Source organism: Myodes glareolus, chromosome 5, assembly GCF_982192425.1.
Source record: "Myodes glareolus chromosome 5, mMyoGla1.1, whole genome shotgun sequence".
Lineage (NCBI taxonomy): Eukaryota > Metazoa > Chordata > Mammalia > Rodentia > Cricetidae > Myodes > Myodes glareolus.
In genome coordinates this window covers 57,718,876-57,863,054 of record NC_142030.1, presented here as the reverse complement: position 1 = coordinate 57,863,054, position 144,179 = coordinate 57,718,876, and the positions used below count along the sequence as shown (strand labels likewise).

Below are 144,179 nucleotides of genomic sequence, written 5' to 3'. Positions count from 1 at the left end.
TCCTGAGGGCCACATGCCCCAAGTAGTGACAGCAGCAGTGACAGTAGCAGCAAAGGTAGCTGACAGGAGCAGACAGCCCCCTCCCAACTTCCCGTTTCTCCGGTCCCTCCTCCCAGCTCCTGAGATGATTAACTAGCAGGTGTAATAAACTTAAAGGCACAGATAAGCTGACTAGTCTAAGAATTATACCTACTATACTTTGTTTCATTTTAATTTTTGAGTACTTTGACAGCTGTAGCTCATCAGCTTGCCTTCATGAGCTGGCAAACCATGGAGATAAGAATCAGGTGCTGGATATCTATGGGAAAAAAATAGGTTTGGAGTTATCCAATGGGAGCAGGTTCACTGAGAAAAGAAATACATGACTTTTATTTAGCCACTTAAAATGGAAGAAAAATTATACAATCTAGTTCCTCTATACATGTTAGGTTAGTGGCAGATATCTTAAGGTCTATCATTGACTTCATTGTTTCCCCCGTAATGAAGCTGAATAGATGTTTTGGGGAAGACAGATTTATATTTATATATTTTTTCAATATATGGGACAACCAAGAGACGTTTATTACCAAGTAGTTTCCTTTAATATTAGCCCCAGACTGAAGGTGCAGAGAAGAATAGAAGGCAGATGGAGCCGTGTCTATGTATTAGAATTCACTCTTCCAATAAAATAACCGACTCTAACTGAGATTCAGAAACTGTCATCCATCACCCTCTGTGAGCAAGGGCAGTGAATAAACAGTGAAAATGGGACACAGCACTGAAGTTAACTCGGAATATACATATATATATGTGTGTGTGTGTATGTATGTATATAATAGAATATAGACAATATATACAATGAAATGTATAATGTAATATATAATATATATAATGTAATAGAATATATACAATAGTATACAAATGGAACAGGTTTATATATATATATACATATATATTTTAGTTCTGTGTTCTATTCTGTGTGTGTGTCTGTGCATTACAATAAAATCATTATTCATTATGGTTTGTATGTAAAATGTCTACAGAATCTCCTGAAGTTGTTTCCCAGATAGTGGTGCTGTTTTGGGAGTTTATGGGGTGTTTGGAGGAAGTGAATCTCTGGGGGTAGGCATGAGGTGGGAATGTAGTGAGGGTAGGGATGTTGGGGAGGCATACCCTCCTCCTGGTCCTCTCTCTGTTTCCTGACCTTTTCAGATGTGATCCAGCAGCCTCGGGCTGCTGCTTCTTCGGTTTTGGTTTTTGATTATTGGTTTTAGATTTATTTACTTTTCTTAGTGCTTGTGAATGTTTTGACCACATGCACGCATGTGCGTCGTGTGCATTCCTGTTGGATCACCATGTAGGTTCTGGGAGTCACACCTGAGTCTTCTGCAAGAGCGATGAGTACTCCTAACCTCTAAGCCCTCTTTCCTGCTCCCAGCTTCACGCTGGGCGAGAGCTCTTCTAGACACCAAGCCTTCCCATGAAGAGTGAATGCAGATAAACCCTCTATCCCTTGAGTTGCTTCTCATGAAATCCCTCACGGTAAGGATGAGGCCAACGAGTCTTAGAGCAAGTTTCTCAGCATTAGTGGTGAAGTGGTTACCTTGGTCTAGAAGAATGCAGTGTGTTATGGTGTCCTGATACATCAGGTATCCTCTAAACTCTAGGAGGGGTGCTGGGATGAGGAAGGTAAACCACATCCAGACAACTCAGCAAGGACAGTCTCCTGCCTCCTCTGCAGACAACAAGGTCTGATGTCATCAACTCGCTGGCTTGTGAGGAGCTTGCCCTCTCCTTCAGTGGTGCTGCCACATCAAAGCCGAGGTTGGCCTCTGTTCCCAGCACACTGAGCATCCAGGAGGAGCAGGAACTAGACTGTGTGTATGGAAGGGGCTCCACTATTAGTTAGGTGGATGGGTAGCACCCAAGCCTGGCTCAATATTCATCACAGATTCATTTGTACTAACAAAAGGAAAGAGCCTACCCAGTATGTGTGTGTGTGGGGGGAGGGGCGCGGTTTACACACATACTTAGTTTGTCAGCATGGTTATTAGAACTTAGTTTTTTCATCATAGTGTGGTGTAAAGTGGACATCCATGAGGAGGCAGAGGAATAGAGGGGCTACAGATGAACATGCCAGACTGAATGGAGAAAAGTCCACGAGGCCTCAACACTGCACAAAGAACTAGGCAACTGAAGAACTCTGGGAACAGGAGAGTGGTCTTCCCCAGGGAAGAGCACACCAATTGATTGTCCAGTGTCAAGCAGTCAGCTCTGAAAACATACGTACATATAATATTATACAAATGGAACAGGTTATATTTACATGTACATATATGCATGTGATAACGGCTAGTGAAGAAAGGAGAATGGGAAAGGGCTGTATGATAGGGCTAGGAGGGAGGAAATGGAATAGAAAAATGTAATCAAATTATAATCTCAAAAAGAAAAAGGAGGGTTATGAAATACTCTTACCAGGGGAAAAATCAGACAGATTGTAACACTATTACAACCCACCACATTCCTGAAGCTTTCTTCTACCCCTCCCCCATCATCATCTTTTTCAACATTACCGGCCTTCTACAATGTACAATTTGCTGCATAATTATAGTTTTTATACTATTTGATGTATATATTTCTCTTTCCAGTACACTGAAAATATGATGCTTTATATTTCCCTTAAAATTCTAGCGCAGTGCTAAAAGTTTAATAAATGACTAATAGCATCACTAGCCACAGCTTCCGTCTGCAGCTCTGTGATGCTACAGATGTGGATAGGACACGTTTGCCCATTATTATTTTATTGACACGAGAAGCTGCCTTTTTTCTTTCTTTCTTTTTTTTTTTTTTTTTTGAGAATGTTTTCTAGCCCAGACTGTCCTTGAACCCCATGGTCTTCCTAATCCGTGCCTCTGATTGCTGAGATTATGCACGAACATCACCATGCCCCCGACTGAGTGAGTCAGTAAGTTCAGAGAACAGTTAGAAGATGAAAGAAGGCCCCTTGATACAGTCCGCACATATCTGTGACATGCATACAGACACCCCTCCTTCACAAAGTGCATACAAATCCTGGGGTGCTTTTGATTATCAGAGAAAAGACTTAGCTATGATCTCAGTTTCGGGAAATCGCATGGTGGGAAGGCTACCACAAACATATATCATCTGATTCTGTCATAATAGCGGGGTGGAAAGTTAGCTTAGATTTAGTCACCCGGTGTCAAGATGCTGTATTCAGACTTTGCGTTTATCAAAACATCCCAGTCAGTGGTGACCAACAGGTGCTTGGCAAATGAGACCACCGGGAGATGATTCCATTGTTTTTCCACCACTGGGTACCGTGTCCTCTTCTTTTCTTTTGGAAAGTGCATTCATGAAAGACTAGTTTTTTGATATAGTTATTAGAACTCAGCTTTCTAGTATGCCAGCTTGTGAAACAGCCTGTGGTTAGATGCCAATGTTGGGTTTACTTCTGGTGAAGACGGTCAGGGTTGGGAGCCCCTGAGCTGCTCTGGTGTCCTATGACCACAGCAGGTACTGTGCATGCTCCCAGAGGAGTCGGTGAGGCCTCTGAGACCATCAGAGAGGATGCTGGCGTTCTCACAACAGTCTGACTCGCTCACTGACCTTCAGTAGAGACAGAGGAAAGATAAGTGTGTTTCCTTTCTCATGCTCCTCTCTCTAGTTTCATGACTGACACCCACATTCACAGCCGTGTGTATAAACATGTTTTATGAGCTGGGATCAGATGTGAGAAAGGACATGCAATACTTGCCTTTCTGAGTCTGGGTTACATTACTTCCTATAGTAATTCTTAGATCTGTCCATTTTCTGAGAATTTCATAGTTTTATTTTCTTCATGGATGAATAAAAACCCATGTGCCATGTTTGCATTATCCATTTATCTATAAACTATGATTTCTGAGGTTTGATCTGGCCACCCCCTCCTCACCTATCCAGGCCATATGGAACAGGGTAGTTTAGCAACAAAAAGACTTGGAATTGGATCCGGGCCCCTCACTCTTTACTAGATGCAGGACTTCAGGCAAATTACAGTATCCTGTCTGCAATATGGGTTAATACCACTTTAACTGCCAAGGGCTGGCTGGTGGTTTAAGTGAAATGCTGCTTGTAACTCTGCTTCCATATCTGTGAGGACATCACTTTGCGATGACAGGCAGCTGATAGTCCCCTTACTTCTTACACCAATCACTTTCCTGGACAGGCCAATCTTTTTGCTGTTCTCAGATTATGGTTTCCTCATTCACACCCTTGGATAGTGAAGGACTAGGAACACATCAGGGAGACCAAATGCCCTTTTTTCAGTCTTCATCTGCGAGTCCACAGGACATCAGATTATGTCATGGACTTTAAGTGAGTACCCCAGTGAATCTAGCCCAACACTAGGCATGTGGAGATTCAGAATATTTAAGGATGAAGTAGAACTAACTCTGATAATGTGTGTGCATGTACATACACGTGTGCATGTACATGTACATGCACGCACACACATTGTTTCAATTAGCTATAACTATCAACTTGAAAGCCTAGAGTTGTCTGAGAGAAAAGCCTTGATTGAGGAATTGTCTAGATCAGATTAGCCCTGTCTCTGTGTGTGGGGGATTGTCTAATGTTTAGTTTTTATGTGTATGAATGCTTTACCTGCATGTATGCTTATATACCACATGCGTGTCTGATGTTCACAAGATGTCTGAGGCCGTAAAAAGGAGTTGGATCTCCTGGGACTGGAATTACAGACAGATGTGGGCTGCCAGGTGCGTTCTGAGGATGAGCCCAGGAACTCTGAAAGAAAAGTCAGTGCTCTTAATTGCTGACCGTCTGCCCCGAGATGGTCACTCCAGACCCCACCTTGGTTATTAATTCATGCAGGAGGTCCTAGCTCACTATGGGCAGCAGCATCCCTAGGCAAGTGGTCCTGGAAGCTAGGTAACCATGAGCCTGTGAATGAATGAACCAGAGAGAAGACAGAAAGCAATATTCCTTCATGGTTCCTACCTGAGTTTCTGCTCTGACGTCCCCAAATGATGCATTGAGAATTAGAAGTCTAAGCCTTTCCCTCCGCAAGCTGCTTTTGGTTAGAGTGTTTTATCAGAGCAACAGAGAGGGCACTGGAGTATACACACAACAAATAAATAGACAAGTAATAAAAGCACAATGCATGCCAAGCATACCTTGACAAGGCAGATTTTTTTCTTTCTTTTGTATATATTTCTTTTATGGTTTTTGAGACAAGGTCTCGCTCTATAGCTCAGGGAGCATGGAATTCACTGTGCAGCCTAGGCTGGCCTTGACCTCCTAATGGTTCTGACTCAGCATCCTAAGGGCTGGGAGGGATTACAGATACAATTGTCATCACCATGCCTGGCTTGTACAATGTTTTCTATAAAGCATTTGATTGTTTTTAGCCATTAGAATACACTCAGTGGGCTTTCATTATGCTTTTTGAGATGGTTCAATTTGTCCCCTTTTCAGCCAGAATCTCGTATGTCTGAGAATAGACACTCAGAGGCAGCAGACACCACTACTGGCCAGAACTAATGATGCTTGCCAACTCAGAGCTGCCAAGGGTGATTCTAAAATAGACTAAATGCTGTGCACCCTTGTGTCGCTGCTTCTGGTGTCCTTCCTCCTCTCACCAGGTCTCAGCCATATTTCCTCAAAATGGTGACGTGTGTTGAGATAATTATTCAGGATCCTAAAATCAGGAAGATTTGAACACCTCCTGAATATTCCAATGTCTGTTTACTGTGACAGTGAATTTCGCAGTTACCGCCCCATAAGCAGCATCTGTCTGCCCAGCTATGACGACCAAGTGAACCATTCTTAGCTCACTCTCAGAGGAAAGAGGAACAGATGTGCAGATCTAACTCCCTGGCCAGCCTAACATCCCTAAACGACAACAAAATGGGTCGACATGTCATGCTATACAGAGCATGTTAGAAATCTCTGAGCTCGAAAAGCTGCAGGGCAGTAATATATTAGTAACACATCCGTTTTCTCTTAATCTTTGCAACATGTCTCTCCCATTCTGTTTTTCTTCAAAGTTTTATAACTCTCGGAAAATTTAAGCCCGGCACTTGCTGATGTAAATTGAACGGCTTTTATTGCTTTCTGTCACTAGGTTTCAAAACTTGATCTAATGTTAAAAATAAAGCATTGCCATTCAAGTAAAATCAATACCACTTGCATTTATGTAACTGTTTCAAAATAAAATTTCCTTCAAATGTCAGGTCTTGGCATAACAGATATATGGATAGATAGAAATGGACCAATATCTCTCTTATGTGTATATACATATCTATATAAAACATAAAATGCTTTGATTATATTTTATGTGGTTTATTTTTATTATTTTAACACACACACACACTGTGGTTTGAATGTATTCTCTTTTCAAAAATTCAGTTGTTGCATAGGTGATAATGTTCAGAATTGAGACTTTATTTTTTTTAAATTTATTTATTTTATACACATTGGTGTTTTTTTTGCCTTCATATATATCTGTGTGAGGGTGTTGGGTCCTGTGGAACTGGAGTCACAGACAGTTGTGAGCTGCCATGTGGGTGCTGGGAATTGAACCCTGATCCTCTGGAAGAGCAGTCAGTGCTCTTAACCCCTGAGCCATCTCTCCAGCCCCTCAGAATTGAGACTTTAAAGAGTCTATTGAAGCCATACAGTCATTTTTCTAGTTAGTGGGGCTAAAGCCCATGGCAAAGACACTTCATTTAATATTTGTCTGGTTGGTCCTTCTGCCTACCACCATACGAAGGCACAATGTCAAGACACCATCTTGGACGGGGGAGTGGCTATCTCCAGACAACTGTATCTGTCCGCATCTTACCTGGAACTTCTCAGCCTTCAGAACCGTGAGAAATAAAACTCTGCTGTTTATGAATGTTTCAGCCCGTGGCACTTCTGTTAGAGGAGCCGGGGCTAAGACAATACATGTATGATAGTCTTTAGTCATTGCATTCCATAGCCAGTGAGCTGAATGTGTCACTGGCCCTTCCCCACAGGGCACAAAACTCATCATTGGAGATGTCATCATCTGTGGTCTTAGTTTTGCTCATAATGCAGAGGGATACATAGAAGACTGTTTAGGGCTTTGTGGTCAGACAGCTCTGTTCATAATGCTGACTCTGCCTCTTACTAAAAGCCTTGTTTTTCCTGTCAGGAATGAAATGAACTTAGCAGTCCCTATCTATTGCACTGTTGTGCGGACTAAATGAAATATTCATGCAAAATGTTCGGTGCAGGACCTGTCACCTCTGGTAGTAATTATTAGTAGCATTACATCACCGTATCTTTGTCTTTGCTTTCAGATAATGTGTCTTACAATTTGGTGATGCATTTTCTATTCCTCTTTTCCATAATTATTGTGCCCTTTCTTGCCTTTTGTCCATTAGGCAGTTTTCCGATATTCCATTTTCTCTTCTCTGTCATATTTTGGTCAAATAGGTCTACATTATTATTTTAGTAATTGCAGTTGGGATCACAACTTACATTCTTAAATTTTATAGTTTGTCATTTATGTCTGTTTGTTGTGTCGTGTGTGTATGTATGTTCTAATGTATATGTGTACACATGTAAGTGTATGCATGTAGAGGTCCAAACTTAATGTTGGATGTCTTTCCACATTGCTTTCTATTTTGTTTATTGAGGCAAGGTTTCTCGATGCACCTGGAGATCGCCAATTCTGTCTATTATGGGTAGCTAGCTTGTCTCAGGCACTCTACCTTCCAAGTGCTGGGGTGGTTGACTACTCTGCCTGCCTGGCTTTTACGTAGGTCCTGAGGATCCAATTGCTGGTGCATGTGCACGAACAGCATCATTTTATCCAGTGGGCCATCTTCCCAGCCCCATTCCACCTTAAATTAGACATTTGTCACTTTCTAAACAAAGTGATGATCCTATAGTAGTTTAATCTGTTTCTTTCCCTTCCACATTTTGTGTTACTTTTTCCTTGTCTCACTTCTGTCCTTTTTATTAATGACACAAGAAATAGTTACTCTAACTACTTTCCACGGTATATTAGTTACTTTTTTGAGGATGTAACAAAATACCATGACCAAAAGCAACTTATTAAAGAAAGCGTTTGTTTTGGTTTACAGTTGCAGAGGATAAGAGGAGGGATGACACCAAGTGGCCAGCGTGGTGACAGAGGAAGGGAGCTGAGGGATCGCATTGTCAGTCACAGATGCGGAGCACAGAGGGAACTGGAGGTAGGGCAAGGCTGTACTCTCTCAAAAGCCGCTATCAGTAACATGGCAACACACTTTCTTCTGTGAGGCTCTGTCTCAAGATTCCATATCCTCCGCAGACAGTGCCTCCTCCTGGGGACCAAGTGTTTACTACACCTGCTCGTGGGGGACGGGTCTCTTTCAAACCCTCACAAGCTGCAATCAGAATAGCATAACCAAACTAATGAAATGCAGAGCAAATACTAGGATCCAGCTGATCTTCCATCAGGCCCGACATCAAGGGGTTTTGCAAAAATGTAAATCAATGCTAATCTTTTCATTAAAGTTTCTTTGTTCTGAACAGGAAAGTGTTTTTCTAAAGTATGTTATTTATGCCCACATACATTGCACTATTATTTTTAAATAAGCAAGTACTAGAAAATCTTTAAAATGTCCACTTAATTTCCAATTATAGTGGATATCAATGGGCATAAGTCACATAAAGAATGTTCTTTTATGGTCTTTGATAGTTTCAGAAGCATGAATGAGTTGGAGAGATGTCGTTTACTAGATGGCTAAAAGTTCAAATTGGTTTTTATGTCATTTAGAAAACTTATATAGGTACATACATGTGTATATATATAATGTACATTTCCTTTGTGCAGTAAATTGCTCTATAATTAGTTTTGTAAGAAATATTACTCATTAGGGATAGCGTCTTAAGAATATGTTTAAATATTGATAGCGAATCACTACAAAACAAAACACATCAAAGCTAGGAAGGAAATAAAGTAATCTTCTACATTTAAGACAAAAGGGAAAATAGACACACAACATCCATTACCAAATTCCCAAAGGCAGAAATTCGGATTTAGATGACTGCAAGGCAGGAAATACTAAGATGAGATGTATGTGCTTTATATAAAGTGAGCCTCTGTGCTCATTGAATGAAATCCGGGTCATTAACAACAGCTGTTTTACTGATTGTGATTGCTGCAATGGCAGAAACAGAGGCAGAAACTAGAAATTTCTCATCGTAAATATTCATGCTGTAATGTGCTACCTGCAGTTCAAATGTGCCAACTGCTCACATCTGAACTGTAAAACTGGATTCCAGTTAGAGAATGCTCATGGGAGTAGCACCTGAAATTGGAGCTCGCTGGGCCCTCTAATGTCCCAGGAGTCCAGCTGCTGTTGTCACCATCCTTATGAGTCATTGGTTAATAATAACTGGGTGATGGGGAAGGTGTTGATCTTCCTTTATTGCAATGCCATAAAGCACAGCCCATTTATGATGCGAACTGCAAGTTCCACATTTACTGCACTTACCGCATTATCTACTTTTAGATTTTTAACGCGATTTTATTTTTATTTTTATGACATGTTTGTGTGGGTATGGCTTGTGAATGCAGGTCCTGTGTGGAAACCAGAAGAGGGCACTAGACACCCTGGAGCTGGAGTTAGAGACGACTGTGAGTCAGCTGATGTGGGTGCTGGGAACTGAGCTTAGTTCTCTGCAGAGCAGCGTGCTCTCTTAGCTGCGGAACGGCCTCTCTACTAACCCACACATATAGATTTTAAAAATCATATGTGTGCGTGTGTGTGTGCATGTGTGTGTGTGTGTGTGTGTGTGTGTGTGTTTGTGTGTGTGAGACAGTGTGAGTGTAGCAGTCAGAGGAGAACTTTCAGGTTTCAGTTCTCTCCTTCTACCATGTAGGTCCTGGGATGAGACTCAGACTCTTTCTTGGCAGTGGGTACTTTTACTACTGAATCATCTTGTCTGCCCTATTTTTATATTTTAGAATGAACCCAAACCGATTTGGGGGTGACTTTGTGAATGCACTTCATCTAAAATTCCCAAAACCTTTTGGAAACATGTCTACACAAAGCTTGTTTTACACCAGGGACATCATGCAATTAATCTTGACTAGGAGAGAAATGTACTCCGTTGTATTCTATTGATAAAGAATTGATAGGAATCAGAAACAAAGAGCTGAGGAAATGAACCGCGTCCATTGGATGGTGGCATGTGTGAAAACCTTCTAAATGGGCATTGGAAAGTAACCATTCACAGAGGGCAGTGTGGCTGAGGTAAGAAAATGCAGCCAATTTTAAGAAATCTTCCTCTCCCTTGCAATGTACAAATCATCTGTCACAAACTAAGTAGGAAGGATATTATATACCACTTGAAATAAATTATATCCAGTGTGTGATATATTACCCTTCCATTTTTATAGCTAAAGATACCGAGACATAGTGTATTTGCACGGCTTATTCGAGGGAGCTGCTCTGATGGGGTCGAGTGGGGTTGGTTTTGGAAACTTACAAAATTCCAGAGCTCCTCCCTGGGAACGTCTTTATTGATATATTACTCACACAACTCTAGATAGCGAGCTTCTGAAGAATCAACTACACGTCAGGGTAGATGCCCAGAAGGAGGATGAATATGTAGTCCTCAGCTGATGGGACAAGAAGTCGTTAGAAGGGGTTCATGTACTCAGTGTAGCAGCCTTTCTGTAATGAGTAATGAACCCCGCAGAGAAGATGGCAATTTTTTCCCGCGGGTATTTTCTCTTTTATTACTATTTTTTTAATTTAAATATATTTTGATCATATTCATTCCCCTACCCCAACAAATAGTCCAGGAACCTATTGGAAAACTAAATAATACTGGCCTAAAAAATATTAATAAAATGACTTCTAATGCTATTTCAATATACGCATAGATCAGTGTCTTGTTCAGCCACCATCAGAGAAGCTTCCTCCTGCAGCAGATGGGAACAGATACAGAGACCCACAGCCAAAAAATATGCAGAGAGTGAGAGACCTTGAACACTCAGCCCTAAATGAGATGTCCTCAGAGCTCAGGGAACCCCAGAGAAAAGGGGGTGGGAAATGGTGTAAGAACTTGAGGGGCTGGAGGACAACAAGAAAACAAGGAGAGGACTGCTTTTAAATAAGACTGTAGACGACGCTCTGGCTTTATAAATAGACATTTATTCAAATAATGGTTAGATGTGTAGTTTTGCCGTATTTTCTCATTTGTTACCAGAAGTATAATTAGTTTTATCTGAAAGAATTGAGATTTTTATTGAAAACGACATCTGTGTTTTTGGATGGTTAATAACAAGCCCTTTGAATTATTTGCTAGTTTTTGGGCATGCTCTAGGACCGGGTTGTGTGCCCTTTGTTGTCTCTCAGCATCCCTTGAACACCTTAATTGCACTGAATGAACTTTCACTAAATAAGCATCCAGGTACTGAACCAGGTGCTGGAAACACAAAGAAGATGGTGATTCTTTCTCTCCCGTTTGTAATGACATGGCTATTTGGCTGTCTTATAGTTTCCCAAGGGAGGAGACAAATATGTCCAGGAGAAAGGGTTTATTTTATCTCAATTCTGTCAAAGCAAAGAAGTCAAGGTGGAAGGGACGTAAGACAGCTAGCTCAATCACAGGCATGGTTAAGAGCGGAATGAACGCCTGCATAATTCTGAGTGAGCTCACTTTCTCCACTCTTACACAGTTTAGGTAATAGTGCCACCGACTTTAACAAAGATAATCAAGACAATCTCCTACAGACATGCCAACAGGCCAGCCCGAGCTAGGCAATTCTACATTGAGACTTCCTTACCAGGTGATCTTTTACATTCTGTCCAGTTGACAGTTAAAAAGAACATCACAGGAGACTAGGTCTTAAGAGCAAACTGTCTTGCTTGAGAGAAGCTCTGACATTGTAGGATAATCTGACTGCTGCCAGGTTCCCATGTCGTCAAGACACTCAGACCACGCTGGGAAAAACCGAAGGCTGCACAGAGAGACAAAACAAAGGACAGCCCTGTTCTTCCAGCTCTGCCCACCATTTGGTTGTAATCTAATGAGAAACTTTAGCCAGAGCCTTCTATTGGAATAAGGAGAGGTAATACAATTATTTTCAGGTGCTAAACCCTGGGTTGATTTATTATATAACAACAGTTAACTCAAATAAGCACTACTCATTTTTCAAACCTTGAACTATTTGTTTTTGTTTTTATCCACTGGACTAAAAATCATCTAGGAGAATAATTTTTGTTTCCGTGTCTTTTCCTTCCCTTTTTATTTATTTACTTTTATTGTACCTGAAGAGAGGGTGCCACACGGAGGGGAGAACTGTTGGATGCCCCACATAATTTGTCCTGATTGCCTCTGCCATCGACATGTAAGAGTGACTCGTTGGCTTCGGTCCCCGTCTTGAGGCTGACATGATGAGTCTGTTACGGTGAGAACGTGATGTAAGGTCGGAAGATGCGGGTTTAATCCCTGTGCAGGTGTGAGTCATTGTGGCTCCTGAGGCCAAACTACTCAATACGTTAGTTTTATTGCTTCTGAGATGATAAACAGATAGCAGAGCTTGTCGGCATGTGAGGTCTATGATACAGGACAGTCCTGGCACGTATATAACTACCTCATGCATAGAAAACCTTGGAGCAGACTCTTTGGCAGAGAGGGAAAACCCACAAAATCACATTAAATCCAATTAAAAGGTTAGTTCCTTTAGGCACACTAGTCCAGCTAGGACTCGCCTGGGCTCTTGGTTTCACGGTGAGAGCACACGGTATTGTTACTGTGTACATAACAAGGGACCCATAGTTCTGAGTGGCCAGCTTGGAGAAGAAACCTCAGCACCCTTTTATGGAAATAGAAAGACTGTCTCTATGACTTCACAGTGTCTAGTGGGGTGAGGCCTGTTCCACAGCAGGGGAATGCAAAGAAGAGGACTTGGAGGTAGGAGGAGGACTCTTGGAGAGTGTCATTTCTTTCTCGCACGACGTGAGCAGCCTCTGTCTATAACCCTGCTGCCGTGACGTGCTCACCATGGGACCAGGGTTAGTGGAGCTGAGGACCATGGGCTGAAACACCCGAAACCATGAGTGTCTTTCTGCTTCAGTTACTTACTTTAGGTCTTCTGTCAGAGGGACACAGTTTGACTAATACCTCTGCCTCTTTCAAAAGTGCTCTTTTCCTGGGGGCAGTGCTAGCCTCTCTGAGCACACGGAACGCTGTAGGTCAGCAGGTGCACAAGTAGAAATGTGGCCATTGTACATCTGTCAGTTTGACCTAAGGAAGCTCCCATCAATCAGTTTTCTTTTCACTCCAGGTTTTGCTTAAACATTGTAGTTTTCAGCTCTTTCTTGTGGTTGGCTAAAGTTGTATTTTCTTGTGTTTTCTATTTACCATGCCCTTTTGTGGTTGTATTTTCCTACCTTAGGACAGTTAATCTTTTAAAAAATTTAAACAAATAGAATAAAGTTTTTTTTAATTCTTTGAGAATTTCACACGTGAATACGATATATTTTTTATCATACCCCCTCTGTCTTCTCTCAGACCACTCAACATCCTGCTTTCAACTTCATACCATCTTTAAAACCAGTAAACTGTTGATTCTGATTAGAGTTATCCACCTGGACACTGCCGTACGGTCATCCATGGAGCGTGGGTAACCTAGAAGAGTCCACGCCCCTAAAGAAAACTGACTCTCCCGGAAGTGTGATGGTTAAATTTAATTGTCAGGTAGACTTTGAACCACCTAGAAACCATACCTATGAGCATTTTCTTGAGAGTAGGCATGTATGTGTTTTTAAGAATATTTATTTATTTTTAGAGTATTGGTGTTTGGCCAGAATGTGTGTCTGTGTACCATGTGTACACAGGGCCAGGGAGGCCAGAAGCCATCGTTGAATCCTTTATAACTGGATTTACAGATGGTGTTTAGCCAGCATGGTTGTTGGGAACCAAGCCTGGGTCCTTTAGAATAGCGATACATGCTCTTAGCCTCTGAACCTTCTCTCCAGACCATCAAGAATGTTTAACAGGTTTAACTGAGAAAATCCACCTTGATTTTGTGTGGGGTTATCTGTGGTTTGGGGGTCCCAGGATGAATAAAAATGGGAAAGGAGAAAAAGGCAGCAGAGAAGGGGCATTCTCCTTTCTTTGCTTCGGGATTTATGCTGAGGTGAGCAAGCTCTCATCACCACAGGTTCACGTTGTTAGCCTCTGCCATGCATTTTCTGTCATAGTGGACTGTACCCCTAAATCATCAGACAAGACAAACCCTTCATCTCTAATGTTGCTTTATGATAAGCATTTTGTTAAAATAATTGGAAAAACAATTAATTTTGTTTTTAATTGATTTTGGGGGCAGGGGTAGGGCTATTGCTATGGCAAACTGACCATAGAGTTATTAGATCTTTAGATCCAAGAATAGGAACTGTCATCTTGGCTTGGCCTATCATCAGTATATCAAGTGCCTGATAAGATCTACTTGCATTTCAGATATATATGTTTTATACCTAAGATTAAACAAGAACAAACAACTAATTTCTACCCTAATAAATTTCTAATGATAATATTAAAAAATAATATTAAATTTTGCCTTTTATAAGAAGTACCGTTGTACTAAGAACTTATATGTTTAATTTTTTGTGGGAGTGTATGTGCATACATGTGTGTGTTTATATGCACATGTGTATACTGATGTGAATGCACATGTATTTATGTGGAGGCAAGAGAATTTCTTTGGGTGTCATTTTTTAGGCACTATCCATCTTTTAAAAATAATATTTTTTTTGAGACAGAGTGGTGCAGGAGAATTATCTGTATTGTCAATCATGTATTTTAATAAAACGCTGATTGGCCAGGCAGGAGGTATGGGTGGGTCAACCAGACAGGAAGTGGAGGCAGGGCAGTGAGAATAGGAGAAGGCTAGGGAGGAGGAAACTTCCTCAGCCACTCCTGCACAGACCACCGAAGAGGCAGCATGTAACTTGTCCAGCTGAGAAAGGTACAGAGCCATGTGGCTAATGTAGATAAGGATAATGGGGTAACATAAGTTATAAGAGTTAACAAGAAGCCTGACCTAATGGGCCAATCAGTTTTATAATCTATGGAGTCCTGTGTGTGATTTTTCCTTGGGAATTGCCGGCTGTGGGGTGCCCGGCAGGACAGAAACCCCAACAAGCTGGCCCCTCATGTTACAACAGAGCCTCAGAATGTAGCCCAGGCTGGCCTGGAATGTGCTCTGTAGACCAGGCTGGCCTAGAACTCACAGAGATCTACTTGCCTCTGCTTCTTGGTTGGGATTAAAAACACACACACCAGACCTGTAATATCCATCTTCTATTTTTGAATCTGGGTCTTTCACTGGCAAGCAGTCTAGAGTGAAAAGCTATCCCTCAGGATCTCCCAGCATGCATTTTCCCAGCATAGTGATCACAAACATGTACTCTATTCCAGGCCAGCCTGGACTACACTGTGAAGTCCTGTCTCAAAAACCATTTTCGAAAGATAGATAGTGTCCAAGAAATGATACCCAAAGTAGTCCTCTGGACTCCATGTACACACATGTACATTCACATCAATAGTCCGTGTGCACGTTAGCCTCAGGCTCTTAACCAACTGAGCCTCCCCCAGCCCGACACTGAGAACTGATTACATCATGACTCTCTTGCACTGACTTCTGAGGCAGGAGACAGCTTAGATGAGGGGACTGACGACTTGGGGGACATTAAATAAGGTATCACAATAAACATGGAGGCAGAGGGCCATGAGCATGAGTGGGGCTTTTTTTTTTTCACATTCTCGCTGTGTGTCCTTAGGTCAACCAATGAATCAGTCTGAGCCATGGCTTATCACTCTGGGGAACACGGATGACATTTAGTGTACAGAGGCCCTCATGGGCTTGTCATTTTCCCTTGACCCAAAGTTACAGGATTCTGTGGGTGATTGACACAGTAGGATGTAGACTTTGTGTTTCCTTCTGTTATCCTGCAGTGACTAAACTGCCTTCCAAGGCGACAGGTAAGCCTTCCTCCTACTACATTATAATGCTTTATCTCCTTTAAGTTCAAGGTGTGTTTGCAATATATTTATTCCCAGTAATAAGACAGGTTTTGTTCTGTTTTCCTCCTGGAAACACTGAAAAAGTGAGACACTTACCTGGTACAGGAGAATTGTCTGTATTCTGTCATTCATGTATTTTAATAAAACGCTGATTGGCCAGGTAGGAAGTAGAGGCGGGTCAACCAGACAGGAAGTAGAGGTGGGGCAATGAGAACAGGAATATTCTGGGAAGCAGGAAGCTCCCTCCACCGTTCCTGCCCAGACCACTGAAGAAGCAACATGTAAGCTGACAGCTGAAAAAGTTACCAAGCCATATAGCTAACATAGATAATGATAATGGATTAATATAAGTTACAAGGACTAATAAGAAGCCTGACCTAATGGGCCAATCAGTTTATAATCTTATGGAGTCCTGTGTGTGATTTTCGTGGGGACTTGCTGGTTGTGGGGTACTGGGTGGGACAGAAACCCCAACAAGCCAACCCCCATGCTACACTTACCCTCTGCTCTACCAGCCTGGCTTTCCCCTAGCATGTGTGGATAACAGCTCCTGAAACAGGGTCCTCTGAAGTAGAAAAAAAACGTTGGAGCAGCAGCCTGAGGAGCTCAGGGTCTGTGCATGGATAAAGCCCTTTGATGTGTCCCTCCCATCCCTGGACCCCGTGTCTGTTCTCTGTCTGGTCAGATTGTCCTATACCCACAGGAAATAGCCTATAGCCTGTGGCATGGATGAGGACATTATTTCTATGGAATCTCGATACTGCTTTTTTTTTTTTTTCAGGCTAAAGCTCACTAGTACTGCCAGTGTTGGAAGACGACAGACAACTTTCCCAATTTTAATCTTTTAAAGTAGTGTGGGAAGAAGGATACTCATTTCCATAATCCTTATTAAAATTGTCCTGGGCTTCAAATGACCAGTAGTGTCTTGGGATATAAGAATAATTAATGATATCAAGCAGAGGACACCAACACAGAAAAATTTTAATTGGTACATGGAAGGGCGCTTGAATATATATTACTGAACTAAAAGCCCAGGGGGGCTACTCACCCAAAAGAGAGGAGGTTCTGAAGACATGGTTTTGTGACTTGGATTTCAGGGATATAACTACTTTTACAAGGTCTGGTTCCTTGATGGTGAGAACAGAAATATGGAGGATATAAAAAAAATGAAAACAAATTATGGTCAAGACAGTTCTGATTTTATAGCTTGAAAATGGATATATTATTCTATATTTATTTATTCATTCAAAAACTGTTATACGTATGATGCATATAATTGAAATTGGCTCATTTTTAGAGCTGTTTGAGGTTCACAGCAGGCACAGAGATTTCCACATATTTCTTGCCTCTACACACGGTTAACCTCCCTGATTATGAAAAGCTCCCACTAGACATATTGGATTTATGTATAAAACTGATGGTCCGCTATTCAACTCTGGAAGTTAAAACCATAGTATCAATGTACTGTGGCTCTTGCCATACGTAGGGTAGTGTAGTGCCACGGGTGCTGTGTGAATGTTGCATGTGACCCACTTTCAAAGGAGCAGTGGTTCCTGATATTTCACTTGTGATATGTAAAACAAAAATATCCCGAGGTGTCAGCATTTCCTGGCCCACTCATCCTCAACATGTAATTTACAAGAATAATAATAGACTTCTTGCCTCCTCATATGTAGAATAAAGCCTTGGGTTTCAGATATATATTAAGTATGTTCTCAACCTGGAATAGTCTTATTACTTTATTTGTTTATTTTGTTTGAAACATTCTGAAGGCTAATTCTTTAAAGTATTTGACGTATTTCCAATGTAAGTTTTGGTCAATGGTTGTCTTCTAACAATTCTGGTCATTTCTGTTTCCCCTGGATTATAACAATTAGTTAAGATTTCATGTATACTTGCTAGTAGAATTAGTGCATAATAGTAGCTGTATAACTTTACGATCTATTCTGTCTCTTTTCTAATATGATTTTCCCTAAACTGTGTATGTATAAAGATATCTTATTCTTAAAGCTTTCACTATCCTGTCGACTAATCACCGTGGAAAGATTGAGAGACTGTGGAATGCTCAGCCTTCAATGGGGCATCTGTCTCACACCACCCCTTCCGCCAAAGGACCAGAGATAATAGCAGGGCAGGTGGGTGGAAAGATTTTAAGGATCAGAGGTCGGGGTGGGGGTGTTTCTGGACATGATGGGGCTGCTGCACACATGAACTCATAATAATAGGGACTCTATGCCCAAGACCTGTACAAGATTAAACCAGCCAAAAATCCTCACTGTGGGTAATTTGAAGGCCCACCTACCTCTAGCTGAAAAACCTATGGGCAACCGGTTGCAGCTGGTGAGGGAGGGTTTCAACTTGCTTCAGGGACTCCGCTTCTGATAAGTTGCCCATGCTCTTGAGGATGGCATCTTGCACATCCTGGCAGCACTGAATGGACTCAGTGGGCTAAAAAGAGGACATGAAGTCGGGAGGGAAAGTGGTAGGAGGTAGTGAGAAGATTTGACCCAAACATTCTATGCCTATGTGAAATTCTCAAATAATAAATAAAAAGGAAAAACATTCAATACCTTGCTTACTGCTTAAGATTGTGCATTTAAATTCTCTTCGTGTAGGGATATTTGTGTCTGGAGCTTAGAAGCGGTACTTGGATGTGTTTCTTTCTCTCACTCCACCCTGCCTCCATCACTGAGCTATAGCTCTGCTCATACCACGGGTGTAATGGTGCTGACTAGTCTTTCAGGCTGTCTTTCTGTTCGGCAGGCATCCACACCCTTAGAGCAGGCAGGGGTTGCTCCGGGCTCTGTTGGGAGGCGGCTGAGAGAAGATTATGCAATGCCCTGCTGTAGAAAGAAGATTTCTTGAGGTTTTGCTCTGTTTAGGTAACCAGATGAGACCAGTTTAGGATGTTATCTTGCCAGATGATCTCAACAGGACGCCCTTCAGGAATATCTTCAAGAGAAAACGTGCCTTCGGTTCTTAAAAAGCCACAACTCCTATTTGTTTTCAAGTTAGTCATTCCAGGAGCCAATTGAGACCTTATCAAGTGCTTTTTTTTATTAAAATATGGTAAGTATAGATATTTCTCAGACCTTCTTACTCAGTATGTGGATCACTTTAGCTAAATCCCAAAATAGGCTTCCTTACACTGAGATTCTTAACAAACACTCCCGCATTTAATGTAGCTTCTTTGAAGTATGTGTCTTTTTGCTTTATATTTTGACAAAGCTATTTGAGTGACTTTTATTACCGTTTGGTTGAGAAGAAGCCAAGAGCTTTGGTCTCACCTATGGTTTGTTTTCTAATGTCCTAGAAACTTCAGGGCAGATAATACACGATTATACGCAGTCTTCATATCGTCATTACTATCACTGGTGAATCTGAAAAGATTTTGCCAGTGCTCTTTGTCTTCAGAAAAAAAGCCATAAATCCTTAAGACATTTAAAATCTGTGCCAATTGGGAGCCTGCTGTCTCAAGATAAGCTGCATCTCAGCTTCCAATAGGTATCGTGTGAAGGAGAACTGTTTTCATGGAAGGATTTTTTCTGTTGACTTCATGCACTTTTGTGATAGTGCTTGATTATATTTTAGTTATTCAGTTACATACATCTTTCCACTGTTAGTCATTTGATGAGACACAGCCCTGCTTAACTTTGATTTAGAGGGGGTCATGCAAAACTGAAATCGTATTGACATTTCAGTTGAAGCTATATTGAGGTTCTAATTTCAATGTCTGAATCCTGATGACTGTTTAGGTTTTGATTTTGGTTTATCAGCCCAGTGTAGATGTGTGTGGTCACGGGTCAGAGGATTCCGGTCCCCGGAAGGCAGCCTTCCGTGCCTTTGAAGACTTGTGCTTCTGAAACAGAGCCGCCTGCCTTGAAAGAGTTTGAGAACATTGCAAGCCATCTGTGGTGGCTGTCGTGTGACACAATGACTAGCTATCAGATGAAGCAGAGCCACACAACGCTTGTGTAACAATGTAGCTCATGCATTTGATCATGACTTTGGTTTCATTCTACACATGTTGCTAATCAAAATTTACACTTGGCAGGAAGCCAGTGTGTTACAGTCACAGTTGAAGAGGAACCTGGATCCGAAGCAGGTTCCAACTTCAAAATGAACTTTTGTGAGTTTGCTACTTTTCTATGGGGGTTGGTTGCTGAGAGGGGGAGTGGTCATAAGCCCCCATCACTAGCCTAACCCAGAGGCTATCTCCAGTCCATTACCACTTACGAAGGAAAAATTGGTTTTCTCCATCGGAGTCTCCCTGTGTACACCAACCACATGCAGTGCACGGCGCACACTCGTAGAAGATGGTCAACAAAAACCAAATTCTGAAATGATTTGTCTGGGCATTTTGTAACCTTATAGGTCGTTTGCTTATATATTACAGTTCTGGGTTTCTTCTTCCTCCCTCCCTCTCTCCCCTCCCTCCCTCCCTCCTTCCCCTCCTTCCCTCCTTCTCTCCCTCCCACCCTCCTCCCTCCTTCCCTTCCTTTCTTTCTTTTGTTTTTTCAAGACAGGGTTTCTCTGTATAACAGTCCTAACTATTCTGGAACTAGCTCTTGTAGACCAGACTGGCCTCAAACCCACAGAGATCCTCCTACCTCTGCCTCCCGAGTGCTGGGATTAAAGGTGTGCGCCACCATTGCCCGGCAATAGTTCTGTGTATCTTATGGGAATGAGAATGCGTGTGTCTGCGTCTTTTTGTGTTTCTTGTGCTTTTTTTTTGACTCTTTTTTTCCTGTTTGTTTTGCCCTCTTCTGTTTTGTTTGTTTCATTTGATCTTCTTTTTGTTATTATTTGGGATGCTGAAAAGACCATTAATAACTCAGGACCCTGAGACCAAGTTCTCAGCACAAAGGAGATTTAGGGTCAAAGGGCAGGGAATAAGAGACAAACACAGGAGATAGAGGAAAGGGAGGCAGGAAAGGGAGCAAGGGAGAGGGGGCAGAGGCATTTTTCCTGGGGGTGGGCAAAGGACTGCCTCTGGATAGAGAGGAGACAGATGTGGTCCATAGGTAAATGGTGGTTTATAAAGGTAAGAGGGAAAAACTATGTTGGGATGAGGTGTTTAATTTTAACTGGACAACCATCTGAGATCTGGTGCCCTCTTGAGGGAGAGACTTTATTAGTTGCCCTCTCAGCTGAGATCACGAAACTGAATATGAACAAATTAAACAGAACCAACATATATGGGCTACCTGTGCAAGTTTCAGCATAAAAATGCTAATTAGATGAGCCAAGGGGTCTTTTGGTTGCTGAACTTCAATACTTTGATAGCTTGATCTTGGTAGCCAGCCTCAGGAGGAGGAAGTGGCCAGATAAGGGACTAGACCTTGGTGGCTAGCTTTAGGAATGTAATCTAATGTTTTGTTCTATTTATTATTAATTTATTTATTAGCAAGGCGGAAGGAATTGGAGAGCTGTGCCCGGACTGGCTAGAGTCCCTTCACATGCCTGTTTGATTTCTAACAGAGAGAAAGAAGGGTGTGGATTTGGGTGGGTGTGGAAGTGGGGATGATTTGGGAGGAGATGGGGGAGAGAAAACTGTAATCAGAATATATTATAAGAAAAAACCTATTTTCGATAGTAATAATGACAATAATAGATGAGCTGGAGAGATGCCTCAACAGATAAGAGCACTGACTGTTTGCCCCAAGGACTCAGGTTCAATTCCTAGTACGCATACGGAGGCTCATAAACATCTCTAACTCCAATTCCAGGGGTTTCAGTGCCCTCTTCTGACCTCCATGGTCACTGCACAAATGTGGTACACAGACATGCAAGTAGGCAAAACACTAACAAATAAGTAAAACAAATCTTAAGGAAAAAATTTAAAGTTAAAACACTATGTGTTATGATTTAAACAAAACGCTGCAGATCCCCGAGGGGTAGCAGTGGGCAGCAGGGCATGAGACCACGCGGCAGGTCCTGAGTGGTGGCAAGCAGTGGGCAGCGGGGCCAGACCACAGCAGACCATGAAGGCAGTCAGTCCCAGGCAGGGAGCCGCATGGTGAGTGAGAGACTGAGATGGATAGGCACTCCATGATATGCTGCAGGTCTCTGAAGGCAGCTGGTCCAGAGCAGGGAGCTACGCTGTAGGTGAGAGACAAAAACATGGATAGGCACACCATGCAGAGTGAGGTTGGTTATTTAGTGGGTTATGGAGCAGAAATGGGGGAAGGGGAGAAGGGAGAAGAGCAGAAAGAGAGGCAACAGAGAGAGAAACAGAGAAGGGGTGAAGGGTAGAAGTGGGAAGAAGGGACAGAAGCTGCTTCTTTGGGAGAGAGACAGAAAAGAAGAGAGCTCAGGCTGGAAGCAGAAGGAAGAACTGCCTGCCTGGGTGGTGGACAGGGAGAGGGGGAGAAGAGGAGAGTGGGAGGAGAGGAGAGTGGGAGAGGGGGAGTGGGTGGGGCTTGTCTCTTAAAGGGACCCATCTCTTTTTTTTATACTAAAAAGACAGAAGGTTAGGCACAACAGGTTAAAGGAATTGGGATGGTGGATTCTCAAGACTGCTTCCTGCTTATTTGTGGGTATGATCTTAGGGGGTGAACCTGAGAAAACTGGGCGCTGGTCACATCCTGGTGTAGTTGGTCTCTTTGCTCCTGTCCAGTGTTTTTGGTATGAAAATGTCTGGTGTCTCTTAAACCTGTTTAGGGTATTGGCAGAACAGAGGACAAAGTTAAATTAAGGAGAAAAAAAATTTTAAGACCAGGGAATTGAGGTCCAGGGAATGTGTGCCCTGGACTCACAGAAGTTCTAAGCCAAGGCCCCTCCCCCACCCTCATGTTTACACACAGCTGGTTTTTCCCTCCCACCACAGTTCTGCCCACAACTTCCTCAATGTGTTCCTCTGTGTGCATTGTAATTCCCCATCCAAGCGTATCTGTGTCTGTGAATCCCAGTTCAAGTGAGGACCAGGTTCTGAATCCACTCGGAACCCCAGGGTGGCCACCCCTGTCCAGCATAGGAGTTGAGGTCTTTTGGGTTTAAAGATATAAAAATGCATATCTTTCTTTCCCTGGTCCAAGTTTTGACTATAAGACCTCTCCTAAACGGACCCCATCTAGAGCACCAGTGGCAAGCTAGGAAGTACAGGGCCATCCTTCTCCAGCTTCTGCTGACTGCTTGGGAGGAGTTCTAGGTTCTCTTGTACTCTGGGCTGACTTCACCCTAGATAGCCAGTAAGGAGAACCTGGTACACTAGAGTTTGCCTGAATGTCCCAAGTGTTAGGACCACAGGCACGTGCCACCATGACTGGTCACATCCTGCCTCAAACTTTACTTTTCCAATGTGTCAGTGTGGGTCGAAGTGCCTTGGGGCTTTCTTTTTCCCTTTTGTTTGAAGCCATGCTGGGGGTTATTCTTCTCTTCCCTTAATGTTTTGCTCAGTGCTTCGCTAGTGCCTGTAGTTTCTCTGCTAAAGGCGACCTGGTTTCTATTTACTGTTGACTCTTTGTCTCCGGACTGTATGTGTCTCAGGTATAGTGATGCCTTGCTTCAGACTCATGGAGGTATAGGAAAGTAATGCTGCCTCTAATCCACTATCTAGTACCTTGTTCTCATGCATATTTTAACATCTCTGTTTTTTCCACCTCCGCGCTTCTTCTATTTTGTCCATTTTCTGGGTAACAACTGTATCACAATATGGTATGTCCCTGTTTGAACCCCTTCAAAAAGTTTCCATCACTCATAGTGTACCTATGTGATCCTTCTGTCTGTTTTGTTTGTTTTTACCTCACGGGTCTACAAAGTCCGCTCCTTATTTTAAGTTCTCCCTCCAATGTCACCACGCAGGGAAGCCTTTTCTATGAGATGGCTCTGCTATTTTGAATCATATATGCTTTATCCCTTAGTCCAACCACTTTGGTGATGGTATCCCAAGGACTCATCTAGCCTCAGGTTGACAGTGTCTGCCTTCAATCCATCCACCGAGTCTCACTTTATTCCCAGGTTCTTCTTAGGACTCTCAGCTTTAGATGCACACCCACATTCTTTGGAGTACATAGGAGTTGACACCCCCATGGATGACTCTCATCTAGTAACAGATGGGAACCAATAGCTAATCTAGTTTCTTACGCTTGGTGAAGGTAATTGCAATTATACAAAACAGGTGACTGGAAGCCCTGGTACCCTGGCAGCAATAATGTACACTTACATTGGCATCTTCTACTGCCTTTTGTCACTTCTGTTGCCTTACTTTCATTCTTCCTATTTATAAACTAATTAACTAAGAGTGTATGAATATGTGTGTGTGTGTGTATGTGTGTGTGTGCATGTGTGTGTGCATGCATATATGTGCATATGGGTGCATGTTGGGGGCAGAGGTTGATGTTGCGCATCTTCCTATGCCATTTTTTTTTTGAGACAGGCTCTCTCACTGAACCCAGAGCTCACTGCTAGGTGAATGGCTGGATGTGCTGGTCAGAGAGCTCCAGGGATCTGTATGCCCACTGTTAGGTTTGCAGTCGTGTACCACAGCCCTCAGCTCATATGTGTGTGGGAGATCCAAGTTCAAGTCCATGCACGGTAGGCATGTTACCAAATGAGCCATCTCTCCAGCCCTCCTGCTCCTCCCTAATTAACCACTTACATACAAACCCTTGTTTTAGCCTCTGCTTTTGAGTGGATTTAAAGTAAGGTATCTTCCATAACCACCTCATGTAAAATTATATTTATTTATGTTTGCCCTTACCTTGGTTTATTTTTAATCTAAAGTTAATGCACATTGCTGCTTGGTAATATTTTTATTTCACACTTCAGTGGTGCTTCTCCTGTGAATAGCCCTTCATTTTGTCTGGCAAAGGCAATTTCTGAATTAACTCTAATTTAGTTACTGATGTATGACAACACAATGCACTTGCACAGACAGTGACATCTGTTGGTTTGTTTGACAGTGTAGACTGCAGATCCAGTTAGTGGAGACTTTGAATAAAAAATTACTTCATGTTCAGAGTCCCTGACTGAACCCTTCCCCTTAGATCAACTGTAGTTGTGTATTCTTCCACGACTGGCTATTCATAAAAGCTAGACCTATCACTGGAGTGCTTAATTTGAGTGTGAAGTATTTTGCTATGTGAGCAAAGGCTCAGATTTAAAAAAAATGGTTGGAGAGAATGGCTCAGAGGGTAAAATTTCCATCACACAAGTCTGGGATCCTGGGTTCAGAAGCTCAGCAACCACACTGGAAAAAAAAAGCCAGCTGTGGTTCTTCTGTACATTTATAATTTTAGTTGAAGGTAAAGACAGATCCCTGGAGTTCTCTGCCCAGCTAACTGGTGGGTCATTGATAGGTTCAGTGAGGGATTCTGTATCAAGAGATAAGAAAGAGTGATTGAGGAAAACATCTGACTTTGACCTATAACCTCTACACTCAACATGCACATGTATCTACCCTCACATGTATGTGAACTACACACACACACACACACACACACACACACACACACATACACGAGGTAACAGTTGTCAGAAGTATGTTGAATAAGATCCATCCACCACATTTACTGCTTTCCCTCTGGATGTGATGGTCAGAGAGTTCCTCTGAGTACATGATTGGCTCTCAGCAACTCTTCTATAAGGCTGTAGTAGGAGGTTGCTTGTTTGTTTCCTGGCCACCCAGACTCCCAAAATAATCACACAGAATCTCTGTATGAATTTGATTCAGTGCTTGTAGTAGGAGGCCGCTTGTTTGTTCCTGGCTGCTCATCCCCGAAATAACCACACAGGAACTGTATTAATTTAATCATTGCTTGGCCTATTCGCTCTAGCTTCTTATTGGCTAGCTCTTACATCTTAATTTAACCCACTTTTATTAATCTATGTATTGCCACGTGGCTGTGGCTTACCTGCTAAAGTTTCAGCGTCTGTTTCTGGTAGAGCTTCATGGCTTCTTTCTGACTCTGCCTCCTTTCTCCCAGCATTCAGCTTAGTTTTCCCCGCCTACCTCTGTTCTACCCTGCTATAGGTCCAAAGCAGTTTCTATATTTATTAGTGGTAATCACAGCATACAGAGGGGAATCCCACATGAAGTACTCTAAACTGCTGTCTGTATAAAAGATCACATTGTCCCTTTACTCATTTTCCAAGTTCCTTTGTTCATGGCATACATATATCTAAATTGAAATAGTGCTAAGCCAATGCCATGTTCTCTGTTGTGAGTATGTTCCCAGCGGTTTCAGGGTATTCCAGCCAGGAAAGAAGTCACTACCATGGAAATACTGGTCAGGGATGCAGCAGAAAACATCAGAGGAAAAAGCTGCAAATATAGGAGAAGACTTGGCATATTCTCTGAACGAGTATATAGACCAAAAGTTTTCTGCATTCCCTCTATAGTATAGTCTATATGAGTTTGTAAAACTATCTTACAGAGTCTATAAGAACATAGAGTTCACAGTATTTTTTCAGAGAGGAAATTCAAGCCTTTCTATGTACCTTGAAGGATCTCTTTAATTTTCAGCAACTTTATTAACTTCTCCTTGTTTACGGTGGGTCTTCCAACAGATGTGTATAGAATACCCCTCCCAGTTCCAGGCTGTCACAGTTGTTTGGTCCTCCTTTCTAATAAAACTTCCTAGCGTTACTTTTGCTTTCAACATTCAGGACACAATTACTGGACAAAAGAATGACACCAACTGCAAGGTACTTGCATTCAGATGACACCATGCATGATGTCCCTAACAAAATAGTACACAGAGAGGGTAACACATTTAATAGCACTGTCATTGGACTTTCCTGCATGGTTTGGATAAACAAGCAAGCAAGTAACATGAGTTTTACCTTTTCTTCGGGACTGATTCTGCCAATCAAGATGTTTTCTAGTTCTGTTCATGCTGCTTCGCCAAAGACCATGACCTCATTTGTATTTCTGACATCCTCGGGAGTCTGGGAGGCAACCGAGAATTATAATCATCATGTCCCTCAACATTTAAAGGCACAGGACCAAGAGGCTCCACTTGCGCTGCATTTATTTACTCATTATAAGTGTTCTGTAGGGTAAAGGATGCTATGATTATCTCATCACAGGAGAGAACTGTAGAAGATGGTTTTGGCTGTCATCCTGATTGGGGTGGTGGCGGCGGCTAGAGAATTCGTAAAGCATGCATACTTTGGGGTATCTGTGAGAATGCTTCCAGGGTACAGTGACTGTTGGGTAGTGAACTGAGATTGGGGACAGTTGCCCGGAGTCACAGTTGGGTAGGCTGGGAATCTTGATTGAATAGGAAAGAAGAATGAAGGCATTTCATGTAGCAGAATGTGCCCATAGACGTCAGATTCCAGGTTCTTCAGTCTTTTCCCTGGTGACTCTCCAGAGTAGTCTCGGGCCTTCGACCTCAACCCAGGGCCTCTTTAATGTTCTGAGGCTTTGATTGGGCATCGGTGGATTTCTTGCTTATCCAGCTTGCTGATGGCTTTCGTGGGACTATTCAGCCTCAACTACAAGAGCCTCTCTAATAGACTCCTTTCATATCATGCACATTCTGCTGCTACTCGTGTTCCTTTGGCGAACTCTGCCTTATCCAAGATCACAGAGCCTGGGTCAGGTGAGTCAACTTGTCCAGGGTTACTTAACAGTATGGGGTAAGACTAGGGTTTGAACTGTGGTCATTCTGTTATTGGAGCCTAAGGACTTTAGCAATCTATTTCTGGGTTTCTCCCACGGTGTATTATAGCACAATGTCTGCTCTACGAGCTACACGCTACATATGATTTGCGGGTCGGGCAAGGGGCTGGAGATTGACACACACACACATACACACACAGACAGGTAACGCCAAGAATGCCTCAAGAATGCCCCCTTTATTGTGTTCCAGTGCAGCTTATAAAGGGTCTCCTTGACTAATGGTCACGCCCTAACTCTTAGCTGCAAGCCCACCAGAAATCACTCCCCTGACATCAGGAACGATGTAAGATCCTGAGGGTCTCGTGCTCAGAGCAGCTGCAAGCATAGAAAAACAAGTTGTTTACCCTGGCAGGCGGGGGAGGGGGGCCACAGGAAATTCAGGGTCTGGAGGTCCATAGTCCCCAACAGTTTTTAGTTTTAGATACGAGTGTAAAGAAAGAGTTAAGGATGGTGTCATTAAAACTTTATTCAATGAAGCATAGAACAGAGTAGCCAAAAACATTTCAAGATATGCCACATACTGCATTTACTTTTGCTATAACATTTAAATATTAAAACATTAATTTTTGGATGAATAAAGACATTAAAATGAATAATATGAATTTAGTTTAAATAAATTATATTACGAGGGATGAGAAATTAATAACTTGCCCAAGGCCACTTAGCATTTGATGCTGAAATCGAATTCCAACTCTTACTCAGAGCTTACTCATTCTCCTTTTGGATGCTTTGGTCCAGAGGCCTGGACACTCCAGCAGTCCTGACCTTATATCTTTGAGACTGCACTTTCCTTTGTCTTTACTGAGTCAACAGTGGTCCTTGAAACTGGTCCTGGGGTGTGTGAAGGTGTGACGTCAACTGGAATGGGGGTGGTAAAGGGTCCACATAACTCTACAGCATGGGAAAACAGAAAGAAATGTTGGTATTGAGGCTTTTCATTGAGGCTCAGCTCATTAGGGAACTAGATACAGAGGTGTAAGCCCCTCAAGCCACGTGAGTGGCCAGGTCCCTCCTCCATGACCTTTAACTGCCAGGTTCCACCCATAGAATGCTCTAACTGCCATCACTACCCGTCACAATAAAAAGCCCAGTCGATGGACATGAAATCCCACCAGTCTCCATCCTGAAAAGTTCCATCCCCTTCCCAAGAAACTCTGTTTAAACCCTGTATCCTGTTCAGAGGCAGCCCTCCCCTCCCGTTTTTTCTCTACCAAGAATTCTCTTGTTTGTTGTGTGTTGCGACTGTGATAGTCCTTGACTCCCAGCTACCAGGATGTCTTTCCATTCGATCTGTAATGTTTACAGGAGGTAGAAGCAATGTATCAAGGCAACTTGAAGTACAGGAGGATAGTCAGAAACTGCAGGCAGAGTACATTAAGTCTGAAGAAGGAACAGTACAAACATCTCAGTGCACCTGAAATAATAGAAACAGAGTGGAAGTGAGTTTGCCCAGTGCTTTGAAGGGTTTTCCTCTAGGTTTCATATGAAACTTTTACACCAGAGAGTATCACATCAGGGGCGTGTGGGAAATAAAGCTAATATCTAGTGACCAGCCAGTTCTTGAGTGCGAATGATTTCCCACATGCGATTTTAACACCAACTCCTGGACTTAAAGTCTTAAAGCACGACTCCCATTTTACACATGAAGAGTTGAACATAAATGAGAACAGAAATCGGCTTGTCTAAATTTATGGAGCCTGCAAAACTCTGAGCCTTCTGATTCCAAAGCAAAAGCTTTTAGACACTGACCTGTGCTCCTCTTGTTCAATGAGCATGGCAGGTGACCTGGATTGTTAGCACACACTGCAGACTGATGTGGCAGAGACATACACCAAGCTCTGTAATAAGTCATGAGTCTCTTAAGACCTTAAGAGGTAGACAGTGACAAACTCAGGTTGACTCTGCCTAAGACATATGTTCATTGACATGTGAGAAAAGCTGCCAGTTGAAGATCTGAAACCTGTGGCCGTCCACACTGCCTCACACTGATATGTACCATAGCATACTGTGACATAGTATGCATTTTCTCCCCACAGCAGAGTTACAGCAATGCCATACGCAAATAGCCTGAAACTTAAGAGTATAGATTTTGATAAGGAATTCTTTTTAAAACCACGAGACTTGCTAATTTTATCAAAGGAAAAAATAAATCCTGGATGGGCCAGCTGTTGTAATTTTGGAGTTTTAGAATATTGCCTATGTTTTCTGAACAGAATGGATAAAAGGTATTTAACCTTATGTGAATTTCTGGAATAATATGTAGATGTATTATTTCTGATAAATATTAATTAACTAGCATATACTTGATAAACTTACATTAATATAATACATAGGAATGTGCACTTAATATGGAAATGGTCGTAGGCATAAGTTAGTTTCTGAATTTACTTTCAGGAGGTTAACCACACCAAGGCCACCATAATTGCATTTTGTTATTCTGAAGAAATTTCAGGTCTATTTCATAAGTCATAATTTATTGAATTTCCTACCTGTGGTGATTGGTTAGAGTAGTCATTTGAAAACCAACTGGATGTTTATGTAAATGGAAATTAATGGCACTGAATGAAAAGGGGCAGGAACTTATACTGGAAAAATGGAATAAAAAGCAAAAGAGAATTCAGCTAGATCCAGAACATATAAACAAAAGGACTCAGGGAACAGCAAGGAAGGAGCTAGCCAGGACCCCAGCCTTCCTTATGGCAATGCAAACACACTGTAGTCAGACTGATGATTATCTTAAATATCACCATAGAACCTTCATCCAACAATAGATGGAAACAGAGGCAATGACCCATATCGGAGCACTGGACTGAGCTCCCAAGATTCAGTTGAGGAGTGGAAGGAGTGAGAGAATGAGAAAGGAATTCAAGACCATGAAGGATTCATCCATGCGACAGTTTGCTAATGGTAGCTCACCAACTCCAACTGGACAGGGAGTGAATGAGCATGGGAACAAACGAGTCTCTCTGAATGGGGTTGACAGTTGGGGCAGACTGAGGGGCCAATGATAGTGACACTGGGATTTGTCTCTATTGCATGTACTGACATCTTGGGATCCTATTCTCTTTGGATGTGTACCTTGCTCAACCTAGATATAGTAGTGAGAGCCTTGGACTTTCCACAGGGTGGGGTACATTGCCCTCTCTTAGGATTGGAGGGGCATGATGGGGTTGGAGGATCTGTGAAGGGAGTGGGAAGAGAAGAGGGAGTGGGAATTTGGATTGGTATTTTTTAAGTAATAAAAAATAAAATAAAAGGAAAAAAAAGAAACCAGAGAAAGGGATCCCGTTTACAACACACACACACACACACATACACACACACACTGCTGGAATAAACTTACATATTCCTTAGGAAAACCTCCAAACAAAGAGAAAAACAAGAGTTTTATGGATGACTGGCCTTAGTATTTGAAGTATTTAGGAAGAATGAATTAATCTCACTTTTTCTCAGTTACAAGTCCCTGGGGGAGTGGAGTATTCCACACTAATAGACAGTATTACTAGACAGAGCGTCACACTGTCTGATAAACTTGACCTTCTACACCCGAGAAGGGGACACTGTGGAGTTCTAGAGAAGTGAGTCTGGTTGCCTGCCTTACGATTGACTGGCTCTCCATGTATCAGTCAACAGTTTCCGTGTCTCCTCTATGTTGAGAGACAGAGGTCAGGTGAAGCAGCAGAATCTCACGTGGTGATTCCGGAACTCCTCATCTAGGACCCTCTACGCTACACAGCCATCTTCAGCCTCCCTCGTTCGGTACTGCAGTAGGTGTCCAGATTTCATATCCGTCACCTCTCATTGTGTAGCTGTTCTTTCATTCTTCCATCTCCTAAATGAGTCCTTTTCTTGTTTTGTTTGAGTTTGGACCACAGTTACAGGAGTCATTGTATCTCTCCTGAATCCAGAGACAAACTGGGATGGAGACACAGGAAATAAGTTCACGGAAATGAAAACATGACTTTTATTCCTGGTTATTCTGAGGTAAGAAGGTAGCTTCCATGTATAGTGAGTTTGGCTTCCTCAAAGTGCCCTTGAGTTGATCTTAGGGTGTTCCTCAAGGGAATTTAGGTTTGAAATTTATCCACAATGGCTCTTTCATACCCGTGAGATCTCATAGACAGAAAGTGAAAGACCTCAGATAGACGATGAGACTTTAGCCTGATGAAAGAATAGTGGGTTCCTTGGACTTCACAGTCACTGAAGAGACAGTGTAGGTGACTTTGGGGTTAGTGTGGGCCTCCACACAGATGAAGAGGCCACTGAGAAAGTCTGTCTGTTTTACATATATGCAATTAACTCTGAAATAGTTTTATGCTTTGTGCTGCTAATTTTGTTAGTGAATTTTATGTTATAAGAAAAATAAAAGTCTTGTTCAGTTTCAAACCATTGGTCGTTTGGATGTCTATGTCAACGCTATGAATGGGGAAAAAGCAGTGAGTCTTTTTGTCATGTAACACTGGAATCTTAACCGAAAAGAATGAATACATACACCATATCTTTTATTTTTAAGGAAATATGTTTTTGGTTTTGAGATTGGAGGGGATTAGCTAGATAAATGATCCTGTTGGTTGTTGCTAGGGAAAAAAATGGGGAAATTTTTCTGTTCTGAATCACATATAAACAAATTTGTTTTTCGAGACAGGATTTCTCTGCATAACCCTGGCTGTCCTGGAACTGTCTCTTGTAGACCAGGCTGGCCTCGAACTCATAGAGATCTGCCTGCCTCTGTCTCCCGGGTACTGGGATTAAATAAACAAAACTTTTGATTAAAGTCTCTTAACTTTTCATTTCTGTAAACTGCAGTTTTCACAATGAATGACGTCACGTTTGGGGTATATAGAACAGTTTAAATACTCAACAGGAAGGCCAGAGGGGAATGAGGACATAGAAACTGCCCCAAAATTGATTTTCACATTAAACTCTTCTGGCTTTGCTTAAGTGTGCGTAGCTCCAAGGCTTCAGGCAAATGTTTATCTGTGTAAAATGGACTTACCATAGTTTACTAAAAACTGTCCTGATCCACAAAGTGAGTCTTCTTGGGGCCCAGATCTTTGGTATAAGATGATGTGTTCATTCTGTTTCTCAATTCTTCAGTAGGGCTGGAGCCCCACTCTGTTATATATTGAGACAGGGAGACCAACATTTAAAACAGCAACCACAGGGCTCCAAGTGTCTCTGTTCCAGAGATTATGAGACTATACTCCTATGTTCATTAAAATTTATGGTGGTTAAAAAGATATATTGAAGGGGTGTTTTAGTATTGGCCCACTATCCTAAAAACATTGATCATAATTAAGTTCACTGTAAGATGAGAAATCAGGTCACAATGAATGTGAGCGGCTACACATGTCTTCAAGACATTCTTGCTAGGCAGAATGGCTCATGAACCCATCACTTATTTGTCTAGATTTCCTTTTTATGGTTTGACTAATAAAAACAAATGCTGAATTTGTGGCCTACCTGTGGCACACACATAAATCATCACATGGGCATGCCTTTTGTCTTAAAATGGTTTTAATTTTGAAATTCTCAAATTTACAAAAAAGCTGAAGGAATAATACAGTGAACATTTTAATAACCTAGAATCACCAGAATCACCATATATTTTAATTTTTACTTCCCTTTCACACCCCACAAAGACTTTTTAAAAATTAATCAACCATAATAGCTGACTTGTTCAGCACATGGCGTCTTCTGCATATGAGAATCGTTATAATCTTAGCACTCATCACCATGATCATTAATCCAGCACGATCACACAAAACAGCGCCATGAAGATCTGCCCAGTTGTCCTAAAACCGTTCACCCATATTTAAACCTTGCAGGTGGTCTATGCCTCCTTAGTCTCCACTGTTATAGTCACTGATATCTTTATTGGATGACATTAGTTTTCTCCTGGATACTCAGTGAGATGCCCTGAGACTGCTTTGCTCTCTTTGTCTCTCTGATTATCTTTCCTGATCACATTCACATCTGTAAGACCACGCGGTGTTGACCTTTTATTGGATGATGGTGAGATGGAAAGTGACAGACTGACTTTTCAGCATTGTTCGATCAGGCAAAGTGACTTCTGTCAGATTTTCTGCTGAAAAGACACATTTCATCATGGACGGAGGTACATTGAGTCCATGTAATATACTTCTGAGTGTTACACCTGGCCTAGCCTTTCCTGAACCATTGCTTATTTATTGCTATTCTCCATACCGTTGTGTTTTGGGCAAACATATAAGCATATCCTTTCACCTCTGAAATAAAGCAGAAATAAGCTATGATATATATATAATAAAGAAAATAGGTTACTTTCAAACCTCTTACCTATAAAGCGCTTGGGAGATTCATAACAGAGTAACGTTGTTTTTATTTAAATCTTCATGTGTTCCCTAGTTAGTCTAATGAACATTTTTCCCATATTCTAACTTGGCCTGAGACATGCATGTCAAATAACAATGATTGGTTCTCTCAAGTGCTTACCTCTCTCTCTGTCAGTATGAGCTTAGGAATATATCACTTGCAAGATAACTAGCATGGGAACAAAGAGAAAAAGGACAATACAAATGCATCTGACCCAAAATAGACTAGAGGGCGATGCCTCAGATTGTCTGAGAACCCGGGTTCTTAGGGGTTTGAGGATCCGGTCTCTCTGAGTGAGGATGGCTGCTCGAGCCCCAGCCCATTTCCCTGGCCCCTGTAGACGGTATTGGTATGGGGTGCAGGGTCCCCAGAAAATCTCCTTGGCCAGCTTTGTATCCCAGATGAAGAGAGAGAGCAGGTTGGGTTTGACCCCTAACTCTGAAGCAATTTCGTCCATGTAGTCGATGTACTGCACTCGATGTATGCCTCTGGGGCTCTCCACAAACCTGGAACGAGAAGAAAACACTCAAATGCCTGTGGTAGATTTCCGGTGAGTTTTCCCTTGCTTGGTAGCATGTTAATTCTCTTCTGTTCACAAATCATCTTCATTCTGTACATATACACAATTCACTATAGGTTTTAAGGACAAGTCATATATTACTGACATCTTTAAGCTTCCCAAAGGGCCCAGTAGAGTGACATAAGTATAGAAATTGTTTAATGAATGATTAGATTAATTTTTGAAGAGAAATGGGTCCTTCTTCCAGCAGAGTCCAGTTCCGTTATAGAAAAGTCATAGGCAAGAACCCCGAGCTGGGGAGAACGCTGCGATAAACTCTACTGTCCGTTTAACGCTTCCTAGCCACACAAAGTGTCTTGATACATATTAATTTCTGGACACAAATTATCCCCTGGAGTACTCTTAGGCAATGGCAACTTGTTCCACAGTCTTGGAAATTTAGAAGCCCTTGGCTAAATTTTTCTTGAGTAAAAGAGAAACAAAGCCAATATTATAGACAATTTATAGACTATAAAAACTTTTCAAAATATTTAGAAGACACTAATGAGTATTTTAAAATACCGTAAAATGTGAACAAGGCATCTAACTAAAGGAAAAAGTAGTTGGGAACACAAAACAAGGCATAGGAGAGCAGCAATAACCCATTAATTAAGGCAAAATTAAATTCACGAAATCAGAGAAAGGAGAATTGATATCTAATAAAGATAGTTTCTTGAAAAAGAAAATCAAAATAAATAAGTACATTTCTTAAAGTTATGAAGTTGTGATAAGAATATTTTATCATGTCTCCTGGTTTTCCTTGGGGTGCTCTTGAGGGATGTGCCCAGAGAAGTCGATAAAAAATCAAAATAATGGTGCATCTAGCTACCAGCTACTGCATTAAAGTGTTTGCTTTTCCCCTAGATTCTGAATTTAGCTATTTATTAAATATTCTGTTTTACCATAGTTCTTACTTGGAGTCAGTGACTGCTTCTTTTTTTTTTGTTGTTTGTTTTAATCTGTTTGTTTGGACACTGATATAGACTAGGATGTTCCGGGGTGGTTCAGTTTCTGTGGGGCATTTTTACACATGCGCCCTTTGTGTTGCTGAGCAAAAGCCATTAGATCAGATCATAGGCAGAAAGCACGTGGAGAGAAAGCCAAGTAATTCCCTCCAGACAGATTTCATTGACTTTAACAACAGCAACGGAAGCCCCCCAACCCCCCAACCAGGCTCCTTACTCATTCTGCATTTTCTGCTTCCTTCTGTTGATGGCTGCCACCATGTCACTCTGTGAGGGTAACTTTTTCAGTCCTGAGGAAACAAGACAGGCTTTGAAAGACTGTCAGGAGGGCTGGGTAAGAGAAGCAAACAAAAAGAATGGCTTGGAAATAGAACGGGTAGAGCCGTAGAATCTCCATGAAATGCACAGTGCAAGCCATGGGTAGAAAACTTCTCAGAAGGCCATTCTCTTACAATCAGTTTTAGGCTGTCAGCAAGGGGAGTCAGTTTTCTCTCAAGAAAAATATTTTTTGGGTTGTTATTTTTTAGTTTAAATCTATGCTTAAAACTCATGACTATTAAATACTCATATTAATATGACTTTTTGATAAATACATAATATTTGCATATATTTATGAAATATGGTATGAGGCTTTGATTCACGTATATATGGGGTAATAATGAGCTTGGAATAATTAACTTATCCATTACCTTAAGCCTTTTCACTCCTTTAAAAAGTTTTTAGTTAACTTACACAGTAGCAGGTTTCCTTATGACAGAACAGCAGAGAGAAAGTAAGGGTGGGCTCATGGTGCCATAGTGATCGTGGGGCAGACATAAACCGACAGCAAGCAAGTGAAAGCCAGAAGAGGAGACTGAAAGGCGGCTCAACAGTTAAGAACACTTGCTTCTCTCCCAGAAGATCCAGGTTCGGCTCCCAGCATCTACGTTAGGCCACTTGTGGCCGTATATAATTCCAATTTCAGGGATTCTAAGACATTCCTCTGGGTTTTGTGAGCACACGCATGCACCTGGCACATATCCACACACTCAGGTACACAGACATATATATAATAAAAAAACCCAAAACATTAAAATAAAAAAGCCACAAAACAGTTTGCCACTATGAATAAGATATATCGCTCACAGGATAGACAACTAAGGTGTTTCTTAGAGTAAAGGGACACTCCCATGAAGGATTGTAACCCCCAAGCTCCTCTTTTCCAATAGAATAGGGTTATTAGCCACTCTAACAACAGAATCCCAAGTCAGCTGAGGGATTTCAGTGTTAAAGGTCAACCAGAACTAGAATCATGGAACCAGGCAAGTGCTGTACCACTGAGCTATACCTCTGACCTTGGCAGAGCAGGGAGGAGGTAGAGGAGAAAACTACGTGCCCTCACCACCTGAGTGCATGGTCAGGGGCACAGCTGCTCCTGGGAGGACCATCGTACCTGTGAACACACGCACAACCCATCGACTTTGGAGCTCTGACGTGGGAATGGTGGCTCCCACAGGCTGGAGGATGCCAATGAAAGCTAGAGTTGGCTTCTCTAACTGAGGAGGGAAGACGAATTTAAACATTGTGTGTTCACTGTCCAGGATTTCAGAGTTGTCGTCCAAGAAAGGGAAAGAGAAGGTGTAGCCTGTGGCAAAGACAACAACATCCACGGGCTCCTCGGTACCATCCTCAAAGATGGCGGATGTCGAGGTGAACTCTTTGACGTTTGTCTTGATCACCACTTTCCCGGTAATGATGCGATTTGGCAGGTCATCACTGAAGATAGACTGATGGCTGAGAAATCTGCATGATCAGAAGCATAATAGTGCAGTGTGAGAGCGAATATTTCCATAAGGAAGCTGAGGTTGTAAGCAATGAGAAAACCACAGCACTATTTCAATCATTTTAATATTATTTACCACCCTCCCTGGACAACTAATAGTGTTTATTGGTGAAGAACCTGATTGTGGAGACAGAATGGACTTTATACTTATTCCACTATTCCTTGTGTGACTTTCTGGGCAGGTCATAAAAACACTTTATCATCAGTTTCCAAATTTGTCAGATGGTCATAATGACATAACCAAATCAGACCTCATTAATCATGATAACACTATATTTAGAGAATGGGATTTTTACAAGAAGTAAAGTTCTTCAATGTTGACTTTGGGCATTTGTGATTGGGATCATGTAAAAGTTGACATAAATTGGTTATCAGTCTCCTTCAAGGGTCTGCAAGGTACACCTGAAAGACTTTAATACTAAATCATCACTGGGAAGTACTTGTGCTTAGTGACACACTAATATTTGGTAATTGCAAGGTTTGAGTTACAAATTCCTTACAGAAAGCCCTATTCTCAAATTGCTTCATAGTTGATACATCTGTCTTATTTCTATCTTCTTTTACCAGGATTACACACCCAATACCATAAAACAAGGCAGGTTTTTACTTTATAGTTCAGACTGAATAAGACTAGAGATGGAACTTGACTGCTTCGCCAATGTGTACCCCACGGGCATTCTTTCCTCCCTCAGTAGAATGCCTAGTTGTCAGCAAATGACTTCAGTATTCCCAATTAAAGTCAATTCCATTGAGACTTAGAATGTCACCCTTTAGTTATTATTCCACACACCTACCTTATACAACCACTGACTGGCATGGTGATTTTCTTAAAAAATAATTTGTTTTAAATTGTGTGTGTTTATGTGTTGGTGGTTTGGGGGGTAGGGGGTGCAGTGTCCTTGGAGGCATTAAGAGGGCATCATATCCCCAGGACCTGGAGCTACAAGCAGTTGTCAGCCTCTAGATATGGGTGCTTGGAACTGAATTCTGGTCTTCTGCAAGAGCAGCAAGGGCTACTAACTGCTGGACCATCTCTTTAGCCCTGCTATAGTAGCTTAAAAATATTTGCTTGTCTTCAATGCTGTCTGGATCTTACCTGTGTTTAGCCTGCAGTCCATAATTGGCATGATTAAATCTTGCATTTAGTTTATTCTCTGTCCATCTGTTTACCAAGAACGTGGGATAGAACCTTCCAATGATTCTATTATAACGAGTGAAGAGGGTGGTGTCTAAAGGATTCCCGTTATCCCAAACACGGTTCCATATCCACGCCCCTCGTCTTGTGCTGAGGAAAACCTGCATAGAGGAGTGATCGCCTAGTAAACCTTTTGTTTCTAATCATATTATCTATATTGATAGCTTTGCCTTTTAATTACCAAGGAGGTAGGATTAGCTGCTCACAGCACCTCACCCGCCTGCCTGCTCCTCTCCTCTTACGCTGTGAACAGGCCCACTAACTCAGCCCCTTTTCAGTTCACTTACAGCTTGTCGCGGGTCTTTCTTCCCCTACCTGTGCCCAATGTCTGAAACGTGTTAGGTCCCAGAGTGTGAAGACTTTATTCCCAATAACTGATTACCCTGGGAGTTAAAAGTTCACCCACATGCTCCCTGACAGCTGTGTCATTCCGTAATCCACAGTGATGGAGAGAAAGCAGAATACAAAGAACATAGTAACCACAACAGTGAATGGGAAAATTAGCACTGAGGATGCTCTCATATTTGCAGATGGACAATTGCATGTAAATAGTAAAAGGCCACAAACCCCAGAATTATGAGGATGAGATCTGCTCCCTACTTTGAGTCATTTAACTGAAGAAGGCTGCAGCTTTTTAACGAAGACACAACCGCTCTCTTGCAAGGTCATAATCACAGAGATTTATGATTCATGTCTCATATTATATACACAAAGCTTGGTGTGAGTCAGTAGACCACAGAATGAGTGATTATGGACTATGTGGGCAGAAAGCATCGCTGTTTGAAAACTCACGTGTTCCTGGTGGCTATCTTGAATGAATCTCAAAGACTAATTTTAAATGACAGGAAGCGACCTTCCACACTCTTCAGAAGTCAGCAGCATTTGCAGTCGAGAGGGCTGCTTGCTCCTTCTTCCTCTTTACACTCTTGTTAGTAATATCTCATGGGCCTGCTGCTCGAAGCTTGGCTATTCGTTCATGAATCAGCAGAGTACTTTATTCATGTCCATGCATACAGTCTCTGTAAAATCGTGTCCACTAGGAACACTTGAGATTTTCTGTAGATTTAATTTCAGTTTTTAAATGTTTATCTCCCTAGTGTAGCTACATGTAGATAATGCTGGTAACTGACCCTAGTTTGGTATCTTTCACAGCTCATTTATTCTGTAGAAAAATATCATTATTTAGGTACTGCTTTTATTAGTTCCTTCATATATATCCAGAAGAAAATAATGCATGATTGCCTTTCTCAGCTTTCAGCCCAAATGGGAAGCCCACCACTAAAGCCAGAGAGAAAGCCTAGATTCACGTTTCTCTGCAGGAAGCAGGGTAAGACACCAAACCTGTTCAGCAACACGACTGATCTCGCCTGCCACATCTGCTCCAGAGTTCCCAATGCCAATCACGACCACTCTCTTCCCCATGAAACTGTCTGGGTTCTTGTACTCCCAGCTGTGAATATAGCTGCCTTGGAACTGGGTGATTCCTATGAAGGAAGAGCCAAATCCCCCGAGTCACAGGCAGAAGTGGCAAGTGCACGTGGGGGCAAATTTCATTCCTATTATGTAACCACCTTCTCTGTTCTTGGCCATTTATTACCAATATTACAACATATGGTTATCCAAGGAAAGAAATGTTCATTAACAGCAATTCTGTGACCAAGTTCAGAATCAAAGCACAGGGATGCTTCTCTTAGAATGTCCGATTTTAAATTTGCCCAATACGATCCTCCCATAGTAAGAGGAGGCCATTGACTTTTCATTTCTCTCTGTCTCTGTATGTGCAACTCGTTGTCACTCTCTGTGACTCTGACTATGCATTTCACAAATAAGTCAGACCCTTCCAATATGCAACAAAATTGTTGTTCCAAAGAAACTAAATGCAAACCACATAGTCAACTTTGTAACAGTCACTTAAAATAGGTAGAAATGATAATTTCTATTATTATTTTTAAGTTTTATTTTGTGTGTGTGTGTGTATGTGCACATGTGAATATATGCGCATGAGTTCAGCTGCCTGGGGAGTTCAGAAAATTGTGTTGGATTCCAAGGAGCTGGAGTTAGATATAGTTATGAGTCACCTGATATGGGTTCTGGGAACCAAATTTGAGTTCTCTATATTTATGGTATAAAAATATGATCAGGTATCTTCTCCACACACAGGCAGTCAGACAGACAGACAGACAGACAGACAGACAGACTGACACGCATCACTTTCTATCTCCCTCGGTGGTTTTCCACAGACCCTCCATACTCCTCTTGGCCAGCCACCTCAAGCGTGTGTGTGTCATTCTCTGAGTTCACAGTCTCCCACCCACTGCTTCTCATATGGTCTTTTTTCCAGAGAGCCCTGTCTCCAGGCTTTGCTTGTGGGAGGAACTCTAGTTCCCAGTTTCATTGTTGTTTCTATTGCCGGATCTTTCCTGACTTTTAAGAAAGTGCCTTCCTCAATAACCATTCTGCATAAAAAAAAAACAAAACCAAAAACCCAACCAACCAACCAAACAAACAAACAAACAAAAAACAAAACCAAAACCCCCCAAAACAAAACCAAACCCCATTCACCAATGTTTGTGACCATGTAGGCAATGCAATGCTTGCAATATCCTTGTACCTCATCCGGTTAGATACCTGCAAAATCCTGTAAGGGCAGATGCTTCTCAGTGTAGTGACCACTGCAGACCATGACCCCATCAAAGATGTAAGCTTTCTGCTTTCCATCAGCTTCCACCACAACGTCCCACTGGCCAGAGGCTGGGAAATCAGGGCGCTTCCTCACTGTGCACACCTTTGTCTAGGAAACGAGAAGCAAACGGAAGAGCTAATCCTCCAACACTGCTTCATATCTTCTGCTTCTTTTTTCTAACCTAGACATTTTGTGTTTTGATAAATAAAACCGTCATGGCTTCTTCTCAGAGCTCCTGGTTATTTAGGATTTTAATACAAAATCAATAAAAGTATTCTTTCTCAAGAACTGGGAAATGTTGAGAAAATATTACACCGACTCCCCATCCCCTAATCCATCTCACATTTTACTTTTTGTAAAATTAATTGGAAACGAGACTTTAGGGGCAATCCTTGTAGCAAGGCTTCTATGTAAGGAAAAGTTAGTACTGAGATATATCTTCACTCATCATGTGAGTGGCAGAGACGAGGATGGGAAATGCAGATGAAACTGTGCCCCAGCTGGCTCTGGCAGTGCAGACTCTGCCTCCACCATTGAGCATGTGGTGGGCGGGTTTCATGTCTTACCTGGAACTGGATGTGTTTCATGAGCCCGAAGTGCTTAGCGTACATCCTGAGATACTCCATCATCTTGGAGTTGTGCATGTAGTTGGGGTAATGGTCGGGGATGGGGTAGTCACTGAAGGCTGTCATCTCCTTGGAAGTATTGCAGGTCAAAGATTTGTATATCCCAGGCTTTCCACTTTCTGGTATCTCCTAAAGGAAACATACCAACCCTTGGCTTTCAGAAATTGAGGAAACAATACACACTGAGTTTAGGGAGGATGACAGTTGTGATGTTGGGCTTATATGTTATTGAAAATTCTTGTCATTGTTGGGTTTTGTAATACTGCTCAATTGTATGACGGCATTAGACTCTTTTAGAAGGAACCCCTTAGAATTTTTATGATGTCAGATCCAAACTGATACCAGTAATTCAATCATTCTAAAAATAAGATAATTAATTCTTGAAACACAAGAAATAAAATGAAAACTATAGAAGGGACTTGTGGTGAGAAACTTACAAAGGATGAGATAAGTTTGATTGACCTAGGAAGAACCTTGGAGATTAATAAAACACATCTCTAGTTTCACACGTGAAGGCATATCCAGAGAAGTTTACCCAGGGGGAAGGCCTACCATGGATGTGAGTGTACCTATTTAATAGGCCAGTGGCCTGATTGGAAGAAAGGGGGAAAGAGCAGAACGCCCTTCCATGCAAGCATTCCTTTTGCTTTCTGGCTGCCTTTATGTGAGCTGCTCAGCTCAGTCATGGCATTCCTGCCCTGATGGACCACAGCACGGGAAATCATGAGCCAAAGTGGATCTGAGCTCTTAAGTCGCTTTCCTCGGGTATGTTGTTGCGCGATCTAGAAAGCCACGGGAAATGGAGAAAGATTCTTCATGTACTTGAGAAGTTTCAAGTTTATCTGAATAGAGGAAAATGCTACTTTGTAAAGAATAGTTACATTGTTTAAAATTTCTGTGGCCTAATTTGTGTTGGGAAGTATCTCTCTCTCTCTTGCACAAGTATCATTATACTTTATGAGACTATAACATTACCTCGTATCTCCATAGTCCTCCAATATCTTCGCTCTTTTCAAAGCACGTAGGCTCAAGTCCCTCCTCCAAGCAGCTCTTAATGGCGCCCAGTCCGCTGACTCCGGCACCAATGACCGCGATCTGTTTTACTTTCATGGTCTCTGGATGAGGAAGAGTTCTTTCAGTTTTGACTGAGGGGCAAAATCACCTTATCGACAGGTCAGTTCTCCCATTAGTTTTAGCAACATTACCATTTGTTTTGATAGAGGTTTTATTTTTTGTTCTACCATGGCTTCTATTGTCTTGATTTGAAACACACACACACACACACACACACACACACACACACACACACACACAACACAAATACTCCTCTAACACCAGTTTGTTTGGTCATTTTATTCTCTGGATTTCTTCAGTGTCTGTTGTTATGCCCCATTTCTGAAGTTTGTGAATTTGGATGTTCTCTCTCTGCCTTTTAGTTATTTTGGATAAGGTTTGTCTGTCTTGTTGATTTTCTCAAAGAACCAACTCTTTGCTTCACTGATTCTTTGTATTGTTCTCTTTGTTTCAATTTTATTGATTTCAGCCCCGAGTTTGATTATTTCCTTCTGTCTGCCCTTCCTGGGTGAGTTTGCTTCTTTTTGTTCTAGATCTTTCAGGTGTGCTGTTAAGTCACTGGTATGAGAATTCTCTAATTTCCTTATGTAGGCACTCAGTGCTATGAACTTTCTGTATCACGACTAATAAAAACCCAGAGACAGATATTGGGGTTCAATCTGAAGACAAGAAAAGCAAAGCAGCCAGCCACTGGCTCTTACGTCTACCTCAGTCCAAAAATGGTGATTCTTTCTCCAGGAATTCTTAGAATGAGACTGAGCCTGAGAACTGTCTCCTCCCGCTTTATATTCCTCTCTAGTGCTGGGATTAAAGGTGTGCATCACTACCTCCTGGTTTCTATGACAAACTACGTAGCAACTGGGATTAAAGGTGTGTGTCACCACTGCCTGGTCTGTAAGACTGACCAGGGTGGCTGTTTTACTCTCTGATGTTCAGGCAAGCTTTATTTATTAAAATACAAATGAGATATCACTACAGTTTTCTCTTAGCATAACTTTCATAATGTCCCATAAGTTTGGATATGTTGTGCATTAATTTTTATTGAATTCTAGAAAATTTTTAATTCCTTTCTTGTTTCTTCCTTGACTCAGGGGTAATTCAGTAGAGAGTTGTTCATTTTCCATAAATTTGTAGGCATTTTGCTGTTATTGAAAAGGTCATCTTATTCTTATAAAATTTTTATAATTTAAACAAAATAGAACTGCATGTAATTACAGATCACTGAAAAATACCTTCAATAATAGAAATACCTAAGTTTTTTTTATATTGCATTAAATTTTGTCCTAAAAGATTTTATGCTGGGAAGTGGTGGCACATGCCTTTAATCCCAGCACTCAGGAAGCAGAGACTGGAGGATCTCTGTGAGTCTGAGGATAGCCTGGTCTACAGACCAGAACAGTTAGGGCTTTTATGCAGAGAAACCCTGTCTTGAAAAATAAAACAAAACAAAATTATGTATATAATGGGAATGACTACGTTATGACTTGCTTACTCAGGGCTGGCAGAAGGGTTCATGGGGACACTATAGTTTGTCTCAAGTCAACAGGAATATATATAATATATCTATATTATATATATATATAATCTCACACATATACACATATTATAAATATATATATATAATCTCACATATATACACACATATATGTACATACTGACGGAATATTTTGGAGAGTGGTCTTAGTTTTGATGATACGGAGAGTAATGGTAGAAAAAACATATTTATTTCTTATTTAGTCAGATGTCAGATCTCTGGGCTGGCAAGATGTCTCCAATGGTAAAGGAACTTTCCAGACAAGCCCAGTGACCTGGATTCTGTCCCGGGAACCCATGTAAAAGTGGAACAAGAAAACTGGCTCCATAAAGTTGTCCTCTGGCCCCCACATGGTGCTTGACACATGCCTAATAATAACAGGTTAAAACAATGGAACCAGCCCCCATGTGTCTGTCTCGCTTTCAGAGCCCTCCAGGAGCCAGGCTCCACCCGTCATGCTCCTCTCACTTTACCTCTTCCTCTTGCATGCTCTCATTGCCTGCACAGAAGATGGTGACCTCCCTAGTCGGAATTTCTTTGCTCCTTCCTCCTTTCGTCAGAATGTCTTCTCTTTCCCAGTGTATCCAAGTATACCATCAAGACTTAGTTTTGAGAGAAATATTGTCACTGGCCACCTTTTATCCCCTCTTTGACACTCTTTAGCTAGCTAACTGTAAAAGTGATGATATATTATATACACATGAAGCAGTCTTTGTTTGTATTTGCCCCCATTACCCTCAGTTATTTCCCCGATCTCATCTGGATCCCCCTCATCTTTCCTAACCGTTGCCCCCACGCCATCTTTATCTCCTAGATTCCACATGTGAGAGAAGGCATGAAATGCTTGACCGAGTGTGGCTTCTTAGCTTAAGACAATAGTCTCAATTTCCTTCCAGTTTTGGACAAATGACCTGATTGTGCTCTTCTTTGATACTGAATAAAGCTGTCTAGGACCCTTATCTACCCATCCATCTATTGACCAGCAGAGGGCTGACTTCATAACTTGGCTACTGTGATGAATCTGGCCGTTCTAAGTGTCTTTGTGCCTCTCTCATTCACCCTCCCTTGTCACATTTAGAATCTCATTTTCTTTGACACTGTGTTTTGTTGGACACATCACATTCTCCTGCAATTAGAGGGGGAGGCATGATGAGGACATCACATTCTCTGCATCACAGTGCCAAGGGACAGCGTGGAACTCAGTGGCAGAAATGTGCTCAGTTCTTTTAGGACTAAGTCTTTCTTATCTATCTTGGTTCGATGGGAGTGGGGCTCCAGATTTACTCCCACCTGGGATAAATATGAGGGGCTTTGCTTCTTGTTTATTTTGCCCACTACACCGTGGTCGTGATTCGTGTGGAAGGGGCAATGGCTCCTCTAGAGGAGCAGATTCTGGTACCTAGGACAGGCAGTATAGCAAGCCTGGGACTCTGCCCTCTCTCTGAAGTTCTTTCTTCGGTCCTGGAAATGTGCAACGTGAACTGTGGTCACCCATACCTGCAACATGATGTGGTCTCTGAGAAATCCATTCTCCCAGGCAGCTTCCTGTCTAGACTCGAGGAAGAAGTAGGGATTCTATTCAGGTTGCTGGGTAAGCTGCATTCTCCAACACAGTTTGAACGGGAAGCCCTGCACTTTGGGCAACAATCCTACACTGTTTTAATGCCTGGCTTCCTACAAATTTTTCTCTACACTTGTAAGAATTGGTGAGACATATATTCATGTTTTAAGTTCATCCATGTTCAAAACAATTGCATGCTATCCATTTTTTCATTTCTCAAAATACAGATTCTATGATTATGTCAAAGCAGTGCTTATAATTCATTTAATATCATAATAAATAAATTCATACTATTTAAATTTTTATATCCATTTACCATCTAGAATGTTCATAGACAGCTTTTATAGTTATGAACTGTTACATGAACTCAAGAATTTTGTCTATTTCCTTTTCTATTTTATAATTAACTTTAACATGTTAATTTTGAAAAAATTATGAGATAGATAACTAAAAAAAGAAGGAATTACAAGTCCTATCAAGAAGTTATCCAGTATACTACACATGGGTTTAGACTGCTATCTTACGAATATGCTCTTAGGTGTATCTATGCATTGATACCCCAAAACTTCAATATGCTACATGCCACCTAATTTTCAGTGAAGAATATTGTAAATATATTTTTATTTATGTGGAGGATTTCAGAAAATATTTGGTAAATGAATTGGTGAATTTTAATAGGTATAGGATTTTAAATCGTGTAATATTCTGCTGCAGTTTAGAATCTTCTTGTTTGCCACTGCTGCAAAGAAACAAAGGCTATCTTACTTTTCAAAGGTTCTTTTCTGGTTGCAAAAGTTTGTTACTTTATCTTCTTCCTATGAAACTAGAGCTACTTAATATCCAGGTTATGAGTCATAATTGCCTCTGCTGGATAGCGCCTGGAAGGTAGTACTTTCTCAGTACACAGGAGTTGGCATTTTAATGAGTACTTGGAAATTTCCATTATATAAAAAGTATAACGGAAACATAATAGTTTGGAGGAGAGGGTATATCTATTAAATTCTTGTTCAGTTATTGGTGGTTCCCTACCTAGTTTTATACAGTGTTACTTCATTTTCTCTAGTTTCTGCCTTTCCCTATATTTTAAAGTTACATGCCTATGGAATTTGATTCCAGAGGAGCAGTGTTTTATAAGGAATAAGATTTGAATCTTCCCAGGAATTTTGTGTACACTGAGAGGACAAAACCAGTATCGTGAAGATATGACTCATGACTCCACATGAGTGTTTAGATTATAATTAGCATCTTTCTGAATATAAAATTTGCATTTATTCTATTTATGTTTCAGTCTATGACAAACTAGAATAAAACATCCCAGCACAAGCTCAGTCAAGCTCTTTGTCCACAGTGCTATGAATATTTAAGGTCAGGCTCAGGACCACGGCGCTACCCCTTGCCTTTAGCTTCTTTAGGGGCTCACAGCTAAATGGCTTTGGACAAGTTGCTTGATGTGCTAATTAGTCCTGTTGAAACCTAATAAAAAACAAAACAAAGCTAAACTCAACTAGAATGTAACTGTACATGCTCTCTTGGTCAGATACAAATATTCTTTTTTTCACATATGACCAAAATGGGTCCCTAAAAATGAAGTCAGTGTATTCTATTTCCATCCTTGATTATTAATTGGATTCCACATCCACTTTACTGGCTATTGTTTATAACCATTATTTCCAAATCAGCTTGTTGTAGCAACTTTAAGTCTATGGAATAATATGATATATATATATTTCTTCAATGTATTATGCTAAGAAATGTCTTGCCTTAGGCAATCTATTGTAAATTGTTTCAATATCCACTATATTATGTGTTTCACATTGTTTTGCCTCTTTTTTTTTTAAAGCTTGGTCACTTGGAAAATTAGAAAAAAGAAAGAAGGGAAAAAAGAAAGGAAGGGAGGGAGGGAGGAAGGAAGGAATAAAGGAAGGGAGGGAGGGAGAGAAGGAGGGAGGGATAAAGTAAGAAAGAAAGGGAGAGAAAGAGGGAGGGAGGGAGGCAGAAGGAAGTAATCCTCATAATTTGGGGCTGTATTTCTAACTGCTAGAAAAGGGTGGTTGAAACCAATGAAACAGAAGTTTAGGAAGGGAAGACAGAAGGAAGCAGAAGGGGCAATTGCTTTTGCGAGCCACAATCTTTGGATGTCCCTGGGGACACCAGAAGCCAGAGGAAGGGCACTTCAACTCACAGTCTTTGAAAGGCAGTGTCGTCCTATTCCCGGATTGAGCAGTGCCCGTGTGCTGCTGGTCCCCCTGTGCTGCTGGTTCTTTGCTTTTGAGTCCTCAGGCTAAGTCGCTTATCATCAAGAAAGGAGACACAGGCAGCCACCTTTTTATCTGGTTTTCGGTGATCTTCCCCTTAGATCCTGTCACTCCCCAGAGGAGCTACAGTGCTGCTCCTCCCTGATCCTCTTTTATAAGCATTTGGTCTCCCCCTGCCTGCCCCCCCATGACCCAGCTGGAGAGCTGCATCTTCACACCTGCCACTAGAAGGACCCACCCATACTCCTTAAAATGCGTGATCACTGCAGATAGAAGCAAAGTGTTTCCCCATAATCGCCATAAATCCCTTCTGAGGCTATAAGTCTTCAGCTTCCTGCCTTGGGCTCTCAAGCACAGAACGTCGCCTTTTACAGATAATATCAGGACTTTTTCAGTGACAATCTAGTGCTCTCATTTCCAAAGCAATGTGTTCCATACTTCACGGATTATCTAGGGTTCTTCAGAGAGACACAATCAATATATCATCAATACATATAAACATAAATATAGTAGAAGAGATTTATTAGAGAAATTGAACGATATCATCATGACAACCAAGAAGTCCTCAGGGCATCGGTGAGCCTGAGACACTGTAGTGCAGCCAAAGTCTGATGGCTTCAGAAACAGGGACACTGATGGGAAGGAGGCCTCTGCACAAGGCCAAAGGACAAGAACTGAGGGAGCTGCAGGCTTATGTCTAGAAGTCCAGGCCCTCTGGACATGGACATTCTCACGTACAGAGGTAGAAGAGGATCCTAGTTGCGTAACAGAGAGGAAAAGCTGCATTGCCTATGTCTTCGTGCTGTGCTCACACATCAGCCCATTGGATGGTGTCTGTGCCTGTCCATACTAACCGTGGTTTTTTTCTTGCTCACCTTCTTGAATTGCAGCTTGATCTTTGGACACATTCTTACACACCTGGGTCACGACAAGTGTTCTAACTAAACATCAAGGTGCCTGGGTTTCCATCCAGGAAAAGAGGAATGGGCTCAGGGCCCATTAGATTTAAGTATAATGAATGTTTTCCTAATCCTTCATCCAGTGAAGTCGACTTTTGCAAATAAGCATCACAAGTCCACCCTTGTTAACATGGCACCCATGCCCACCTCCTTGAAGCACACTTGATCGCCTAATGAAGCAATGAGAGCCACTAACTTGATGCAATTATCTGGCCTACAACTCAAACGCCAAGCCCCTTCTCCACAGAGGAAATAAAAGTCCCAGGTGATGCTTTTCATCTTTCGATATGCTAAAACTCAAATATCATGGTGGAAAGTTAATAATACTCAAATGCCAATTTAAATTGAGTTTTTTTTACATGATAAACTGTGAAACAAATGTATTACATACATGCATACAATACCGAGGAAGAGTACAGAGAAAATAATATTCTACCATAGCCACTCTAACATATTCTCAATGAAATAAGTAGGAAACATTTATGCCAATTAGGATATTAATTTCTGTAATTAGCCACATGTTTAAAACCGGTGGGATTAATGGGTGGACTGAGACAGGCTGGACTTGGCTTCACAGCGCTCTTCTTGTATCTGCCTCCTAAGCATCCGACTGACAGGCGTGTGCCATCATGCCTGAGTAAAGCTGGTAGTTAAAACTACTTTTTTGTTAACAGGGTCTTCTATTTGCCAGAAAAAAACATCCTAAGTATTTAAAAATAAGTTTCAGATCCAAGCCCTAGTCCCTCTAACCTGTGTGAAGCTGGTTTGGACGTGTTCAGACATTCACAATCCTCTTGTATTTCCATAAGCTCCACTCTCACCAAAAAAAAGACAGGGATGCATCCATCACTCAAAACAACAAAGACGAAGTTGTCTTACTGAATAAACTGTTCCTAGTTTGGAAGAACCAAGCTCAGATGGTGTTAATTCAAAGAGAACCGGCAAACTGACGTCATGTTTCAGAGTTCAATTGTTAGAGATACTGACAGAAGCGTGGTTTCAGGCATGAGCAAGCCCAAGTATTTCCCTATGATTTTGATTACAGGATGGCATTTATAGAGCATTCAGGACAAAAGTGACCAAGCTTGAATGTAGCCATTTTATGTCATGCTAATGTCAAAGAGTCAGGTACATTCCCAGCACCATAATCAATAACTCCACACACCATGGCTTATAGTCTGCTGGGTAACTATGCAGGGACAACTGACTAGGTTGTTACTCAAGGGCTGGTGGGGCTACCACAGTGGTCATATATCAAGATGGCCACTAAGTTGAGTCAATGCTTGCAGCTAGCTCTTAAAACCTTATAGTGTCATTCCCGACCACACACAGCTTTTGCAATACTCCCCGGGCCTGCAAGGGGTTTTACCCCTGTGTAGCAGAGTTCTGTGAGACCATTCATCTGGCTTGTCATCAGAGTCCTTGTCAACAGGAGAGACTCACGCACCAAAACAGACAAGAACCCTAATGCAAGGGAAAATATCAACCCTCGCTTTCCCACGGGTAACAAACCAATGATCGACATCTCTTTATAAGGAACAAGATCAGACAAGGAATAAGTTCAAGTTTGACGGGTTCCAGAAAAAATATGAGTATATATATTCTCATATATACATATGTAAAAATAAATATTTAGTAGAGATCCCATAAGATACTCTTGGAAGCCTTCCTAAAACGCTAACCATTAAGTGAGGCTGGCTCCTTGAGGGGAAAACCTCTGTTTTAATGCACCTTAAAATGTCCTTTCCTCTTGTTTTTAAGTTAGAACAATTTTGGGGGAAAACTGAATTTACCCAGAGACATTTCTGTGTATCCTCTATGAAACAAGATGAATATTTCCTAAGGAGTTCCTGGCTATTATTTCAATCTTCTGAATGTGTGTTTCACCGTTCTAAGCAGAGCAGACCCTGAAAAGGTACCTACCATCTCCTCTTGAATTATGTCCTGAAACTGAGCATGCTCACAAATTCCTAATGTGCTTCCCCATAAGAGTACATATAAGATATCTAAATAAACCTCACCACTTCTTTTGTTTGGGGAGGTTGCTGCCCCAGAGAAATCACCTGTGCTCACCTTCCTTGCTGCAGTGGAGAGACCCCTATCCATTCTTTTATTTCTTGGATGCACTTGTTTTGACTGTGCATGCACTGAGACGTGAATTCATGGTATGTGACTACAAACATGTCAGTAGCTGTCAGGAGGAGCAACCAACCATCCGCCAACAGGACAGGGTCTCTGAATGACTTCCCCCAATTGATCCTTAAAATAACATTTCAGACCAACTGAGGACCCACAAGATATTTCCTTTTCCCTACTCAGACATGAACTATGGCTACACAGTGAGACTATAAGAGGATAGATGAAACTTGAGTTAAAAGGGTCACAGTCTCCTCACGCTGGGACGAGAACTCAGAACAATCTGCGGTACACGGCCCACCAATGTACCAATCAAACTACCTCATCTTTTGATTGTTTGCAAAGGGCAAAATGGCAGTGCTGTCCTTACATTAACAGTGGTGATTTCAGTGACTCTTTTAGTAGAACCTATGAGACCAACAGATCATATTTTGCTTGCCACAGTAACAGCCACAGTGCATGTGTCTAATACACTGTCCCATCTTAAGAACAGCTGGCTAGTGGCCTGGATCTTTTGACACGCATAGCCCATCAACTGATCTGGTTGTTGTCCACTTCAGAACGGCGTAAGTGACAGATCATACTGCAGTAGTGGTCCAGACATGCATCCTACCCTCCTCAATGGATCCATGTGTTTACCATATATTTTCATGTATGGAGATCACCTTTTCTTGTAGTTGTAGGCTCAAAGATACTACACAGCATCCCATGCTGTGGGATAGTTTCATAGGTAACCAGGAACCATCACATCCCTTAGCTCAAGAGTCAGTATGTTACATGGTTGTAGAGCTTACACCACTGATTAGAGTAGGGTGATACACCATGGTGGATTGTATTGACAAAATAAGATATCCACACATCCCCTTTATAGACTGGCTAGTTCTTACTGTCACCGTGTAAGTACTGGCCAGTGGTTCTAATTGAGGTAGGGCATTGCACACCACTAGAAGCTGGTGTTCTAGGGAGGCTGTCTAGCTTCAGTGGCTTATAAAGTTTTGGCTAAAATTTTAGTCGTTAGGCTATCTTTTTGTCATTATTCTTTTCAGAGAGTCCACCTCATGCCATCTGTTATGCTGGTGACATCTAACTGCACAGCGCTCCTGATATCCCAGCTACCCCAATCCTTGCCTTCTAGATGCTCCTTTCTGGGGGAAATCCTGTGTGCCTCCATCTTTAGTTGGTCAATGTACTGGGCGTTGACATGGGACTGACTAAGGAATAAACGTCCACCACTAACACAGAGGTCCCTACAAACCCCTGCACATCATTCATCACATGCATATGGTTGTGTTGTTGTTTTAACCTAATGCTACATCTGGAATCAACTATGTCTTCATTTTTTGTGTAGTCTGCAGCCTAGGACCTCACTTGGATTTAAGGCCCATTCTTGCACACGTGGGTGAGTGAGCTGATGCTCTGCTCAGTCATGTAAGAGAGTCTAATTTTCACAAATTACCAAATCATCTGGATAACTGGACTAGAAAATCAACAGAGAATAAGAGCAGAGAAGGACCTGGGCAACAATGGCATGACAAATAGTGGCATTGTGTAGAGACCTGGAATGCCTTTTGTTTTTTCTCTCAAATAAAGGTAACTAGTTTTGTAAATTTGGCTGCAGAAGATTGCTTAGAGAGCCATTCGCTGACTCTAGAACAGAGTGAGCAAAGTCAAGGGAGGACTTTACAAATATCTGAGTGACGTTAGGCACTGTGGGATGGATAGAGCCTTCCTAGACATCCTAATTTGGCAACCTGTAGTCAAAAGTCAACAGCTTTTGCAAAGCTCGCCAAGGAGTGACAGACAGGTAGAATTACAAGCTGTTCTCACTTCTACGTACTATCTCATGTCTCAGTATGACCAGCTGGTGGCTTGTGCTGCTTGAGGCTCACTCATGCAGGACCAGGATGGCCAGCAGAGTACCACACACCCCTTTAACCTTACCTTTGCTTTTCAAACATTGAGTCTATATTTTTTTCCTCAGGAGTCTGTAGTGTCTTTCTGAGTGGAGTAGCCTTGGCCAGAAAATTAAAGAAGGCCCAGAAATCAGTACCAAATATTGACTAGGGATCCTTTGTCTTTCCCAGGATTTTTCTTAGTTCTTTGGGAATCTCATTCAATGTGTTTGATCATCACCCTGGTCTCTCCTCCCCAAATTCTCCTAGAGTTGGCTTCCCTTCCCAACCCATCCAACTTTGTGCCCTCTTTTTTTTGTTTTGTTAAAAATGTCTTTAGATTTATCTACCTTAAATGTCTTAGTGTTTTGCCTGTGTGAGCGTGGGTGTCCCATAAATGCACATGGTGCCTGTGGAGGTTAGAAGAGGGTGTCGAATCTCCTGCAACTGGAGTTACGGATGGCTGTGAGCCACCAAGTGGGTACTGGGAACTGAACCTGGGTCCTCTGCAAGAGTAGTCTGTGCTCTTAACTGCTGACACATCTCTCCAGCCTTCTCTTTGTACATTTTATTTTAAGCACGTCAAGTCCAATCGGTACTGCCTATACACTCTTCGATGTGTGACCTTCCATGGGACTGTGGTCAACTCACCAGGGGCCACACGTGGAAAACAAAGTGACTATCCTCCTAGCAGCTGTCAATTATCGATAGCTCCTTAGCTAGGGGTGGGACTTCCTGCCCTCCTTCCCTCTCAGTGCTGGGGTTTGGTCTGCCTGGAGCTCCTCAGGTCTTCTGCCTGCATCTCAATTGCTGTGAATTCCTGTGTGCGACTGCCCAGTTGTGTCCAGAAGACAGTTTTCTTCTATTCACTGACATCTTCTGGCTCTTACAGTCATTCCGCTCCCTCTTCCAAAACGACCCCTGAGCTTTGAAAGGAGGGGGTGGGCTATAGTTATTTCCCAGTTCCGGAAAGAGCAATTCTGGCTTCACTTTGTTGGTCTCACGGTTGTGGGAAAACTAGTAGTTTTTGCTCGGATGATCTCTTTGTTCTTGAAGGATCAGTAGCAGTGATTCTCAAGAGAGACTTCTCTTAAGCCCCTGTGTCCCTCATTCTGATGTGATGTTGGTCCCACCTTAATTAGGAGCAGTGGGGAGAAGCTGTTCCTCACAGCTGTGGAGGCCAGCTTTTAAGCTCTTCCTCTAAGAGGTCCGGATGGGAAGGGCTAAACTGTTGCTTAAACCAAGGCTGCTTCCAGGAGTCTATCAAACTTGCATAAATAAGGCTTTTAATCTGTCTTTTCTTCAGAGGGCCAGCACAAAGCAGGCCATGTCGCGCACCTGCTTCTTATCTTAACCATCTTCTACTTTCTTTCGTTTTCCACTTTAGATTTGTTTCTTTCTCTTGTCAGGTTTCGTGACAAGACACTTCCTAGCCCAAACATGCAACAGCCTCACCCATGTGATAAACCTGATCTTCAACATTTTAACTGAGGAAGGAGAGAACAGGTCATATTATTCTTCAGGGGTGTTTCATTATAATAGTTTATTTTTATCTATCTATCTATCTATCTATCTATCTATCTATCTATCTATCTATCCATATATCCTATCATCTATCTATTCACATATCCATCAATCTATCTAATCTATAATAACATCTATCTATCTATCTATCTATCTATCTATCTATCTATCTATCTATCTATCCATATATCCTATCATCTATCTATTCACATATCCATCAATCTATCTAATTTATAATAACATCTATCTATCTATCTATCTATCTATCTATCTATCTATCTATCTATCTATCTATCTATCTATCCATATATCCTATCATCTATCTATTCACATATCCATCAATCTATCTAATCTATAATAACATCTATCTATCTATCTATCTATCTATCTATCTATCTATCTATCTATCTATCTATCTATCTATCTATCTATCCTATCATCTATCTATTCACATATCCATCAATCTATCTAATTTATAATAACATCTATCTATCTATCTATCTATCTATCTATCTATCTATCTATCTATCTATCCATATATTCTATCATCTATCTATTCACATATCCATCAATCTATCTAATCTATAATAACATCTATCTATCTATCTATCTATCTATCTATCTATCTATCTATCTATCTATCTATCTACCTACCTAATCTATTATAAGGTTGCTTGTTTTGTGCCAGCCATGAAACCAGTCTCTTCAGGTCCTGGAAATACTTGGGGACAAATGGCCTCTCACATGCCTCCAGAATCCTCTGCCTGTTCTTTATTTTCCATGGAGTCCCTGTTCTGGTGGACCGCCAGTGTAGATTTAGAGTCCAGGAGATGTAGAGTTTAGTGTTAGAATATCTACGGGCACAGTTTGAGGGAGGGAGAAGGAGAGAGAGAGAGAAAAGAAGAGGAGGGGAGCAGAGTGGAAGGGAGGGGGAAGGAGATTATCTTCTGTCTGCTCTAAGTATCAAGGTGACTGGAGAATGCCTCCTCTTTCTGAGTGTGGTTCTTCCCCTCTCCGTCTGCCTACTAACACCAGATTCTCGGGAAACATCTCCACAAACCCACCAAGAAATCCTGTTCCACCAATCCTCTCAGTATTCAATACCACAGTCAGGTTGATATTCCAAATTCACCACTGTAACTCAAAGGATGAAACTGAAAACTCTCATAATCACCATGGAGTAAGTTGTTTTATTGATTCTGGGAGTAGAAACATGCTCTAACAGGAAACATGCTAGGTGTTCCTCTTTCCTGCATGCACAAATGGCCAGGTGATTGTGATGAGAAGACTGTCCACAACACGGATGAGACCTCCGCTGCCCCCAGCCACACTCATCCGAGAATGCTGTTTTTCTCTTCTCCTCTCTCTTCTTTCAATCATTGTATTGCTGTTTTAAGACAAGAACTCAGGTGGTTACATTACTTAATGTTGTGTACAGATAGCCCACCTTTTAATTTTATGCTGGCTATGAAACTATAATCAATATCACTTTTTTTTTGAGAAAGGATTTCACGTTACCCATGTGGCGCAGGCTGGTTTCGAACTCCTCAGTTACCTGAGGATGACTTGAACACCATCATTTTCTCCTTCCTCCACTGCCTGAGTGTTTGGGATTGCAGACACGCACCTTCACCCCAGTTTTACACAGTGCTGGGGATCACACCCAGGGCCTTGCGTGTGCTCGATAAGTACTTTGCCAGCTGAAATACACCTCTCGCTCTCATGTCGGCTTCTTGAGAGTAACATACTGTTGCTTCTGTCTTATAGAAAACTGTGGTTACACACAAATTTGGAGAAGTTTATAGCTTATGGAATTAATGAATGATCCTTTCCCATGACTCCTTCAATGTGAACTAAACATTTTACTTGAGTATCTTACTAAAGGGGTCTGTGCTGGTTTATTTTTGTTAATTCAAAGTGGAGGAGGAGAAAACCTCAATTGAGGAAATGCCTCCCTTAAATTGCAGGCTTGACTCTGGCCATTTTCTTGATTGTTGATTGATATTGGGAGGGCCCAGACCTCTGTGGGCAGCAATACCCAAGGACCTGGATGTTCTAAGAAAGGATTGGGCATGAGCCATGGGAAGCAAACCAGTCAGTAGCATTCCTCTGTGGTTTCTGCTTCGTTCCTGCCTAGGTTTACCTCAATGATGGACCTCTAAGCTGGGTTTGGCGTAGTGTTATTCATGGAAACAAAGGAAACAGGGCAGGGTCACTTCTAATTTCCCTCTCGCTAGTTATAGTTCTCCAACGGGCATTGCTATGTAAAGAGCAAATCCTTAGTGTGAAAGGCTGTGACCTCCTGTACTCTCAACCTTTGAGGTACAGGGCTTTAAGCCTTAGGAACTCAGGTTGCTTCTGAGAATGTAAATGGTTAATTTAGAAGTAAGAGTGAGCTGGGAGGTGGTGGCACATGCCTTTAATCCCAGCACTCGGGAGGCAGAGGCAGGTGGATCTCTGTGAGTTCGAAGCGAGCCTGGTCAGCCTGGTCTATAAAAGATAGTTCCAGGACAGGCTCCAAAGCTATAGAGAAACCTTGTGTCAAGAAAGCAAAACAAAACTACAAAACAAAAAACAAACCAAAAAAAAAAAAAAAAGAAAAGAGTGAAGGCGACAGAGCTGCAAGTGTTCTACAAGGTAAAGAGAATGGCTTTTTGACACCTTGATTCTGTTCACAGCAGGAGGGAATTCCTAGTGGAGTAACCCAGATGGATGGTGTTAAGGAAGAGAACTGATGTGGGGCTTCAAGCAGCAGGAGAAGATGGATGCTGTAGCTTCCACAAAGATGTTGCCTTTGACTCTGAGGGGAAGATGGGAGGGAAGGACTTCATGAAGGTAAGTTAGTCAGGAGTTTGAACCAGCTTATATTTGACTGCTTAAATTATCTGAATGATGGAGGAGACAAGGCTGTGTTCTGTGGGAGCTGAGGTTGGGAATCAATCTGGGATGTGAGAAAAATTTGAATAATTAGTCATTGAGAACAATATCACAAGGGGAAAGTTGATAGTCTGGATAAGCAGAGTGTAACGTCCTCTGTGTCTGCCTCCAGCTTTATATTTTCTGATCTATGTATGTATGTATGTATGTATGTATGTATGTAGTATCTATCTATCTATCTATCTATCTATCTATCTATCTATCTATCTATCTATCTATCTATCTATCTTCTATCTATCTATGTATATATCTATCATCTACGTATGTATGTATGTAGTATGTATGTATCTCTCTATCTATCATTTAGCTATCTATTATCTACCTATCTATCATCTATTATCTATCATCTATGTATGTAGTATGTATGTATGTATCTATCAGTCTATCATCTCTATCTATCATCTATCTATCTATCTATCTATCTGACACACACACACATACACACACACATATGTTTGTGTATGATGTGAGATGTCCTTCTGTATATGTGTTGCTTTTATTGGTTGATGAATAAAGCCGTTTTGGCCAATGGCTTAGTAGAGTAAAACTAGGTGGAAAGAGAGAGAGAGAGAGAGAAAGAGAGAGAGAGAGAGAGAGAGAGAGAGAAAAGGTGGGGTCAGGCAGACTAGCCACCCAAGAAGCAAGATTTGAGGTAAGAAGCCACGAGCCTCATGGTAAAATATAAACTATAGAAATGGGTTAATTTATAGTTAGAGATAGCCAGTAAAAAGCTCAAGACATTGACCAAGCAATTGTAACTGATAAGCTTCAGAGTGGTTATTTCATAAGCAGCTTTGGGAACAGGGGGGGGAGGGGGGATAAAAACTGGTCCAGGGAGACCAGTGGGACAGAAACTCTTCATTTGCACGTGTATGCATGCATGCATGCATGTATGTATGCAAGTATATGTATGTGTATGTATGTATTATGTATGTATAGGTATGCACAGTTTTTATCACATTGTGTTTAACATCCTTCTCATTTCATTCTAGCACTCATCTCCCACTCTTAGAATGTAAGCTCCACATTGTTCTGATTTCTGACGCCGTCCTGCTGCAGACTGGTACAGAATAGGCGCAGGTGCTCACTTGTTCAATACATGACCTGCTAAGTAGTGGTGAGAGTGAAAATGGGAGCCTCTCAGAGATCCCAGACTCCAGAGATGTGACTTCACTCATCAGTACTTAAAGAAGGAAGTGAAGACTGATCTGAGTCCCGGGTAAAGAATTTACTAAGTGGATACTGCAGGAAAACAGGGTCTGGGATGATATTGGAGTTGTTAGGGCCAAACTTGAGCCCTGGTGGCCTTAAAAGGCTATGCCTAGCTTCTTATCCTCAATAGGCCAATGAAAGAGACAAATGACAGTGAAAAGTCAGTGTAGACACTTTAGAAATGGAGGCCCATTGACCTTTCAAGTCCATCCTAGGACCTGGCATGAAGACGAGATTTAAATAGTGGGCAAGCAGTGTGTCTAAACCAGAAGGACTGGGCAGTGTTTTGTCTGACTCACCACTCTCTGCTCTCCGGTCTCCCCCACAAAGTGGTCAGGACTGTATACATGTCTTTGTGGCACTTTACTGACTTACCTATCTCCCAACCCCAGATCTTAAATAAGACAACCAAACTCTAAAATAGCTAGAGGAAAATAGAGAGGAAATACTTCAAGATGCATGATTAGGCAAGAAGAGCTTTCTGAGAACCCCAGTGACTCAGGAAACAATCTCAAGAACTGCCCCGTGGAGTTGCATGAAATTGGAAAGCTTCTGTCTAGCAAAGGAAACAACTAAGAGTGAGGAACCAGCGTGCAGAATGGGAGAGCACCTTTGTACAGCGGAGGGCGACTAGTATCTAAATATGCAAAATAATAAAAAGGTAATATCAACAAGAGTAAATAATCCAATTAACATGTGGGAATATAAAATTACAGACCCTACTTAAAAGATGAAGAACAGAGAACCAATCGACAAATTAAAAGCCTCACCATCAGGCACAAGTGGCATGCAAGTAAAAGCTCTATTGAGATGCAATCTCATCGCTGTCAGAATGACTGTCATCACAAACAAACAACAGCTGGCAGTCTGTCTGAGATACACCACTGATTAGAATGTAAAGTAGTGCATACACCATGGAAAGCAGCTTAGAGATTCCTCAAAAAGTTAAAAATATAACTACTGTATGATTAACCACACCACTTCTGGGAATCTACTCAGAACCACCTAAGTCAGCAAACTACAGAGACAACTGGTTATTCATGTTTATTGAAGCAATGCCCATGAAAGCCAAGTCACAACATCAGCATTAAGTGTGCATTAAACCATGAACGGGCAAGAAAAATGTAGCGTGTCTACACAACGGAGTTTTGTTTAGTCATAAAGAAGAAAATTATGTCATTTTCAGGAAAGTAGACAGAAGTTGATATCATATCAAGCAAATTACATCAAATCCAAAAAGACACATAGCATATATTTTCCTTCATATGTGGTACTCATGTTTTACACACATACACAGACAAAGACACACACACAGACATACACACACACATACACACAAACAATGGAAGTATAAAGAAGAGAATTTGAGAAGAAGAATAACTACCAGTTATGAGTGCTAGGTAGGTATACAGGCACTAGCAGTTTTGGGGGCCACTGAAGATGGACCCCCTCTTGCCGAAAAGGTGCCCTTTTTGTACCCGATGTGTAATGATTGTTCTGTCCCTTTAAGAGACAAGCCATGTCCACTCCCTTCCTGCTTGCAGCCTCAGAGCCCCATTTTCCTTTTTCCTGTTCCCTTTCTCAGAGTGGCAACTTCTCTCCCTTTCTCCCCCTTTTCTCTCTTTCTCTCTTCCTTCTCTGTATCTCTCTCTTTCTCTCTCTCTCCCCTCTCCTCCCCCTTTTCCTTGCCCTCCATAATCTGCCTAATAAATGTCTAACCTACCTTGCCCACCCACCGCCCACATGGCTAGCTGCCGGGGACACCCAGGGGACCAGCCACCTTGGTTTGTGGACCTGCCGCTGGTCTTGACCCCGCAGCAAGCTGCTGGGACCTGCAGCAAATTCATAACACCATGTGTCCCCCCCCCCTTTTTTTTGATACTACAACAATTTTAAGAAATCAGGGAAGGAGAAACACAAATGCCCTTCTCTGAGATTTAACACATGGTATGAAGGGGAGGAAGATGGGGCTTTATTAAGCCCCACCAGGAGAAAACCATTGCCTCCTGGTAACATACGGTTATTTTATAGACTTATTTTTGATTTTTAAAAATTCTCTTAAGTATGCTGTTCTATTGCATGAGTTTTGAATAAAAGAGGGAGATCTGAGTTTTTTTCTCAGACTGAGTGGAGGCATATTCTTAATTGCCCACAACCTAAGATTTCAAATGCATATATTCTTTTCCTTAAGAGTTCGTCCATCTGGACCTATTAATCACATGACCAAAAGACTGCTGCTCGGGAAAGCTGATGCTCCTGAAGACTGGTCAGGAAAGCAGGAGGAATAATCATCCCCTAGTGAGGAATGCAGCCAGGCACCCCAGGGGCTCCTCTCTCCATGCACTTGCTTACAAGTCTCCACTGCTAAATATTTCTCCTTCCTGAGTTCTAACTCAGAAAATATAGATTTTTTTTCCCTTTACTCCCATACATCTCTTCTTTGGAGACCTGCCAAAATCCTAAGCATGCTTGCCTTGATGTTCTGGGCATTCTCACTGTATAGAGACACCTCCCACCATGTTTCTGTTGCCATATTTATCTCTTAACTCCAAGAGCATGGCTTTCTCTATTCCCCTTCATTCTCTTTCTCTTCCTATGGAACTGCTGAGTTTCTCTGCTTTGATGTTTTTCTCTTAAACTTCTTGACCTTCTTTCTGAGTTCATTTTTTAAAAATAATTTTATTTATTTATTTGTTTATTTCATACTAATCCCAGGTCCCCCCTCCTCTCCTCCTGCTTCTCCTTTCCTTCACCCCACTCCCCATCTGCTCCTCAGAGAGAGTAAGATCTCCCCTGGGAAGTCAATTAAGTCTGTACCGTCACCTCACTGAGGCAAGACAAAGACCCCACCCTCTACCTCACTCCATTCCTAGGCTGAGCAAAGTTATCGCTCCATAGAAAATGGGCATCATAAAGTCAGTTCATGCATTAGAGTTATATCCTGGTCCAACTGCCAGTGGCACCATATACTGCCCAAGCCATACTGAGTTCATTTTTAAATTTTATTTACCTATGAGATTGAACCTGGAAAAGGAGACCCATATCCCCCAGTGATACAGGGAAAAGAGGCAGGCAGGTAAAGGTGAATGAACACGGTCAGTGTACATGATACACCTTGAGGAAAATCTCATGAAACTCATTACCTTGTATTACAGACTCACTACCTTATATTACATGCACACAAATGAACTAAAGAAATAATAATAGAGAAATGAAGTTTTGAAACAGTGGCAGCTCTCCTAGCTTGAGTTATCATTTGCAACTCACTCTGCTGGTGGAGGAACAATCACGTGTCTCTCTTAAGTTAAAAAATGTTGACCAGATAGGACTATGCCAGGCTGCCTTCTCTCTTCCTTGCTGTCATGAACCCCTGAGCAGAAACAAGCATCAAGATATTCCTCTGTATTGTTAGTGGTCTCTCTCATTCTCAGCACAGGTATCTTTTTCAGCAGCGGAAGATGCCCACTGTGCCAGCTACCATCTTCCACATGTTCTGGGTGATGGTGGTTTACCATCTGTGGATTTTAATATCTGAGGCGCTGACCTCATTTTGTATTTGCACCTACCTCCTTCACATGTCTTCATGTGCTTGTAGTTCCTTTGCAGCTGGGTATTGCCTTTCCAGGGCTCAGCTGCTCTTCTGCCAGTGGCAGCAGTCTTTGTCTGGGGACATTTGCTTCCACTTGGCTGAGGGTAGTTCTATGGTTCTCAGGGTTGCCACGTGCTTAGTCAGTGGGGGTGAGGCTCTGAGGTTGTAGCTGTAGTAGTACTGAACTGTCTATACTTCCTGGCAGTGATCTTCTTCCTCTTCCTCTTCCTCTTCCTCTTCCTCTTCCTCTTCTTCTTCTTCTTCTCCTCCTCCTCCTCCTCCTCCTCCTTCTGTTTCTCTTCTACTTCTTCTTCTGAGATAGAGGGAGAAAGATACATTTAGGAGAAGATATGGACCTCATAACATGCCCCCCATAACTGACTCACTTCAACAATGTCTACCTCCTAAAGTTTCTAGCACCCTCTCACAATAGTCCCAAGAACTGGGTTCTATATCCTCAAAACATGAATCTTTGATAGACATATTAAAACCTAACAATGTACTTCAAAAACCTAAAAAACTCCTCTCAAAGACTCAGATTTGATAAGCAAATTTAGTAAAGTAACTAAAAGTTATAACAATCAAGCCAGCACTGGGAGAGATTTAAAAAGAATATTACACAACAAGGAAGAAGAAAGAGAATCTCCTCCATAAGAACACAAGGAAGTGACCACTCAATTATGGGAGCAGACGAGCAAAGAAAAGCCAGGAAAGAATCAACCATCTCTAACATAGTGAATAAGGGAGAAGAAGGAAAGGAAATATCAGCAACCAGCAAACTGGAACATAGTTGATCACATCACAAAGAGCAAACCCCTTTCAATGATGACATTAAATGTAAATTGCTTTTACTCACCAATAAGAAGTTGTAGTTGAACCAACCAGATTAAAATACAAGAACTAGCCCAAACCAGCACTAATCAGAAGAGATAAAGTTGGGCACAATATATTAATAAAGGAAGCAATTCATAAGGAAGATGTAACAATTGTAAATACTTATGTACTAGTGAAGCCTTTAATTTCATAAAAGAGATATTAACCCCCCCCCCAAAGCCAAAACCACAATCCTATTCCCATGTTTTGATAGGTCTTCCAAACTAAAAAGAAACAAAAGAATTTCAAAACAAAATACACTATCAATCAACTTATCTTACTAGATATGTACAGAATATTTCACCGAACAGCTAGTGAATACATATTCTCAGGGGTACATGGGATCTTCTCCAAAGCTGATCATGTCATAGGCCACAAAAGAAGCCTTAGCAAATACAGAAGTAGTCAGAAAACAAAATAAAATATGAGAAGTAGAAATTAGCAACATGATAAGCTATAAAAACTACAAAAGTACTTGGAGATCAAACAATAAACTTAAAAAATCATCTTTTCTTTTTTTGAAATTATTATGGAATTACATCATTCCCCACTGATTTCTTCACTTCAAACTCTTCTGCATATCTGTCTTCACTCTCTTTCAAACTTATGACCTCTTTTTAAATTAATTGTTGTTGCATGTGTGTGTGTGTGTGTGTGTGTGTGTGTGTGTGTGTGTATTCCTAATTTTAATCGCCTTAGTCTGTGTAATTTTACTTATATGCATGTTTTCTGGGCTGACCATTTGATATTGGACAATCAATTGGTGTGCTCTTTCCTGGAGAAGACTGTTTCTCCCAATCACAGCATCCCTTGTTGTCTACACCCAGGTACAGGGTTGAGACCTCATGCTAATTCTCCTGTCCACTTTAGCATGTCTACTGTTGTTGTCTTTGTTCAGCTCATGTTTGTGCTCATGTTGTGAGACTTCATGGGTGTAGCTTCAGACATTAATAGGAGACACAGTCTCACAGTAAACTCCCCTATCCTCTGGCTCCTGCACACTTCCTGTCCCCTCTCCTGCAGTGTTCCCTGAGCCTTAGGTGTGGGGAAACAATACACTTCTGAATGAACAATTAGAGAGGAAATGTGGAAATCCCTAGAGTCAAATGAAGACGAGAATGCAACCCACTAGAGCATTCTGGACTCTGCCAAAGAGTCCTAAGAGGAAAGTTTATAGCTCATAAGGACTCTTTTTTTTAAGTAGAGAGATCTCAAATTAAGAAACCTAGTGATTCACCTCAAGACCTTAGGTAAATGTGAGAATGTGAACAGTGTCCTATCCAGAGATGTCTTTTTGTCACCTAACACTTGGGGTATACAATAGCAGAGTAAAAATTTTGTACAGGAAGATGTTCCTAGCTTTCCATACATTGGCTAAAACAAAACAGAATAAAACAAAACTCAACCCAACCCAACCCAAACCAAACCACCACCAACAAAACAGAAAAGACCTAGGCATGTAGCTCTTTCAACAATCATGTTTTAGTTCTACCAAGTAATGTAAACTTCAGCATCCCAATGTTGCAATGATCTAATTTAGTGCTTTTAATTCTTTTCTGTTCAGTGCATCAGAAGTTACAGGAGGTGGAAGATGCCACAGTCTCCTGCAAGTTACTGACATCTGCAAAGCAGGCTTTCCTATTCCAGGTTGTACTTCTTACTTTCTTTGATTAAAAAATCAGAGAGGAATTGCAAAAATTCCTAGAGTTAAATGAAAAGGAGAATACGACCCACTAGAAGATCCTGTTCTCTTTGAGGAAGTCCTCTTCCATCTTTGGTGGCCCGTGCTCGAAGGAAAAAACTCTCACCCTGTGGTCTTCTCCTGCTTGTTCCTATTTAAAGCAAGCATCATCTCTCGAAACGGCATAATATATCCTTGTGTGTAAACTACTTCCTTGGATGCACGTATGGAGGAAAGAGAGATTATTCTGGAGGTACAATTGAGGAATAGTTCCACCCTAAGCTCCTGCTCTCTGAAATAGAAAATACAAGGAACCAACTTTAAGTGAGAAGAGAAATACAAATTTGACTTGGGTCCTTGGTTTGGCAGAGAACTGAACTTGTATATGTTTGAAATAGAAGGAGTATACGTGTTGTCTCCTTTGTTCCCTCTGGAATTTAGTTGATGCTTTTGGGAGGTCTCATCACAAAGAGGAGTCCTGTTAATGTTTCTCTTCAGCTCAGCTTTCACGAGCCCGACATGGTTGTAGAACCGTACATGATGTCAACGTTTTCCAGTAGCATGGGTAACTTGTCAGAGCAGAAATGATTATAGGGTTTGTATTAAAGAAAATAATCTTGGAATTAGGAGATTAATCTCACTGTACAGATTGAAACACACACTGCAGATCTGAGGATTGTCACCTCTCCTGCGCTGTCCTCAATTACTCTGGTCTGGTTCACAGCAAACCCCATTGCTGCTTCCCACACTTAATAAAAGTGTTCTCTGAGCCTGTGGCTCTTCATTCCTCTGGGCTATTTATGTTTCTGCAGTACATTTTCTTTCCTTGCTGTGTTAATGTGTGATAGCACCAAGTGACACGGGAATAGAACACAACCATAAGGCTATATTCCAATTTTATTTCCTGTATTTTGTAAAACTCTGTGTGTCTTTGTCTCTCTGTATCTGCCTTCATTTCTCCCCACTCTCTTTCTATTTCTGTGTATGTTCTACATATATTTATATATATGGATATTCTATTCTGTTTTATTTATACATGTTCTACATATATTTATATACGTGGATATTATCGTCTATTTCATTTCTTGAAGGATGACATTCTGAGGTATAGAATGTATATTGTTCATCTATGTTATAGTGATATAGGTGCTGAAGTAGAAGTCAAGAAAAAGAATGGTAAGCGAAGTATTATGGCATGGCAGCTGGAGCTTAGAAGAACTGAGCCAGTATCCAATCAGCACACATTCTAATTAAATTTCCCCATATCATGAGCATGATGCACTGTGTTTGGTTTCTTGGCGGAAAAGAGGCCCACTTAAGAAATGAGTGAAACATGTATTAGAAAAACAGAGCTCGCTCCAAGTCTTCACATGCCAGGCTTTTCAGAAGAGTGCCTACCCTGTGTCCTGCTGTGCTATCATATGTTACACAGTAGGGTGGCTCTTTCCCATCAGTTTGGGCAAAACTCTGCACAAATGACACTTCCAGCTTCATCATGCTCGGGAAGAAATCGTATTACTATCCTGCTTCTGTCTCACCTACTTCTCTTGAGAATTTTTTTACTGAGGACTGTGAGGGATATGGGTTCTCTTCCAGTCAGCTTTTCAGCCAGGCAGAGGCACACAAAAGTATCCAAAACCATAGAGAGCAGGGCTTCTCAGCTGCATGCACAGGGCAATGGGGTGGGGGGTCCTGGGGTGCTAAGCCTGTGCTGCTGCAGGACAGAGTCCTGGAGCCGCTACCTCACTGGCTGCACTAACTGTCAAGTTTCCTCGCTGCTCACTCACTGAGCCAGAGATACGTCGTTTCACTTGTTAATGTGTCTTTAAGTCAAACTAGTTTGGGAGCACTAGTATGGGATGCCAGGAGACCCACTAGCCAAGTAAAGTACCAGCCAGAGCTCTGTGTTGTTCTCACCCCATCCTTCCTTCTTTCTGCGCCCCCAGCACCACTCTCCTGGAGGTGGCCTCCATCTCCTTGGGCATGTGCAGTGCTGTGATTGCACAGGAAGATATGTGGACTTCATGTTTTGCATTATGGAATACTTCTTAATTTTGCCTATACTTTGTAGTGATTTTTCAAAAGCTAGTTTCTAATTAGGTAACAGGGTTTTTTTTTTTTTGTAACTGAAGTTTGATTTATTTTTCAAATCAAATTTGACAGAGACCCATAGACAGATATGAGAGAGAGAGAGAGAGAGACAGAGACAGAGACAGAGACAGAGACAGACAGACAGAGAGAGAGAGAGAGAGAGAGAGAGAGAGAAGCCTAATTTGGAAATGCAACTATAAATGGGATGTCGCCATCAAATCACCACCTCTTTCAGAACTTGGGGAACTTCGTGGAAGAAAAGAAAAGAGTATAAGAACCAGAGGGAAGAGGGCACCAGGAGAACAAGTCCACCTAAATCAACTGAACAAAGCTCATATGAACTTGGTGCGGGAGAATTGTCTATATTCTGTCAATCATGTTTTAAATAAATGCTGTTTGGCCAGGCAGGAAGTATAGGTGGGAAAACCAGACAGGAAGTAGAGATGATGCAATGAGAACAGGAGAATTCTGGGAAGGAGGAAGCTGATTCCTCCCACTCCTGTCCAGATCACTGAGGAAACAGGATGTGACCTGCCAACTGGAAAAGGTACTGAGCCATATGGCTAAAATAGATCAGAATAATGGGTTAATATAAGCTACAAGAGCTAATAAGTAGCCTGACCCAATGGACCAATCATCTTTATAACATAGAGATCTCTGTGTGATTTTCTTTGGGGCTAAACAGCTGTGGGAACCAGGCAGGACAGAAAACCCCAACAAGCAGGCCCTCCATGTTACATGAATTCACAGAGAATGAAGCAGCAAACAGAGCTTCTGAATGAGAGTGCACCAGGTTGTCTGCATGTGTGTGTTGTGCATATATATATGTGTGTGTGTGTGTGTGTGTGTGTGTGTGTGTATGTATGTATGTATGCGTATATATGTATATATATACATAAAGCTTTCAGTTTAGTGTTTTTATGGGATTCCTGAATGTCTGAATGAGTGGGTCTCTGGTTTTTGAGCCTGCTCTTGGGGCTCTTTTCCTTCTACTGGTTTGCCTTGTCCAAATTTGATGTGATTTTTTTTTAAATTTTTTCTTATTGTGTTTTATTTTATCATGTTTGATTGTTGTCTGTTAGAAGCCTGTTCTTTTCTAATGAGGCAGAAAGGAAGTGGATCCTGAGGAGGGGGCAGATGGGGGAGAAACCAGAAGGAGTATGGGGAGTGGAAACTGTAATCAGGATATATTATGTGAGAAAAAACCTAGTTTCAATAAAAGAGGAAAAGAAAAATTGCTAACACGTTCCGATTTATTTTTGCCTCATTTGTCCTGCTTTGTACTGAGCATAGCTTTTTTTCCTCAACGTTTTCCTCTTGTAGCTCTTAATTTCAGTTTTTATTTCCTTTTACTCACTGGGAACTTACACTTTTTATCTTATTCCTTCATGTAGCCTCTCCACCCCCAAATCACGGGGGATATGAATGTAAAATACTCAATCACACTGTTTGATTACTGTTCCAGGTTACATCCTCCATCAGGATCTCCCATCACCTGTGTGGTAATTGCTCACCCTCTCGGGAAGCCCTCTAGGACCTGGGATTGCACAGCTTCTGGAGCCAACCTATTTGATTATGGACGCTCCAATCACTGGGATGCTCTTCAAGGCTCAGAGCAGAGCTCTATTTCTCTAGAATCTTCTCTTATAAACCCTAATTTTGTCTTCTTAGATGACATGGGATTAGTACATTTCTTTAAGTGACAATTCCCAGACATTTGAAAAGTCAACGTTGAGTTTTCTTTTCTTGGTGAAAATCTGAAATAAGTTCAATGTGTATCTTTAAGGAATTCTCTTGGCAACAATACAGACATGCCTCGTGACAAAGATGCTCCGCAGAGATTACAGGGGTCCTGGAAGGCGGTGCTTCTGGTGGCTGAGAAAGGAAGATGGTGAACTCTTGTTGAGAAATGACTAAATTTAGTCACATAAAGGTAGGAATCAGCTGCATATTATTTTATGCTACAAAAGTTGGTAAATTTGCTGGGGGAAAATATATTGAAAAGTTAAATGAGTGGCTATTAAGGAAAGTGTTGACAAAGTATTTTAACTATGTTACTCTTTATGCAGATATACAATTCTTGTAATGATATGTTACAAAATGACCAAAATTTAGAGCAGGCCAGAGACAGAAGCATCACACTGTGAACACTCCCAAAGATGACAATAAGGCTTAGTGCATGTCATTCCCTTCAGAAGAGGATGAGGGTCTGGGTCGTGCTGCACCTGCAAGTGCCATTTCTTAGTGACTGCTGCTGACTAGAGAAAGCAGGACAGAGGAGAGCAAGAAAGAGCTTCTGGCAAGTTCCAATTAGTACAGCTTAGAATGGAAGATTATCTGTAATTTGATGTTGGGATTGGCCTTAAGTATGGTCTAGATGTATTCCAGGTTTCTGATCTTCAAAGAAGGGGCCAATGTGCTGTGGGATAATGTTTTTGTACACTGTAAAGATTTGTCACTCTTATTAGTTTAATAAAATGTTGATTGGCTAATAGCCAGACAGGAAGGATCTCTGGGGCAACCAGACTAGGAGAATTCTGCGAAGAGGAAAAGCAGAGAATCGGATGCCAGCCAATCACTGAGGAAACAAGACATGTAGAAAATGAGGTAACACCATAGCTATGTGGCAATATATAGACTAATAAAAATGGTTAATTTAAGATGTAGGTGTTAGTTAGAACTGTACCTGAGACTTTGGCAAAAGAGTGCTGTAAATTAATAAAGTTTTTGCGTGATTATTTGGGTCTGGGCAGTCAGCGAACAAATGTGCAGACTCTGTTTATGCAAATGAGTAAGGCTGTTCATGGAGGGGAAGGAGACAGTATTGCCTTGCAATAAAGTTTTGTCCTGAATCTAAGAGTAAGCAATGCATTATGTTTCAATTTACTTAATATATGTTGTGATGTTGACACAGGTCCTGTGTCAAGGTCCAAGGCAGAAACAATTTGTTGTGGTTCTAAGAAATGATGTTTGGCTGAACATTCTCCGTTCAGTTTTTTCTCAGTGTATACCTAGGCTGGGATAGAGTTATACCCTTAGTGCATACCTAGGCTGGATTAGATTACTGTAGCTCAGTAAAATGATTTGTTGCAAAAGGTATATGCGACTTCAAGATTATTGCCTTGAAATTCTTAACTGAAGGCATTGATAATGAAACACAGGCAAGAAGGAAGTCAGAGCAGACACTTCTCTGGTTCTCAGTGTGAATTCGATGACAGAATTGGATGTAAACAGAACTTGACAATCCCTTATGCAGTCCTTTCCCCCACTGCCACAAGCCAGGTACCAGGAAGTTCTACCAGTCCTGAATCTGAGATACGTTTGAGGCTTCACCAAACCAAAGTCTATCCTAGTACTGCTGATGCGTCCCCGGAACTTTCTGCCCAGCTTGTAAGCATTCCCATTGGAGTTTCCTTTGTAAAGCTATTGTTTGTGGCCTTTCTAGCCAGGGGGCAGGGCCTGGTGAGTGCCATTCTTTGCAGGAGAGCTTCCTAAATCTTGCAAGTTTCATCATCTTCCATGTTCTTCTGCAGCGTCCCCCCCCTTTAGGAAGGAATTTTTCAGTGTGCAGGAAATAGCTACACAACAAAAGGACTAATAAATGATGGGGAACTGTTCCATTGAGAATGGTCTTCTGCAATGTTCGTGTTCCGAAGCATCAAGACCAAGGTTGTCATGGGAGGTATTTTCACTACCGTGTGTGGTCACTGATTAGAAGAATTTCCCATAGACTCCTCTTCCTCATTTTAGTACATAAATCATTGCAGAATATAAGTTTTTTTTAAATTATTATTTTTATTATCAATTTCTTAAGTCTACAAAAGGGCTGAAAGATTACAGCTATGAACAGCTGTACAGCTTTGAACCAGAATCACAAGTCTTGGAAGTTCCGCCCCTTGCATGTTACTTCTGTGTCCCTTGCTCTGTCCCTGTTCTCTCACATGCAGATAAACTTGTACGTCTATTGCAAATAAAATGTACATATCACGGTACTTAACTCCCACTTTTGCCTACCTCTTAGAAATAAGAATATTCTGCTGCATAACTTAATATTATTATACCATACAATATTATCAGTAATTTAATAAGATCATATAATAGTATATCTTAAAATCTCCTCATTGGTATTAGAATCATCATTCAGGGTTCTGATACTTTCATCTGATCATTATAGCCCTGCAGTTCAGCTTTCCTTTGGAATGGAGCTAAGATGTATTGGGAACGCTGGCCTTTCTTCATTGTCAGGTTCTCCTTCAGTTTCACTCAAGCCCAGCCTTTGGCAGCAATGCTAGACAGCGATGCCAGCCTTTCTAGTGCACCAAACCAGGAGCTGCAGCGCCGCATGTTGATTTGCAGCACGTTTGCAAGTAGAGCAGTTTGATTACGTGATGAATTGATGAATTCCATATTTTTCTACTGAACATTCTTTGTCAAGAGGGTCCAGTGCCTGGCACTGGCTTATAATCCCCACACATTGTAGTAAAATGCATGGATATGAGGCCATTCCAGACTACATACACATTGAAATCCCATCTTAAAACTAACAATCAACCATCCAACCAAACACAGCTCGATACAGCTATGGTTTTCTGGGGGTCAGACTGGGGAAGATGTTTTGAGATCATAAGATGAACTTTTAAGGTTTATTCCTGGTTACATAGTCTGCTCTTTTATTAAATAAGGGTTAGTCCTGTTTTTTTGTTAAGTAAGGTTTACTCCCGGTTAAATAGTTTCTCTGATCTTTTATTAAATCAAATTCATCTCACTTTTAATTGTTATTCATGGTCATGTTATAGATAAATTTCTCAAAGTACTTTTGGAATGAAATGGTAATATCTGCATCTTTTCAAACCTCCCCTCATGAAGTCATTATTGAAATAATCTTGTTCTGCATTTAAAAATTCATTTGTGAATTAGTCTAATAAACATGTTTCTCCATTATTTCAATAGATTCTATGATATACAGTTTAAATAACAATAGTTTACTGTCTAGCTTCATAAATATCTATGTCAATATGAGGTTAACGACTTGTGATGTGCACGACAGCTAACATGGAAACAAAGAAAAAGAAGACAATGCAGATACTTTTGACCCAGAAAAGACGAGAGAGGGAGGCCTGAGAGTGTTTGAGAACCCGGGTTCTTAGGGGTTTGAGCATTCTTTCTCTTTGAGTGAGGATGGCTGCCCGAGCCCCAGCCCATTTCCCTGGCCCCTGGAGACGGTACTGGTAGGAGGTGCAGGGACCGCAGAAAATCTCCTTGGCCAGCTTTGTATCCCAGAGGAAGAGAGAGAGCAGGTTGGGTTTGACCCCTAACTCCGAAGCAATTTCATCCATGTAGTCGATGAACTGAACATGGCGAGAGTCTTTGAGGCTTTTCCTAAAGCTGAGGTGAGAACAGAAACATAAGACTCATCAGGTTTCAGTCACAGGGCTGTTCCCTGACTTTTCAGTGGAATTTGCTTTTATTGGCTTGTTGATTTCACTATTTTACACTTATTAAATCTTAACTTCGCACATTGGCCTCCACTCCCTTAGCATACTATGGACTCTCAACACCTGATGTAAAATCCCTGATGGTTTTTAAGTTCCCAAGTGCCCAGGAGAGCAACTGCCATACATAAAAAGAAAATGCTGAATGAGTTTATTCCCTTCCTAGTCACAGAATCCAGTTCCATGGTATGAATCAAATTAACACAGAATATATAAGTCACAGTGTGTGAAACTCCATTGGTCACTTCAAGTATCCAGGCTACAAAAATTATCTTCTCCCTATACTGATTCTGCGCACAAATTCTTCCTTCGAATATTCCTAGATAGTCATGAGTTACTGTTTTCAGAGGGCCGAAGACTTGACGATTAAAAGCCCGTCTGCAAGCAGGCACAGCGGCACACACTTGTAGTTGCAGGACTGGGGAGGCTGAGGAAAGAGAATCACCACGAGTTCAAGTTCAGCCTGGGCTACACAGGGAGTTCAAAGCTAGCTGAGGCTCTACAATGAGTCGCTATCTCCAAACCAAACAAGAAACCACTCTGTTAAATCATACTTGGGTAAAAGAGATGAAAACTAGAAAGTATCACAATTTTAAAAAAATATCAAAACTTTTCAAAATGTTTCGAGGAGATAAATTTGTATCATTTAACATAAATATAATGAAAAGCAAATGAAAGTAGCCAAGTAAGTTAGAAAAAAATGTAAAATAAGGCTAAGGAAAGTAGTACTAAAGCATTTATTACCAAATTCAGGGGAGAACAATGGTCACTGGTCTTACCCAACTGTGAACCTTAGGGAATGTCAACATTTACCTGCCAGGCGGGCTGTGTGGCCTAATAGCGGCAAGACTTGCGGGGTGGGGGGTGGGGGGAATGGGGGGTGGGGGGATAGGGGGTGGGGGGGGTGACCAGTGACCCCCTGATTGGATCTTCACAGGAAGACATTCATGCCTCCTGCTATAAACCCGGTAAAACACCCATGACTAAAGAGCTTTAAGATAGCGGGAGAGAACGCGTTATTGTGTAGTTAAATTTGCGTGACTCCAAACTGCCTTCTAAACATTTACGTTTCCGCCGTAAACAAAGGCTGCTGCTCTCAGCCTTGATTGGACAGTTTCTCTCTGTAAGGAGCGGTGATGAATTCAGAGACGCGCGCGTGGCGCTGAGAACCACTCGAGGCTCAGTGCTCTGCCCTAAACAGGGCATTTGTGTTATCCCCTCCAAGGTTAGGAGAATATCAAGGGAGAGGGGGAGGAAAGAATGAGAAACCAGAAGATGAAGAGAAAGGCCGCAAAATGCCATCTTCCAGATCTCATGAACCCTCCTTCTTTTGTTCTGTCATTTTAATTTCTTTAAAATTATCCAGGGTTACCTAAGTGCGTTTTCCTGCAGCCAGAGCACTTTGAGCATATGGCCGCCCTTCACTTTATTCGTCTATATTCTTGCCAATGATATAACTTATTCGTGTTTAAGGCTAAAAACTCCATTGCGCTTATAATGCACATTTCTGCTACCCCCCTGGACACCGGCGTTTTTTCCCTAACCTAGCTACTGTGACTAGGGATACAATAAATATGCTGTGCAGTTTGACTCTGTGGTCTGTGGGCCTGGGGTCTTTGGGTAAGCACTGAGAAGCGGCATATCTGGTTGGTCTAGGTTTAGGGTTCTTTTGAACCTCTTCTTTTTTCCATAGTGGGAAATAAGAATTGCGTTCTCCTCATCATGCAGACACAGTGTTCTGTGGTTATTTAATACATCACATCTGATTTACATTTCACAATCAGACCCATGTTTAAAAAAACCCGAACATGATCCCACTGAACTAAGATTATCTTGTTAGGGCTCATGTAGGTACAAACTATAAAAAAAAAAAATCATATATCACCCCCTGAATAGGTTTTGTCTATTTTAACAAAAAATTAGGTTCCTTACTCTTTGGTCATTTTCCGTCTCTTTCTGGTGATGTCAGCCATCATGTCTTTCTTTGAGGGCAACTTTTTCAGTCCTGAGAAAACAAGATATTGACAGGAGGATTGAGACATACAAATAAAGAAAAAAATGATTTAGAAACAGAATAGAATCATCAGGCCTCTATACAATTTCTAATCAAAGTCTTATGTGTAAAGAATTTCAAAGGAAGAGAATTTTCTCTCCACCATAACGCCCAGGATGTCAGTTAGGGAGGTCCGCTTTCGCTTTAAGATAAATCGATGATTAAACTTTTCTTAATTTAAATGTACACTTAACATCCCTGAATACTATGAAGGACCCTTAACATGCCTTGTAATCTTCCAAAGATGTCCAAGCTATGCTGGAATCTGACTCAAAGTTTCTCTTATCTGAATATTGCTTATCATTGAGCTTACATCCCAAATGCAATTTTTCTGTCTTTCGAGTTAAGGACATCTCTTAGTTTTCACAGTGCATTCCTGAACGTATACACTGACGGAAAATATCTCCAGCAGCAATAACTACATTTTGAAAGGAGAACAAGTAATTGCAGATGGAAATTTTGTATGTGTAAATGTGTTAGGGACAAGGAAGATTCAGCAAACAGAATGTTAAATAACACTAGGGAGGCAGGACAAAGAGTAGTAGGCATGCTGCTTATAAACTATCTGCTTGGTGCTTCACCGACCGCAAAAATGTGGCCTATGCACAAGTACCCCGCCAATATTTCAAAATACATTTCAAACACAAGCATACAGAGCGTGAAAGGGGCAGAGCTGGAGGATTGAAATGCCATGTGGGACTTTCAGTCACTGCCGGACACACATGCACACCCTGTGAAACATCAATTATTCTCCTACAAATATACCAAATGGAAAGGTGACTCACACTCAATAAAATACACATACAGGCTTGTCCAGATATTACTGTCTATAATAATTCTAAGTGGCCATTAATACAAAAATGCTATAAATATGTAAGTCCATATGTCCGTATACATATATCAAGTAGAAAAGAGTATGGAGTGCTATATATTAAGTGAAGAAAATGGCAGTAAAATGAGGGTTCATTGCACACGATTGTGAGAGACAGAAGGCACACACCACACAGGGCACATCTCCCAGCATTCCTCCTCCTGTTCTTCCATGCTCTACTGCCACCTTACTATACTTTTTCTTGTGTTGCAGATCATAGGCTCCTATTTAGCTTATTCATGCACACGTCATTTCGGCCAACCCTTTCCCCATCCACCTTTTCCTCCCCCGCATCACTCCACTATCTGCTTGAACTTTCCTGTCCCAAATATTCTCATAATCTACTATTCTATTCGCGCAAAGGAAGAAGATAAAATGGCTTCACTGCACTTCTGAGATGTGTCCTATGTGGTTTGTTCCTTGTTTGATTTCTGACCGTAGTCAATGTATGTTTCTGTAAACCTCGCCCTAAGTTGGTTTTCTGCTGAAAAGCAGTAAATGAATAGACAGTTGCATTAAAATATAACCTCATTACAATTATTCTTTTGCTTTTGTCATTTTTACTGTTTGGGTGTTTTCATTTTTAGTAGAATTTTCTTAAAAATGAAATATAAACCTTCAGAAGAACCCAAAGTCATTTCATTTATTTATTTGTTTGTGTATTTATTGGTTCCTCAAGACAGGGTTTCTCTGTGTATCTCTGGTTGTCCTGAAACTCACTCTGTAGACCAGGCTGGCTTAAAACTCACAGGGATCCATCTGCCTCTGCCTCCTGACTGCTAAGATTGAAGGTGTGCACCATTACTGCCTGGCTATAGTAGTTTATTTTTCATGGTCAAATTTCAGATAATTTTATATAATGAGAGAGATCAACGAAATAGAAGACCGCTGAGTGACTCTTAAGTCACAGAGCATTTGGAACATACTGTAGTCATGGGAGATCAGGACATACCGGTGAACACTTGCACAGTCCATCGGCTTTGGAGCTCTGATGTAGGGATGATGGCACCAGCTGGCTGGACGATGCCAATGAAAGCTAGAGTTGGCTTCTCTAGCCCAGGAGGGAAGACAAATTTAAACATGGAGTACTGGCTGTCCAGGACTGTCGGTTCGTCGTGCAAGAAAGGGAAGGACAAAATGTAGCCCGTGGCAAAGATGACAACATCTATGCTCTCCTCAGTTCCATCCTCAAAGATGACCGATGTTGAGGTGAACTCTTTCACGTTTGGTTTTATCTGCACTCTCCCAGTAATGATGCGATTTGGCAGGTCATCACTTAGAACCGTTCGGTGGTCAAGAATTCTGTGTATTGAGAGATGAATATACAACTTCTTAATTAAAATGTGGTATAGGCAAAAGCTCTGGAAATGGTTGCATAGCTTAAACCATTTTTATTCTGCTTTTCAGCATCCTCAGAAGGCAATGTATTTCATTAGTAAAGACTTAATTTTCTGATTCAGAACTGAACCTCAATACTTGCTCAGTCTCTTACCCACTGGGAAACCTTGGGCAAACCATAAAACACTTTGATCTCACTTTTCTAATGGTAGAACACTAATAATGATGCAACACCATATCAGATTTGCTAGTGCAGACGAATTACCTTTAGATAGCAATATTTTTACAGAGAATAAAATGTGTTAATTGTTTACCGAGACAGAAATTTACTATGCATTCCTGACTGACCTGGAACTCACTTTGTAGCTCAGGTTGCTCTTGTACTCACAGATATCACAGAGTTCTGCTTGTCTCTGCCTCCCAAGTGATTGAACTAAAGGTGTACACTACAAAGTATGTTAATTTTGATGTGTTTATTTATTCTTGATACTATGTAAACTAGATTGGCATTAATTAGTCATTAATATTTCCTTGCTTTTATTGATTAATTATATTTATTTACTTATTCATGTGTGTGTGCATGTGAGGATGTAGAGGTCAGAGGACAACATGTGGAAGTTGATTTTCTCCTTCGACCATGTGGGTTTCAGGTCCAGATTGTCAGTCTTGGTGGCAAGTGTCTTTATTTGCTGAACTATCCTGCTGGCCCCAGTTGCTAATCATTTTAAAGACCTAAAGAATGAATCTTCAATGAGAATGTTTGTGGTCAGTGACACTGAGACCTTTCGTAAATTTCATTTTAAGGTTTGAGCTATGAATTAGCTGTAGGGAATCACAGTCCCAGGGTACACTGACACAAAAGTAATATTATTAAACATATTTCATAGATTGTAGATACTTTATTTATAAAAAGAAACCTGTAGTCATATTATGACCTCAGTTCAGATAAAAACTATGCAAGATTTCTTCTAGGTATCTCTTAATAATGATTTTCTGTTTTTATTAATTTAAACTTTTATTTTCTTTTTCCTGGGATTTAAAAAATTTGCATTTATTTACTTATGTGGATGTGTGCACATCAAGTGTGCCACAGTACATGTGAAGAGGTCTGATGTGGAATTCCCCTCTGTAGGCTGTGAATATGTTTTATTAACATTGGTTAATGAATAAAACTGTTTTGACCAATGACTTAGCAGAGCAAGACCAAGCAGGAAATCTGAACAGAGACATATAGAGAGAGTAGGCTGAGTCAGGGAGATGCTATGTAGCTGCTGAAAGGGAAAGACACCCAGAACCTTTACAGGTAAGCCGAAGCCTCATGACAATGCAAAGATTCACAGAAATGGGTTCATTTAAGATATGAGGTAGCCAGGAATATGCGTAAGTTATTGGTCAAGCAGTGTTGTAATTCATACAGTTTCTGTGTGATTTTTTCAGGTCTGGGTGGCTGGGAAATGAACAATCAGTCTCTGCTTACAGAGGTCAGAGAGTAACTTGTGAGAGTCAGTTCTCTCTTTCCATCATGTGGATTCTGAGGATGAAATTTGGGCCATCAGGGTTGGGAGCAGGAGCCCTTACCCAGCTATGGGATCTGAAACTTCAGTAGAGGGAGCTACTTAGGCTGAAAAGAAAATAGGACTGAAAGTGAACACACAGCAACATTAAGTCTTAGATGTCTTTTGGAAGAAAGAAGAAAAAAAATAGAGGAAAAGTGCCATAAACTTGGAAGAACTAGAGAAGGAAGACATGGGATGGAGGACAAGATTGGGCCTGAGAACTGGCTAGTGTTGAATGAAATGAGAAAAAAAAGCTAAGAATTCTCAAGTACAGAATGAGTTTTGGAAAGATGTCTATAAACATTGCAGGGGTCGGGACTAGGGTGACCGAGGCTAGGAGTCAGGCAAACGGGACAGGACAGAAAGACAGGTCAGGTGAAGAGATCAGTGGCCCCGAGGCTGTTGTATGTGGATAATGAATTGTGCTGGCTGATGATGGCTTTGAAGGTAAGCATGGAATCAGAGCTTTTAATTTAGAGAGTGAACATGAAGTAGTCGACAGACGATGGCAAGAAAGCAGGAGAAGGTGACAAAGCGACCCTTTACGAATTTCAAGTAAGACAAGTTTTAAAGTCTCTACTTCCCCACTCTGCACAACTTTTCATGGACCTTGGTAGGAAAGCAAAGAACCCTCAGTAGGAAGGAAATAATTTGGACATTTGCCATAAAAACAAATGCCATGAGAAATTAATGATTTCACTTGTCCCCTTCATGTACTTAGAGACTTAGTTGACTAGTCCAATAGCTTAAAGATATTGTCTGCTTAAAATTCCAAACGTTACCTGTGCTGAGGCTTCAGTCCATAATTGGCATGGTTAAACCTCAAGTTTAACTTGTTCTCTATCTGTCTGTTGATCAGGAATGTGGGGGAGATCTTCTGGACAGCTCTGTTATAACGAGTGAAGAGCGAGGCATCCATAGGATTCCCGTTATCCCAAACACGGTTCCATATCCACGCCCCTCGTCTTGTGCTGAGGAAAACCTTCAAGAGAGGAGTGGTTACCTAGTAAGTATTTAGCTGTTAATCACTCTGGTCTCAGATCTTTGGAGTGTTTTTCTTTCTTTTTTTAGCTGTCAAGGGAATGGAATTAACTCCTCATATTGCCTTGTCCACCTAGCCAGCTTCTTTTTGCTGCTCCTATTTTATTTTATAAAGAGATCCAATTACTGGAAGTCATTTCAGTTAATTTAGCGTATGTCATGAGCCTTCTTTCCCTGTGATTTGCTCCAGCTATGTCAGATGTCTGGAGTATCTGAAGTTCCAAAATATGGGAAAGCCCCACAACACAGTAGGTTATTAAGTTGAGTGTTTGTATTCAGATCCCATGTAAGTTCTTTCAGGTGAACTTTCAAAGTGAGGGAGAAACATGGGAATGTGGCATCTAGGATCGAGACCTGTCAGGTACAGAAATCCACACTGGAGATTTCTCACTTTCACAACTGGAAAATTATAAACAAAATGTTTGCAATGAAAGAGAAGGGAAGGTACATTTTGAGAAGTAGTTTGTCCTATTTTGCGTGACTTAACAAAACATTGAAAAGAAGTTGTTTTTTTTTATTGATGCTATAATCATTAGAGCGATGCCATTGTCATGGAGATCTGTGGCTTGTGTGCCCCAGAATCATGACGTGAGTCACTTATTTTATAAGAAGTGTTCAGTATTGAAAATCTTGTATTTTTTCGATAAAGTACGAATCAAAATAAGGAAGTTAATTGAGAATTCCATACTCAGCAACACTCACTACAGAACGCCTGTTCCTCTTCCCCTACTTTTTATTTGTTTGTAGTTCAGTGGAGTCCATGGAATTCCCCCCCCCTTTTTTTTTTTTAACAACTTCACACACACACATCAAGAATATATTTCAAGGCTGGAGAGATGGCTCAGAGGTTAAGAGCATTGTCTGTTCTTCCAAAGGTCTTGAGTTCAATTCCCAGCAACCACATGGTGGCTCACAACCATCTGTAATGGGGTCTGATGCCCTCTTCTGGCCTGCGACATACATGCAGACAGAATACTGTATACATAATTAGTAAATAAATCTTTAAAAAAATATATTTTAAATGCTGAGATTTGTGTATATTCTTTGCTCTTTAAACTTCATTTCCAATATGAGAACAGTGTCTTCTGTAAAATTCATTTCACTTTGAAATTTCCTGTGTAGCTACCTGTAGTTAGTTCTAAGCTACCTGACTCTAGTTAGATTGTTACTTCCATGACTCCAGTGTATTATGGTCTCGGAGTAGTGACACTTTGAAATTCTTTTTTCTCTTATGCATATTTAGTCCCCAGAAAAGCACGCCCTTGTAGTTCAAATGGGAACATCACTGCTAAAGCCGGAGAAAGCCTAGGCTCACACATTCTCTACAGCTATCAAGGTTACACCCAAGAGCAGAATCGACGCCAAACCTGTTCAGCGACGCGACTGATCTCGCTTGCCACATCTGCTCCAGAATTCCCAATGCCGACCACGACCACTCTCTTCCCCTCAAAGTTGCCTGGGTGCTTGTATTCCCAGGTGTGGAGACAGCGGCCTTGGAACTGGGTGATTCCTGTGAAGAAAGGAGCCGGATTCCTCAAGTCACAGGCCGAACTGGAAAACACTGGTCGGTAAATTTCATTCCTGAACTTGAAGTTCACGTTACTTAAATCTCTTCTTTGTACTTGGACCTTGTGCCACTATTACAGAATATTCCCCACTAAGAAAGAAAGCATTCAACAGCAGCGACTATACGGCCAAAACCAAAACCAGAGCACATTTTAAAAAGTAGTCAATAAAATTATAGCCATTTATGATGTATTCAGTGTGTCAACTCTTTGCCACCTTCTAATGTTGTTGTATTTTTCTCAATTTCTATTCAGTGATATGAGACTTTTTCTTCACTTTTTATAGCTTTTTGACAAACTTGTAAAGATGTTTAGCAGGATACATGAATGTCATTCAAAAGCAATCGAATGGCAACCACATACACAGTTTTAGGCTTCCCAGAAGCCCAGAAGTGATGAGAATGATAGCAATTCTTACTTCCTATTTTATGTAACTCAGGATACTCTGAGAAGCTAATATATAGTTAATGGAAGGTCACTAATGTGATTATTTATATGCTCCTACTGTGTTTTCTAAGTGCGGTGATTAGTTTGCAGAGGAAACATCTTAATTTTGTGTCCTTCACATATCAAGTGGTCATCAGTGACATTTGGCCAGTGACCACTCTTTTTAACACTACAAGCCTGGGATATTAGAAGTTTCAAAGCTTTCTGAAAAAGAATTATATTTCAAAAATACAATTGCCAAAAATTATAAAGTTCTATGATGCATGATCTGTCAGTCATTAAGTGTGCCAAAGGCTTCTAAAATATCTCCAAATTTTTATTCTCCTCTGAATCCTACTTCCATTGTTTTAATTGAGTATTCATCATCATCGTCTCTTAAATGGACAGTTTAAACTCTTTCTCATTGATGCTCGTGACTCAACCATCTTCCCCTATCAATTAATGTAAACTGACCTTTACACAGTGCAAACTTGATTATATACTTGCTTTTCCTACATGCATGTGCACACATGCATGCATGAGCGCACGCGTGCACACACACACACACACACACACACACACACACACACACACACACACACACCGTAATGCTTTTCCATTGACTCTTACACGCTTCTTTCAATGTAGGCACTTAAAATGGGCCCTAATCCCTGAGCTCTTCCCATGTTATCCCCATCAGCTTCTTTTTACACACTGTTTCCTCTTCCGTAAAAGTCTCTTTCAGCCCTTGTTTGTCCGAGGAACTCTGGTTTCCAGTTCAATCTTCACTTCTATTGCTAGCCCTTCCCTGACTGTTCTATGAACTTACGGCACCCTCTCTTGTACCCGTCTGTATAAACACCTGTGTCCAATGGCTATGTAGGATAGGCATTGAGAGCACAGAAAGAGATGACTGGCAAAGGGGAGCATTTCGGGGTGAGGTAGAAACCCAGTGCAAGGGAAACTCCCAGGATCTACAAGGGTGACCTTGTATACAAGGATATACAAGCTAAGACTCCTAGCCATAAGGGATATGTAGCCTGAACTGGACATCTCATGTGACCAGGCAAGGCTTCCAGTGGAGGGACTGGGGCACCAACCCAGTCACATAACTTTCGATCTACAGTCTGTCCTGCCTATGGGACACGCTGGGGTAAGGGTGATACAGAGATTTTAGGAGTGGCCAACCAATGACTGGCCCAGAGTGAGACCTATGCCACCAGAGTAAGCCCATCCCTGACACTGTCTGAAGCACCAGGACCCAGAGACTGGATAGCCTGAGACCTAGCGTAGGACCAAATATGACTGCCAAAATATGTTGATGTAATGATGCCTAACAATATTCTGCCATACTCATAGATTGGTGTCTAGCCTAATGGTTGTCAGAAAGACATCAGCCAGCAACTGATGGAAACAGATGCCAAACATTAGACAGACCTCAGGGAATCCTGTGCCCGAGAGGGAGGAAGGATTGTAGGAGCCAGAGAGGTCAACAAGAAAACCCACAAAATCAACTAACCTGAGCTCATAGGGGCTCACAGGGGCTCACAGAGACTGAACTGACAACCAGGGAGCATGCATGGGACTGTTCTATGCCCTCTGCGTATATGTGACTGTTGTGTAACTTGGTCTTTTTGTGTGACTCCTACAGTTGGAACAAGGGCTGACTCTTTTGCCAGCTTTTGGGACCCTACTCCTCACCCTCATACGGGGTTGATCTGTCCAGCCTTAGTTTGTGGGGCGGTGCCTAGTCTTACTGAAACTTGATATGGCATGTTTGGCTGATATCCATGGAAGGATATCAACTCTTTTCTGAATAGAAGTGGAGGAGTGGATGGTGTTGCGGTGGGGGTGGATGGGTGGGGCTATTGCCAAGGAGACATGGAGGGAGGGACTGGGAGAGGAGGAAGAAAGGGGAAACTGTAATTAGGAAGCAAAAATTAATTAATTTAAAAGAAATAGAGCCCTAAGAGTCTTCTCACACACACAACAGAGGAATACCTGTAAACTCCTGTAGAGGAAGATGCTTCTCAGTGTAGTGACCACTGCAGACCATGATCCCATCAAAGACGTAAGTTTTCTGCACCCCATCAGCTTCCACCACAACGTCCCACTGGCCAGAGGCTGAAAAATCAGGGCGCTTCCTCACTGTGCACACCTTTGTCTAGGAAACAAGGAGCAAAGCCCGAGTTCTAGGACATTTTTATCCACTTTTGCTTCTTTCCCCTCCTTTAGAATTTTATGTTTAAGTAGGTAAATAAAGTAGCTCTATGCACGGCTCCTGGGTGATTAGGAGATGTGTACACATAGGGTTCCTACAATGTCCATTTCCAAAAGGGTATGACTTCTTAGAGCACAACGTGCATTGGGTTTTATTTCCTATGACCTTTATTCTTACTTTACAAAATTAACCAAAAATTGGAATTCAGGTTCCAGATGGGATGGTGCTCATCTGGCGGGGTAGCTGGCTCTGGCAGGGCAGACTCTGCCTCGACCAATGAGCATGTGGTGGGCAGGTTTCACGTCTTACCTGGAACTGGATGTGTTTCATGAGCCCGAAGTGCTTGGCGTACATCCTGAGATACTCCATCATCTTGGAGTTGTGCATGTAGTTGGGGTAATGTTCGGGGATGGGGTAGTCACTGAAGGCTGTCATCTCCTTGGACGTATTGCAGGTCAAAGATTTGTATATCCCAAGCCTTCCATTTTCTGGTATCTCCTAAAGGAAACACACCAACCCTTGGCTTCCAGAATGTGTCTGGGGTGACCAGAAGTGTGGTGTTTGGTATGTTTTTCTTTGAAAAGTCATGATTTGATTTTTCAGGTGTTATGACAGTCATTCAGCAGGATGAGGGAGTTAGTCTCATCTCCTGATGAGGGTTCTCTAGTTTCATGCTACTTATAGCGAGTGACTCTGTGGTAGCAATAATTATTTTACAACAGAAAACAGCAGGCTCCAAGGATGTGCACAAACTGAGACAAAAATAGCTCAAGAAAGGTTTGGTAAGGAGACTCCCAGTGGACAAAATCTGCCTCACATTGGAAGGGATTTGTTTAAGAGAATATGTCTGGTAGAGAATAAAATGTTTATCTGCTTTGGAACAACAACAACAACAACAAAACAGTCATACAGCTATGAGGTATATTAAAACAGTAATGCAGCTATGAGGTATGTTAAAATATAAAAAAAATGATAATGGCAGTAATAAGATAACTGTGGTGTGTTCATAAGAACTGTTTTCAATGATCCTGTATTATGCTTCACTAAGATTCATTGAAGTGGAGATTTCCCTTCCATCCTTCTAACTTCTGGAGCCACTATGGAATAGACCCACTTCTTTAAGTTATTAAACATGATTCTGTTTGTAAGAAAGCACACCTTTCATGGTAGAGACATGTTTTCCCAGTAAGTAACAAACAGCACAAAGAACACATAGGGTGGTTTTGCGATATGGACCACAACTGATAGTAAGTTTGCTAGAGGAAGAATAACTTTTGCATGCTCTTGGAGTTTCAGCACTCCGATGCAAAATTTGCATATCAATATCCTAAGTGTTTTATGTGGGGTTGCCAGGGGCATGAAGCTGAGTAGGATTGTGCTTGTGCCACAAGGAATCTCAAATTTATTTAAATGTTTATCACTAATTTGGAAAACACACTTAAGAAATAATTTATGTTATCAGTTTTATTTCTTAGTTGAAGAGAAACAACTCTCATACACATTGATGATGTCATGTTCTGAAACTATTTCTAAAATTACCTCATATTTCCACAGTCCTCCTATGTCACTGCTCTTTTCAAAACACGTAGGTTCTAGTTCCGCCTCCAAACAGCTCTTAATGGCGCCCAGTCCGCTGACTCCAGCCCCAATCACTGCAATTTTTTTTACCATCATGGTCTCTTGAATTAAGAAAAATTATTTTAGTGTACTTCTGAGCAACAAAGTCAAGGTTCATTACTATGTCAGTGTCCCACCCCCCTTCATTTTAGCATTGACATATTTTTGGGCCATCACTTTAACTGCTCCTGTTCTACCTTATACTATCTTAGCATACACATTCTATTTTAATTATATATGATATAACTATTTTTCTCCATTTCAGAACACTACACACCCACATATTTAAACAACAGCAGATGGGAAATCTTCTTAAAATATACATTTCTACTGAACATACAGAGATTTTTTTTCTTGTCATTACTCCCTAAACACCGTAGTCAAAAGTCTATTTAGGGGAGGTGTTGGGTCTTACCAGCAAGGCAGACAAGTGTTAAAGTATGTGGATTGACTATATGCACATATGTTACTACATACATAGGACATGAGCACCTGCAGATGCTGACCTCTGTAAGGAACCCTAGAACCAATCGCCTGCATATGCAAGGGACGACTGTATGGTTATTTTTAATAGAACATTTGATCAAAACAAGATTTGAAGTGAATTTCAAAATGATTATCAACCCTTTATTACAGAAACATTCCATATTTTACTATATTATTAAAGATTGATTTAAAATAGTCATGTTGTGCAAGAATCTGCTTACTAATAGCTAACAGGGTGTACAAGATTGCCTCACATTTTTGTTGGATTGTTGTACCACAGTACTGCTGTTGTATTGTTTTTACTCTATTTTAATTCTGTTCTGTACTTGACTTCCTCCCAGTTAGGTCAGATGTACTAATTTTAACACCTGCATAGAGATGGAAAAATAATGGGACGGTTGAATAGTCATCTGTCCATTGGATTTTAGGTCTCTTGGATGAAGTTTGTGGGAAAAGACCGTGGTAGCTCAGGGACCTGGGGTAGAATCAATACTATGGGTCTAAAAGAACAACACAGAACAAAAGAAAAAAACCCATAGTGATAAAATGACTCCTAATGATATTCTGCTGTACTCATAGATTAGTGCCTTGGTCAGCCATCATCAGAGAAGTTTCCTCCTGCAACAGATGGGGACAGTTACAGAGACCCACAGCCAAATAATATGCAGAGTGAGAGATCTTGGAGCACTCAGCCATAAGGAGAATGCCTCCATCAAATCCTTCCCATAGAGACTTAGGGAACTCCAAGGAAGAAGAGGTGGAATGAGTGTAAGAGCCAGAACGGACAAAGGACAGCAAGATAACAAGGCCTTCTAAATCAACGTGAGCAGAGTTCAAATGAACTCAGAGAGTCTGCAGTAGCACGCACAGGGCCTGCATGGGGCTGCACAGGTATCTCTTGTCTCTCTAAGGGAGGACCTTTTTGTTTTATTTAAATAACATTTTTCCATTCATTTTGCATATCGACCATTGTTCCCCCTTCCTCCTCGCCTCCCAGCTCCCCCTTCTCACCTGCCCCCAGCCCCTCCTACTCCTCCCCTGTCTCCTTTTGCTTCTAACAGTGAAACCATTGTGTGCAACTAGGCTTGCAAAGCATGGGCTTTACATATCAGTTTCCAAGAACTTTCAAGATTCATGGCAATGTTCCCCAAGTCTTCTACCCCACTTTCCCCTTCCATGTCACAGGCCGTCAATTCTATATTCCAAGAGCACCACATCTCCTGGCAGGTTGGACAGGAAACAGACCCCGAGGATGGTAAGCAACCAAGTCTTTCTATACCAGCTAAAGCAATTTGGCTGGCTGTCCTTTGTGGTTACAAGGCACCAGACATCGAGTCTTAAGAAACAAATCTAAAAGAGCCATTTCTGTTTTGCAAGAGGCCTGATGCAGCGTTTGCACTGTGCAGAATAATAGCAATAAGTTTTCTAGGTTTAATTATAAGCCCACCTTCCCCATCTTCCTTTGATCATATGTCAGCTGTTTGAGGTACAAATGTAGACTTTAAGCCTTGCTCTGGGCATCCTGATGGTTCCAAATTTCCCGTAGTCAACGTACCAGTAAGTTCCTAATACCAGCTGTCCGTAAAATATTTCGTGGGATCAGTGTCTCTCAAAATACAATCAACGGGACACATTAAGTGTTCTTTATGGGGTTCAGACAATGTAGTTTCCTTTGCAGCAGTTGGGGTAGTCATAGATGTATGCTGAGCAGGAGTGGAAAGAAGCATAGGGACTTTTCTCTATTGCCATAGTGTTCCCCATTTGTTTCAAGTTCTCTCACATTCCCCAGGGGAATTGGTCTCCATTTCCCCATTACATTCCCTCATTATTTCTGATAATTGTGCCCAAATTATCAGAAAAAAAATCAGGTGGCAACAGCAACAAGACCAAGAAAGGAGACAGCCAGAACCAGACATTGTTCCAGGAAATCACAGGGGATAGGACGGAATCTTCTTGCAGGACCTTTGTCATATAGCAAGGACCTCAACGGGACTGTCATGCAATGGGCCATCCTCTTTACAAAATGCCCGTGCTGATCCTGGCAGATGCAGGGCTCCTACCACAGTTTAGTGTTTTCTTTTGTGGGATTCCTGAGTGTTTGAAAGATGGGTCTCTGATTCTTGTACTTTCACTTGGACGTTTTTCTTTCTGTTGGGTTGTCTTATCCGACTTTGATGTGATAGTTTTGTTTTATCTTATATATTTCAGTTTGTTCTGTTCTGTTGTTATCTCTTAGAAGCCTGTTCTATTGTAATGAGGCAGAAAAGGAACGGATCTGGTGGGAGGGGAGTTGGGAGGAATTGGGAGGAGTAGAAGGAGGGGAAACAGTATCCAGGATATATTATGTGAGAAAAGAATCTATTTTCCTGGAATTTCCCTAGTACCAGGTTTTTCCATAACCCCATAATGGCTTCCTCTATCAAGATATCTCTTTAACTGATCTCCCTCTCCATCTCTCCCTCCCCCAACTCACCTATCTCTCATCCCCTCTCCTCTACACCCCCAAGTTCCCAGTTTACCAAGGAGATTTCATCTGTTATTTCCAGGAATCCACAAAGATGACCCCAGTTAAGACTTCTAGAAATAGCAGAGAGGGTCCTGAACTGGCCTTTTCCTGTAATTAGATTGGTGACGATCCTAATTGTCATCACAGAACCTTCATCCAGGGGCTAATGGAAGCAGATGCAGAGACCCACAGCCAAGCACTGGAGCGAACTCTGGCAGTCCAGTTGAAGTGAGGGAGAGCAAGGGGGTCAAGATCATGATGGGAAAACCATAGAGACAGCAGACCTGAGCTCTCGGGACCTCACAGACACTGGATCGACAGTTGGGGAGCCTGCATGGGAGCAAACTAGGTCCTCTGCATGTGGGTGACAGTTGTGTGGCTTGGTCTGTTTGTGGGGTCACTGGCAGTAGGACTAGGATCTATCCCTGGTGTATGAACTGGCTTTTTGGAACCTATTCTCTATGGTGGGATGCCTTGTTCAGCCTTGATGCAGGGTGGGGTGGGGTGGGGCTTGGTCCTGCCTCAACTTGATAGGCCAGGCTTCATTGTTTCTCCATGGAAGGCCTTGCCCTTTCTGGGGAGTAGATGGAGGATGAGGGAGGAGGTGGGGGAACAGGAGGAGCAGAGGGAGGGGGAGCTGTGGTTGATATGTAAGATGAATAAAAAATTAAAGAAAACTATTTTCCATAAAAAGGAAAAACTAGAATGACTGCTCTAGCATGGGATAAATATTATCCCTGCATCCTCTACCTGGCTTCTAAGGCTCTTGGTGAACCAGGCTTTGCCTTATGCTTTTGTGTTTCTAACACGACCCCTCCCTCTGGCCTGCCAACCTTGTGATCATCTTATTTTGATATCTTCCTGCTCCTTTCTCCTTTCGCACAGAGGTTATGACCTTCTCCGCATATGGTTAACGGTAGTTTTCACTAATATCCTCTACCTCATGGCTGACAAAACACAACTTAGAACTTCACTCTGGATTTTAATTTTCCTTTGTTTAACATTTTTTTAGTCTGTGTCATATCTCTTCTTCATTTAGGTGAGTATGGGGACATCCCATTCGCTGACAAGGGCAGTGGAGGGACTCAGTGACAGATAAGTAGGCTCAGCTTCCTGCAGGCTAAGCTCTGCTTCTTTTAGTCCTGTCATGACAGAGGGGGTCCCTGCCATACTAGAATTTTTAAGGACTGTTTGTGGGTATTCTTGCTTATTTTTCTTACTCTACATTATGACCCTGAAAAAATTAATTATATGTGTGAGTGTTTTGCCTGCACATGTGTCTGTGCACCACCTGCGTCCTTGGTTCCAGCTCAAATTAGAAGAGGTTGGGTCACCTGGAACTGGAGTTATGGATGGTGTGAGCCACTGGGTAGGTGCTAGAAATTTAATGGGGTCCTTTGCAGACTGTGAGCTGAACCTCTGGACACTCTCTTAAGCCCTTATACATTTTGATTCTATTTTGTTTGGGATGAAGAATGATCACTAATTTAGGTGAGTAAAAGGCTTTGTTGTCTATTTTAGAAACTGAAACAAGTCCATGACCATTCTCTCTCTCTCTCTCTCTCTCTCTCTCTCTCTCTCTCTCAGACTATTTCTTTTGTCCTTAAAGGGAATGATGCCACCTGAAGAATTCATTCTTCCAGTTGTATAGTTTAACAGTAATCCTGTTAGTCATATTCTATAGCTCAGAGTGAATAGGGAGACAGGTACTTTGGGAAATAAAGCCATTGTAGTGTCTTAATGCTCAGCTTTTATCCTATTTTTTTTTTTACTAATAAGTGATTATATATTTACATACATACATATGCATATGCAACCTGTTTAATCAATTTTTGAATCTTAATCTTTGTAGAATTTTCCATATAGAATTTTCAGCTTGATATTTTAGGTTTTTCCACTATTATAAATAAACAGAAGCTTTCTTATTTTTTGAAGCTTTTCTTCATATAAATTTACATCTCCTTTACCTCCTTTCTGTCTGTGTCTACTGTGTCTATTACTCCCAGGCTACCAGAGCACAGGTATCTCTGTTGGAATGGTGCCTGGGACATCCTGATCATTGGGGAATGAGTCTGCTGGGTTCCCTACCTGGATTTATGTACTCTTTTCATTCCATTAACAATAGTTTCTGATTTTTCCTCTTTTCTTAATTTCATGCCTATATGAAATTCTGATAAAAACATTTTGTATTATACAAGCATAAAGTCAACTAAAGCTTATTTATTATGAGGACCATTTGGTTAGAACATCAAGGAGAGCCACGTACATCAGTGTGGCAGTAGATCCGGTGCGTAGTAAAACCTAAGTGCCAAAGTGAGAAGTGCTGCATTTCCAGAATATATAATTGTCATTTATTTAATTTGTGTTCTAATCTAGAAAAAGAAACCCTATTTTAAATCAGAAATCCTGACAATTATGGGCTATAATTTTGCAGCTGGAGAAGAGTGATGGAAGTCAATGCAGCGGGAATCTAGGAGAAGAGTCAGCAGAAGGCAGGAGAATCTATGGAAGTAGCTTGCCAAGCACAGTCCCCTAATGACCCCAAAGTAGAGTTGTCCAACTTACAGTCTGTCCTTTAATGGATTCAGCAGTGTTGATTTTTCTGTCCTTAGTGCTTCAGGTTGGGTTGCTTATGTGCCCAGGGACCGTTAGCAAAGCTGCAGTCTGCCCTTTTTGGCCAGTCCTTGCTTGCGGTCTGCTTCCCAGGTGGCTTCCCACTCTAGAGGAGCTGGGCTGCTGCTAGTTTTTCCCCATCTTCAGTCCTCTTTTATGTTCATCTCCTCCCCCTTTTTTTAAATGAGAGGGCAGGATCTTTCTGCAAGCTCCCAGAAGGACCCACCCTTTATGATTCTCAGAAAAAAAAGTCATGATCACTGCAGATAGAGGTGAATTGTTTCTACACAACTGCCAAAAATCGCTTCCAAGAAAGATTTATCTCTCCAACTTCCTCTTTGGGAGCTTTCAAGCACAATTGAATTCTCCTTTGCAAATTGTGTCAAGATCCTCCAATCCTAAGGCAGCCACTTCCAACAGGATATGCTCCTTACTTTGTGTGTTAGGGATCTCTAGCCCTAACAGAACACTGATGGACAGATGCACGCACAGAGGCAGAGGCATGAGAAGGGGCTCCTTGTTGGAATTTGTTCACATGGCCATGTAGGTTGATGAATTCCACAGCAAGCCTGAGACCATGCGATGCTGGTGGAATCCTCCACAGTTGATGGTAAAGCTTTCTATCCACAGGCGAAGGCCTGAAATCCAGGGAATTTCTGCTTTTATGAAATATTTACGTTGTTAGTTTATGCTAGTTGCATAAAACATAGGGTTTCAGTGAGACATTTTCATATACATATGAAATGTCATTTGATCATAGTCTGCCCTACATGTCTTTTACCATTCTTTTAACTTTTAAATAAAAAATTTTGAGAGTTTCGTATGTGAGTACTGTATTTAAATCATTACACCCCCCTTTTTCCCCTTCAGCTCCTTCCATGTCCCCCTATTCCCTATCAAATTCATGATCTTGTCTTCTTTAATTATCTTTGGTCATACACACACAATTTTTATTTTGAAATGGAGTTAGGGCATATGAAATGATAATGCTCTCTCAAAGAGTCATAAACTGACAAAACTCCCAATGCGAGGTATTGGAAATCTCTTTTTGAATTGTTGACCAAGGGTGTCTAAGAGACTCCTCAATCAATATAGGCAGCTGCCATTGCCTTTGGTAAGGCTGTACCACAGAACTTAAAGGTAAGACTAAAGATGTGACAGTTTGGAACACAGAAGCTGCAGGAATCAAGGTGGAACTGACCTTGAAGCCTTCTCCCTGAGGGCTAGCTTTCAGGGTGTCTGAAGGTACTATGAGAGCTACCATGTAAGAAAAGCAATCAATAGTTCTACCCAGTATTAAAACCTATGAATTCCAAAAGTGACTGGTTCAGCGAGACATCCCCAGTGGTGCAACCGTGGCTCTTTTATCTTGTGGGTAACCCATAGATGTCTAATTGGACTTAAGGGGAACTCAATAGCAGAAAAATTCATTTCTGTAGTACTGTAAACCAAGCCAACTATTCACGGCTGGGGAAGTCATAGACCTTAGAGGAGAATCTACTGCTGCCATCTTCCTAAACCAATGTAACTTCTACCTAACTATATTCTAAGGAGTCAATTATATACCCACAGATGAATGTACCTCTCACTCCTCTTCAAAAGAGCGTCTTCTAACAACAGATGTAGTCTACCCACTGCAGGTAGCCACAGCTAAACAAAATGTAGAGGAAAAGCAACCATGTGGTGCCCAGTCCCAGTTCATACAGCTGTAGTGCTTCTTGTAGACTCAAGACTTAGGAACGTCACAGAAGTAGGGATGGATAGATTATAAGAACCAGAGGACCAGGATGCCTGCTGCAGAATAGTTCCTTCTAGAAAGACATGGAAGCTGTACCCACAAAGTTGCTATTTTAACTGCTGGAGTTCAAAAGCACATGAACTTGGAGTTCTGATGTCCAAAGACTGAAGAGTACTCCAAGTCAACGGAAAAGGATCACTTTGTCTTTCCTTTGCACTTTTATTCTGTCTATGTTCCTGGCCAATTGGATGGCAGTCTGTCTACACTGAAGTTCGATCACTTTAACTCAGGGGACCCTTGAGTCTCATACCAGTCTTTGGAAACACTTTCATAGACACACCTGAGTTTCCTCAATCATTCTAATCAAATGCCAAAGCACCCATTTCCCATCCAGCAGAAGAGGAATTGGCTTACTGCATGATGAACTTTGAGAACAATGCTTCACCAGTTTGGCATCCTTTAATCCAGTCAAACTGACATGTAAAACTAACCTCCGTTTGTTAATTTGGCGTCCATATGCTTTTCCTTAAGCCTTTCTTAATCTTCAGTCAGACTATTCTAACTGTATTGAGGTTCACTGAGATGTATAGACTTTGAGTCTGGTTAATTTTATAATAAAGTTTATAAAAAATGAAATCAACGAAAATGTAATCCTTTCATTTAACAAGGTATCATTATTCTGCGGATGACAGAAAGAACATTGAACCATTCCCCAAAAAGGAGATGCAAAACTTGTATGTTGTTGTTCATCTTCTGATGTTCCCAATCTCAAATGCTATGATGGACACATAATAGAAAATGAATACTTAGGTATGTATATAAATATTATTTACATGATAGAATGATAAGCATAACTAAAATAAGTTGTTATAAACACACGAACACATCCATACAAAACATATTCATAACAAAATAAAGAAGAAATACTCTCAGTAATTACATTACTAGTTTTTGGGACTGTCTTCCAATCATTGTCATGACTGGTCAGCACCTAGGACCATCTTAGCCTCTGAGCCAGCCTGTGGCCTTTCTTGCCTTTCCGAGTCGTTCTGAAATCAGATTCACAGGTTTAGCTACGGGTGCCAATCCTGTCGCCAGGAAACCCTGTATTCTTGCTCCACACTGCAACTTTGTGCAGCTTCCATGGCAGGTCCTGAATCAAAAGCTTAGTTCCAGGTGTGGCACAGTGTCGCCAACTCCATGCCAAGGACTCAGTGTTATGGAGCTGCCAGGACCTGTCTGATTGTTTGTTTGCCAGGCCATGGATTCTTGTCAAGGTCAGACAGAGTGTAATCTGCGGGTACACAGAGGCCTGCTGCCAGGGAAAGGTTTTTTCCCAGGTAATTTTAATCAAAAATACAAATTTCTCTCAGATCCAGGCCTGAGATAAGAGTCTGGCATCTTGACTTCTCTTCAGACTCTGGTTTCTCCTCAAGTTTGATTTGATGGTACCCCGAAGTCTCGTTCTTCTCAGGCACTCAGACCTAACCTCAGTCTCAAATGCATTATCTATATCTTCAGCACTTGAGTCCTCTAGAATTGGGGCTTGCAAGACTCAAAGGTCTTGTCCTCAGGCTTCCTCAGGTCCCGGTCTTGTCAGGGCTATCATCTATGCGTTATCATAACCCTGGTGATCTCTGGACCAGGATGGATGCCTACTTCTTCAGAGCTAAGCCTGGCTATGAAACTACTGACTTTAGAGCCCTGGCCTGGGGCTATGTTGAGAGGTCTTTTGGGTACAGCGACTTGCTGGCTGAGTAATAATGGTATAGGCTCTGAGCTGGTCCAGGAGTTGGTAATGGAGCTGTCCTGGGGGGCAATTAAGATATGTAGTGCTCTAAAAGGAATACACAGTTTCTTTCTGTGGAAAAGCACTTGTCAGTATCATGAGTGAAGAATCTCTCTGCCCATAAGGTGGCTCCGAGATTTTCATCATAATGTGTAAGACTTGGCTTGTAACAGGATCTTCACCTGGCCCGCTACCGTAGCCTGGCCCTTGATGGGGAAGTGCAGAGCTCAGGTTACCTCCTTGGAACTCCAGATGCTTCATGCGCAGCTACCCAGCATAATGTCATCCCTAGACTTGTGACTGTTCAAGTGCTCCAAATAGAACAGTATGTTGCCGAGCATACAGTTCCAAGGTGTTGCTAAGGCAATAGTAGTCTTGGATATGTTGCCTAACTTCTTCACTGGGACACTGCAGGTGGCGCAGGGCAGATTGTAGTTGATCAACTTTTTGGTGAAGCCAACACCTGGGATCAGGTGTTTGGGGTTCCCAGCATACCTTTGAGCTCTGTTTTTTGTTTGTTTGTTTTATTGTCCAATTCCACCGCAGAACCATCATTCTCTGGGTTCAAATACCTAGGTTGTCCAGGATATGATTAGTACTCTAAAGTATACTGAGTTCACCAGAAGGGAAGGTCATTTTGTTTTAATTTCAGTGCCTGGCATGGTGAAGGTGTTCAAATACTACTGGCGTGGCATCTCAATAAAAAAGATCTGACTTGCTTTCTAGGTGACTGGAAGACCCCAAGACTCAGAATGACCCAATACTAGCTAACCTCTTGGCCACTCACAGATCCATCAGGGAAAATATCACTACCAAGTCATTTTTAACTTTCTATAACAGGCCTGGATTACCAACTGATTGGAAGCAGAGGTCTTGGAGTCAGACTCATCAGGGATGATTTTAGCTAGAGTAACAATAGCCACCCTTTAACCCATGACTAAATGAACAGAGTCTTTTACAACGCTTCAGCTTCTACTTGAAACTCAGCAGGTCATGGTTTACACCAGGTAGGGTGATCAACCTATTATTTTTTAAGATATTTGAGTAATTTGGGGTCTTATCTAGATGATGTTGTAATTTCCATTGACCTTAACCACAGGGCATCCGAATACTAAAGGCACTGAACGAGATCGCCTGTACGCTTCCTTATCAATGTGGCCGAGTAGCATTCCATTATCTCCCTGCAGTTTGGACACACTACTTTATCTAGCGTGGGATTGCTTTCATAGGCTGCCGAGTCAGAGTCAACAGGAGGAACCCTAGTGGAAACACCAAACTGCAGGGAGAAATGACTCCACTCTAAAGAACAAAGATCAGCGGAGCATTAGGTCAGCGGAGCTTTAGATCAGTGGAGCATTAGGTCAGCAGAGGATAAAGTCAAAGGAGCAAGAAGCAAATATTTGCTAAGGGGTCACTACGCAAAAGAGTGACTGGCCTATTTCTTATTTCTATTTTCTGTTTCTTGGACTTGTGAATCCCAGTAAAAGAGGAAGTGATTCATCGTACGGGGCGCTGATTTCAATCATATGCAGTGGGCCTCCAGGGTGAGATGGAAGATTAGGAACTAAGAAACACAGAAGAGATGTGGGGTCACAAAGGAGGGGCTGTTCTACGAAAGGCAGCCCATCAGACATCCTAAGAGAGATGCTGTGGCAGCTGAGAAGGGGAGAGCAACAAGCTCCACAGGGAAAGGGAAGGTGCACCCAGCAGTTTCCTGTGAGTGGAGGAAAATATCCCCCACAAAGCAGTCAAAAGTTTCTGATGAAAAGAGAGTAGAAATCTGTCACAGGATAAGCCCATGGCTCTCAAAACCGTTAGATCCAGTAGCAGTGTTTGGTGTGATACTGAGTTCTCTTGTGTGACATCTCGCCATCAGAGAGGAGACCCGTTTTGTTACTTCTTGTATCTTGGAGGGCTATGGCCACACACAGTCTTGAGAGAGAGAGCATAGTGTTTGAAAATGAGCCCCTAACAATGAACAAAGAGTGAATCAAAAGCCAGAGAGCCTGGAGACACTCTGCCACAATGTCTATGTGGGAGACGGCTGCCTCAGGCAGTGGTGGAGAGGGAAAAGTCTGACCTGGACCATAGGAAGAAGTCTTGGTGGAGGAGACTGAAGGTGTGAAGGGCATGGTGGTAGCAGTCCCCCTGCTGTGGTAGGGAGCAAACCCCATCACTCGAGGATACCTCTGGGAGTGGCGGCTGCAAGCCTCAGCAGCTGCCGTTCTGCTGCATGGGTAGATGCTGGTGAGAACATTTGAGACTTTGTCTGCCAGAACCCTCAATTCCCACAGCCTTCGCCTTCCCACATGATGACTAGGTGGGAACCGAGAGCAATAAGGCCAGTTCTGTGGTACACATCTCGCCGTTGTTTGTTCCCCTCACTCTTCAGCATACTTGGATAGTAGCCTATGGGAGCCCATGTGTGACTCAGTTTTTATCTGGAGTCATTTCTGACTTAAAGAAGTCATTTGAGTTCAAGCTTGCCTTCTCTGCTTTTTTTTCTATAACTGTGAGGGTTTCGAGAGACTTCTGACTTAGCCCTTGAGAAAAGAACACTCTATCTAGTAGACACTATACTGCTGACAACAAACCTCAGGAACACCAAGATAAAAAGTAAAGCTGCTTGCAAGCAGCAAGTACATGTTGGTGAGGAGGCTACTCACTCAAGGACAGGGATGGTCTTGTAAGGTTAGATATTGACTGTCCGTTTGTGCTGGGGCTTGTTCTGCTTTTGTATATAAGCAAACTCTGAAATAAACTCTGGGCTGTTTGGCTGCTTCGGCATGACCAGACAGACCTCCCAATTCTGTCCTGTCTTCTGTTTCTTTTATCTGACTTTTCTTTGACCTAGAGGATCCCCTGTCCAGGAACCCTAGTTGACCTTATAAGGAGCAGGCTCCTACAGTAACCCTTGTCTTATACATTAGCTACTAAAAGAAATTGTGAATTTGAGAGTCTCTGGTGTGAGTAGGAAACTCCCCATCCCCTTTGAAGAAAATTATTTTGGTTCGTTGATTCTTTTGTCAGACTTTATTTGTGGCTTGTAGAGTTGTATATTTTAGAGACGGTCCCATGGACTGCTGAGAGAATTTGTGTTCTGTGCCTGTTGGATGTAATATTCTGAAGACATATGTTAAATCTATTTGCCTTATGATATAGCTGAACTGTGAAGCTTCTTTGTTGATTTTTAGTTTGAATGGCCTATCTAGAGCTAAGAGTGGTTTGTTCAAGTCACCTATTGCATAGGGATCTGCTTCAGCTCTTATGTTTATTAGACTCTGTTATATGAAGTGATAAGTCATGTATATGGTTATGCCTTCTTGATGGTTTGGTTTTTGATTAATATATAGTGGCCTTCTTTATCTTTTCTAATTTTCTTTTGAAGCGTTCTTTATCAGTTATTAGAATAACCACACTAACCTATTTGAGATTTCTGCTTGTTTGACAAATTATTTTCTATTTTTTTTTGCTTTCAGGATGTTGGTGTCTTATATATGACATGTATTTCTTAGAAATAAGATACATAGTTGGATCTATCTGTTTAATACAATCTTCCAGCTTCCACTCTTCACTGCTAAGTTGAGCCCATTCATATTTAAGGTTGAAAGCTATTTACTGATTTCTAAAATTTTGCTGGTTGTTTTCCCTTGTTAGGTGGGTTATTGTTCTATATTATCTCCTTTAGTAGGATTTGTTCATTACATTAAATATATTTAATGCTATCCTAGCTCTTCTTTTACCCAACTATTACTGCCATGAAATTTATTCTTTCCCATGCTCTTGTGACTAAGACCATCTTTGTGTGCCCTAGCGTGCATAGCAGTCCATTAGGTAACTTCCCCGTGCTGGCTGGGTGGTCATGGACTGTTACAGTGTGTGCTTGTCTCTAAATGCCCTCATTTCTAGGTCTGTTTTAATGGACAAATGACTGAACCTAGTAATATTTACTGGAAGTTGCTTATTTTCAGAGCTTGAAGCATTATTCCATGTTTTCCTTGATTTTATGGTTGTTGACAAGAGAGATGTTGTTTTGTTGTTTCTGCGTTTGTGGCCTGTGTTGCTGATATAATGTTCTTCCTTTATTCTGAATCTTTGCCGTATTTATGATGATATATCACGGGAAGATTCTTTTCTGGTCTTGTTTAAATAGGTTCTAAATGCTTCCTATGTTTGCACATATGTTTCTTTCTCTGGATTTGTGAAATTTTTTTTTTGCTATGATTTCATTGAATACATTTTTAATGCCTTTAATGTTTAGCTCAGCTCTTTATAGCCCATAGGTTCTTAGGTTAGTTGTCTAGGTCACCTGTTAGACTTATTGAACAGTACGATCATGCTCGTTTTGCCTGCTTTTCTGAAATTATTTTTGTTCTATGTGTCTGGGTGTTTTGCCTGCTGTATGCCTGGTTTGCATGCTTGTGCCTGTGCAGGCCAGAAGAGGACATCATGTTCCTTGGAACTGGGCTCACAGATAATTGTGAGTCACCGTGTTGATAGTGGAGACTGAACCTTAGTCCTTGAAAAAGCAGCCAGCACTCTTAAGCCCTGAGTTATGTTCATTATATTTTCTATTTGAATGTGTCAGCTTTTTCTTCCATCTGTGACATTCTTTCTCCAGCTTGGTTGAGTCTATTGAAAATGTTTTATACTGTTGTTTTGTCTGATTCTCTACACTTTTCATTTCCATCACTTTATTATCACCCCATCTCTATTTCCTTGTTGAATTGGTCTTCCACGTTGTTGACATTCTACTGACATCACTGATTTTGTCATTCACTTCGCTTAATTTTCCCTTTATGTTGTCAGCGTCCCTCTCCAGCCCTGTCCTGTCCGCATCTGTTTGTTTCTGTTTGTATTCTCTTTCAGGCCAATCATCTTTTTTTCTTTTAATTAGAAAACCTTTGAAATTTCCTCTGGCATTTTGTCTGTTTAAGGATGTGTAAATTCTACAGTTAAGGAGTTATAATCTTGGGGAAGAGTCATCTTGCCTTGATTTTCCATGTCTATTGTGTGTCTGTTTTGCAGTTTTCATATCTGCTAGCAAGTATAGATCTTTTGGGGGGACGGGGAAGTATATTCTTGTCAATCATCCTTCTCCTGAAGGCTCAATTACCAGCTTTACCGGGCGAGAATGAAACAAGCGACTTCTGGGACAGTTCTACTTTTCCTTCTGTTGCCAGGGCAACACACACACTGAGATGTGCTTAGCTTGCTTTTCCATGTCTCCTGTCTTTTTACCAAGGCATGTTTCATAGATTTCCAAGGCTTTTCTTTGCCTTCTCCTGCCTAGAAAAGAGTTCATTGTTTGCTTTCTTATCCTAGGTCTCTCTGCATATCACACAGTGGCTGTCTCTAGGCCTCCACCTTACCCAGAGGGCCTCGTTTTTGTTGTTGTTAATTTCCTCTCTTTTTACTTTTTCTTAATTTCCTCTAATCGCATCTATCTGGGGTAGGGGAATTAAGGGTCAGACAATGGTTCTCAGAGGATGTAGGATTACAATCTTGTTTTGAAAAATGAAGGACTTTTTTCATGTAGAAAAGAGAAAAGGATTTTTTCTCAAATAGATTAATCTGTACAATGATGTGAAGTGAAATTCATGTGAACATGCCTGGAGTGTAGGAGTTGGCTTCAGAGGAAAGTGCCTGGGGATGGGACTGAAGGAACAGGTGAGGGGCATCTCTAGACAGCTATCCTCTCCTGGAGCTGAAGAGATCTAATCATGGCAGTGGTGTGGAGGGGGTGGACCAAGAAGAAGGCCAACAGATGACAAGGACATGAGAAGAAAGAATATTAGCTTGTTGAGATGTGAAACTGGCGACAGATGAACTTAAACACTGGCAGTTCACTTGGGAAGGATGGAACAGGTTTCAGGAACGCCCAGAAGGTAAAATCAGGAGGCATTAGAAACACAACCTACTCCAGGAGACGGAGGAACATAATAAGACCTCTAGAGTTTTCCTTGGATATTATGAGGGTAAGTAAGAAACATGGATGAAAACTTAGTCTATGCCAATAAAATTAGGCCATTTTTTTTTCAAATGAGAAAATGATGTGTCTTTGGTGTCGTTTTGGTATAAATGTGAGGTGTGACTCGAGAGAGAAGAGAGGTGTGTTCAGGAGTTTATTCCCACCTGAATTTTATTTTTTTTATTTATCTCAGTTGCATCTGCACAGTTCCCTCTCTTATACTTTTAGCTTTTGATAACTTGTTATTTCAACGGTTGTCAATAGCCTCTATGGTTAAGAATACTGCACCAAGTGATTTTGTTGTTGTTCTGAGGTAGCAATGGAAGTCTTGAAGGATAACAGTGTCCACTCTATTTTAGCTCCTGGGAAGCATGTGGACATTTTTTTTCAAGCATTTTTCTCTCAGTAGAATAAATAAATTTTCAGTTGAGTTATTCTGACAAGAAAGTAAGATATTTCTCAGTGAAATAATTTTATTGTGATACCTCTGGAATAGTTTGCCGATACCTTTTCTGGAATAGTAGGTTCATATGTACCCCAGTCTCTCTGGAGGTTTAGTTTGCACATTCCTGCTCCATGGTCTTTCTGAGTTTTATAGTCAGGAGAGCAAAACGGCAGAGGTGAAGTCTTAGGAACCCGTTATAATACTTGGTGAAATGAGACAAAGAAGGCTGCAAGCACTCCTGGAATCCCGACAGTGAGAAAGCCACATAGGCCAGGTAAAGTGACAAGGACAGCCAGCATGGATTCACACTTGCTACTTAAAGCATGGACTCATGTTTGCTACTTAAATCTCCTGAATAAATACAACACAGCAAGTATATATTTCTGAATACTGAAAGTTAAAGTAGTTCATGGATAGTTCTGGCATGTATTCTATTTCATTCTTTAGTTTTTTTCTTTAAATAATCACAATTTAAATGGAAACAAATCAGTTGAAACACAAAACATTCTGACATATTTTAAAACTTCTATGCTTTAAACTTAAGCTTATGCATCTTGACACAAGTTGATTGAATGAATTGGAAGGAAAATTAAGTGGAAAGAATAATCAGTGCACAATTAATATTTATCGATTTCTGTAAGTATAACCAACCTTTGTGGAACCAGTTAGGATTAGCTTGGCTGCAAAAGCCTCTTAAGTTTTAAGTATGGGCTCAAGCTGTTTTAAGTGGAAGCTCTCCTTGTGATTCAAGATGGTTTGTAGAAGTTAATGCACACCCATTTTAAAGGACTTTTCTGCTTATAACGCTTGTCTAAACATTTCTGTAGCTATAGTCGTGTTAAATGAGACTGGCATATGCTACTCTCGAAAGGCTTTGGAATGATCTACAATGAGGAAGAGGACATGTTTTCCCAATTCACCCATTCACTTGTGTTTACCATGGTAAAGATATCTAAAGTATGCTAAACCCGTAGCCAGAAATGCCAGGCCAACTGGTGCCATCTTTATCCAAGAGAGCCCTGAGGTGGAATGATTGTTCTCACTAGTAATTCTGGTCGTCAGGGGTTTCATGATCCGCTCTCTCTGAGTCAGGATGGCTCTCCGGGCCCCATCCCATTTCCCTGGGCCTCGCAGACGGTACTGGTATGGGGTGCAGGGCCCAAAGAAAACTTCCATGGCCAGCTTTGGATCTGAGAGAAACAGGAGCAGCAGGTTGGGCTTCACCCCAAACAGAGTGGCAATTTCATCCATGTACTCAATGTGATCCACTTGGATTGTGTGCCGGGCTGTCTTCACATACCTAAAGCAGAGACAGAATATGGAAGACTCAGCTTCCAGAACTGGGCAGGAGCTTTAACTATTTCTACCACAGAGGTAAAGAAGCTGAGAGCAAGCTTCCTCAAGAAACCCAGCACTACCCCTCTGTTGAATGGAACACAGAATCCATGCTTTTGCCCTCAATGTACAGTAACTGTTTTTTTACAGCAGGATGTTTTTCTGCAGACCGTGTTCACAGTGGTCTTTAAAATGCCCTTCTTAGAAGTGATTTTTAGTATTTATTTTCTTAGTGTGTGCTTGTGTGTGCATGCGTGTATGCATGTGTGTGTGTGTGTGTGTGTGTGTGTGTAAGTGCTGTAGTGTATATGTGTGGAGGCCAGAGAGAGGCTTGAAGAACTTTTAAAAAAAAGATTTTGATGTAGCTATATACTTAGCTGTGTGTGATATGGAGATGGGATGGAGAACTTAATTTCTAATCCCTCCCTGGATTCACTGTCAGGGTCACAGCCTTGTGATGATACACAAAATAATAGAAATGGGTTAATTCAAGATGTAAGAGCTAGTTAAAAATATGCCTGAGTCACTGGCCAGGTAGTGTTGTAATTAATAAAGTTTCTGTATGTTTACTTGGGTCTGGGAGACGGGGAAACAATTGAGCAGTCTCCGTTTAGAACTAAAGATGGGGGTGGAAGTGGCAGATCTAACTGCAGGGTTAATAAGATATGCAGGGGATAAGTATGCATTCATTCACCATAGAACTGAGCCAGAGGACTAAGATGTGCACTTGGTTTTGTGCTGTGTGATTGCAAGGTGTAGGGAATGGAGAAGGGTGAGACAGACATGGAGAACTGAGTTAGAATTTCACGCTAAGAAGCCCGTCATCCCTTTGAGGTTTCCAAACACTTCTGACTGCATTTTCATTTACCGTTTTTCCATAGCCCTTTTCCTTTGGGCAATGTCTGCCTTCATGGTCTTCATGGAGGGCAGTTTGCTCAGCCCTGGAAGTGAAAAACCCATCAGGATTATCAAAAATTAAAAGGGCATATGAAACTTAAGAAATGCTCAACATCCTCAGTTGTCAGATCCTTGGTCCTCTCAAATCATAAGGACTTTGAGATTCCATCTTACACCTGGAATAATGACTAGGATCAGAAAGCCAAGTGACAGCTCATGCTGGCGGGGTGTGGACTAAGAACACTCATCCACTGCTGGTGGGAGTGCAAGCTTGTACGGGCACCATGGACATCAGTGTGCTGGGTCCTCAGGAAACGGGAATCATCTACCTCAAATTCCAGTTGTACCACTCTTGGCACATATCCATGGGATGCTTCATCCTACCAGAGAGACACTTGCTCAGCCATGTCCATTGCTGCCCTATTCATAATAGTTATGAACTGGAAACAATCTAGATGTCCCTCAAAAACAGAAGAATTGGTAAAATAAGGTTATAAATTTGCACAATAAAATCATTGAAATCATAGAATTTGTAGGCAAATGGATGAAACTAGAAAAAATATTCATCCTGAGTGAGGTAACCTAGACCCAGAAAGACAAATATGGTATGTATTCCCTTCAATGTGGGTATTAGTTGTTAAGATAATGGTAAGTTACAATACCCTTCAGAGGTCAGGTATAGAGAAAGGAACTGAGGGGACAGATAGATAGTGATGGATGAATGAGGGCATGGCTGGAATGGGAGGATCAAGTGGGGAGAAGGAGGAAAAGAGAGACAAGGGAGGAGATATGGTAATGGATAGCTAAAATTAAGGACCATTTGAGGGGTTTTATGAAAACCTAATATAGTAGAATCTTCCTAAAATATAGACATATGTGAAGAAAATATAAATAAAATTCCCAAATAATGTGGGGGACAAATCCCCAACTGTCTACTTCTTGTTACCAAATGAAGCTTCTTGTGCCAGGATTGCATTGTATCTATTGAGTTGTTGGCTAAGGGACTCCCATGGCAATTCCCAAATAAGCCAGGCTTTATACAAGACTCTTGGTTGCTCTCCACACCCTGATGGCAAGACCCCATTGTTGAAGACAACACCCACAAAATTCATTGAGCACAGAGACATCAAACTGGTGCCTACTTAGAGCCTTCACTGCTATGTGCTAGTGTTTGCACAGAAAGGAACTCTGCATGCTACCAAAGGAGAAACAAACGTCAACCCAGCCACACACTCGATAATCTACAATGGAAGCCTACATACAAGATATGCTAGTGTAATGGGGGCACAAAGGTTGTGAGAGTAGCCAATCAATGTCTGACTTAACTTAAGGCCCGCCCCATGAGATGGAACCCATACCCAACACTGCTCAAGCGACCAAGAATCTGAGGTTAAATAGTCTGAGACCTAGAATAAAACCAAATACTCCTCTTCTAAAAACAAACAAACCAACCAACAAAAAAACATCAATAACAGGATTCCTAATGACATTCTACTGTAATCATAGATTATGGTCATTCTTAGCCATCATCAGAGAATCTTCCTTCTGCAGAAGATGGGAAGAATTACAGAGACCCACAGCCAGATAATATGCAGAGCATTGGGAGCTCTTAGAACAGCCTCAAAAGGGATGTTTCCATCAAATGCCCCTCTCCAGTCCCTAGATCGCAGGGAATTCCATGGATTAGGAGGCAGAAAGAGTGTAACTGCCTTAGGGGATGGAGGGCATCAGGGAAACAAGACCCTTTACATCGATGAGATTGACACACATAGAACTCTCAGAGTCTAACCTACATGCACAGGGCCTGCACAGGTCTTGTTCATAAGATGGGGCCCTAGAGCTGAAAGGAGAAGTAGACACATGGCCTCATCCCTAACTCAGAATTAATTTCCAATTGATAACTACTTGCAAATAAAAACTTAGTTCCCTCCAAGGAAATTTCACTGAGAAAACAAACTACTCTTAAGAGTAGGCCGCATGCCCAGTAGTAGATGGCCAATAGACAACAAACTTGACCACTCTTTGGAGGTTCCTTGTCTCATAATGTTGAGACAAGGGCTTTCTCCTTTTTTAAATTATCTTTTTTATTTATAAATTTATTTATTTGTTTTTCCTTCTCTCTTTTTGTCATACAGGTCCTTTGCATACACACACACACACACACACACACACACACACACACACACTAAGAGAGAGAGAGAGAGAGAGAGAGAGAGAGAGAGGGTTGTCATGGGCATGTGTATGTATGGATTCTAGTTCAGTGACTTTATGGGATTCCTTAGTGAGTGAACAGATGGGTCTCTGTTTCTTGTGCCTTCTCTTGGGCTTTTTCTCTTTGCTTGTTTTGTTTTGTTCAATTCTGATGTGTTAGTATTTTATTATAATCATATTTCCTTAGAAGCCTGTTTGTTTTCTAATAAGAGACAGGAGGGGATGGATCTCAATGAGAGGGTTGGAAAGGAACTTGGAGGAGGTAGAGGGAAAAATCACAATCAGGATATATTATGTGAGAAAAGAATCTACTGTCAATAAAAGGAAAACAACAACAACAACAAGAAAGGGCATGTTTAACCGGAAACTAGTGTGAAGAGAAATGTGGGTTTACTTTAAATGAACTGCCAGGCCCCCTGAGAGCCTTTGTTCACAGACCTTTGAACACTCGCACAGCCCAGCGAGACTGGAGTTCTGCAATTGGTAGGATGATGCCCAAGGGCTGGATGAGCCCAATGACAGCCAGCGTTGGCTTTTCCAGGTCTGGAGGGAACATCAGCTTATACAGGGACACCTCGTTGTCAGTAACTGCAATCAGCTCCTCAAGGAATGGAAAAGAAAAGCTGTATCCTGTGGCAAAGATGACAACATCAATATTCTTCTCCACCGTGTCATCGTCAAAGATGGCGTCTGTTTCCGTGAACTCTTTCACGTTGGGCTTCACTTGGACTCTTCCAGAGATGATGTGATTGGGAAGGTCGTCACTGATGGTGGGATGCTGACTCAGTGGTCTGTACAGAAAAATGAAAATTTAAGCAAATCTAAGAAGGAGAAAGAAATGTGTGAAAGAAAGATTTGAAGCTAGCACTTCCCCTGCAGTTCTCCCTCCAAACACAGGAGTTTGTGTGTGTGTATGTGTGTGTGTGTGTGTGTGCATGCGTGTGTGTGTATGCAGGTGTGTACTCATACACAAACATGCAGAAGTCAAGGGAGAATATAAGGCATCCAACTTTATCACACTAGGTCTTAGTTTCCTTGGGATAAGGTCTCTCACAAGTCTAAAGTTTGAGATTTTGGCTAGGCTGCCTGGCCATTGAGTTCTCTGAACTTACCTGCTCCACCTCCCAAATGTGGCCATGACTGACTTTTAAAATTTAATTTTTCGTGAATTTAAAATTTCATTTTTCTGTGAATTAAAACTCAGGTCCTGCCCCTACTTAGCTCATATGAATTCCCTCACCACTCCTGAGTTTATGAAGGTGAGGCAGAACATTCAGGGATGTTTCCCTTATGCTGTGTCCCTTCACTAGCATGTAGACCACCCAGCCCCAGGAAGAATGAGTTGTAGCTTGCTTGCTCTGTTCGATCGATCCATCTGTCTATCCATCCTTCCTTCTTTCTTTCCTTTCTTTACTTCTATTTTTTCTTCCCTCCTTTCTTTCTGGTTCCTTTTTGTTTTCATTTCTTGTCTATCTACTTTTATATACATTTAGTTTTACATCAATATTTATATGTCCCCCATCACCTTTCCCCGTTCTTCCATTCTGAGGTACCTGCTCTGATGCTTTCTATTGTGGCCCCAAACTCACGTGACTTTCTTTTCTTCTTATGGGATTTAGGAGGCTGAGGTTGAGACATTCTCTAGCAGACTCTGTAAATGCTACTGAACTATATTCTCCAGTGTTATACATAGGCAGATCAATAAAAGGCAGATTGTGTTATCTTTCTGCTACAATTTACCTAAGGGTTTTGTCTGGCAGAGGCTAGGACCAGAGACACTCAAAACTTCTCCAATAAGTAAAAGGGTGGATTCTAAAGTAAGAAGTACAGAAATAGGCTCATATGTTCAAAGAATGTACTAGAGGAAGTCACCGGAGGCTGCAGTGTATCCTGGTGGAAACAAGGTAAGGGATGCTATGCTAAGGGGTGCTCCAGTGAGCAGGCTAGGCTATGGAGTTTGTAGATGGGTTTAAGAATTTGACTTAAGGCTGAGGTTAGTTTCTGCTGGTGTTTTGGGAAAAGACATAGAGACCTTCATAAATGCCTGTGGTTGTTTAAAGCCCAGTCTTAAGCTAACTTTCAGGAGACAAAGAATGTGGCTGACCAGTACATCAGTTAGGACAGAGGAAAAAGTGATGTGACCGAGGGGCTTACCTGAGGGGTATTTCTATGTGCGTGTGGTGTCAGTACTGTATCCTGGAACTCAGCAGCCCCCTTTCAACCTGAAAAGTCCTTTCTTCTCCTCCTTATTTAAGTTTTGTATCTCCTCTCCAGTCTTATCTCTCATCTTTCTAGTAAACATTTTTTCCTGCTTTGGTTTTTAATTGGGAAATGACATTTTTTAATTACTAAAGGATTCCATGAAACCTTGGTTTTATTAAAGATTGCTTCAAATTTTCATGCAAACTGACTTCTCTTCTCCTTTCAGTCTCCATGACACCTGCCCCAATTTTTGGATTCTTCTTCAGTCTGGATTCCGGTTATTGACATATAAGAGGAGCTTTCCCTTTAACACTTCCTACAAGCTGCCTTGGCTACTGAAGGCTGCTCCGGTGACTCCTCTGCAGAAGGTACAAGGCCAGTGAGCCAGTTCTGTGAATCAAGACAAAGACTCTAGCAGACCTCCTGTCCCTGCCGAGTTATCCAGAGGAAGCCTTTCTGTGTCCTCCTTCTTGGGCATGATGGCCTCTGGAAGGACTCAGCTTATTCCTCTTCTCCACTTTGTCATTGTTAGGGTACCATGTCAGGAAGAATTGATGCTGCCTTTAACCAGCAGCACACATCAAGATCTCCCCAGGGTGCACTAGAGTGTCACCTTTGGGATCCCTAAAATTGATTTTCATGTACTTATCTGACCTATGGAGAAGAAAGACTTACATACCGTGTAAAGCCTTAATGGATCCTTTTGCCTCCTAGCTCCGGACATTTACAAAGATAGTACTATCAGATGCCCTCTAAATCCTTACTCTTAGTATATACCCAAAGAGATGAAATCAGTGCCCTCAAAACATATCTACACTCCATGCTCATTGTAGTCTCATTCACACTAACCAAAAAGTCAAAACAGAACCCAAGTGTAGATACATCAGGGTAAGTAACTGTGATATACATCTGTCTGTCTGTCTCGCTCTCTCTCTTTTTATATGATCTATGACTGTGGTATAGATGGACAATGGGATGCTATTCGGCCTTGAAATTGGTGGCAGAGCACTTGCCCAGGAGGCACAGGAACCCAAGTTCAAAAGGCTGACATCAAACAGTCTATGGGCAGCACAAATTGGTCTTGATAGTTTAAAAATAACACAACATCAGGTGTGTATCGGCTATGTATGTCTGGGTAGGGGTTTGGGAGGGGTGAATATTATCAAAATATGTTATACAAAATTCCCAAAAATGAATAAAAGAGAAAAAGGAAAATATTACCAGAACCTGAAAAATAGTATGCTATGTGAAATATGGCAGAAAAGAGTATTGTATTATATTGCTTACATGTAAAATATAGAAAAGTCAAACGAGTAATATACAGTGGCTGATGGCAGGTTTTAGGGTGGAGGAGAACTGAGAAAGATGTGGGTCAGGGGATAGAACGTCACAGGCGTGCAGAACGAACAAGTCAAGGCTCAAATTCACAGCACTGGGACTATATAACCAGCAGCACTATTGAACTAAGGATTTAGGTGCTTTTGCCAAACTAGGTCTACGTGAGATCCTGGATGTTTTGATTTGCCTCACTATAGTAACAGTTTCTCTGTACGTGTAGAGCAGAGGGAGTTAGAGACATTAAAAATTATGCAATCATCTTTAAAAATGGACAGAATCCATGTCCCATGCTCCAGACTAACGTGCCTTGGCTTCTGCCTCTGTGGTCCTCTCCCCAATGTCGTCAGAGTGCTGGTTCTCTCTGGTCCTTACTTTGCACCCAGCCCTTTCCTAGCTCAGGGATGTTTTGCTTGAGAATCCTCCTACTCACAGCCTTCTTTCCTGGATGATTTTTCTTGGTGGCTCCTTCTTGCTCTCTAAGTCTTAGCTTAAACATCACTCCTAAAAATTGCTTCCTTGATCACTCTATTAGTTTATCCATCCATTCTACCCCTAGACAGTCTGTCATATTCATTATCCATGTCTTTTATAATTCTCCTGACACTATAGTTTAAAAAATGTTCTCATCTTTCTCCATAGAACACAATGTTTTCATTCACAGCATAATAGAGGATTGTTAATATTTTTTGAGTGAACATAACATACATGTCACATTCTTTTGTACCATCTGCTGAAACCTGTGAGGCAGAAGGGAGGCAGGATAGCTAAGTCCATAAGTGCTAGCCGTGCAAGAACAAGGACCTGAGTTTGAGCCCCAGCATCTGCATTACAACCTGGTCATTGCAGTGCACAATTGTCACCTCAGCAATGGGAAGGAGGAGACAAGAAAGTTCTGCGACTCACTGCCTAGCTAGTCTAGTTGAATGGATGAGCAAAATACACAATGGGAGCTTTTCTCAAAAAATAAGATGGAGAGCAATTTCACTGGATACCTAGCATCAAGTTCTGACCTCCACACCCAGCCATACACACATATATGTATATACATATACAGCACACACACACACACACACACACACACACTCTAACCCTTGAAGACCATAAATAGTCATATAAGAAATATAGTATTTGTTGACTTATCTGTTTACCTTTGCTAGAACAATATATCATTTATTAAAAAGTCAATAACATTTATTGACTTAGATCGGATCTGGAGAGCCACTGTCAACAAGTCACATCTAGTGAGTACCATCTTGCTGTTGGGGACACTGCACAGTCTGAAGTGGCATAGGATACCACACAGGAAGACAGAGCCAAACCTCTAACTTAGTTTATCTTCCTCTTGTAAAACTCCTAAGCCCTCCTAGGGGCCTCACACTCATGACACCATCTACTCTCCACCATCCTTGATGGCACCACTGTGACGTACCATTAGTATATGAACTTGAGTGAACTCTGGGACCCCTGACTTGTTTGAATAATGGTTCTTCATTTTATTTCTTTTATTTTCTTAACTCCACTTAGTCTTAATCCCACTCCATCTTTTCCGTATTAACTGGAGGCTACTGATGATTTCTAACAGAGACACTGCTATGGGATAAGAGTTGAAATTGCAGGGGTGATCCTGCAGAGGAAGGATACCTTAGACAGCGCCCCTTCCCTGTGGGCTTCCCTGACACTTCTACCCCAACCTCAACAAAATCCACAATGTCTCTGACATTCATCATGGCATCTCACATTGCTTCGCTCAAACCCGTGTTTGAGTCTTCTCTGATCTCCACGGTTGATGTCTATGGAAGGGAAGAGCATTGTATTGCCTTTCGCCTGAAGTTTTGGTGTGTAGCAATCAAGTGTCACTTGATTGATGAATGGATGAGAATATACAAGCAGTGCCAAGAAGCTCATGTGCACCTGCCTTCAGTAATGTACGTTATACAAATCTAAGTGGTTCTGCAGTCCTAAGGGCATGAGATCAATCAGGAGTCAAAAAGCTCAGTTGTCCTCAAAGCACAAACCTACATACGATTATCCACATCAGTCCCCATGTTTGTCACCTGTGCTGTGGCTGCAGACCGTAGTGTGCATGGTTGAACCTTGAGTTCAGTATCTTCTCGAGGTATTTATTTACTGCTGCTGTGGTTAATATTTTCTGGAGAAAGCTATGGAACCGAGTGAAAAAGGAACTGTCCATGGGATATCCATTATTCCAAACGCGGTGTAAAATCCACGATCCTCGCCTGGTACTGAGGAATACCTGTGGAAGGGTAATTACAGCAGGAGAGAAGAGAGGAATGCTTGCCTGTTGTGCTGTCCAAGTGATAGCCATCACCCTGTTGGAGAGTGCGGACTAATGGAGAATAGGTGGTCAAGCGCCACTGTGCGGTGCTTTGCCAGAACTTTTACTAAACCCAGAAAAGGGCTGTCTATATGACACCAAATTTATTCATGAAAACTAAATGCAGTTTGCTTATCTACCTGTCTCTGAAACACCATGCTAAAAGGTTCTGCTGGATATTGATCTAGCTGTACTTTATATGTTAATAAGGGTTTGAATTCGTAAGTCAATTGCCATATTGCTGTCACAGTCTGTATTGTTTGCTTTAAAATAAATCCGTGGAAAATATTTGGTGAGAGTAACCCAGACCCAGAAGACGAATGGCACATATTCTCCCTCATAGGAAGACCCTACCAAGACGAATCAAATCAGTCATCTAATCCACGCTAGAGCTCCCTTAGGGTGCCTGGGAATTGTTTGCATGCCTGTTCCCATTGGTAGGAAAAGGGGATTATTTCGCCTTCATTTTGTACTCAGCATGATTTTAAACATCTTGAAGTGGGTCCATGGATTTCTCTACATTTTTTTCTGGCCCTTCTTAAGCAAAACTTACATTCAGGGTGATACCTATAGGGTTTCTCTGGTGAAGTTAACGATCACCCACAAACCTGTTTTGCCACTCGACCAAGTTCCACGGCAATATCCACCCCGGAGTTCCCAATGCCAACCACGATGATTCTCTTTCCTATGTAGTCCTCGGGAGTTTTGTATTCCCGACTGTGGAAATAGCAGCCTTCAAACTTCTCAATGCCTGTGGTTGAAGAAGGTAATTTGTCATGGTGAGGAGGACTTGTGCATATTGACATATATAAGAAAGTTGCATTCTGAACAACCTCAAAGAGGAAGAAATGAAATCTGGGCCAGGCAGCTGAAGATCACACATAATCCCCAAATGCTATTCATATTTAAGGGAGCTCATGGGATGTGTAATTTGTAGATTATTTCATACCTAGAAAAGTTTTCCTGAATAGATTGAATATAATGTTAAAAAACCAGGGGCTTTCATTTTACAAATACTTGTGTTAGTGTGCAAAATGATTATACACTTGTTATGCCTAATTCACTCAGAATTTTGAGCGACCGTTTAAAGGAATCTTATTTACTGTCTCTCCGTTTTCCACAGCGGTTTCTTGCGCACCATACAAAGGAATTGAAACTTAAAGTATTTTCTAATTGATTCCTGGCGGTAATTTGATGGAAAGAGAAAGCAAACAAGTCAAAAGTCAGAGGAGGGGTTTAGTCAGGGGAGACAGTGGAGCTAAAATACCCTGGCTTGAGATGGATACCATCTTACCACATAGAACTACAAGGGAGCAGCAAGCTGTCCATTTGGTTTTATGAGTCAGTGAGAAGCTAAGATAAGGAAGAGGGAAATTTCATCCCCCCTCCCCACACACACACCTAGACTACAGTCCAGTAAGAAACACTGAGAGCCAGAGAAATGTCTTCTTCAGGGAAAATACCCTTTGATTCTTTATCCAATACCAAGTGGTCAGCCCTTAAATCATATTTATTGTATATCTCATGGTTGGAGTACAGAAAGGAAGGGAGGGAGAATGAGTAATTATATTTTACCAATAAAATAAACATTAAAAATGAACTCATGATAAGTAAATGCACTGAAGTTTCTTCCCCATATTCTAAGATTTCTAAATGTGTGGACTTGCCAGCTGCTTGCTAGCCGTTTGTCCCTCATTTTTATTAATTGCGCTTTCTCTGGAATAGACCGAGATCAAATACGTTGACAAAACTACGACTATTTGAATGTGGGCTGATTTCTGTTATTCATTAGAAGCTGGATGTAATGATTATAAGGGGAAAGCATGGGTCATTGTGTTTGCCTGCTTTTGTGTTTCAGTGGATTACACTGTCCTGTTAACAGAGAAGGAACACTTTGCTACTGAGGGATACCAGAGATAATTCTCTGAAACTTAATGAAACTTAATAACATTTATGCCCATTCATGAAACTTAGTAGCATTTATGCCCACTCATGAGACTTAATAACATTTATGCCCACTCATGAGACTTAATAATATTTATACCCATTCATGAAACTTAGTAGCATTTATGTCCATTCATGAAACTTAGTGGCATTTATGCCCACTCATGAAATTTAGTAATGTTTATGCCCACTCAGTTCTGCCTGTAAGTTACTTGGAAAATGCCTCTCTAGCAGGTTCTCCGGACACACCTGGGAAGGATGTGAGCGGCAGGTGGGGGTCTGTGTGATGGCCGCTACAGACCAGAACCCCATCAAACACCAGGCTCTCCTGTTTGTCGTCCGTCTCCACAACCACATCCCACTGTCCACTGACTCCGAAGTCTGGACGCTTCCTCACATGCCTCACTTGGGTCTGAGGAGGGAACACAGATGGAAACATGGGTGACTCAGCTGACAGTTTTTGCCGAGTCCTCCTCCCAGAGTACCACAAACCCCGACAGGACACTGAGCTAAGGCATTCACGTCAATATAGTTCCTGTTCCTTCTACAGTAGGTTCAGTGTTGGGTGTATTTTCAACATACTGGGGAGATTCTGTTACAGGCATACTCTTTTATAGAAACAGAAACAGTTGAGGCTTTATGAAAAATTGGAGTGGCTAGAGCCACAGCATTCATATCCTCCTAGGAAGGATGGTCATGGAGATAATATTTCTTCACATTTTTCATTCCTTAGGACAGGCCTATCCCTTTACCTCTGGCCTGCATTTTGAAGTTCAAGGAACTAAAAATTTCATCACAAAATAAAAACGGGTTTGTGTGTTTGGGTTTTAGTGCTGATCATAGTTAGAAGGTAGGAAATAAAATAATCTTTACATGAGCCTGCTTCTCATTCTGTAAGCAACATGATTTGATTCGATCTCTACTAGTATTATTCAAAGTCCTCAAACATTTCAAATTGATAAGAAGGGCTCGCCACCACAATGCATGATCAGATCAGGTTCTGATGAGCAAAGTCTTCCAGCCTCACATTCAACTGAAATTGTCAAAAGACTTCAACCTGTGATGGTTTCCTAACGTGGACACTCACTGATGACCTCATCTTCACGTGTGGGAGCCAGCAGGTACCTTTGTGCATGCACAGGTGAGTTTATTTGCTCACATGCATGCGCACATACACAGGACCTTAAATTGGTCCTGCACCTTAACAACACTGCACCTTAAATCGGATGTAAGGCAGAAGGCTGAAGTGCTTGGCGTACTTCCGGAAGTAGTCCATGAGTCTGCAGTTGTGCATGTAGTTGGGAAAATGCTCAGGAACGGGGAAGTCGCTGAAACACATCATTTCCTTTGAAGTGTTGATGGTCACGGATTTGTAAATACTCGGCATTTTCTCTGATGGATTTTTCTACAAGAGAAAAACCCTCAATGCAACAAACTTCATAATTACAAGGTAATAAAACATTTTAAGTGATGTCAGGTATTTTTAAAAAGTGGAACATTGCTTTTTATATATTGTCAAACATTTACTGATGTTTTCTCCCAAAAGTCTTTGTTTCCTAGAGAAAGAATCACATCAAATCAACCACAAATACTGTGTATGACTTCTCAATCACAATAATGGATATCAGAAAAGAGAATATTGTTTTTCAAATGGCAAATCAAAATGATTCCTAATCCCAGTAAAAATTCCCTTAAGTATGAAAGTAAAATACAATTTAAGGTCAACAAAAACTGGGGGACTAGTAGCCATAAATGCTACACAACCTGGGAAGGACCAGTGCACTCCCAGACGCTAGGATGCCTACAGTCTCCATGCTTCAGCTCTAGCTGGGGCTCATGCAGTTTTATGTAACAGCTCTAACAAAAAAGATAGTGATAGTAATACCAATACCATGCACTGTACCTGGACAGTAAAAGTTCTTCTTTAGAAACAAGATTTTTATATTAATGAAAGGAGCTATCAATTAAAATATGTAATAGCCATGAACTTACAAGCACATATAGTTATCATTCATATATATATATATATATACACAAATATATGATAAAAAACTGCTAAGAGAAATGTAATAGATACTAACACGTATGATACACTATATCATATTTTAAATAGTACAACTTGCTGTCTTCTCAGGAATCTTGATATAGTTTGCATAATATCATGTCTGCCTTATCACTGAGAATCTTTGAAACTAGATGTACTTTTTAAGCCTTTCCATTAGTCTAGTCTCAACATAGCAGGATGGTCCTTCTAAAATGTAAGAATGTTTCTCTTTCATTTCAGTTTCTGTCAAAATCCTTACTACAGGCTATACCCACTGACAAAACCCAGTTTTATGCATCCCTCAGAACCATAGTCTAGCTTTCTCCCCCTTGGGCACTAAGCCAGCTGCACTAGCCTGCTGGTTCTCCCTGCCAAGCCAGCCTTGTTCCCACCTCACAGTTCTGCACCCCAAGTTCCCTCTAGACCCCCTTTTCAGATGATCTCCAGCCTTTCCTCTTTATTTAATTCATTGTTCCCAAACCACTTTATCTTGAGGTTATCTGTGGCCTCTTCCTTAGGTTATATTCCCAAGTCTCAGGTCCTGCTGTACTTTTGCAATATGCTTGCTTACTGCTACTATCGACACTATTTTATTTTCCTTTATCTTGTATTAGAGTTTAAGCTCCCCGATGTTGAGGATTTTGTACTCATGTCTGTTAGTATATTCTGTCACTTGTAAAGGTGCCTTGTACAAGTAAGTATTCAAAAATATTCATTGAATGAATGAACTCTTAAAGAAGAAATGACATGAATATTGATATTTTAAAACAGAGTGTCAATCCCTGGAAAAATCCCACAGGTTGCAGAATGGTACATGAGTCATATCCACAAAATGTCAGAAGGTATTTGGGGTGAGCAAGACTGCTCCTTGGATACTTCTCTGTTTCCGGGGTACCAAAGGGAGATCCCTGTGAAACAGTCAGGCTAACTACTTTACCAGAGCAACCACTCTCCGCAGGAATGAAGTCTCACAATTAAACTGTTGCTATAGGTCCTGAGTGGGGATAAAAGCCAAGAGCAAAATAAAAGAAATTTAACTCATCAATGAAGACCCTCTAAGCGCCATCTGTGACTGGTGAGCAAAAACAATTCTGTAAGAAAGTTCTATAGAACTGGAAAGCATTGATGACAAGTCCTGAGCTTCATGGGCACATCCAATGAGAGAAGCACCAAAGGAAGATGCTCACATAGAAACTTGAACCTATTCAACATTTAGCACCCTTGAAAACAGTGCGTCTCTTGCTATTTAGAACTCAGAGGAAAAATAGTCATTGCCTGTAAAACACACACACACACACACACACACACACACACAAATATACACACACATACAGAGATAAAGAGTGGGAGAGAGAGAGAGAGAGAGAGAGAGAGAGAGAGAGAGACCTACACACACTGATCTGTATCCCTATATTGTGGCGCTTTGGGACATTCAAGAAAGAGTGATACGGGAGAATTGTCTGTATTCTGTCAATCATTTTAATAAAACGCTGATTGGCCAGGCAGGCAGTATAGGCGGGAAAGCCAGATAGGAAGTAGGGGTGTAGCAAAGAGACTGGGAGTATTCTGGAAGCAGAGTTCCCTCAGCACTCCTGCGCAGACCACCGAAGAGGCATGTAACTTGCCCAGCTGAGAAAGGTACGGAGCCAATGTGGCTAATGTAGATAAAGATAATGGGGTAACATAAGTTATAAGAGTTAACCAGAAGCCTGACCTAATGGGCCAATCAGTTTATAACCTTATGGAGTCCTGTGTGTGATTTTCTTTGGGGCCTGCCTGCTGTGGGGTACTGGGCGGGACAGATACCCCAACAAGCCAGCCCTCATGTAACAAAAGAGTATCATGCAGATATTGCCACAAGACAGAATATGAAATTACATAATTATATAGTAGGTCATCAATGAATCATCAGTCTGTCCTACCTCCCAAATCTACAGCACCCTTAACTTTGAATAAGAACAGCACATCTAAACAGTTTTAAAAAAATCAATAGCCACCATCCCTTTACTGATATTTGTGAGGGTCACACAGATTTCAGCTGCTTTGAATACGATCTTCCAAATTTTATTTCTCATCTGAAGTCGACAAATTTCCTCAATAACGGACATAAGCACGAAGATTAGAGTCACTAAGTGACTGATTCTGTGACATCCTGTGTGTTTCATGTAATGAAGCTCTCCAGATTGTTACAGTTATCTTAGTGAAATCATATTTAAAGTCAAATAAAATGCAAATGTACTTGAAATTTCCACAGGCCTCCGATGTCATCACTTCTTTCAAAGCAGGTTGGCTCCAGATCTTCATCCAAACAACACTTGATGGCTCCCAGGCCACTGATGCCAGCTCCGATTACAGCTACCCGTTTCTTCGCCATGGTGCTACCACTGACAAGGAAGCATTGAGAATTTTCACTATCATCCAATCAATCGAAACAAAACCACTTTATCACAAAGGCCTGTAGTTTACTGCCCTAATTTTTTTATTGTTCTTATAATTAATATATTGAATATCTGCCACAGATAGCAGCAAACCTATGGCAAACACATGCGTGCGTGCATGCACACAAATGTGCACACAAACCTGCTTGTTCTGCCTGCAAAGTTCTCCTTAGATTGAGCCAGAGAAACACAGGTGTAATTGGAGGCTCTTTAGTAAGTACAATGACACCATGTGGGCTATGGACAGGCAGCGCAGGGAAGGCCTGTGGAGGGCATAAGAGATGCAAGTTAAGAGTGAATGTCCAGGAGTTAGCTAGGTGTGAAGCTAGGAAGGTGTGTGTTGGGGAGAGAGCATGTTGGTGTGTTGATGTTGTGTGGTGTGGTGTGTGTGTGTGTGTGTGTGTGTGTGTGTGTGTATGTGTGTGTGTGTGAAAACTGCAGAGTAAAGACAACCTAAACGAAGGCAGAAGCAGAAGAAAGCATCACGGGTGTGCAGAGCTGGAAGCTCTCCGGTTATAGTTGAAGAAGACAGGGACTGAAGAAGGTGTACTCTGCCAAAACTGTGGGATCGTGTGATCTTTAAGAGAGAAATTTCAGTGGCATTCTGGAGTGGAAAGAATCTGAGGAGAAAATAATACTGATAAAAGTATTTAGTGATCAATAATTACACTCCGTAAATGCTTAGTGAAGCAAAGTTAACTTCATGTGATGTTTTCTTCTCTTTTAAATGACATCATGAAAACCCTCATATAATTTGGAAAGTTATAGAAATTGTCATTCAGAATGATGGCATAGCAATTTAGTGTTTCTGAGCCTTAGATATTGTATCCATTCATTTACTTACAATTTTTATATATCAGTCAATAAACACTCACCCAAACTGTGGACTGGGTTCTGTGATGGCTGCAAAGGTCACGAAAGGAAACTTTGACCTCAGGGGCTCCAGTCTAAAGGAACAGAGAGGCACAGATAAAGGGGAAATGCCACATGGTGGCAAATGTTAAGGAGCGAGCATATTGTGTTTCAATCTCACTGAACCACATCTAATACTGGTGCATCCACGTCCTTTCCTGATGAAAATGCCCTTGGTTGCTGATGCTGGCCCCACTATCCTCTCCTTTTTTCTCCCATGTAAAGTCTTGTGCGAGCAGTTCAGGCATAGTTAATTAGCTCTTCTTTCTCAGTAACCATGGTGACTTGTGTAGAACTCTTATTACAGTTACAACACACCTTTATTGCAGTTCTGTCTCTTTGTGGATGAGCAATAAACTCTTCGCAACACTTGAGATTTATTAGGTGCCATGGATGAAATCTAATAAATGTCTATGGGCTGAAAAGAGTGAATGAATTAATTTCTTAACCCCTCTTTTAAACTTGCTACCATGCTTAGAAAGTATTATACCATCTATTATAATCAGATAAAATATGCTAATGATGATCTCAAACTTTTTCGCCTACACAAAACTGTATATTATAAGGAAAAACTAAGGTACCAACCCTTGTAAAGAAGAAAATTGAAGTTTAGTTTAGACTTCTTAATGAAGGTAGAGATGATCTTCCTCCCCGGCTCTTGAAAATGAAGCCAAATTCCACAGCAACTTGAAATCTTTTATAGCTGATGGAATTGGCTAATGTATAATCCTTTCCCATGACTCTTCTGATTTGGATTTAAAAGTGTCATGGGCATCATAGGGAAGGGACTGTATCTAATGGTGGTATTTATAATTAACCACTGGCATCGGTCTGCAATGCATTTTAATACTAATTGACATATTGTAAAGATGATGTAAATGAAATCAGATTCATGGAACAGCATAATAAAAACTGGGAAATATGAGCAATGTTGTTATTTAACTGGCCTTGGTACAAAAGGTGTTTTTTTTTTTTGTCACTTTAAATAGTTTTGTGCTAGGAAAACAGGATTCACAAATTGAAATAATATTCACTTAATACTTACAATTCAACTTCCATGAAAACTAAACAGATAGTGAATTATAAAAAGAAATATGCTAATAATAAATTAAAGACCCAATAAATAAAGTGAAAACACCAACTTTTGACTGAAAGACTCCTGTGGGCGTCTTCCTTCGGGAGAGACCCCGTGCCCAGAGATCAGTCGAAAACACGCAGCCGGATGCAAACAGCAGGAGGTTTATTGGATGGATATGCAGGTACCTGGGGCTACAAGTCTCTGGAAGACTTGCGTGCCTGCAGGTTGGGGGATGAGGGGTTCTTATAGGAGAGCAAAAGCGCGGGTACAGAAGCAAAAAAAGCTTTCATTTCATTGGTCAATTTAAATAAGGCTAAGCTGAGTGGCACATTCCTGACCTTTTACCTAAATACCAAAGAGGGGGTTGTCCAGACCCACCTGGATACCAAGGAGGGGGTTGTGCTACCTGTTTTTCTTATCTCTTCCTGCCTTCCTAGCTTGGCTGGCGACTAGATGTCTGATTGCACAGTCCCTGACTCGTGAGAGCCCTGCTTTATACGTGACTCAGGCCTCGCAATTCTCTCTTTCTTTGTTTCTATGGCCAGTTCATAAATACCTGTCTTGCAGCCAGATAAGGCTGTCCCTGCCCTAACTTCAAGTATCTTTGTTCAGCATTCCAGAGGCCCTGAATTCCGGAGGCCTTTAATGGAGCTTGTTATCTGAAAACCTTTGCAAAACGTTTTAACTGTAGTTAAAACGAGTTGGGGTCCTTCATGACAAAAATTCTATATGTGCTGAGCTTGCCTTGGAATAAAGATTGGTGTTGATCTCTCTGAATCCTCCATAAGGTGAAGGGTCCCATAGGATGTGGATCACTGGGGTCGTCTTCTAGATCCTGTCATCACAGGATTCACACCTTGTCTCCCTTCCCGCTGACCTTCCTGGGCCTGGCACACAGGCATCGGCAACCTTTGCAGATAACAGGGTGTCCTGTCCATCGCTACATTTGCGGAATCTGTTAGCGGGCTGAAACTGCGGTGATGGGAAAACAGTCTTTGCTTTTCAGCCGTTGGCCATGTCCCAAGTTCTCTGTGCAGGAAATGCCTTTGCCCCCATGTACGCTGGCTGACTACCGTACATGAGGATACTCTAGGCTTCACATAGAGTGAAATATCCTCAACACATGGCTGATACAGTAATAAAGGTGGAAGTAGACAGAGAAGAATCCAAATGCGCAGGTGTCCCTTGAACAGACTTTAACTTTGCCAAGCAGCCATTGGTTTTCTGTTCAGTAAGCCATCTAACCCAGTGATTGTCCTCAGGGTTTTCTGTGTTGGTGTTTCAGAAGTTGTAGAATGAGGAGGAAATCATAAATTTATTCAGTTCACTAAAACTCTCAATGAGTTTCTGTTCCTCTAAAATAGCCTGCTTTCTTCTTCCCTTGGGTTCTATTCATTCAACTTTCTTTACATTTTTGATGAGCCATATCCAACATCAATTTATGTCACATAAAGGCACAGCATCTCCAGCCCCTTGGGATTCTCCCTCAGCAGAAAGCAAACATCATCCCCCCCCCGCCAGCTACTGTTTCACCTTCATGGTTGATGCTACTCTTTTAGCTGTAGATAACAAGGAGAATTGAGAAATAAACACGCAGTTACAACAGCGAATATATTTTCCTAAAATGTCCACAAATCCCTTGTTTCTGCCTTATAAAATAGGATAATTGATCTTAACTAAAAGTCTGTCAAATTATACCACAAATATATACCTTGGTATTGACAGATGAATTTCTCTATACCTACAATATGATGAATGAATGCATTGTCCCCTGTGGTTTTTTTTTTCCTGCCTGGATTAGTTCTAGTTTTCAGTGATGGTTCATGTACAAAGACACAAAGGTAAACCCACGTTCACCTTTCCCCTCAGCTTGGTGTGTGACTTGTCAGGGCAGAAGTGAAGTTGGTAATAGAGAAAACAATCTGTCAATCAAGAGTTTAATTTCACTGAAATTCATGGAAGAAATAATAGCTTGGTAGGGCAGATTTCCTTGAGACCTGTCACCACACCTACTCGGCGATTGCAGCTTCTTTCTCTGCTCCCAGATCACACCACAGTCACTGTTCCTCCCACATTTGAGAAAGTCTTCTCTGAGGTTGCTGCACTCTGTCCATCTTCTGTGGTGTCTCTGGGTCTGGGCTACATTTCCTCTCTCGTTCTTTTGAACCACTTCTGTCTTCCTATCCATATCTCTATAGACATAGTACATCTATCCCCTCCTCCGGGAGATGAGCTCTCAAGGTTAAACTCAATGCCATTCAGCTGTGCTGTGAGGATACGAGGCAAAAGGTGAGAAGGGAGGGCAGCTGTTGCAATGATATCACAGAGTGGCTGCTTCTCGCTAAGAAGAGAGGTCCAGTATTTTGTGCCTCAAAAATGAGTTCAGTAGGACTCTCAGCATGAGTTTTCCCCATGGCATGAGCTTTTCTCACAGCCTCAAGACTCCTCATGAGAAAAAAAATCTCCACTGAGGGAACTCGTTCAAGATGCCTTATAGCAGCAGAGCAGGATCCAAGCCTTCGCGTGCTAAGTTAAACACTACTTGTTGTAGGGCGTGGACATCTTCGGGTAGGCACACACTGGACTACTTGGGCATCTTCAGGTAGTCACACACTGGACTAGACCCACGGCTCTCAGTCTAGATTCCTACCTGTGCCCACATTAACCAAGAGGAGACCCGTCAGTGCATTTTCCTGCAGACTGGGTTCAACTGAAACTCCAGGGCTCCCACACTGAAGAACTGAAGCCTCGCTAAGTGCACATTTTCCCTCCATCCTGCTTAGAGTGAAGCTCACTGCTATCCCATTTCTGTCTAACTTGTATTTGCTGAGAACCTTTTTTAATTGAGGGCACTAAAAGTATATTTCTTTCCAGACTTCTTTTCAGAAGTTTTTCAATATCTCAAATATACAGAAAAATTCAGGAACAGATGAAAAAAAAAGGCAGTGTTGCAAGGGAGAGGCAGCTTGTTCGTCCCAGCCGCCCAGCTAGTTTAGCTCCGAAATAACCAGGCAGAAACTGTGTTCATTAAATCATTGCTTGGTCTATTTGCTCTAACATCTTATTGGCTAACTCTTACACCTTGATTTAGCCCATTTCTATTAATCTATGTATCGCCACGTGGCAGTGGCTTACCAGGAGAGATTCGGCATGTCTGATTCTGGCGGCTCCATGGTGTCTCTGACTCTGCTTTCTTCCTCCCAGAATTCAGTTCCCATCTTCCCCGCCTCCTAAGTCTGTCCCTATCAGGCCAAAGCAGTTTCTTTATTCATTAACCAATACAAGCAACGCATAGAAAGAAGGAACTCCTACACCAAGGCAGAGCACCTCAGCTGTGTATATAGAAAAATGAGTTACAGGATTCTGGGTTTTACAAATCCCTTTATCCCATTGTGATGACAGAGAGGGTCCTGTGGCTGCTGGCTCACCTACGCCAGCTGCATTAATCTTTAAGAATCTGCATACAGTCACTCTCCTCCAGTAACTATTTAATTATATGCTTTCGATGTGTCATGAAGTAAAAGTTGTTTGGAGGAGCAATATGAGAAGTGAGTGTACACGCCAGCAGGATTTACCCTGAGCTGCCATTTGCCTGCATGTTTTGGTGTACTTTTGAAATCGTGGTAAATCTGCACATTATGATCCTCCGCTTCGTCCTCCTTTGCTGCTGTCCCCAAAGGAATTGCTATCCAGGAAGCAGTAGATACTCCTTAAACAAGCACCCTGATGTATGGGCATTCAACAGTCTGCACCATCAGGAGCTTGTTGGTGTTAAATATACACCATCACTGCAAGCATGGTTTTGCGTGCTTGTTTTCAGTAAGCATCACGTTTTTGCAACCAAAGTTTAATTTAATTCATTTTTAAGTCTTTCTTTCTCTCTCTCTTTTGGTTTATGACATTTTACTAAGGCCCTCTTTAGAATTCAGTACTTCCCCTAATAGGTAGGAAATGACTTATAATATTCAAGGAATTCTCAATTTGAAGTCTCCTCACCACAGCTTAGATGGCTCCAAGGATCTTGGGACATTCAAATGTTCCCTATCCCTGGCTGCTAAGTTAAATACTACTTGAGTTAGCATGCTACTTCTCCGACCTGCCAGATAGGTTTTCAAATATAAACCAAACAAGAAAATAGGTCCTGTCACCACATTGCCACACACAACTAAAAAGATCAACTTCGTTAGAGGATGGGTCGAGGTCTTGAGGGCGACTCAGTTTCCTTTTTTGCAGAGGTTTTAGATATGTTATTTCAGCATGTTGTACTTACGATGTCAGTATATGACTGGGTTGACCAACAGAGGCATCTGGCTTTGGGTGTCCCAGTGGAGTTAGTACTTGGGTGTACGATTTAGTTTGTCAGTGTGGTTCTTTCTGTCTCTCTTCCCAGAGACAGAATGAAAGGTGAAATCTGGAGCTACTTCGGGCCCATTGTTTTTAGTTAACAAAATAGTCTATTAAATTATGATGTTAGGCAATAAATATTTTTTCTGTTTTTATCAGTATCACTTGGTTGATATTTTATGGCTTTGCATAAGCCATTTTTAATTCTCTTATTCAATTTAAATTCCAGATCTTTATTTATGGTTATTTTACTTTTCGTTAAGATATTGTATATCTGTTGTAATAACCTCAGTTTTCATTAGCATACACTAAATGTAAAATAAGGATTTCCATTATGGCATTTCCAAGCATATAATGTACATCATATGCACCCACCTACCCTTTCTTATTCACTATACTTACCCTTTCCTATCCCACTTCCATGTTGTCCATGGTATTTTTTTGTCCCCCAGATTCCGTATGTGAGAGAGAACATACAACACTTGTCTTTGAGAAGCTAGAGTCCGGGTTTTTCTGCAAATAACATAACTTCACTCACTCTCATGACTGAATAAAACCTCAGTGCAAATAAACACCATATCTTCTTTATAAATTTGCATCCTGGTGTGGAGTAACATAAGCTCCAGGTTTTGGGTGGACCAATAGAGTTAGGGTATGAGTTTAAGTTTCAGTTTGTCAGTGTGGTTCCATACCCCTCTCACTCCTGGCATAGGAAGTCAGGAAACAGCGCCCCCACTCCACACCAGTATTTTGTTTCCTTTATGATAGCCTTTCTGACCAGGATGAAGTAGAATCTCAATATCATTGTTTTTGTTTGTGTTTTAGTTTTGTTTTTATATTAGACATGGTGAAACTTGCTGAACAAACTAGGGTGGCTTTGAACTTGCAGCAGTCCTCTTGTCTCTGTCTCACAGAAGCCCTGATTATAGCTAATCACCACCAGACTCCATTTTTCCATGTAGCTTGGATTTGCACATTCCCGATGGCTAAAGAGTTGTAATTTGTATCATTTTATAGTAATTAATTTATTTGCTAAATTAGCTATATTATTATTTTTAGCATAGTTCTTTACTCCGTTTCACATTTTCTTCTATGCTAAATTTACTTTGAATATTGGGCTTTAGTCTCCTATCATTAAAAATCTGTGAATGATAAAATCCTTAATCTTTTCTTTGAAAAATAACAAACAACAACAAAATGAAACTTTACTTTGCTCTATTAGTCTATCAAGGTAGAGAACTTTCTACTTCAAGCCTGCCCGGCTGTCAGCAAGTGTATTTTATTCCTCTGTCTTTTGCTTTGTATTGATAAGAAATACATCGATGAAATGATATTTTCTTCCTGTCACTGGGGTCTTTTTTTTCTTCCTCTGTGTATTTAAGATTTTAATTTGTTGTAAACATTATGAATTTTCCTTACATGTTTTACAGTTGATAGTGTGCCAGGCCTCACCCAGGGATGGCCATGGGGTTCGGCACAGGGCTGTTCCCATCAGAGCAGACTGAACGCCATTTGCTGCTCGTGGGAAGGGAAAGGAGGAAGTTCTCCAAGAAAATTCTAATTATTTACTGAAATGAAAACATTTCTCCGGTTTTTCATAGAAAGTTGTTCTGTATATGGTCTTTTAACTACTAATATGCCAGAATCGTGGTCTACAAAAGATACTTAGAATTATGATCAGCAGTTATTGATAATGTTTTATTGGAACTTTTCAGTGTTTATGTTTAACCTATATTGTACAGATGTTTATGAACTACAAGAGGAAAATATTTACATAGATACCTCATCTCTTGAAATTCTAAAATATTTGTCTGGTCCTTTGGAGAAAAAAATGTTGGCACTTTGTGGCAAATGAACACGTATTATAGAACTTATGTTATTATGTGAAATAAATATGGATATGAAAGTCTTTCTCATTGCAGAATTATTATGTTCTGTGATACCAAGTACAGGAGTGAAGAATGTTCTAACGGACATCTAAAATACAGTGGTTGGAAACACGAACATACCTCTTCTCAGAGAACGTATACTGTAATAAGAAGACCTGCCCATAGTCAACCAACACAATGTTTAAATATATAGCATGGTACTGGATAAAAATGGATATGAAAAAAAGAAAAACACAGGGCTGAAAGTACAATGGTGTTGTGGAGTGTGTAAAATTTATTCTTTAATTTATTTCCTTTAAAATATATACACAGTTAAGCTGAAGTTGGTAGTCACATTGCTTCAGAGTAGTAAGCCTCTCCTTGTGTGAAAAGCATGCCTACATATCTTTCCATAGACACAGATTTACACATACACTTAAGGCATACATATAGTGTGTGGTTTTGTATACCTACCCCTAGTAACATGATAACAAAGCAATTTAATTTGCTTTTTTAGCTGTAGAAACTTATTACCATTTTTCTCTAGAGCCATGTCACAAATCATGGAATGATTATCTTTTGAAGTCTTTCCAGGTCAAGACACATTATTCAAAAGCAAAACAGCTTAATGATCTACAAGGCTTATGTGTTCTTCTGTGTTATCCAGAAACACTGAAAATCAACCAGGCAGATAAAATGTTCTCACATCCAGCACACCTTTGTACAGAAGCTGAACCTAGGAGGTGTGAGGCCGCTCCTTGTCAAGTGATGCAGGTAATCCTCTGAAATGGACCGTGAACACGGGTCAGCAGTTTTCCAGGGAGGTAGACTAGAAACGAGCCATGTTTTCACAGTGTTGCCCTTGGAGTCCCAGCAAGGAAGGGAACGGCTTCCTTTTACCATCACGCCAGAGACAGGAGGCATGATCCCGGTGTCGGAGAGCTTTCCCTATGAAAGCAATACTACAGATTCTGTGCTCCCAGCACACAATTGCAGCTTCCTCTCTCCAGCAACTCTGTCTGTTCTGTTTTAGTAGTTAGGTGGGCAATACACCCGAGACTGTTGTTTAGAAATCCTTTCAGGTTTCTGGTTCACATGAAAGCGTGGATGACAGCATTGCCGTGGACATCTGTGCCCATGTGAATGGCTAGGCTTGAGAGGCTGCCCTGCAAGGCCACATCTGTTAGCAGCTACTTTCTTTTCTCTAGCCCACTCAAAGTTCAATGACTGCTTTTATATGGGTGGTTAGCTACTAAAAATCAAGGACACATACAAACAAAATAAAATAAAAGGGAGGGGAAAAATACAAATATATAACCCCAATGTCAGACAAAATTTTCTTGTAAAAGAAATACTAAAAAGTCTGTGTTCCCAGCATTTCCAGACTAATAATATTGATTTTGACCCCCCTAATTGAAAAGCCTGATATCTGTTATTTGTTTGGCCAAAAAAAAATAGACCAGAATTAGCTGTGAAAACCATCACTGTATACAGATTCATAGTGAATAGAATCCTTGGACAGAGATAGCATCTTAAAATTTCATTCTTAGAACTAATTTTCATATCCCTTTAAATTAAATCACGTGTACTGCCTGGTTTTATGTCAACTTGACACAAGCTGGAGTCATTAGAGAGAAAAGAGCTTCAGTTGAGCAGATGCCGCCATGAGATCCAACTATCAGGCATTTTCTTATTTAGTGTTCAATAGAGGAGGGCCCAGCCTATGATGGGTGGGGCCATCCCTGGGCTGGTGGTCCTGGGTTCTAGAAGAAAGCAGACTGAGCAAGCCAGCAGAAGCAAGTAAGCAGATCCCTCCATGGATTTTGCATCAGCTCCTGCCTCTGTGATCCTGCTCTGTTTGAATTCCTGTCTTGAATTCCTTCAGTGATGAACAGCAATGCTTAAGGGTAAGGCTAATAAACCCTTTCCTCCCCAACTTGCTCTTTGGTCATGGTGTTTCATCGCAGCAATAAAAACCCTGACTACGACAGCATGTGGGTATACTACATACTGAAGTTAGTTGCCAGACGTCATTATGTAGCCCGACGGTAATACGATGTGACTCTTATGGAGAAACTGCAAACTTTCCTCAACTCCTTTATTATTTAAATAACAGAAAAATCCACAAATCTACAAAGATACCAAGTACCCTACAAATTATTAATATAATTGATAATGTGATGGGAAATGACTTTAAAATTAGGCACAAAGACAAATTTATGATTTGGAGTTGTCTAATGTGATAATATCTAATGTGATAATTAGAGTTATCTAATGTGATAATATCTAATGTGATAATTAGTGAATACAAACAACATTGAAATGAAGAGCATGCCTGGGACTTTGAGGGAAGTCACTAGGCTGGGGTAGAGGCCAGGATCTGGAACAGAAGCATAGCAGTTGAAGACACGGCGACAAATGGCTGAAGACCAAGATGTTCAGTATCGGAAAGGGGTGGGAAAATATGTTTCCTACAGAAAGAAACAAGAGAACAAAGTCTCAAGTAGGATGGTCAGTATTTTAAACAGCGCGTTCTGCCTGGTGGAGTCCGCATAGTGCAGAGGTCATCAATGCAGAGGTCATCAGGTTCTAAAAGGACTGGATTATCCCAACAAAGCCTTCCCTTTCTACACTCCCAGGAGGAAGTTAATTTTGATTCCCAAGTAATTCCTGGACTGTTGTCCAACTCCTGACCAACACAACATTTCTGTTTTCTTGTGGATCCTAAAGGCATTATGCTAAATCTGGGAAATGCTTCCGGTGTCACTTCCAGGTCAAACCAGGCCAACTTGAGCAAACAAAGTTTTACATCTTGAAATGAAGTAGATAATCTGCACCTTGAAACAAAAAGATTCAGGTGTGACAGTGTCCTGTCACAAGGGCAAGGCTGGCCAAGTCATGCTGACAAAACTGAATGATACATTCTCAAGAACACATGCCTTGGTCTATTTCTGTTTTCAGTGAGTCTCAAATAAACGGTGCCGGTAGGAAAAATAAAAGTGAAGATGTAGCCAGAAGTAGCAGGAAGAGGGAAATGGCTGCGGCACTGAGCAGTTAGCCTATATGCGTTTCTAAGTCTGTATGTACGCTAGCGGTCGGTGGCAACCCATGGCCATAGTGAGCAGTATATGGGCAAAGATGGCTCAGATAGCATTGTTTACAGCATAATATTACTGGAGAAGCCATAATGTCTGGGCCTCAGAATAAGGCATCTGGCTCTTCAGTTGCTGTGAGCCTAGTTCTGACCCAGTTCACTCACCAAGTCCCCGCTCTTTACACTGAATATCTACACACACGTTTTCTCTACTCATTTTATGTTAACTCTGTTTTCCTCTGTTAACTTGTATTGTCACTTACAGTCACAAGTCTAGCAGACTTGATGACCTCTGTGTCCTCAATGCCTAACATACAGTTGTAAGGCATCATTTTAGGTACTCCTGTGGCTAGGTTACAGTTTCATAGTCAAACAGAAGCCTGGGTGTGATTTATTGTGAAGGTGTTTTGAAAACAACATTTGAGTAGGCTTTGAATAAAGCAGAGAACACATTTTTATGTGAAGGACTTCATGCAATCAGCTCAAATATTTATAGGAAAAAAATGAAGGTATCTGGGAAGAAAAGAATTCTGCATTCAGTCTCTGGACTGAAAGTTCAATATTTCTGAAGCAGGTACCCCTGGGCCTGAGGCTGCTGGCCTACTGTACAGATCTCAGCATTGCTAGTCCTGGCAATCACACAAGCCAACTTTTTGGATTTATATGTCCTATCTGTGAACTATTTATATCAAAAAATATAAATTGTTTTGATATTCAGAGGTTTGGAAGGAACTCATTTCTTCTAGTGGCTTGGCTCCTGAAAGATAATCTTTTTTCAGACCAAGTGAACAATCTTTTCCAGCTATGGGAGAATCTTCCAGGTCATTCAAAAAGAACACACAGATTTCCTAATGCAGAAAGCCTCACTGTGAACTCATCTTGGTTTAGAGAAGTTGTTAGCATCCTTGTGAATGTCGTAAACACACACGGCACATAGAGCCTGAAGTTCTTCCTGCCTCTGCTTTATTAAACACTGAGTTCTTGCTGGTGTTGTAGGATTCACACAAACGCTGTCCTCTGAAAAGAGGAGAGAAGAGGCTGAAGAATTAGTTAGGATAGAAAAAAAGAACTGATAGTATTTTTACCTCTCGTGATTGCAAAGAAGTAACTGTGATTTGGGATGTCAAATAAGGTTCCACCTCAAAGATTCTGTACCAGAGTTAAAGTGAAATTGAGAAGAGTGACTTGCTCAACACTCAGCTTTCTAGATAATAAAGGCTAACATTCCATGCCAGGATATTAGTGTTATTATAACCCTTGATTTAGTCTCATTTTTATTATATATCTCATTCTATCCTTTGCAGTCTGATCTAGGCATCAGTAATTCCTTTTTGTAAAAAAAAAAAGTAAAATGAAAACAAACAAAAACAAAACAACTTATGATGGTCTAAATGAGAATGCTCCTCCATAAGTTCAACTATCTGAATACTTGGTTTCCAGCTGGGGGGCACTGTCTGAGGAGCAGCACAGATTTGCAGGAGGGGTAGAGCAAGAGACAGGTTTTGTGAGTCCAAAGCCTCACTCTGATTCTAGTTTGCTCTTTGCTTCATGTTTGCGGTGGAAGATATGTCCTCTCAGCTTCTTAGCCTTGCTGCCATGCCAACAGTTAGAAGTCAGATATTTGGGGGCTGTTTGTAACTGCAGGAAAATATGGTCTACAGTGAGGGAGGAATGGGCATTTGAAGTGGAATGCTACCATGGCAAAAGTTTAGCAAAATGTCTGTCACCCCAGTTGTACAGAGCTGAGGCTTTGATTAGACAATCCCAGTAATGGCCTGGAAGGGAGGGATGCAGCTTGTATTGCCAGAGCAAGAGCTGACCAACTGCAATCATGGCCGTGATCTGCTCCACGCTTGCCTTCGTAAGCCCTTTAAGCTAAGGATAGTTTTTACATTTTTAGATGGCTGATGCAAAATTAAAAAAAAATACGTCACACAAAAAATTATAAAAATTTAAATCCAAATGCTTGTTGTACATGAAGTACATGAAGCAGGCCCTACTCCTCCTGTGGCTACTTTTGTGTGACCCTAAGAAGAGCTGAGTTCGGTGGCAGGCCTAAGTGGCCTATTGATCTGAAATGGTCTCTGTTTTGGTCTAAACTTGTAACATCTGCTGACCCGTGCTCTAGACACTAGACAAAAATACTGATGAAAGTGCTAGGCACACATGCTGCCGCTGATTCATGTAGTGCTGCAAGGAAGAAAGAAGCGTGGGTGAGAAAGCTGGTCAGTTAGCTGACGGGGATGAGAAAGGATAAAAAAAAAAATCCAAACATTTCTGTTCTTGAAATCTCAGAAGGTGTAGCTGCTTTTAACCCAGAAAGTAAATTATAAAACTGGGAAGAATATTGCATGATAAACTTGTTTGATCTTCAGTCTTGGGACCAGGGTCCAATTCAAAATGTAACCTCTGAGCTGAAGAAGTGTTCAAAGGACAACCAGGGCCCGAGCATCAAAGAAGTCTCTTTAGGGGACTCAAACCACTCCAGTTATTGCTATCTCTTGATATACAAATCTGCAATGACTTCCCGGAAGGGATCCAAGGAAGGAGGTGGAGGTGTTGGAGAAGTACAGATGTGGAGGCAAAGACAGACAACCAAGCCAGGAAGTCCATGGAGAGACGTCTGTGGTAATAGCTACTGGTTGGCAACTGGAATAGACTAGAAAACACTTAAAGACCCAACTTTTTGAGAGTTATACTTGCTAAGTTACCATGTGCCTAAACCAAAATAGACCGCAATCGTTTGAAGCTAAAAATGGCTCCCGGACTGGCAAACATCTATCGCTATTGACCGTAAGCGGAAACAGCTGTTTTCCCATTCAGTATCAGATTCAAAAATTAAATAATTATTGGGCATTGTTGTGTTTATCTAGTTTCTGAAAACAATCTCGACTTACAAATTCCTTCTTTTTGAGCTCTTAAAGTTTTCTCTTTAAGTTCTTTTAGTAGTTTCCCCAGCTATGTGAAGGCTGTGTGAACAGGCAACTGTGTTGTTCCAAGCCTAAGATGTAGAGCTTAGATTTCTATGGCGTTTGTCTCCACACCCAGTGACTCAGTGTGGAGCCTTCGGCAGCATAGCTTAACAGATTTGTTTCATTTTCCAAGATGAAAGGCTACTAAGACTGACCTCTGAAAGATCTTGCCGAAGGTTTATCCAATGGAAAAACTGATAGCACAAAGACAATTACTGTGTCTGTGTAATAGACACCACCAAAGAGTCAGGATAAGCCGGTGACAAGCAACGTATTTGGGACGTGCTTTCTGTTTGAGTTGAGCCCCTCTAACGAATTTGGGTTCAGTGAAACTCAAGTAGTCACTCAAGTATGACCATGTGCTGCTACCTTCCGCGGGGGAGCTCAGCAATAAGCCTGGGATGGATCAAAGCTGATCCGGAAGAAGGGCTTGCTGTCATTCACCGGTCCACTGGCGGATGGAGCCTCTGAGTCACCCCGGCAACAATTCAACTCTTTTCCCTGCAGTCTCCCCTAAAGAAGGTACTGACTGATCCACCTCTCCCGGGTAGCAGAGCGTCTGGTCCCCAGTACCCCTCTCTGTCCCTCCTGTCCCTCTAGAGTGAGAGATGGGGAACTGGGATCATCTTGGCGGGATTTATTTCCTACGGACATACTAAGTGAGTTAGAAAGTGATCTTGTCCACATGACCACAGCTGTTAAGGGACAGTGATTCTCAGAGTATGGGCCCTGGGGAACAACAATGCCTGTCACTTTGGAACTGGTTAAAAAATGCATCTTCTTGAATCATACCTAGCTCTACCTTGTAACAGCCTCTAGGGAGGCGCACAGAGGCCTGGGCTTCCACAAACTCCCAAGGGGACTCTGAGACCCGTTACCATTCAGGGACCATTGCTCTTAGGCCGTTTATCTGCGAGAGTTCAGACGACTACTACAGGAACTAAAGTACAGTATTAGCAAATGTGAGGTGGAAACAAATGCTCCAACGAAGTGGAATTGCCCTGGTGTGATTACACCTGAAAGGAACTTGTGGGGAGAGAAGGCAGGTGGAAACAAGCCATCTCAGCAGCACGAAGCCTGCTGACAGGGGTCTGATGCGAAGTGGCAAATGAAACGTGTGTCAGCTTGGAATTTGAATTCCAGTATTGCCTTCCCAGATTAATAAAGACAACCTCAAATGAGAGTGGACATTTTCAATGCATTGTCACCATATCCAAATAAACTCGGCGTGCACACTGAAGGAGTCTAATCGTGACTACATAGACAGGGGAGAGCAAACTAGGTTCAAAGCAGGGAACACTATTGGAATTTGAGAAAGCCAGTTCTGATAGTCAGGTGGGGTGCATGGCTGTAAACCCAGCAATCAGGAAGGAGAGGTAAGTGGGTCCCTGTAAGTTTGAAGCCAATCTGGGGTACACTGAGTATCGGGTTAGTCTGTGTTATAGACTTAGATGTGTGTGTGTGTGTGTGTGTGTGTGAGAGAGAGAGAGAGAGAGACAGAGACAGAGACAGAGAGAGAGAGACAGAGAGACAGAGACAGAGAGACAGAGAGAGAGAGAAAAGAAGAAAATCAATCTGGTGGCATTTTGAGGGATGCTGTGGTATGGGACAGGCGTCTGAATGCAGAGAGATGAGGAGCCATAACAGGGCTGTGGAGTGATGTGAAGGTGGAGCTGTGTTCACACGAGCTGAAGGATTGGGATGCAGTAGAGGGCAGCAGTGTTTATTTTATATAATCTTCCCTCCAGTACCACCTACCCAAGTGAATCAGCACTGCTCAGTCCCATGCTCCAGTGTTCAGACCCTTCTTACTACCTGAATAGCACGCATCTGATGGTTTCTTTCCTAGGAAAAGTCCCCCGACCACCATTGTAGGACCTAAACCAGCTTCCCACAGCTGTGTGAACCCTGTCTCACCTCCATTCCCTCGGTCCTCTGTTCTGTCTTCTGACTTCTCATACTTTGTTGGTTGTTCTTAGCAGAAACAGATGCAGGGAATGCTCAGGGTCTACTTCTCTATTTCCTTTTCCCTCCCAACTGTGAGCTCTGTAAGGCAGGGGCGCTCTCCATCCACACTTACTCCAGAAGCATTCGATGTAAACATCCATTCTAGACAAAGTAGCGAATGCCCTTGCCACTCTAAAGAGGAAGATAGAAAAACAAAGGTCAGGAAAAAAAATGTTGTTTTTCTTGTTCCAGTGGGGGAAAAATAAGCAGCATTTGGGGGCCAGGAAAAAATTTACTTCAAGGGATATTATTGTATATAGTCACCAGGAAGGCAACACTGAGGAAAAGCCCTGAAGGTGCAGAGGGAGGGAGCACTGTGAGGCGTGAGGGGAAGTATTCCTCAGAGGGAATGGTCATGAGACAGGAGTGGCCTTGGCTTATTTTAGGAATAGCATAAAGGAGACCTGTAGTAAAAAGGACCAGGGAAGCTAATTATAACAGAAACTTGGTCAGGATTTGACTTTGCCTCTGAGGGATGCGGAGAGTCCCAGAAGTTCTGGGAATAGTGTGTTTTCCTGATTTTTTGCATTCCTAAAATATCAGTAGGTGAGGGTGCTGAGATCCCAGAGGATGAAGAGTGGGGCAGGGGCCCAGTGAGCAAAGTCTGCAGGGGATAAGCAAAGATGGGGGCAGGGACGCAGGTGGCAACAGCAGAAGCAGAGAGGAGTGGGTCCTGGGTTTAGTTTGAAGCCGATCATTTGACAAGGGACTGGATGCAGGGTATGAAGGGAGACATGGGGCTCGTTACATAGCTTCCTCTCTACCTTTAGTCAGTGAAATCTTGAAGTCATTGGCTGTGCAGCTTGTGGATGCCTCCCCAGGTCCTCCTCCTCCCCCATACTTACTTCTTACTCTTTTGAGTGTTTTTGTATAATTGTAAATGTTCACTGTAGAACTTACTGAATGTATTTTGATAATTTTCATAACACGAAATTATGTATGATTCCTGACTTATATCATTTCCCTTTTCACTATGTATCATCTTTTATAACCTTAAGTGTGAAAATTACCAGTAACAGCTTGTTGCCTCGAATCTTTACAATTCTATAAAATGTGGCACTCATGGAAACAGGATCTGATGAAGGTAGCTTTCACTGTGAACTTCTAGATCAGTAGAAGACTTGCTTCTTCCACAAATCTATGCTTTGCTAAAACAACAACAAACAAACAAATAAAAACCTCAAACCAAAACAACAGCAACAAAACCCACAAAAATTTATCAACTTGCAATGACTGGATAAACTATGTTTTCCATCCACAGATGCTTAGGAGAGCTTGGCATGTCTGGGATTTGTCATGGTACAGAAAGAAAGAAATTAGGAAAACACTAGAAGATGGGGAGACCTCCCAACTCATAGGTCAGAAGAATACGTATTCCAAAGATGGCCACCCTACCAAAATCAATGTATGGGTTTGCTGCAGTCTCTGTCAAGATCCCAGGGGCATTCTTCACAGATATAGAAGACAATCTTGAAAATTATATGGAAATACAATATACCACAATAGCCAATGCAATTTCTGTCACAGAGCTATTCCTGATGTTAGGTTATAATACAGAGTCACAATTATAGAAACAGCATGGTACTATATCAAAAATATACATAAAGATCAACAGAATAGAAAATAGGACCGAGGTATGACTCCATGTAAACAAAACTACCTGACTCTTGCTAAAGAAGCAAAAAAATATACATTGGAGGAAAAGAAAAATCTTGAACAGACAGGGCTGGGAAGTCTGGACACCAAAATGTAAAAGAAATGAAACTGGATCTCTAAACCCCACCCTTCATAAAGCTGCAAATGGATCAAAGACTTCAGTATTAGACCCAAGATCAGTAAACTGCTTGAGGAAAGAGTAGGGAGTAGGTTGCAATGTATCCATATATATAAGGATTTTCTAAACAGTACTTCGGTAGTACAGTAAATAAGACCAGAAATGAATGATAAATCGATCTCAAGCAACCGATAAGCTTCTGATCAGCAAATAAATAGAATGAAAAACAACTATGAATCAAGAGGCAGTCCCACAGAATGAGAAAGAATTTTGCCACTTATACATCTGATAGAGAATTAGTAATTAGAATATGAAAAGAACTTAAAGAACTTAAGAAAACAGTAGACTCAAAAAAAAAAAAACCAAAGACCCTAATTAAAAAGCAAGCTAAGGAAGTGTCTTTCTTAGGGTTCCTACTGCCGTGATAGAACACCATGATCAAATGCAATGTGGCCAAGGCAGATGAATTTCCCGCTTCCAGCTCCACATCCCAGTCCATCACTGAGGGAAGTCACAGCAGGAACCTGGAGGCAGGAACTGGAGCTGAAGCCCCGGAGAAGTGCACCTTACCAGCTTGCTCCTCATGACTTACTCAACTTATTTTCCTTATATATAGCATCCAGGACCAGTCACTAGGGGTGGCACTGCTGGGCCCTCCCACATCAATTACCAATCAAGAAAATGCACCATAAGCTTGCCCAGAAGCCAGTTTAATGGGGACATTTTCTCAATTGTGGCTCTTTCTTCCAAAATGATTCGAGCCTGTTTCAAATGGATATAAAACTAGCCGGTATAGCAACTAAATGGAGAGATCTTAAAGGAAGAATTATAATAGTCAGGAAACACTTTCAAAAGTGTTCAACAACCTTAACCATCAGGGAAATGCAGACTGAAATTATCTTAATATTCGGGTTCACCCCAATCAGAATGGCCATCATCGTCTGTACAAATGAAAGCAAATGCTGGCATTAATGTGGAGAAAAAGAATATTTGTCTACTGCTATGGAAGTGTAAACTGCATAGCTAGTTTGAAATGTTGTCTGAAGGATTCTCAGAAAAAAAAATAGAGCTAGATCTACCAAGCAACCCAGCCATAGCACATTTACATTTCTCAGTGGTTGCCAACAATACAGTAACACACATGCATTTCTCCCCATGGGGGCTTTAGATAAAATAACCGGAGGGCTTCAGAAGACGTGTTGTTAGTGATATGGTCTTAAATTCTGTATCTTACTGTGCATTTGCCTCTCACTCCAAACACAAACTTATCTTGATCTGATGGCAAAGATCATGATACAAGAGCTGTACACACTGGCTATTAAGTTGTCTATGGCATGAGTATCATTCTAATTGTTACTAAAAAGGCAATTCCTGGTCAAACTTATAAAATTATAACAACGCTATGCCTGACTACTTTTGTTACAGAAGCCCTTTGCTTCTTTTTCAGAGAACATACTGGAATACATTGTATATTACCAACAGGTGTTTATTAAATAGGAAGAAATTACATTCTCCACTCCAACATTTGAGGATAATTTTCCATTATAAAACCTGACATGCTCTCAAAACCTTTGACTTTTTTTTTTTTAGACTATTCATCAGATTCTATAGTGGTTTGCCAGCTCAATTTTGTACATTGATTTATCTTCCAAACTCCATAAAAGAAAGGAACAATTTTATATCACTTTCCACTTTCTTATGCTTATAATAAATTTATATCTGTAAAAAAAATTCTTGTGTTTTAAACAAAAAGTTAAAAGTCACACAAAGGACTACACTTGTATCCATTCTGTCCTCAGTACATTCATAGTTGAAATGTGCAGGAAAGAGGGCGTGAGTAAATTGATAGCTTGAGGTATCATCCAGGCAAATAAACTCAGATCCTGTGATGAAACTAAACACTTTTAATTAACTTTCACCAAGAAGCAAATGCCTTACAACAATACTGTTAAAATTATGTTCTGTCAGCAATAGTGCTACTCACTAATTCGTTTGATACATTGAAAAAATTATGAATTTAAACGCAACTTTCTTGAGAAGCTGTGATGTCAGGAAGAAAGAGGTACTGTGAGAATTAATGTCATAAATAGCATCATACACAACATGAAATGGAATTGGGGAGATGGACCCAAGGGCTGTTTTGGTCTGCCCTCCACTCAGCATCATGGTAGGTACTCCTGCATCCCACTTGCCCACCTGAGTTCTTACCATGTGCTTGGGGAGTTCACATCTCCTCTACTGAATTGACAAGACAGATATCTTTAGTGACCTAAGACCAAAGAGCAAAGCATTCACCCTATTGTTAAAGAAGAGGGTTGTGCTGGCCAATTTGTAGCTTAGCTTACAAATACAGATAATGAACACGAATGGTGACTCATTGTTTCCTGATCATTTTTTGCTGGACATAAAGTGGAAAGTATCATTGTATAACTTCCTGAATTTTGAGAGATTGAGGGAAAAATGAGAAACCATTTAAAGAGAAACAAATGAACCAACTTAGTTCAGTTTGAATGCTATCACTCCATAGAGATAGACAGAATCTCACAGTAAACCTTCAGTCCCATTGGCTCTTACACTCTTCCTGCCTTTCTCTTCCCCTATGACCCCTGAGCCTAAGGTACAAGAGCTGTGTTATAGATGTATCAGCTGGGGCCAGGCTAACTATATGGTCACTTACTGTCTGCATTTTGATGTTGTGGTTTTCTGTAGTGATCTCTGTCTGTTGTAAGGTGATATTTCTTTGATGAGAATGAGACCAATATTTTTATGTGGGTATAAGAGTAAATATTTAGAATGTAGCCTAAAATATCACAACATACAAGGGTATCACTAGATAGGCTAATGTGGAAGGGGAAATTTAATGGGGCCTCGACCTTACACAAAGAACTACACAGAACTAAGGAATGTCAAGAGCAGGAGAAATAGTAGTTCCCAGGGGAAAGCTTCCAAATTGGTTAAGCAATACCTAGTGGCCAGCCCAGAAAACATATACATTGCAAGTAACAATATATGGACTAAACAGGCTGCATTTATATGTGTGTGTTATGACAATTAAAAAAATAGAGACCATGAGTTTGACACAAAATAATGGGGGTACACGGGACGGTTTAAACAGGAGAGAGGAAAGGAAAGTGGGAAATGATGTAATTATGTTTTAATTTTAAAAAGTACAACATTTGAAAAAAAAGACTTTGAGCTTATCTTTATTTAATTTGTTCTCTGTGTATCTTTTAATTAAGAATGTAAAGTTTTTTCAAGATAATTAAAATGCATGGAAAAGACATTGCCTCTGGATTTTAGCTCCATGCATCCAATCAGGATGAGAAAGACTGAGGAAAAATGCAAATAGTTTAAAATTGTTACTTTGCTTAGCATTTTGAATAGCTCTCATTTGGCTCGTGAGGCCTTTCTAGCCTAAAATGGCAGTCCTCATCCTCTTCTTCTTCCTCTCCCTCCCTCTCCCCCTCCCTCCTCCTCTCTCTCTCACACACACCCAGACATGTTGCTGGTAGCTCCCGGGGTCTTCCAGAACATCACACACTGACTCTTTGCGTCCTCCACTACAGAATTCCATACAAAAGAAGAGAGGGAGAGTAGACTTGAGCAAATCAACACCTAAGATCTACTCCATCTATGTCCTCATCACAGCACTAGATTCCCTAGAACAAGTCACCAACCATTCTCCTCGCCACTAAGAGTTGAGAGATGGTGTTGAGTGTCCTGCGCACACACACACAAAAGAAGGAATTTAAAGATATTTATCAAGCGTACTCATGTTTTAAAACCTTGACTCACCAGATGAAGCCTACACACTCTCTGGAAAATATTAATAAAATGATAATCACTACAATTTGAAATATCTATTTTTATTTTGTTCTTAGTTCTCTAGACTCTATTACCAAGAAGTTAATCAAGAAAACAGGTGTGAAGACATGATGACCAATCAGGATCAAAGCACAGGCTACAAACAGGCCACACAGCACTTTTCCAACAGAGCATTGACCAGGTTTACTGAGGGAAAGAGTTTTAGAGCCACGGAAGAGCTGAACTTTCCAATTAGCTTGAAGTTCCAATGCAGGCTACAATAACTTTCATCTCCTGAAACTTCTTGGCACTCTTGTAACCCCATCTGCGTATGTCTTGATCTTTGAACCTCTGGACCCCTCTGAGTAAGCAAAGAATTGCTTGGGCACTGGTGGCTATTTTGTTTTTTCATATCTTCCATGTTGGTTTTTCATAACCGAAAACTTCCCTGAGAAAACTAATTTAAAAGAGAGTAAGTGTGGTCTTCATGGCTTCCCTCTATGGTTGGCCCAGAAGCTTTGGGACCTGTGATGAGTAATTCTTTGTGATCACAAGAGAATGTGGCAGAGCAGACTGATTACCTTATGGTGACCATGGAGCAAGACGGAAAATGGAAGGGCAAATGTTCTACTATCCTCTTCCAGGGCATGCTCCCTGGTGACACAACTTTCCTCTACTAGGCCCTACTTTCTGAAGGATCCATCAGTTGGAACAGCAAAGTCAACTGGAGCCTAAGATTTCAACTCAAGAGCCTTGAGCAATATTTAAAATCATCTTTTGCCATAATATGTTGTTTTATCTTATTTTATGTAAAAAATGTTTATTACTGAACTCAGAGGCCATCTTGCTTCAACATCTCGTTGCTGGTCTACTGTGCCAATTCCACAAACTGCCTGCCTAACATCTTCAAGCAGAATGAATCCTCTGACAGTTCCAATCTAGACTGTCCATCTCATGCCCAGACAATCCTCTGGGGTGTCTGTGAAACTCAGGTAGATATCTCATTGTGGCCTCCTTTCTACCTGTATACATACACCCTGAAAAACCTCCTGATACAATTATAAACTAAAGGAACGGCTCTTCTTTAAATAATATATCTTTCTCCTCTGTCACCTGTATTATTTTCAATTGCTGCTCCCAAACTACTTGCCTAAGTCTCGCTTCTCTAATCCAAGTTTCATCCTTTCAAGTTCATTTCCTTTGCCTCCAGGGCCCTGTTCGTTAACCTTCTCTGTTAGCGCCATTTCTCTGTTCTACTAAAGGCAAACACAATATCTGAAACTAAGGGGGTGCACGAATTACTTATTTATCCCTAAAGTTTTGTTTGGACTTGAAGAGAAACTTCACATGCCAACATCGTACAAGGTAACTGATTTTGTAAGATTTTATTTGTTACATCTGCACATAGAGACTCCCTGTTTTTCTTCCCGGGACATATGTTAGGCCTGCTCCACCTTTGGAAGCAAGTCCTTCAACACCCACTGGTGAACCTGTCGTAGACCTCGTCGTCCTCATGTTCCAACTTTGCCGAATTCAATGCCCATGGGTAGGGTAGACTTCCTGTCAAAGGGCTCATGGCAGCCTTTGCAGTGCTTTCCCTTCTCCTCGGTCCTGCTGTGACCCCTCTCACTCCCTACAAATTCTTTATCATTTCTATAAATAACAAAGATCAGAAGTGAGTTTCAGAATCCTAAAATTGGTTGGTTCTAATCTATTCATGCTCAAGAGGAAAGGCTTTTCTTCTGTTCGAACATGAACTCACCGCTCAGTAAGCCACGGTAGGAGTTGGCAATACTTCTCCCTCTGCAGTCAAACAGCCTAGCTATGAGTATCACCAGCTCTTTCCTTCGGGGGTACATCTACAGTGTATAACATAGAAATCACCCCACCTACTTCACAGGAAGGGTACACGGATCCCCTGATGTGCTCCTGGACAGGAAAAACACCCAAAAAAGCCTCATTTGGGCACCTTCTCTCACATCACATCCTGCGCCTTTGTAAAACAGTAGCTCCAGGACGTGTTTCTCTCTCTCTCTCTCTCTCTCTCTCTCTCTCTCTCTCTCTCTCTCTCTCTCTTCCTCCCTCCCTCTGTCTCAATTATGCACTCTCAACATCTATTCTTGCCCACCCTTCTCTATATTAGAAAAGCCCTATCACTCAGGATAGGTCTCCAGGATAAAATCATTTCAACTTTGAAACTGTGTCTGAGATCCAGGCACTCCTCCGTCTCCGGGGCTACCAGCCTGACCCGTGCTGCTGCTGTCTGTCTTCTCTTCCTTGGTCGAGTGCAGAGGCTCTTGAGTGGGTTCCAGCTTTCTGTTACCATCATTTCCCAAGCTGTCCTTAACTCAGGGGCCAAAGAGATGGCATATGCCTTTTCTCCGTGCAGAGCCTCTTACAACTCCTATCTCTCTCAGAATCAATGGTGGAAATTTCTTCTTGATCTGATCTCCAGTTCGTGTTGTGATATCATCCCACCCTCCTACTCCAACAGGAAAGCAGGGTTTCTCTCAATTTGATTTTCCCTTCACTGTGTGACGTCATCCTACACTTGTTCTCCAGAGATACAGCAATGTTTTTCTCAATCTGATTTTCCACTCATATTGTGATGCCATCTCACCTCCCCACTCTTTCCTCTGCTCCAGTGGGGGAGTAGGGTTTTCCTTGATCTGATCTCCATTTCGTTATGTGACATCATCTCTCCCCCACTCTTTCCTCTGCTCCAGTGGGGGAGTAGGGTTTTCCTTGATCTGATCTCCATTTCGTTATGTGACATCATCTCTCCTTCACTCTTTCCTCTGCTCCAGTGGGGGAGTAGGGTTTTTCCTTGATCTGATCTCCATTTCGTTATGTGACATCATCTCCCCCTACTCTTTTCTCCGCTACAGCACACAAGATCAAACACCATTCTAGTTAAAGCATTTGCACTCTTTATTTCAGAAAAGTCTGCTTCCCCACATGATGACATCACTTCCTCAGCCCCTCTGAATATTTACCCAAGTGTCCCTTTCTAAAAAAATAAAGCCATGCCTGGCAACCTTACCCAACCCCACCACAAAGCCTTCTGTTGGTAGAGCCCCTTTCTCTTCCTCACTAATTTCTTCCTTATAAGAATTAATGCTATTGATGTATTTATCCATCATGTATCTTTGTCCTGATTGTCACCGTTCACACTCCGTGAAGACAGAGGACTGTCATTTGTGTTCTGATAAGCCTCTGACACATAGTTGAACTCAGTAAACATCTTCAGAAATATTGTTGATTGAATGACTAAACACAAGGCAATTAAGTCTCTAACTAACAATAAATTAAGAATAGTTCTCCCTTAGCCAATTATCACCCTGTCTTCTCACATACTAGAAATGAGACATACTGTAACTGCTGTGGGGGATTCCAGAATCCCCTGAGATATCCTGAGGAGTCTAAGGTTTGGCATTCTTCAGAAGAATAGTTAGAGCTCCCACTCCTGGAGACAAGTGGGGGTTGGGGTGTGGGGGTGATGGAGGGAAATCATTGTTTGCCCATTTTTCAAAGGCAGGTTGCTTTAACTCCCATGTAGTAAACAACAGTATTGTGTCCGGAGACATACTGATCCTAGCACATTGCTGCTGTTCGTGATATCGAGAGCTATCTGTGTGTGTTTTGCTTTATATGTGTGTAAACACATTCAGAAATACAGCCAAAGCACATTCAGAAATACAGCCAAATCTGAAAATGTTCAAAAATATGGTCTTCTAATTGTGGTAAAAGATACCCAGAGTGATGGGACATTAGCGATATTTTTTCTATTTAAAGATATATTACATATTCTCTTTCTCTCTCTCTCTCTCTCTCTCTCTCTCTCTCTCTCTCTCTCTCTCTCTGTGTGTGTGTGTGTTTGTGTGTGTGATGACATACATGTAGTGGTCAGAGGATAACCTGCAGGAATCCATTCCTTGCTTCCACTGTGTAGGTCCCAGTGACTGAAATCAACTGTTAGGTTTGGAAGTAAATGTATTTACCTGCAAAACCATCTTACTGGCTGATTTTCAATTTTATAGTGTTATATATTATTTGATTAAACTTTCAAAGAATATTCATTATTTTATAAGCAGAAAAGGCAATATCTACTGTGAAAATAAGGTGACTATTACTTTCAGAGTTGTAATCTCTCTATAAAACATAATGGTGGCAATGACAACCCCTATAAAATCAATGTCACAGCATTCTACAAGACATAACTGCAAAGTCCTGTAACAGGGAATCATGGGTGAAGAAAGGCACTATGTACCATAGTTGCCTCAGAGAAGTAAGTTTCTGCTTCGGGTCAATCCCGCCCTCACTGCCACAGACAGCAGAGATGTAGAACGAACTCGCAGACTCGTTCGCAGGCTCGCCTTCCCAAGAGCTCTTGCCTCCGTGAATGATGTTGGGTATCCTGTCGCTCCTCTGGGTCAAAGAAAAGAACTCCTTCAGGGTTATGTGCTCTGCTGTGGGCTTTTTCAGGAAAGGGTCAGTCTTGCTTATTTTCAACCAATGTGTGTTTATTTTGTCAGATTGAAGTTCATGGTCTCCTTCAGATCACTTCCAGTGTTCCCAGCCCTTCTGGCTGTGGCTCTGAATGCAGCGGGATGTCAACCTCGGGTGTCTTTCAGCACACTTCTGTTC

The 144,179-nt window shown here is 41.4% G+C and overlaps 3 protein-coding genes across 3 annotated transcripts; all 3 read right to left on the bottom strand.

Moving 5' to 3' along the window:
* Nucleotides 1–33,184: 33,184 nt before the first annotated feature.
* LOC125391822 (flavin-containing monooxygenase 5-like) lies at nt 33,185–42,999 on the bottom strand. Its single transcript, XM_048421437.3, has 8 exons — nt 42,865–42,999; nt 41,830–42,018; nt 41,209–41,371; nt 39,922–40,064; nt 38,482–38,681; nt 36,996–37,345; nt 35,781–35,853; nt 33,185–34,545 (listed from the first exon to the last, which is right to left on the bottom strand). The coding sequence occupies exons 1-8, from the start codon at nt 42,997–42,999 to the stop codon at nt 34,182–34,184; spliced, it is 1,617 nt and encodes a 538-aa protein (XP_048277394.2). The 3' UTR covers nt 33,185–34,181.
* Nucleotides 43,000–71,010: 28,011 nt separating this feature from the next.
* LOC125391708 (flavin-containing monooxygenase 5-like) lies at nt 71,011–91,123 on the bottom strand. The gene is made up of 9 exons (XM_048421220.3): nt 90,945–91,123; nt 85,310–85,449; nt 84,080–84,268; nt 83,551–83,713; nt 80,926–81,068; nt 79,300–79,499; nt 76,576–76,925; nt 74,632–74,704; nt 71,011–72,592 (listed from the first exon to the last, which is right to left on the bottom strand). The coding sequence occupies exons 2-9, from the start codon at nt 85,442–85,444 to the stop codon at nt 72,229–72,231; spliced, it is 1,617 nt and encodes a 538-aa protein (XP_048277177.3). The 5' UTR covers nt 85,445–85,449; nt 90,945–91,123; the 3' UTR covers nt 71,011–72,228.
* A 9,815-nt stretch (nt 91,124–100,938) lies between these two features.
* Nucleotides 100,939–119,255, bottom strand: LOC125391520 (flavin-containing monooxygenase 5-like). The gene is made up of 10 exons (XM_048420838.3): nt 119,177–119,255; nt 118,555–118,626; nt 117,481–117,625; nt 114,414–114,602; nt 113,447–113,609; nt 111,862–112,004; nt 110,973–111,172; nt 105,817–106,169; nt 103,139–103,211; nt 100,939–102,235 (listed from the first exon to the last, which is right to left on the bottom strand). The coding sequence occupies exons 3-10, from the start codon at nt 117,613–117,615 to the stop codon at nt 101,860–101,862; spliced, it is 1,632 nt and encodes a 543-aa protein (XP_048276795.3). The 5' UTR covers nt 117,616–117,625; nt 118,555–118,626; nt 119,177–119,255; the 3' UTR covers nt 100,939–101,859.
* Nucleotides 119,256–144,179: the final 24,924 nt, after the last annotated feature.

Excerpts from the sequence above, each read along its gene's own strand:
- LOC125391822 (XM_048421437.3), bottom strand. The coding sequence starts at position 42,999 with ATGAAAGTAAAACAGATCGCGGTCATTGGTGCCGGAGTCAGCGGACTG. Across the intron at positions 37,346-38,481 it reads GGACTGCAGGCTAAACACAG|ATTTCTCAGCCATCAGTCTA; the intron begins GTAAGATCCAGA and ends CTGATCATGCAG. Across the intron at positions 34,546-35,780 it reads AAGCAGAAAATGCAGAATGA|GTTTGTGGAGAGCCCCAGAG; the intron begins GTAAGGAGCCTG and ends TTCTCGTTCCAG.
- LOC125391708 (XM_048421220.3), bottom strand. The coding sequence starts at position 85,444 with ATGATGGTAAAAAAAATTGCAGTGATTGGGGCTGGAGTCAGCGGACTG. Across the intron at positions 79,500-80,925 it reads TCAGTCGCGTCGCTGAACAG|GTTTTCCTCAGCACAAGACG; the intron begins GTTTGGCGTCGA and ends CCTCTCTTGAAG. Across the intron at positions 76,926-79,299 it reads GGACTGAAGCCTCAGCACAG|AATTCTTGACCACCGAACGG; the intron begins GTAACGTTTGGA and ends CTCAATACACAG.
- LOC125391520 (XM_048420838.3), bottom strand. The coding sequence starts at position 117,615 with ATGGCGAAGAAACGGGTAGCTGTAATCGGAGCTGGCATCAGTGGCCTG. Across the intron at positions 114,603-117,480 it reads GAGGCCTGTGGAAATTTCAA|AAAAATCCATCAGAGAAAAT; the intron begins GTACATTTGCAT and ends TTTCTCTTGTAG. Across the intron at positions 102,236-103,138 it reads AAAAGGGCTATGGAAAAACG|GTATGTGAAGACAGCCCGGC; the intron begins GTAAATGAAAAT and ends TCTCTGCTTTAG.